The sequence below is a fragment of the Eurypyga helias genome, unplaced genomic scaffold, assembly GCF_000690775.1.
Source record: "Eurypyga helias isolate BGI_N326 unplaced genomic scaffold, ASM69077v1 scaffold22027, whole genome shotgun sequence".
NCBI classification, from domain to species: Eukaryota; Metazoa; Chordata; class Aves; order Eurypygiformes; family Eurypygidae; genus Eurypyga; species Eurypyga helias.
This window is the reverse complement of record NW_010261394.1, coordinates 9,882-132,747: the sequence shown is the minus strand read 5'-3', so window position 1 is coordinate 132,747 and position 122,866 is coordinate 9,882. Positions and strand designations below refer to the sequence as shown.

Genomic DNA, 122,866 nt, shown 5'->3' with positions numbered 1-122,866 from the left:
ATGATTCTATGATTCTATGACCTTCAGAAGTTGAGTCTAGGAGGCAGATGAAGTCCATCCTCTATCTGTGTGAAAATCCCCAAGTCCTTTCAGAAGCTAGGTGACTGAGTGAAGTCCATTTTTTTAACAAACAAACAAAAATGTGGGAAGACTATGCTAGTGGTAATGTCACCAAACTCTTGCATAATATAGTAGTAGCTAGACTGCTCGATGCGGAATCGAGAGACTGGGTCTCAACTCCTTCCCTGGTGGAGTTCAAGCCTGCAGCTCCCTTTTTCTCAGGAAAATGCCTTTACAATAAAGTTGTAGGCTATTCTGGAGGAGACGATCTCCAGACTTCCTGTTCAAACCAGCTCACTGTACTAAGAGCAGCACTGCACCAGTGCAGGCAGGCTTTGTAGTCCAGTCTAACTTAGAGAATGCAGATGAAATGGAGACCTGTTTCATTTCTGTGTCTTTACCCAGTCACTGTTTAATGTAAAATTCATTAAAAAGTTCATGAGTTTTCAAACCGACAAGCCCAAAGATACAGAGATATTTCGCTTTTCCTTCTTGACTGTGTACCATTTTTGTCAGCACAGTAAGTTTATCCCTTGTTTTCTGATGCTTGACTTTTATAGATTTAATGATCATGATTTTAAAGGTTTGCTTTGCACAGGTAGCAGGTTGTATTATTGCTGTTAATATCAATAATTTATTTTCTTTTTTATAGCAGTATCAAGAAACCTTGAAAAGAGTAACGGTTTTATCCTGACATTTTATATTTTTGGCGTTAATATTTACAATCACTTTGAGCTTGTGAGATCTCCATATGTTTAAAATCTTAAACCAGAAAGCTTTCAGTCTTTTGTTTATTAGAAGTAATCGAATCATTGTGATGCTCAGAAACATTCAAACCAACGCAATTGATCATTCTTGTTTCCATCTAACCTGTTTAACACAGCACAAGTATTCTAATGTCCCAGTTTCCAAAGACCCTGGAGGCCACAGTATTTTAAACAACTAACTTTCCCATGGAATTATTATCCAATCCCTACCATCATAGAATCTGAGGTTTCATCATCTTGTAGACTAATATTCAGTGTTGTAAACTAGATTTTAATAGGGATATCTGCATCTCTGATGTAAAATATTTGTTATTTTCTTTCAAATAAAGATAAGTGTTTTCACCCAATTACAGTCAGAGTAATATTTAAAGTTGTATTAATGACTGGAGGAAACTTAATTACAGGTTTGTAAAGAACCTGACTGAAAGTCCTCGGAAGGTAATTAAAACCTTCCCTTTTACATTTATAGCTTAGAGCCAAAAATTTGGAATAAATTTAAGATACGGATACACTTTTTAAGAGAGTTCAGTATTGGACTTCCATTGGTAGAGATCACCTTATTTAATTCCTCAGACCTTTTGAACTTAGTTTTATTACTACAAACTTTTTTTTTTTTTTGCAATTATTTGGAACTTAATATTAATCAGGAGGAATCTTTGCCTTGAACACAGCTCTGCATCTGAATATTTGTCTATTCCTTTTGCCTATTAAATTATCAAATTATTCTGAAAACTTTTGAGATTAAAAGTGCTTTTAAATTCAAGTTATATCTTAATGATTTGGAGATGTTGATTAATAACAAAGTGGTTAACCATGTAGGTAACTTCAAGTACATACAACGATGAATCAGGAAGTCTACTCTATTTGTCATTCAGCAAAATCATATTAATTTCAAGTGCCCACTTTAAACTGTAAGTCAACATGCCTTCCTAAGACATTATGTAGATCATCAAAATGATCAAAATTAACATAATGAGGTCTTATTGTAGGTAAATGTAGCAACTTACTGCAGGTTGCTACATGGGGTTTATTCCCCATTGAGAAGGTCTAAGACTTTATTGTTAATTTGCAGCCACTGAAGAACTATTTTGTATCCATGAAAAGAATATCTTAAATTCTTGGAATGTGCACAAATATCAGTTAGTAAATTATAATTATCTGGTACTTTCAGAATGCAGGCTTATGTAACACATACAAATTAGGGATCCTATTACACACTAGGAAAATTTACGATAATTCATATGATGTATGAATTAACTACTGGAAATACCCAGAAGTATTTTCCTCTTCTAATTTTTTTTTTTTTTTTTGTTTAAAGTGTATGTCTTTTTCTTTCAGTTTACCAGAACTTTTTGTACTTTTTACTAATGATTGCAGTTAAGTAAAAACTTCATTTTTGTCATGATTTCATAGCTTTTAACTGAGTTACCGTGCAAAAGCATTAAAAGTATGTTCACATTTCACATTTCAACCTTTAAATGTTAAGAGAAGCCGTAAAGATTTTAAAACCATAATTCTCCAGCAGTCTGTGTGTACAAACCACATCATTATTTCATTGCCTATATAGTACTGTTTTCTGCAGTAGAGATACATTTTATTCCTTTCTCTATTTTTTGACCCTCTATTGCATTTTTCTCTGTATTTCATTCATGTGGAACAGCTATGTAATTATGTGGCACAGTCTGTGACAATCCCATAACACTGCCAGTTATGTGGGCATACCACATAATACTGTTGTGGGATTGCAGCACTGTTTTGTGGACAGAACTGCTTATTGTAAGTAAGATACAATCTACCTATGTGCACATATGCTTACTGTTAATTATATAATATGTAATTTAGATAACATTATTAGATTATGATTTTCTCAAATTGGAGCAGTTACTGATTTAGACTTTACCTAACAAATAGCTATAAGTGCTGCTGCAACAAACCCCATAACAACAGTCATCTGGTTCATGATCTCAGACACTAAACTTTGATGGAATCCTAAGAACTGGACACATCCCACACCAGAATAAAATAACTGACAAAATCTGACTTCCAGAAAATAATAATAATAACCTCTAAATCGTGGAAGCATTTTTTTCAACAGTAGATTTTAGAAGAGTTTATGGAAGCATTTCTAAACCAAGCATATTTCATAGATGGTGAAGCTAAGGAAGACAGAGGCTAGAAAGGGCTAAGATTGCTCAAAGTACAGAATGAGGTATATGACACATATCTAAGCGGGAAATACCTTTTATGCAACATTTTACATTATGTATATGAAGATAAGACACTAATTCTGTACAGCTTGGTTTTGACCTATTTTTTAATCTTAATGTGTCAACAAGATTATATCCACAAGAATATTGCTAATTTGGCAAAAAAACGTAAAGTGTATATATATATGTAGAGAGAGAGAGTAAATAAATAAATTGGCCTGTAGGCATCATAACACTACTCACTATCAAAGGAAGTCTTGGCCATCTCTAACACTGAGTCTTTTCATTTTGTAAATCTTAAGATTGTTAAATTGCTCATATTCTCCTTCCTACCAACGTACCAGATTACCCACTTCAGAAAATACACTGTGTTTTTTTTTAATGCTGCAAACGAAACACACAGTAGCATTTGATGACTTAAAACCAAAATCAGTATCAGATTATGAAGCTAGAACCCTATGTACACATGTGGGTTCTTGTGCTCAAACCTTTTCTTCTGATCTCCATCAATGGGTGACTTGATTGCCAAACAGAAACAACATTAAGGAATTATATTCAATTAAAAAAATATATCCTCATTGTTTTTACACCAAATATGCATTTGAAAACACCATCAAGGCATACCAGAATTCTACAAAATCCCACAAGGAAACAAGTTCTTACCACAAGTTGTACTTGTCTACTGTCACGTATCACAGGATCTAACTCAGGCAAAAAATGACAGCTGGGAAAAATGTAGAATAGAAATTTCAATAAATCCCACAGTACTGAGTTCAATAAAATATCTGTACAGAATCTTCTCCTAAAAACAACCCTGCTTAAGCAGAAACTATAGTATTTAAAATAAATCCATGTTTAAGATGTATCAGAATAATTAATCTTCACTGATAATGTTAAAGTATCAGAGTAATTAGTATTAATTTTTTGCAATTCAGATTGAAATAATTCATTAATAGTTAATATTTTTATTCCAATAACAGAATACTAATTCAAAAGTATAAAAATCAATAAACACAACCATGTATGAATTTTTGCATGCACTGACATAAATTACAGTCAAAGCAGTTGTCACATTACTTTACGTAGGAATAAAATTGTTTTCAGTTACGTAAATGTATCAGCTGTTCTAAACAGTCTACCAATGACATTCCAGTGGAGGTCAGTGGGACTTCTGCCACATTCAGAAATGGTATCGTAACCTTAAAAAGTGTCAGTACAAATACTAGGGCATAGCACACACCTGTAGAGGTAACATAATAACATTAAAAAAAAAAGCTTTTATAAATTTCCGTGTCTTCTAAGGAGTATGTACTCCATATACTTCCTACAGTCATTGATACAATTTAGAAATGGGGAACCGTTTTCCATACAAAACAATATGCAGTCCATTTAATTACAAAGTAAATAGCTTTTTAATGAAAATACAGTTAAAATGCTTACACTAAATTGATTGCTTGCCTACTGACACCTTGTTTGGTTTTATTAGAGGTTGGCATTCTGACTACTGATGACCACTAAGATATCAATGGTTTATATTGAATTTATGACTAAAATATACTTACTATGCTTTCATGTTAGTTTAGGGAATGAGATTAACTTTGTCTTTAATTGTATTGTTACTTAACCTGTTTAATAACCAAAATTAAATCTAGAAGGAGCATTTTTGCAACATTTTACTGAAGTATACTATGAAGATATAAGATTTGGGTTTATGTTTTGAAGACAAAATATAAATACGTACTATCTAGTTAAAAAGTGGGGTCTTTACTTCCTTAATCAAATCTAACAATATAGGTAATGTTACAGTTGATCTAATTACATAAAACTATACTATATACCAATAAAATAAAATATGTGATGAATAAGCATTTTTTCTACACTCTACAGTATAAAACCCACTGCATTTCTAGTGTAAAGCTGTGTAGGTATTTATCATAAGAGTCTGCACTGTTCATCATTTCATTATCACTCTGGAAGAAGTATCTGTACAATGACTATTAAACCAATCCTAAAGAGTACCCATGTTTGGGACCTGGAAATAGAGTGGACTGCCTGCTAGCTACAAAGTCATGTTTGTTTTAAAACTATTAACCTAGGTTTCACTTTACAAGACAAATTTAAAATTAAAAAAAAAAATCTAATTTAAAGGCAATGACCTCACCACTTCATATTTTTGGAACTGTCTGCTTCATAATCCAAAATCTGTGTATGAAGCCATTGGTATGTAAAGTCTTTTCTCCTCTGTAGTTTTTCATCTAAAGTAGTGTCCAGCTGAGAAAATTCTTCTTTTTTACCTGGGGAGGAAAAAAGATATTCGTCTTTCATTATTTTTATAAAATGTATTTTTTTCAAGATTCCACAGGTGAACTTTGAGCTTGTTGCCTTTTCCAAAAAAAAAAAAAAAAGGCAATTACTTCATTTTCTTGTAGAGTCCAGCTAACCTAAATTTCTTCAGATATATTTAAGAAATAATTTGAAATTAATTTTTAATTTTATATCTTATTTTCTCTTTTGGGATTAAATGTTGACTTTCTGAATAAATTTATTTTTATTGGGAAATAAGATAATATAACATCTGTAAATGTTGCTTATTGTGCAATCTTTATTATTATAAATACACATTCATTTATGTTTACAAACATTGGACAAAAAACCAACATATGTGAGTGGACAAATGGCAGTCTTATTCCTCTGATCTGTCTTTCACTGATAAGACTTAAGACATTTTAATGTCTTCCTATTCCTTAATGTCTTCCTATTAAAAGGATCAGTATTATTTATTAATTTACTAAAACATTTACCTTTTCCTCCATTAAAAGGGAAATCTATGTAGAGATTTAAAACCGGTATTAGAAATTAATTTCTGAGTCTGTGTGCCAGTGATGGTCAAAAGAAGATGCACATGTAGTAAGCTATGACAAAACTTACAAAAAACTTGAATGCTTATAGCATGGCAAGATATTTTTCCAAACTTACTGTTTGTAATTTGCCTTAGTTGCAGTTTGAATTTTTGAGTGAATTATGTTTGAAACACAACTGGATTTATTTAATAAAATTTTATTCTAACTTTATTTTTATTTATTTTTGCATGTTAATTATAAAACATTAGTGAAACAAGAAAGTGACCAAGATAAAAGTGCACACAATAAGGATTTTTGTTCTTAAAATCACATATGCTATTAAACAGAGTATTCTTGTTCAATATTACTGTGGCTTTTTTTCTCAAATGGGCAGACACTATGCAATAATTTGTTTAATAATGCTGCAGAAAATTGTATTCTATTTTCTTCTTTGGAACATATCCATGTTCTTACTTTTCAATAGTATCATCTTTCTTTTTAATTTTGATTATTTTTAATTTAAAAATTATTTTTAATATTTTAATTCTTATGAAAAAAATACTATGTTATTAATTAAAACACAGCATTATCACCTTTCTATTCCACTTATGAACATCATGTGTTTGAAGATCTGGTGTATCAGTATCATAAACACCCATTTGCTTGATCGCTTTCTTAAATTAGGGCTGTTTCTTTTTTAAAACCTGGACCTGATTTTGTAGAAGTACTAACACTCACAAATTCCACAAGAGTTCCAAAGAGCTGTAAGCATTCTGCATCTTTGAAATAGATCAGACTTACAATCTTTAATTGTTAAACCCAGACAACTCTTAGAATATCAAAGAAAAAAGGAACACATCAAAGAAGACACAACTCCATCAAAATAACAAATTAATCTTGGAGGTATTTAAAGCATTGTATCCTCATGAGATTATCACTTCTAAGCTTTCAATCTTTGTGAGATTTTTTTTTTTTTTTTTACAACACACGTTAATAATTTAAGATTGGAACACTCTCACATTTGGCACTGATACAATAATGATTTTTAGGTGCTGTCATCCACATACATATTGTGTACTTAGGCCAGACACAACACAACTTCAGCGGCACCTACTGCCATTTTCCTACAGAGTCTGCACATCTAAATAGAGAACTCATTCAGAAGAGCCTGGGCACATGAAACGTCATTGCTACTGAACATTACATGAAAATAACAAATTCTTTTCTAGGTCCCAAAATCAACATGCAAACCCATAAGAACTTGAACTTTGGGATCCAGCAAAATGTCATTCTCTGTCAAATTCATTTGCTGGGCATTCTCTGGACAGCACAACTCCTGTACAGCTTAAAATATGGATGCTACTTATATACATTAAATTAGACTATCTCTGGATAATGGATCAAGTGAGTTAAAGGAGAAGAATCTGTGAACTACTTCTGATATGCACCCCAAGTTATGTATAACTCATAGGTTTTTCTTCAAGATTGATATATCTCGTGCCCTCAGCTGTAGCAGTTAGCTTTAAAAAGAGGACTGAAGCATAGCCAAAGGGAATAGCTTGGCAGGTGGAAGCCAGAGATTCAAATTTCAACAGGCTAAGGAGTACCTCAAACCTACGCTTCCCACTGCCTAAGGAGTACTTCATACCCATGTTTCTCAGTGCAAGGGCAAATGTCTTTAACAGCAAGCCAGTATACAAAAAGAAGGAAGATGGTTACACAATGTCTACATTCAGGGTGATCATTCAGATTCTGCATTTTAATTTTCAGATTCTATGCCCAGGAAACATTGATCCTGAGTGTTCTAAATTACAGTTAGCTACTCAACCCTTTGTCACTTTATATGCAAGGAGATGCTAAGGAACCTGATTCAACATGGTGATTTTTTTTCCACATCTATTTGTAGATGACAGGAAGATAAAAGTTCTAACTTCAATATGTCATATGTTTCTTTTAACAGAGAAGTCTGCACTGTATCCAACCCTTTACAGCTAAATTTGGAGTTTAGAAGATGATCAAATTCTCTTCAAAACTTGCTTCATACAGAATACAACACAAATGAAGTAAGAGATGAAGAAAGCTAAGACGTACAGTGCGAAAGAAGGGTTTGGAATTTCTTCAGCATTCTAAGTTTTCCTCCCTTAATATAAAAAATCTGTGACCAGAGTTAATTTTCTCAATATGTATTCTAGAAATGGTGCTCTTAATATGGGAATTAAGTAGCTGAGCTTGACTATAAAATTCACGTCTATGCCATTAATAGATTGAAGTTTTTCTTATCTGTCAGTATTTTGGTATATACTACTGATCAGCAATATGTATTATGAGGGCATGTGCATGCGAGTGTGTATGAGTGTACAAACAATATGAAAATATTATTCTGAATGAAAATTCTAATTATATATACACTGTGAGGATTTTTATAATTTCTCCTGTCTGCTATAAACTTATGTTATAATACAAATTAATAATCTTGAAATCCCAAACCTAAAATCCAACTTTTACTCTCATTTTCTCCATACATTAGTCAGTAAACATAATGGCATTATTTCTGTTACAATCTGTATAATACACACAGAACAGAAAGCAAGAACACGAGTAGTAACATTGCTACCAAAGCAGGAAACTGAAGAATTTGTAAACAGACAGGAAAATAACAATAATAATAACTGCACAATAACCCCCCCTTTCCAACCCCCAAACCACCCAGAAACTTAGAATAGAATAAGAGAAAGGAGAAAAATTCCTTCTCTTCCACAAATATCTTGACACATTTGTCAGAAGTCTGTTTTGTTTAAAGTCATTAAGTTCACCTTAGCATTATGTAGCAATCACTACATGCTGAAAATACCGGCTTTGGAAAAAGCATAGTATTTAGAGTGGTCTTTAGCATGCTCACAAGTACATTTATATTAGCAATATACATAATGCTTGCAATTCGTAGTATCATGTGGCAGTAATTGATATAGATTTCTTTTCATCTAAAATTATAGTACCTCCAGAAAATGTTTGTTTGTCTGCGACTCAGGTCTGGGAATGTTCATGTAGTGGAACACATACATTTCTACCTTAAAAACACAGAAACTTGTTTGTGACATAGCTATAGTGTATGGATTAGTTAGTTTTACATGTGACTTTCGACTAAATCAACTCCCATCTCTAGGACTATAATGAATGAAATGAAAATATATAGCACTGTCTGAGTGAGTTCACAGATGAATAAAAGATGAAACATAGATTTTTATTTTCATAAGAATACCATATCTGATTATGACCTGCAAAATTTCTTGATGCTTAAACGTGCGTTATCAATTACATCACAATGAGTTTTGAACATGGGAGTGCTAACCAATACACAAGAGCATGTCTTTCAAAAATTATGAAAGCAAATAGAGAAAGGACAAAACATTTCTGATTTTTTTTCTAAAACTTGTGCCCTTTTTCTCTTTCTACCAGGTATCTCAGATTTTTTGCAGACTATAAATAAGGTTTACTATATTTCTATTCCACCTGCAAACGTCCTTCTCTTATCTCCTCATCTGCTGTTGCAATCATCTCCTTTTTACCACATGACTGTTCTGGACCTCACCCTCACACTTATTTTCCCTTCACTGAAACCAGGTATTCACCACACTTAGAGTTAAGAACATAGTCTACTTTGGCTGTCCTTTTTCTCCGTTTTCATTTCTATTTTTTGTGGTCTTTCACACTGTGCTCTGTGTGATTAACACAGTAATAAACCTTCACCTACTTCATTCATCTTGCTTCAGTGGTTACCATATTTCAGCCAGTGCTTTCTGTGTTACTTCTTTGATGTCTTATTATTAGATAATGCAATAGCTGAACACGTTATCTGAGATTCCTAAACCACTGAAACCGTACAAATTTCAGCTTCTGAATTCAAGGAAAACAGGATTTCATACTTGGGCCTTCCCACACATTCTTTTCTATTTTGCTACTTGTTCCTGCTTCTGCAGAATACATCACTGCTACTATTTATCAGTATTGGTTAGTATTTATCCCTAACTTATTGATTATGCTCTATTTGTTCCTTTTCCCATATTGAGGCAAATAGAAATCTTACTTAGTCTTCAATTGTGTACTTTTAAGAAACCTCGTTAAAAGTTATTTCTCTCTATTAATATCACAATAGCGTTGAAGTTCTCCCAGTATTTCCTGATTATTGAATCTCTTTCACTGCAACCTTCTGATCACACAAATGCATTGCCAACTACTACTCCATATTAATTTGTTCTTCTTGTGAACATGGTACATTTCTCTTTGAATTGCTTCATGAACTTCACTTTCCTGGCACTGACTTCAAGGCAGCATTAAACACTGTTTGTTTCAATTTATCCAGCTTTTGCAGCTTTCATGGGCTGTCACTACTGTACTCCTCCATTTATGCTAAACACAGTTTCTCATTTTTCTTCTGTAACTTCCTTCATGGCAATATCATTTCCATACCATGATGTTTCCTAAGACATACAACACCTTTCTGAGTTTGTCTATAAACCTAAAGAAAGATTTCACCTGAGGTGTGTATGGGAAGCTGCCATACATGCCATTGCTGATCTAATTTCTTGCTAATGTATGACTGTTCTGATCTGGTTCAGACAGTGAATCTTGGGATAAAAACCTGAAGATATATTTGGGGAAAGATACAGAGATTGAATAGCGGAGGGCTAATAACAATAATAATGTAAGAATAGGTTGCTTGGGTCAATTAAAAATAAGAAGTCATACAGATGGGAAATAAAAATAAAGGAACAGTAGTGCACTGGTTTAAGACAGGTCCATATTCTCTAATAAATTGTATGAGATTCCCTTGTCCACCAAGTAAAGAATTATTTCTTTAAAAAAATAAACCAGAAAACAAAACATTATTCTGCCATTTGATTAAACTGGTTAATTTCATAGCATTTAAACCACTACATTTACAGTTATGTAGACTACTGTTCAAACACATTCATATCAAGAAAATGTTCAGCAAAATTTTTTTTTTTTTGTCAGAATGCTACAGCAGTCATTTAACACTGGAATTAACATACAGTTATGGTTCTTTATTTTAACCTCAGTAAATGTCAAAAGCCATGTGAATTTTTGCCATAGAAAAGCAGAAGAAAAAGCAGGAGAACGAACAGCACAAACATGTGGAAATGCTAAGACTGTAATTTCTCTGAAACCTTCCAAGTTTGGAAAGGCAAATATCAAGCCCTGGTGACTAAGACTATGATTTTGCATTTATTAAATTTTTTATTAAATGTCGTATAGTCACTACCTCCACTCAGTTGAAATGTATCAGCTGCTCTGGCTAATTTCATTTGTACTAAGGCAAGTATTGAAGGCATCTAAATACCAAACTCTTCAGCTTCAGTATGCTGGACCCTTTTATTGTGGTAATAGCATTACTGTTAGGACAGCCAGAAATTTTCGTAGTGGATTAATGGTGAAAATAGACGGTATTTTACTCAGGAATAAGTGCAAACCAAGCAACAACAGGCAGGATGAAGAGTATATATAAAGAAAAGTTGAATATCTCAGCACCTACCTACACACACACATGGCTTCCTCAGGTAACCTTAAACAGATAGGAGTTGCATTACAACTAAAAAGAACAGACTAACATTGCTCACCAGCCACCCAAGGGCTGACTTGCTTTATGTATAGGCTGGGAAATAACATGAAATAGTTTCATGGTTGAAAAACTAAATTGGTTCTTTCTTAATAAAAACCACCCAAAAAAAAACCCCACCAAAACCAACCCCCAAATCTACATAAATGGAGAAACTACAGAGATGATATTTTACCTACATGCACATAGAGATATGAGTTCCTGATATAAACTACTCCTTTCTGCAATCAGCGCTCATCAATATCCACTCAGGCTTTTCCAAGTTCAAAAAGTACATAACAAATGTACAGAACTATGCTGTACTTTCACATTATTCTTTCGTGTAGTCTTCTACGAGCAGGGTGTTTTGTGGTCTATATACTACCTGCTTCAGCCACTCAGCATGGGAAAATCTCATCAACAGAAGTAAATCTGAAGTATAGCCAAGAGTTACCCAGACATCTCTGGATAGTTAAAGGTCCAAAGAAATCAGGGAGGAGTGAAAAAACATTTTGAAGTGGTATTTTCAGCATTTCCATGCTTAGGTATGTGTTAGTAAATGTAAGGAATACATAAAATAGAAGTAGATTGAGCCTATTTTGTTTATCCTTACTGCCCACACTTCCCCGTAATTTCTGTCTCATCCTCCAAATCTGCCTAGTACAGATCCTATCTCTAGCTTTTCTCATAATCTTTGTGAATTAATAAACTCCTTAATGACGGACGTTCTCAACTGAAAAGAGGAATGGATTGTGTATTGCTCAGAAGAAAATTAAGAGATGCATAACATTAACATTTATTTTTAGAGACTCTTTTGATAGATTTTAATTCAATACATTGTCAGTTCTTAAGTGACAGAAACACTCAAGAACTTGAACAGAAATGCTTAGTTGCTCAGTAATGAAACAGCATTCCCTGGCAAGAAAAGATTATCACTTCGTATGGAGTCCGAGACAGAGGAATACCTTTCTCTAAATTCAATAAACCAAGCAAAATTATTTAAGACATCAGATCTTCCAAAGGAATTCTCAAAAAAACAAATACAAAGGAACACTTTGTAAGAGCACAGGAGGTCTAACTACTACGTTGTCCCCTATCAAGAGGGCAAAAAATACAAAATACAATAAATATTGAGTGTGACAACTATTAAGGTTTGTTTTGTTTGTATTGAAGGACTTAAAAGGTACAAAAAAATGCAAACCCAACAAAAGGTTTGTTCAAAATAACAATTTGAGGTTGCTATGTGACAAGAAGATACATATGACAAGTATTAAAGAAGTCAGAAAAAACCATCATTACTCAGGAACAGTATGAAGTTGGTCAGTAAAGCTGACTTTACACCACATGAATAATGGTCTCATAACTTTTAGGAACAAGTAATTAAAACATATAATTCTGTATCACAGTTTGCAAATGTACATTTTAAAAAATATGTTTATCCTTGAGAATAATGATTTTTTTCTACATAGTTATCTGAATAATATATGACCTTGTTTTTAAGAACTCATGTTCATCTGATGTGATGTACACAGGTATTATACGTGATTGGTACTTATCAATACAGAGCAGCACTGAAAGTTAAATAATGAAATTATTGTAGTAATGTCAATATGTAGTTCAGTTATGAACAGCTATGAATTGGTTATCTCTTCTATCCATTATGTATACATATAATTTTCAATTTAAAAGTGTTTTTATGTGTAAAAATATTTCTGGCTTACTTTATGATGTTGACTTGAAATACCTGTTGGTGTTTGATGAAGGTACTGTGACAGCAATTCACAGCTTTGTCAGTTCAGAAATGCGTAACAGCAGAACTGCTCTGCATTGTCAAATATACACACAAAGACTACACAGACTAAGTGCAAGGCTGCTGTTTAATTTACTTTATAGTTAAAACCCAGAGGTACCACTGAAGATCAGGCCTGTCATTATGCCAAACATTGTATAAACAAGGCTTGATTTAATGCTCATTGAATTCAATGGATAGAGAGTCTCAGATAGACATGGTTCTTTTTCTTAAGTCTCTACATCTAAAGTGAGTTAATCCCCAAGTGTGTACAGTTCTTATATATTTATATCCAGCTTAAAAATAACCATAAATACTAAACTTAGGAGAGACTATAAATAAATATAGACATAAAAGTTCTAATTCTTCTTATTAAATTATACTTAATTGATTGATGCATCATGGAAAAAAATAAACAATATGAAATCTTAGTGTCTTATGGATCTATTAAAAAAATGGGAATTCCATTTGTAAAGGACAGGTAAAAAAAGCAAAACAAAACCAAAATGTTCCTGCAAGTTGCTCCAGGTTCATTCTTAATTCACATGGCTCAACAAGCTTAGTATTTTTAGAGATTTCTTGATTAACTGGACTGGAGTTTCAAGTCATAAACATATGAAAAATGCAATAATTGAAACAGTATATAATTTGGGAGAGACCAACACATATTCAAGAGTATTCAGTCTCACAGGAATTGAATTGACTTAATTACATCTATTTTGGATCATTTATAGTTACAATGGCACAGAATTTTTCTATCTATGCAGAGGAAGTTTTAATGACTTACCTCACTGCTTGAAGAAATCAGAGTTGAAAAAGGAATAAATTAGCCCTGACTCCTCCTGTTCATTTACGGAATTTTGCTTAGACTTTTATTTAAATTATATTTTTAATGAGAAAATAAGCAAATAAAAACCCCAGTTCTATTACTGAAAATATTTTGAGCGTGTTTAAGTTAGTTTCTTTACTACTAAATTTTTAAGCTAAACTTGTTATGAAACTCTCCAACTCACTGACATATACATATATATTTCTATGTACATATACGTAAAATTTGTTTGAAAAGGAGAGAAATATATTAAATACCATGATGATTCTGAATAGGTGAATTTGCCCCATGTGCATTCTGTTGATATTTGCAATAGCTTTCAAGACAGCCATAACTAATTAACTTTAAAGTATAATTTGTTTTATCCGTTGCCTAACAACAGGTAAAACAGTTGTCCATTCCTAACTTTGGTTGTTTGCAGCCAATTATCTAAGCCCCTGCCTACAGCACAGGAACTTACAGAGCATTAAGATCTGATCCAAAAAGGAGTGTAACCCCATAAAGTCCAATTAGGTAAGGAAACTCCCACTTGAGATTAAGGAATTTCAATAGCTAATCTTATTTATTTACTCCAAAAGAAAGTATTATTTATTTGTTATATTATTACATTATGAGTTTTACAACCTTATAGACTAAATTAGGCTATTACATTTGTATGAACTTACATGGGAAATTGTATATGATTAGATATGTATATGATATTATTTCTTTTGGTATGTGAATTAAATATGATTGAACTAACCAAATCAAGATTATACTTCCACTGTAACAGTCACTGTCATGAAGAAGAAACAGCACTTCATTGCCAAGTTTGAATGTAACAAGAAAATACCTGCTTTTTGCCTTACATCAGAGAATTTTTTTTATAAGAAAGTTTCCTTTTTTGACAAGATAGATCAATTTTAATGCAAAGTCATGTGAGTGAAAACGCAAACAGAATATTTAAAAATGTTGAAGAAATAGAAAAATATTAAAAGGGAATATTTACACAAAATATTTTAATTTAACTATAAAAGTGAGCACAAAATGTTCTTGCATTGCAGAAAGATTTCTCTGCTTTTCTGAAAAACAAATACATCGATTAGAGACAGTATGTTAGAGGTACTGACAGAGACTAGAAAAATGTATATGTATCTGCAATAAGAATACAAAAAAATGTACGTAAGTAAATACAGAAACTTGTCTGACACTTGTACCACAGTTCTTGAAACCCTCTTTCAAATCTTTGAACTTCTCCATATTCTGGTTCAGTGAATGCATCAAGGGATACTAAAACTGGAGAAGTGTCTGTATAGCATCAACATCCTCAAAGCAGCCAGGTCTCTGAACAGACTCTCCTTCAGGATTCTGGCTAGAAGAGGAGGAAAACAGGAGAAAAGAACGCAGTGATGTAGCAAAACAGTCACTAAAATCAAGATAGCTAATTTTCAATTCAATGATATTTAAAAAGTCTTAATTCTACTTACCTTCTCCTGGATTCCAAACAGATTCTTCACCTTTCACCTGACTAGTCCTGAATAACTACATCTCACAGGGCTCTGGGTGCTCATCAGTACTGTGTCCTTGTGCAATTGTATTAACTATGCAGTGAAAAAAAGTGTATTTGTCCCAACCATTTCTATAATGGAGAAACATATTGTTGATGGGCAGTCATAGAAATATATGGCACTCTCACGGGGGGAAATAAAACAAATTTCAAAGTAAGGAATTAGCATAATACATGGATAACACACAAGCTTAGTAATATAAATCATAGTAACTGTTTGTACAAAGGTATAAAACCCCAAAATCCTGAGCAGCCATAACTGTGGAAGAAGCAACTTTTAAAATTTATTCCAAGTAAGATTTTATAAATATTTCCATTTGCAATAAATGAAAGATGTTTGAAAGAGAATTGTGAATACAGTGCACATAACTCACATGATATGATGACAGCCTATGCACTGTTTTAGCATATGTAGACCAGACTACAAGTAGAGTCTGACAAAACCTAAGAAGGCAGACCTGGCTAAGAGTCAGGAGTCACGCTTATTAAATTGAACTCTCAGGGGTATCATGCAATCAGAGGTCACAATCGAGGCAACAGAAGCAATGTCACGATATCAGAGAAAGGGCCAATTCAGACCTGCTCCCTGACAGGCAGTGAGGTCACGGCTTGCGGCAAATAACTGTATTAAAAGGGAATATTCTCTGCACACTTTTAGAACTGTCATCTGAACAAACAAAGCCAGGTCATTGCTAGGTTAAATCAGAACTTTCTGCCTTAGTAGCACATAGCTTCCTTTCTTTTTACATTCACTACTAATTTCTCAATTACAAAATATACCTCAGCAAATTCTCAGTAAATTTAACTTTGAAATACATAATAGTATTTAAACCCTTACACCCGGCCCGCCCCCCCCCCAAATGATAAATTCTATCTTTGATGAAAGATATCCACGGTCTCTTCACAAACTGAAAATTACTAAGCTTGCTTCATATTAGAATCAATTTCTTAGTAAGCCTGATACTTAATCTGCATTCAGAAAACGTTTTAAAAAAATCTGCTTGTTTAATGATGATTGTGAAAGTGAAATGAAGTTAAACTCTTGGCTCGTTACTTGGATCTTTTTATCTTGTTACTTGGACTGGGTTATCTACAAGATACTAAAAAAGTAGCAATTTATGAAATGATAGCCATATTGGATTAGTTAACTTGACAATAAACCTGCAAAGGAAAATCTATTATAGATTGTCATGTAAATGAAATTTTACTCAAAAAAATTATCTCTGTATGCAGCTTTCATAGGAATATGAGAAAAAATACATATATATAAAAACTAGAAAATTTAGTATTTCTACCTTTTTTTATACACATAAACCAGCTAAAATATGTGCAGCACATACATCAAGACAGCACAAACCTATGAAATTCAAACAACATCAAAAATTTTTTTGTATTGCACGTGGGTAAGAATTGAACTGTAAAGTTATGAAATTGGAAGTTGTACCTTATAGCAGTAACAGCACAGAATTACAGAGTTATCACTTCATGACTGTACATTTTTATTAAAATATCTGAGTTACTTGCAACTCATTGTGATATCATCTGTCTATGATACAATTTAATCGATTACATGAAACTTGTTAAAGCTATACCTTTGCTATGACAGTTAGTATTGAGCAGCATAAAATTTTTAATACCTAGATTTCAGTTTTAGAATCTTGTTTTAATGTGTTGAAAACACATATGTTGCACTTTACCAAAATATATTATTACTTATATCTGAAAAATATTATTACTTATAAAAAAAGAGATGTGAATAGATGTTCAATATTAAACACATGAAAATGGCCTTTTTGGAATGCTGTAGGTCTCTGACCTCATTAATAATATTAATTCTCCATAACACCATAGTTCCCATTACAGAATAGAAAGAAAATAATTCTTTTATAAGCAGCATAATCTCCAGTGTTGTCCAACTGAAACAAGATTTGTATTTATAAAATATTTCTAAGAATATATTATATTCCTTGTTCATAGCTCTATACCAAATGGAAATTCTTTTGCAAGATGAACATTTTTGCAATGTAACATTCATGATACATCTATGGACATAGACCATACACTTTCTGTGGCCTATTTTAAAATAGCATTTGCATACCAATATGATTTTAATGCTTGAAATAGTTGGAATACATCTGAAAATGCACTTTTAATGACCTCTTCATTAGCAATTGTTTTTTTGAAGTGTAAAAAGAGTATTGAGTAATGTTCAGTAAAAGCAAAACAAATAAACAAACCACCCCAATATTGACTACAGTCCCCAGGCATCCAAACAGATGGAAACAAATTCAACAATTACTTTTAACTAGACGTACTAAATCCAAGTGCTGTAACACTTTATTTGAGAGGAATTTAGCCGAATATATTCTCCCTTAGCCCCTCCAACCAAATCCTTTTGGATTTAACTTGTTGCTAAAATTATCTGTCTTTTGCACTTTAAGACCTGGGTCACAACCTTACTTAGGGACAGGAAATAGTTATCAGGTCACTGAATGGTCAAATGAAAAAGGATTTGAAATGCTTCGGTACTCAGGGGTCTATTCATCCAAAATGATTGCCTTATGTAGTATTAAAAGCTGTGAACGTGGAGTCAACTTGTTTACCTATACATTGGCTGAGATGCAGATATCTACACTACCTAGCTTTTGGAAATAAAATGTCAAGAAAAAGGGAGAAAAAGAGAGCAGGAATCTCAGAAGATGCAAACAGAACTATCTAAACTATTGTGTTACCATATTCAGCAATGAGAAAAACTGTTTTTCAACCTCTGATGACATTTCAGGTGAAATCTCATTGCCACTGAATGAGATCTCATTCCAATTGGGTAGTTATTAGAAAAAAAGTATTAAGATTTTTTTTCTTACATGCAGATCCTTTTAGGTTGAAGATTGGTAAACTACTATATTATGAAATCGCAGGTGATAGACTACACATCGTCTAAAATACAAGTTTTGGAAGTTTATTGGAACAAACACACTCTCTCTGGTTCAGAGACCACATTTAAGTCTGATGTGCTAATAAAGTCCTGATACCACCACAAATTACAACAGTCTGCAAAAGAGTGGAGATGTGAACAAAGAGATAATACACAGGTAGGTGAAATATGTGGTCAGAATCTTTTAACGTGTGCATACAGGAACCCTAAAAACTGGAACACAGTGAGAATTCATAATATTAATTTGGTATGTACCTATGGCAAAATCTCCTGTTCAGGAATTTCAGGCAAATAGAAAACCTTTCTTCTTTTTCTTTTCTAATTGAATGTGAAAAGCAAGAATATTACTAAAAGTGTCATATGTCTAGATAATTTAAATATTCAGACACTGAAATGCTCTACATAAATACACATAAATGATGTTTTACATATTTATTTTTAAACATAAACAATAATTTCAGTATTGCTTCATTCCATGAATACTGAAAAAATCCTACAGTATCATTGATGGACAGGAGGCTAGAAAACGAGGCACAGACTTTATTTTTTAGTTTTATTTTATAATAAGAAACTGGGCCACTAGAACTATGTAACTGAAGCTTGTGTGCGTGCACTGTAAGGCCCCTGCAGTCTTTTACAACTTTTCAGCGTACCGCTGTTGTGAACTGGGTTTGCACTCTGCCAGCAGAGCAGCTCTGACCCATGGAGAGCACTCCTTCAGATCAACACTGCCTCAGGCTTTACTGCTTTCTCCAAGAAGTCTTACATTTCAGGCATCAAGTTGAATTTCTTCTGGAGATGATTAACCCAAACCCATGACAGATTTTTTCCAAGATATCCAACTCCTTATGTTTATTTTATCCTGGCTCTTTTTGGATGTACTGGACACAAGTAACCTACTCATTTTACATGTTAAAGGGCTGGTGGAGAGCCATTAATTCCTTAAAATGAGAAAATATTTCAATGCGAGAGTTCTGTTGTGTGAACTCAAACTAAATAATAAGAAACAAAGCCATAGAATTCTGATTTTAAAAGATAGATCCCCTCCCACACTATAGGTTTCTGTAATGCATTTTCATCACATTTCAGGACAGATCTTGCATTCTCTGGAAATGCATTATTCTGTCATTTTTGTCAGTTCAGTACGGTTTAGAAACTACTTCCCTAATGTGGCATACAAATTTGAAGCCTGGGAGATAAGTAATAAATGTACGTTACTGTAAACATGGCAATTGAGCTACCAGAATTGCAGCAAGGCTGTGTTTAGAATGTGGTTATTAATCCTTTTCAGATCACAGATAAATAAAAGATGGCTTAATTTAGAAATGGTTGTTTACATACAATGCGCTTCATGGGAGTTGATGCCATTTATATTTTTGAATTGAAAATAGCTGATTTCTGAAAGATGAAAACAGCTAACACATTATTAGCTAGAGTTCAATCTCTTTTAAAATGCTCTTAAATAACAAACAACAAAATATTTAAAGCACAAAAAAGGGTGAATATTAACATTCCACTCCCAATACCGTCTCTTAACTCCAAGGCACATATTTAAAGCAGAGATTTCAGTGAATATAAATTCTATTTTATTTCTGCATATATTTTTTCTTCAATGTATTCATATTCCATAATATAGAAAATCTAAGAAACTATGTAATCATTATGTAAAAATATTTTAATGAGGTCACATAATTAACTCAAAGGTAACCTTAAAATACTGCTTTCCAGAGTCTCAAGTTCACATTTTTAATTAACAATAGAAATAATAATCTATAAAAATTTTTTGCAACATTTTTCACTTGAGACTACAAGGAGTTTCTTAAGTGTGAACTATCAGAAAGCTGGAAAACAGATGACTTACCTTCCAGTCATATGATGTAAGATCATTTTACCTCTTATTCTTGTTCCAATATGAAAAATAAATGTTATTTCACTCATAATTTAAAGAGAAATGAATAAATATTTCCATAATTAAAAGCCACCTGAGAAAGCATAATCTGTTCATTATCAAGTTTGTATTGGTGAAATCTGTCTTAACATCATAGCCATTATGTTTTCTTTAGTCACCAACGAGCATAAAATGACAGGAAACACAGTACTGCCGATTAGAACTATAGGTTCCAAACTATAGTAAACATATCTTGACAACATTGTCCAATGCATTTTTAATACAGTTGAACTTCCTAGCACTGGCCCTTGTGCACATTCCTGGCTGAAGTCAAGTTGTATTGTTTTCACTTCTTTAAGGTGTATGGTCTAGATGTGCCATGGTATAGACATGACTAAAAATAAATATATTATATGCACCAATAAATCACCTACATAATTAATTGGAACATGGTCTATGAAATTCTGAGAAACTAAGTGAATCATATCTAAATAATACTTGAGTAATTTAATTGGACTTTCAGCTGATCTACTGCATTCTTGCATCTTACTCTACAGATTGGAATCCAGCTTCTCAATACACTGAACAGAAATTATTTGGATAACCCACGAAAATTTTTGAGGTAGATGGATTAAAGAGGACCCCAAAAGATACACACTGTTCCCAAACCCTGTAGCAAAACAATGTGCTAGGCCTGGGGCTTCTTTATTTCTAAACTGCTGTACCAGGACAAAGCGCTCACATTGTTGGTTGGAAAAGTAGTTATCCTTCCTCTGTGTAAATGAAACTACAGACACTATAATTACAGATGCACAGCTGGCAGAGATGTCATTCAGCCAGTACTAATTGGAACTTTCCAAGAAAAGAAGAGTCAAGGATAGACTCTTCCTTCAATTCCTGATCTACTTTATTCAAAATAACCAAGACGATTTTATGTTAAGTCAATGACTGAAATAACCTCTAGGAAACAAGAGGAGAAGCAGCCATAAAGCTTTCTCAAAATACACTTTGCTGCAAAATAGAAAATTATGAAAATTATCTGTTCCTTATATTGTTTCCAAAAATCTGAGATTTTTGAAATGTCACCATCTACAAAACACACAAAAACCTCCAACATCTTGCAATAAAACAGGCATATTTTGCTTAGCAACTAATAGCAGTAACTGAAACTCAACAACTGTGCTGGAGCCATAATGCTATCACACCAAAAAAGCACTGTAATATACATAATCCCAGGAAACGTCCAGCAAATCATCAGAAGTGAAAGTACCTCATGTCCGGCTTTTGATCAGGTCATAGTTTCTTAAGAGAAGCAGTAAACACATATTTACATTTACATATTATGTGGCTTACTTATCCTACTGAAGTTAACATCACAACATACGAGTATCATTCAAAATATTATTTATTTAAATAAGAGTTTTAATGAATCTGTACTATACAATGATCACATGAATTAAATTAATTTTAAGGAAACTGAAATCTCATCTAGTCAGAAAGCATTAGGATTACAAAATGAACGTTGATACTACAAATTACACCAGATACTAATTGTACACAATTTACTTGCCTTTCAAAATATACAAATGTAAAAGCATAAGCGCTATACTTCATATGCCTACTTGAACTCATGGTATATACATTTATATTTGTGTGTATACACACTTGTATGTGTGTATTGACAGATAAACATACATAGACACAGACACACTAACACAGATTTAATTAAATTCCCATGGTTTGTGCTTTCACATGTTGCTTGTATTATTAAATGGTAAGTTCTTGTCTGTTGGAACAACATTTCTTTGTGCTGTTGATGAAGCGTGTAATACAAAGGGGTTTGTCTCCTAACTTCTGTGTGCTATTGTAATAAAAATGTGAAATAGTGGTCCCCTGTGGGGATTTATATAACATCAGTGACTAAAGCATGATGCCTCTTTTAAAATTTAATAAAAATTTATGAGGTCACTCAAGTTTTGAAAATGTATTTTCCTACAATGTGCATGTCAAATTAGAGATAAGTGAATTGTCTCATGGGATTAAAGATATGCACAAGTTTTCAAAATCGGATATCAACATTTTCATACGAGCTCCTCACAACTTTTGTAACAAGAACATAGTTGAATATTGCATCGTCTCTTCACTGTGTTTAGATATTGATTTACAGATGCTGCATGATACCACTGTCAGCATGATGCAGTAGTTTAGATGAGAAGGCAAGTTATGACAGAACATAACCTTTAGCTCAGAAACATACAAGCATCAGATATTAAGCTCATTCCTTTTCACTCTATTTTTATGTTTCTAGGTTTTTTTTATTCCTTTTTGTCTTATTTGTATTTTTAAACACAAACTAAAGACGAAAGACATACATCGTACATTTTAACCAGATTACCTCTTAAATATTCACTACCATGATGTATTTTAGTTTAAAAGCCTAAAACTGTTCTAATTGTTTCACTTCCGAGGGCATCCCCTTTCAAAAGTAGTGATTCTGTTATTTAACAGATAACACATGTGTACTTGCTGTTCATGCTATGGTTTCTCCCCCCACTTCCCAATTTAAAGAAATAAAGCAGGAATATTTAGAATGTGTTTTTTAGGATTTATTTAGTGGTTTATGAAGGAGATGGATTGGAGTTCAAATTTTCTACCAGAGCCCTGACTGGTTTGGGAAGGTAAAAGGGCTTGAATGGAGGAAGTTTATTTCGACCATGCAATGGACTGGTCTGTGCTCTCTCTTGGCTTAAAATATGGTGTCCACAAGATTTATGGATACAGGGTGAAAACATTCCACTTTCTTGTTAGAGAAAGAACTCCCATCGCAGAACAGACCCAAAGAAATCTATTCCAGGCAAAAGAGGAAGAAATGGTCAAAAGGTGAGAGAGGGAAAATGGGAAACAACTTTTCTGTGAGCAAGGGAAAAATGACTGATAACACAAGTCTGTGAAATTATCATGCTGGTGCTTTGCTTTGTAGTAGATAACATGCAAAGTGTTACCAAATTCTAAATTTAGAAACTCTTAGTTCTGTCTGATTGTATCTCACATACCTATAAATAAATGCTCTGTGCTGCACTCTGGGTTCTCATTCACAACCTTGTGTTTTCTGGCCATACTACCTGAAGCAGCAATGCTTCAGGTAGAAGGACAATTTTATATTATGGTCAAGCAGAAAAGTATTACTTATCTTCTTAAAGGCTCAGCAGATTGCATGTAAGCACCCAAAAAAGACTGCTGAAAAGAAATCTGTTTATTATCTGGACAAAGGAGTACAATATTGGTCCTTGCAATTAAAAACAAACAAAGTACCACTACAGTGTTTGCCTTTTAACAGCTAATCTGCTACAGTGCCTTCTCTCCATTTATTCAAAATTTAATTTCAGTAATATTCAGAATGCATATATTGGTTTTCCAAACAAAGGGAAATTATCTCCAGGAGGAACAGATAAACTGGTAGCAGGAAAACTAGGCTAAACCTACACTGACTTTAGGAGCCTGGGATCAAGCTTATCTTGTGACAAGGCTTTGAACATTCACACTACTGCTTGTAGGCTTTGGGCATCCAGTGTTTTTGCAGGCAGTCTGCATGCCCTATTTTGTCGGCATATAACAGAGTCTGGCATATAAGCATACACCACAGGAACACATACGAGACACCGAGAATGCTGTCAGGCACAGTATATACAGACTCTCTATATCCTAAGTAAATTCATGCTTGGATACAAGCAAATAATAGTGCAAACATTTTTACTCTTCACAATTCACCAAGAATTGTTTCCAACTGAATTTGAGCAGGGGCTCATGAATGAGAGGCAAATATGGGCTTTCAAATAGCTAGGTTAATTGACTGAATTGCAGTTCAGGTATACTCATACTGATTGCACACCTGTCTCAGGAAGATTCTAATGTCTATCCTTAGTCACTGAATGTTAATATAGTATTATTATTTTACTTTAAGGTTGGTACTAAATAAGATAGCATATGGCTATGTCTTTGAAAAAAGATGAAAAGACAGAGGAGACAACTTTCTGGGCAGACTATTGAGTTGCAAAAGAAATCAGTCTAAAAACAATGACTCTGAAGATGGTCAGCTTCTTACAGCAAGGGTATTTTAAATAACTTGGTCTTATTCTAACTGTACTGAAACCAAGGGGATTTAACATGATTTTCAACTGTAAAAGAGTAACATCAGTATTTATATGCTTTGGGAAAGCAAATTTTATATTTACATGCTGAAGATTCTTTGCTTGTCTTCTGCTGAATGTTGGAGTTTTAGAGAATATTTCTGAAAGTAACTTCCTAAAAACATATTAATGACACTCAGGAATTAATGGCTGGCTTAAGAAAAGTTGACAATGAGTGAAGAATTTATTTCAGTGCTTTGTATTTTATACCTCTGTGACATGCTTTGATGTTTCTTATGATGATTATTTTTATGATGACGATTTAGTAGTAATAATAAATAAATATATTAGGCACCAGTTCATTATGAATTAATCCCTAGGAGCACACCCCAGCCCACCCAATGAATTAAAACTGAAATGTCTCACTGCTGTAACTTGAGATACCCAGGAACAGATAAGAACCTTAAACTCCTGCCTTCTATTTGTGAATACTGTTTTACATTTCAAGTAGGTTTGCTTAAAAGACATTGGAAGATATATATGCTTATATGCCTGGAGATAACGAGAAATACTTGTTCATACCTTCAAAGTAGCCAGCATTTATAGCCTGTGTCTTCCTTGGTGGTTTCACATGGACATGTTTATTTTCATTGTTTTTGAACAACGCCAGGCACACAGCTGGGTCTAGACGACAAGAACAAGTTAAAATCAAAGGTCAGACCTGGCTATTCATTCCTTCAAGCAGTTTTTCACCTTTTAGCCACTTAATAAATGAAAATGTCTTTTAAAGTAGGTTTTATATTCACAAAGGATTTTTATTTCTAAAAAAAAGGCAACATAAATACATGTGCAACTGAGAACCGAAGTCACTATTTTGAAAGATTTTAACACCGTTGATCTTTTAGGTAGCTCATCTCAAAATTAAAAATAAATTCTATAGCCTATACTTGCAGAAAATATTTTTAAAAACACGGTTTTAAAGCAGAAATATTAACAGAATATGTGCCAAGCACTGTTTCTAAAAGCTTTGCTTCAAAATTATTCAACAGTCTAAATCAAGTCATTTACACTGAAGAAATGTTAACAGAAAATGGTTTCTTTTTTAAGGCTAAACTTTTAGATAGTAGGATGTCCCATCCTTACTGAAATAAAAAATACTCCAAAAGTCTATAGAATCATCAATATGTCACAGTGTAAAATTTTGATTAGTTTCATAACTTCTATTTTGAAAACTTCGAAAAGAAGCAAAGAAGAGCACAGAACTATCTATAAATCTAGATAATACATGTTCCTAGACTGAAAAAAAATATATGAAGTTTAATTAAAAACCACTAAACTCATGCAAAACTACACAAGTCAGGAAGGGTGATTTTCAGGCATTATTTGTTATGCAAAGGAAGAATTGTTTGCTTGACATGGGAAGAAAGTAGGAGTTTAAGGGAAGCAGTGGATTAGAAAGAATGTGAAAATTCTAGGCACAGTGTAGAATAAAAATTATTTTAAAAAAAGGGACTGAGAAGGATGTAGGAACAAAAGTAACTATATTATGATGAACAAAAGCATACAGGGTTTTGTATGCATGACACAGCATGATAACATGAGTAACAGAAAGACAAAGGAAAAAATCAAAGAATTTTCACATGGCTAAAACAAGAAAAGAATAGCACAAGCAGATAAATACACTCTCAGGAATACCTGAGAAACAATGAGGTAGAAGAGGTTTGTCTACAAAGGTGACTATAAACTGTCAGATAAGAGTAGCATCTATACTACTTCAGCGAAGTAAAGCATGGTTCCCATATTTATGGATATAAAGAATCAGAATGCCCTGTTAAGTCAGTGGGCAATTTCTTATGAAGCTTAACAGCAATTTGTAAAGTTGGTTTTGACTAGATCTCTATATTTGCAGTCAACATTTCAGTTACAAACTCACGGACCATAAAGTGACCCTAAGAACTCCATTTTTTTTCCTCAGAAAACGCTCTCTTGATATAAGCAAGATAATGCAGACATTCTGCATCTTTGACTCGTAAGCCTGGAGAAGATCTCTAATGGGGTGTGGATACTTTAAGAGATAATGTATTTACAAAACCCATAAAAATGTTACAGTACTCTTGGTCAGACCACACTGCAGCAGCATTTAGTTGACAGAATGTTCTTAATGGTGCTAACCTCTCACAAAGCAGCAAACTTGACTAATGAAGGAATTGTTGAAAATATGGATGGAAGTAATTTAGGCTATGCTTTCTTCCCAAGGCAGAATCAGCGATACCTTACACTTTGTTATCTCAAATTGTCTAGAAGAACCTCTCTCATCTTGTTGTATGATGATTATAGTTTCCAGGTTAACCCAGAGGATGTTAGACTTAAAGTAATTTTAACCCAGTAACCAAAGAATAAATTCAATTAAATGACATACGAAGCACAATAAATAATGATTAGCTCCATTAGTTTTTAAGGTAGATTATTAGAATGTTTCTGATAACAGGATCAATTTATTCACAAACTAGATTACTAGTTTTGTAGATACTCACTTAACATAGATGGATGAAGTAGGCCTATTTGGCATGCCTCCCAACTCAGAAATAAATTTGTAGTAACAGAAGTTGTAAAAAACAACTTAAGTAAAGCATGAATTATTATTGTCTTCTATACTTGTAAGATACACAGCCGTACAAGTATTATACACAGATAAAAATGTACAGAACAAAATTTTTTGCAATTACAAATTTTCCAACATCCAGTGTATAGTGCTGATATGATACAGGGTGGATAAAACGACCTCTAACTTATTCTAGCATTATGCTAGTTAAAAAAATAGTGTCTTTCTTCAAAGGAAGACCAAAGAGAATATGACAAAATTGATTAAACACTCTTAGAACAAAACGTGATTGAGGATTTCCAAATTTTTTTTCATTAACTTAAAAATAATTCTTGAAATAACACACTTTTTTCCTATGTGGGAAAAAAATGAATTTTTTTCAAAATTTTTTGAAAACGTCATCTTTCCTTAATCCAGTCTCCCACCTAATTCTATGAAAACTCCAACCAGTCCAACGTTAAGGACTTGGTAAAGTTACTTTTGGGTGAAGCCCACATGAATGAGGTAGTGCCAACCTCGATTTTTCAAACATTTATTTGTGCACAAGGTAGTATCAGCAGTAAAGATGGTCCATGAACTGGGAAGAGAGGAAAATGATGGAAATTGTTCTTCTAAGAGGTTTCTATCAGAAGATTCATCTTTGAGTCTTTGCAAAATAACTTAAATAATCTACAGGGATTTAACACAGTGCCAGACTACTTGAATTTGTACCTACCTGGATCACCTCAACCACTGCCTACAGCTCTCTTGTTATTAAAATCGAGTCCTTTTCTTTATCTACTCCCAAATATAGGCAATATTACATAGATTACTTCATAATACTGGTGCTTTTCAGTCTCTGAGTGAGCTAGGGAGATGAACTGCATGCATGCTTTGATGACAAGCAATCAAATCAAATGTTTTAGATTTCACACAGAGAACTGTGAAAGAGTCCAATAGTTCAAAATCATACAAATATCTTCCTGGATTCTGGCATACTCATTTAAATGTGGTTTATTAGATGATGATCTGTGATGGTAATCTAGGAACCGGGGAGGTAATTTAATGCACATTGCTTGGCTGACTCCAACTATGGAAGACAAGTTGGACAAACACAAGAAATGTTATAGAAACAATATGGAAGGAATAGTTGCTGCCTAATCTGGCCCTATATTTGCTAAACAAATTCTTGATAATATGAGAAACTGTAAAAATTAAATGTTTTTAATTAATTTGTGTTGTGCAATATCTGTAATTAGAAAAACATAAACATATCTGTGCCAACTTTAAAGAGTTGATAAATCAAAGTAGCACAGAGTGGCAGATGTTTATCTGTAAAATACTTTGTAAATTCATTTGGAAAAAAGACCACATTTTGTTCCATAATTGAACAGCAATTAGAACTCCAACTCATCCATAGTTGAGTTCCCAGATACTGCTGCAACATGGAATACACAGCAACAACAAAAGTAGCTTTCTTTCTACTACTTAGAAAATATAGATTAGCAATCATTTATGTAAGATGTAACAATGAATAATAATAACTGTCAGATTTTATTCCGACTGTTGTTAATTCAACAAATCAATGTTGTATAGTCATAGGTTTTGGGGTTGTGGGTTTTGAGGGGGAGGCTGGTTTTATTTTTTTAATTAGTATTGCATTGCTCTCAAATTCTAAACTAGAAGTAAAAATATTTGCTGACTTCTCTGAGGTACCTTTATCATTGTGCTCTGTGCAGCTGTTTTTTTAACTTCTTTTTCTGACTATATGGCAGCAAGAATTACCATCTCATACTGTCAGTCACTGACAAGACATCTTTCCTTTGGAGAAGAAATGGTTAAACAAGAAGTAATACTGCAGTGTAGGAGAGGGAAGCTGAAAGCAAGACGAGGCTTCCAGCCATCTTAAAAGAAGTTAGTTTTCAGAGGCTAATGTAAAATACAGAGAATCAAGGAAATAAGAAGTTAAGCAAGAAATTCTGTACTGCTGTGCCACGACATCTTTAGGAAGCTAGGATTATTATGAGTCATAGATGCTTAATTTTTAAGCACAGGGATGTGCATTAATGTCTGCTGTATTTAGATTTTTAATTAGAATTTCTACAGAATTTTATGCATGCATGATAAACAGGAATATTTCTGACATTATGCCAGTTTTACTTGGCTGCAAAATTTCTGGTTTCTTGCCCACACTTTTTATATTATCTTACTCTAGAGTAAAAATAGTTGAAGCAGACACAGCCTACATTTGGTATCATTAAAATACAGGCCACAACTTTATTTAACTACATAAACAAGCATACATAACTGTAGTGGATTATGGTATAAGAAGCCTTAAGGCCATTAGTTGGTGGGACTGGTCTACTGCAATATAAGCATTGTCTGAATCACTCCTTATTACAAGGTTATGCTACTTTAAGCTCTTCCTTGTAATAAAAACCACAGGCTTCAGTGCACTTGCTAGTATTTTCCACATTTTTTTTCAGTACTGAGAAGGTATGTGGCCAGAAACAGGAGGTAAGAAACTTCTCAGTTACTTCTACATATCTACAGTTTTAACTGCGTACTTCAGCCAGTCACTCTAGGTTTTGTGTCTAGGCAATGGAGAACTATAAGTGCTTTTACAGTGAGATTCAAGTAGCCTGTTTTTGAACTGTTTTAGTAGAAAATGAAGAGCATTTAAGGTGGCTATTACTTTCCATAAAAGAATGAAGATGACCAGATCAGATGTGGATTCCTATACTTAACCAAATCAATCTCATCACTGTTGCACTAGGAGAAGGCAAAAACTGTAGATGAAAAATGGAAAGGAATAAATTCCCATGCCTGAGGATGTTAAGAATCAGAGCTGTTCATGACTGTCCAATCCCAGTTCCAATCCTGCAGATGTCTTGACTATATTAAAGAGAAATTGTAAAACTCTGAATGGAGGCTGATTTAACACTTAGCACTTGTGAACCTCAGGCTTAAGGCAAAGGGGTTTGATAGTATATGGAAACAGACAGCATACTTCAACAGGCCATTTGTTCCTACCAAATCATTCAGTACCTTAGCATTACCTGCAACTAAGATCATCATAACCATGGAAGAGCTCAATAGCAGATAAAAGATGTTTGGGATGATCCTCAAATCTTAGCATAAGAACTACCAGCTTATTTATTTATTTATTATATAATTTATTCGTATCTAGAACCTTTACCTGTTGTTGCTTTGCTTTTTGTCAGAACTTAAAAGCAAATCCTTAAGTCAGATGTGTAGTACTAAATGGATTTAACATGGAAAACTGGTTTTTTACACCTTGTACTTCACACTTTTAAGTGGATGCTGGGTATTGGGTATGAATCTGCATCATTAACAGAATTATTTTATTGTAGTTAGCATACCTTGGAGTATTTTAAATAAGAAAGTTAAAAGGGAAGCATTTGCAATTATAACACTCAGCACTTGAAAATTCAAAAGAAGGAACAGAAATAATAATAATAAAAATAAATCCTAGAGAATTTCATATGCAGCTTCAGTAAGTACAAGATGGATGGAGTTCATTTCAGAGGAGAGGAAGGTGATAGGATGCTAATTTCTGTGGAAAAATTAAAAGACAATGCTGACATCTACTTATTCAGATTAATTTCATCTGCTTTTAAAGATTACAAAGAATGAAGTTGCTTATGGAATTCCTGCTTCTGTATGGTTAGACTCAAAGCAATGGCCTAAGATTGTGAACTCTCTCTCTCTCTAGTTATAATGGAATGAATAGCTGTAAGTATTCTAGCATGAGCTGTACCCCACAGAGATCCAAGAAAGATATTGGCAGCCTAATGGATTTGGTTACAGTTTCCTGATCTGGAGCTGGCTAGCCTCAGGATAAGGTATATCTACTCTAATTGAAATGCTGTTACGTACCTCTGTTCAACCAGACTCTCAACAAGACCCTGACTTGCTCTCACCACTTCAGAGGAGGTAGCTGGTGTAAAACAATTACCTACATGGAGGTTCTTCTCACATGGAGAATATTCCATCAGGATCATTTTTTTAGTGCAACATCTGGGTTGTAGCATCAACTTAGGATGAAAATACTTGTTTTAATTGATAGTGTCTATTTGGTCCTTACTGTCTAAGGACTGACTTAGTCAGTGTGCTGTATGAGAAAGAATAGCTGGCTTGATAATTTTTGTACTGAAAAGGTATGGAGTATATAATATTTTCAGTTATATTTCTTGGTTCTAGAAATTATGATTTCTGCTTATCTAAAAGAAGTGATTTTAATGACTGTCAGCGAACGCTATCCATGAAGTTTATATATACAGGTTATTTTTGTGTTTCACATAATAGAAAGACAAAAAAATTTCTATTTAAGCTGGTATCAAGTAGAGAAAGGTGAACCTACAAAAGCATTGTGCAAAAATTTTGTTAACTTTTTCAACACGTTAGAATATTTGAGAGTATTCTTTGAGAGTAAGCTCAAAACACATATAGTGTATTGAATAATCTGAACAAAGTGAATATAAACATACAAAAAAAAATCCATTAGAACTACGACAAAAATATGATAGCAACTCTGATATGGTCAATCAGACCTTGATGACTGGATTAATTACAACTAACATAAACCAGAAAGCATATGGAGAAAAGATGATATAACCTAATAAGCTCTATTCATTAAGAAATGATACAGATTCCACCAAATGGAACATATGCAAAAAACTCAGATGTAAACCAGATATTTACCACACTCTTTTTTTTTTTTTTTTTTTTTTTTTTTTGTAACATGGTAGGGCATCATGGGAACCTGTGAAGATTTAAATAGAATCACTATAAACTCTTATCCATTTTTTCTTCTTTCCATAACAATAAAGCATGGTTTGTTGATAACATGCCTCCCTCCTTTTCTTTCTTTTGTAGAGTAGGGATCTTTTTTGTCATATTTCTAGGCACAACATTTAAAGTAGAAAAAAATTATACAGAGAAACACTTTTCTGAACTTTATCTATGGACTGAATTTTTTCCCTTCCAAGAGTAAAATGTCTTTCAATATTTTTAACACTAAAAGAGAAGAGTTATGCAAATTAACTGTAACTTGTGATATAATTAAAAAATATTAAATGTAAATACAGGTACAATTTCCAAAGACCATTTGTACTTAGGTCTTATTGTCAACCAGGCTCTTACACATTTGAACATTTTTTTATACTAGCAGTATGCTATTAATAATTTTACTAACATAGTTTATTAACATTTGTATTAGCATACTGTACTAACAGTTGATGGTTCTAAGAAAGTTTCATCGACAAAACTATCTGAATCAGAAGACAATTACAGAGAAGCTGCAAAAGCACTATTTTCACAGTATAATATTTAATACAAAAGATGTGATTTCATTTCATATGTATCAAACTGTCATTTTGTAAATAGTTCTTACATAAGTTAATAATTTTAAACTGAGATTCCCCCAAGTCAAAATTACAAGCGCAAAATGTAGAAAGATAAATTCCATATCTAGAAAAAGATATGTGAACATAAAGAAACAAAATTTCTGTTTAATATAACTGTCAAATATTCAACTTCAAAATCCAGTAGAATGATTTTTAAAATCTGAATATTTTAACACTGCAACAAATTGATTTCTCTACAGAGACGTAAACTGTGTTGTTTTTACTGAACCACACTCCACCATTATTGAAATTAATGTTTAACGTTGTGCAAGCAAACATTTTAAAAGAGAGACAGTATTCTGAGATTTAAGAATAGAAAAATTACATCAATATAACCATTTCTTAAGCATTGACTTACCTAATTTTTTGTTACTGTATTTTTTGGGCTTCATCTTATGGGCTCTCTTCAGCATTAGCTGTGCAGTAGAAATATCCTTAAAACCCCTAGGGGAAGAGAATAACTTACTAAACATTTCACATATATTATGTTACACCAGCTGCATATTATTCTGTAATGCACTTTTCAAAAAGAATACAGTGCATAGTACTTGTTATGCATGGTATTAAACTTTCTGAATAGCACAGATAGCTGCAGTGCTTAACATTACCTTATTGCATCTTATTAAGCTGGTCTCCCAGACACTTGCAAAAGTAATTACAATTTTTTTTTACTTTGGCAAAACAGAGATTCTTGAAAGGTGGTCTTAAAGAAAGTGATCAATAACAGCCAACTATACTGTACTTATTCCTGGAAGTCACTATGTAAGCAAAATAGCTTAACATACCATTCTTCTGAAATTTTCTCCTCTTTTTCAGACATGAATGAAAATGTCTTTTTTTCCTTCCAGTCAGAGAGCTGTGACATTGTTCCCTTCCCTGACCTGAAAACAAAGTACAAGAGCGGTACTGAAAAGTAGGTAAATGAAGAAGGGTCTCGGGTGACTGTTTTGCAGCCTTTCTTATTCTGCAAGTTGTTTGTGCCTTCTAAAGGCACTTTTGAAGCTTGGAAATAATACAAGAAAATCTATTTTAATACTCCAGGAAGGCTTTATCTTAGAGAGTAATAAAAGTCTGCCACCAATTTGAAATGTTTACATTTCAATTACTTGAAGCATATTTCAGTCCTTTCTCTCCAAAAGAATGCAGCTGTGTAAGAAATCCCTTTTAATCTTTATCTAGTCTTACAAATCTCTATTTCAACATCTATGTTAGGATACATATGAGAAAATATAAGTTTTATGATTTACAGTCAAACCTAGATAAATGAAAATATACATATATATTCTTATATTCTTAATTCTGGTAGTCAATTAAAAATAACAACTGATTTTAATACATTTGGTTTTAAAAAGTAAATCCATTTTAACTCCTGTAATGTCATATTAACCAAAAGTAGCATATGCATTAGAAAACAGCCTCAAGTTGTCCCCCTTTTGCTTTTTGTCAAATCCAAATATACTAAACTAAATTTACTGGAAAAAAGTATTATGTAACTTACCTGCTGTAAAAGTGGATATTTTCTGCTGAGTATGAATGTGGTCTGTTAACACATTGCCAAACCTCTTGTGGTGACAGCAGCAAACTATTTGAATGTTCACTGGAATTTGAAGGCCTAGAAGTATTCTAAGTAAGAGAAAGAAAAAGAATGCGGTAGTTGATTTCTGCAAGTTTGAGTTTACAATGTTCAGATAAACCCAAACCAGTTTGCAATCTATTACTGTAACAGAAAATATTCTTAATGGTGATACGCCCATTACAGACCCTACCTTCAACTAAGTAGGGCAAAAAGGTGACTTAATTACCCATAACATCCCCAAATATAATGAATTATACATTATAAGAATCCTTTCTTTTACTTGTAGGAAATAAAAAATTAGTAATACTACACTTGTAACAAGAAGAGAAAACCCTACCAAAATAAGAAGCCAAAACTTCAAAGTTTATCAAATATCTAGCAGACATTATAGTTCAATGACCTTTAGCTGTTCTGAAAACATTCAGCTGTTGTCATATAATGCAGATCTTAGTATTTTTAAGTAGTGTGTCAACTAGCAATTTTTAATCTATTGCCAAATGTACAGATGAAGCACATCATCTTTTTTTCTGCTACTGTGAAGTGTTGAAATAAATCCAAAATAAAGAAAAAACTTAGCAAATGAAAGAAAATCTAAAAGAAAAAATTGCATCTGGAGCTGAGGAGGAAGTCTGAGACTTCTAAAAGTAATTGTGTTTTTCAAGTCAATAGATTGTCATATTAATCATTCCAGAACAGCATATCCTTAAGGAATGAACAAAGACTGAAGAGTAAGAAGTTTCTGTGACATGTTACCTTTGGCCAGTGCAGCTGGTTTGAGAGCAGGAGTGTTTTTGAAGGGAAACGGGTGGAATCTAGAGTTAGCCATTCCTTCTCTAATGCAGCCTGCATGAATGAGTAAAGTCAAATAGTGCACTGATAAAATCAGTTCAGTTTTGATAACTTTTGCAAAGTCTCATTTAAGTTGTCTTACATACTGTTTCAAGTGTTTTCAAGTTGTATATCAGAATAGCCACCTGCAGAGCAATTGCACTTAAAACACCTTTGGAGATGCTGTGTTGTATTGTTTTATTTTAAACAAATCAGATTAACAGTATTTGTGGGTTGTGGGTTTTTTTGGGGTCTTTGTTGTGTGTGTGGGGGTTGTGGTTTTTTTTTGTTTTTTTTTTTTAATGAGATGCATCCCCTCCTTCTCAAGTTCTTGTAATTTTATCCCAATATTGATGGTAAACCCAAGTTATTAAAAAAGCCTGTCAAACTCTGAAAAAATACAGACCTAAGGTACTTAAAGGCCTAAAGAACATGAACAGCTCTGTTTGCTATTTTTGACCGAGTATTTTATATCCAGATGTAGGTGCCTGGTTCTGTCAAACTTGCTTTTGTTGAGTTGAACTGAATTGGTGAATAGTTTTCATTGAAATCTGGGGCTAAGAAAGTGAATGCTGTATGTACTTATTCCTTCAAATAATCAATATCATTTTTGATGGAATAATTTGCAAACTAAATTAATAGCTTGGAATGAAGAGGGGTGACAGTATTAGGTGATAACTGGTGTCTTTAGCACTTTAAGGCAGAATCCAGTTTGGTTTCATAAAAACAAAATTTACATTTTGTTTCAAACTCAACCTGTATATGACTTATTTTTTTTATATGCCCTTGAGTTCTTTGACCACATGTTCTTTCAATATATTCTGATAAGTGAGAGAAGTAAATCACTCCCACACAATAAGTAAATTCCTCTGAAGAATTTGGCTTCACTGACACAGTGCTCAGTCATTCAGGCTGCTCTTACTTCAGCAGCAAAGAGCCTGGGGTTCATGAGTCTGAAAATATCTAATTTATAAAACTGGACCACCTTTCTCCCATTAACAGAATATTTCAGATTACACTGACTTCCGATCCTGAGAAATTATCCTAACTTTGGTTACCTTACTGTGTAGTTTGTGTGAAGAGGACTTTGCACAGGTTTGGATTGGTGAACAAGAAGGTCTTCCAAGCTCTTTGAAATTCTAAGAAAAAAGGATCATATTCCAGCTGTTTTGAAAAGGTTACTTCAGGTACTTGTCACATATTTTGGTGACTCTAAGACCACTCTTTTTATTTATAAGGTAACTGTGAACCAGTATCAGTTTTGTTCCATTCTGACTTAGCTTTTAAAAATAAGTTTTCACTAAATGTTGACTTTATGTTCATTGTAAAAAGGAGGCATTTTTACACCTTTGATTCCCTTTTCTGGAATTCCCTATTCCTTGATTACAGTATGTTTTGGTTTCCATTCTTTTATTTAATAAATCCAGATAAATTCTATGCCCTCATTACTAAACAGAAAATGTCTCTTTACCAGTCTTTCCTTTCCTACCATTTCGATTCATCATAAATATACAAAAGTATCCTTATCACACGTCCTGTCTCAGATCGTTGTATATGTTAAGAAATCTATGTAAATAAACTGTAGAGGCATGCAACAAATAAAATGTATCACTACATTCAATTTTCACTAAAAAAAGTCACAGTTAACATCTATTCCAGAAGCAGACTGCAGTAGATAAATGATCACCTTCGGGATCTGAAAGATGTGAAATTGGTACAATTTGGACACAGAAGAGTGACATGTACTTATCTCAGCAGAGACAAAGCTATGATATATTCAAGTTCTGCAATTGCCTGAGGCCTATGGGCAGAATGGTCGAAATGAGGAACGATGAAAAAGGGAGAAAATGTGACCAAAAACTGTCAGTGAAATTTTAAATTATTCCTTTTTGCCTTCCTTGAATTTACTTTTCAATTGCACTATGCAAATCATATTTATAGCCTTTCAGATGAGAATTTTTCACTCCTTTTCCAAGTGTGGGTGTGCAATCTAGTCACAGGTAAACTCAATGTCTGCAAAAGATGTGTCTTCAACTTTGCTGGTGTACAAAGGTATATGAAAATGGCAAATTTCTGAAGTATTTTTCCTCTATTTTCAAAAGAATCAATACAGCTGGGAGAGAGGGAACTTTCCACTTATACAATCTAAATGTCAATTGGTGTGTACCATGATGTGCCCATCAATTACCTGGGTACTTAAAAATCTTACATTAGCAGTGAATATCATCCAAGTTCTACTGGTGACTTTAGGGCAAGCATGCATCCCAGCTATTGAAATTTTTACCTCTCTGATGAAATTGTTTGCTACAGAAGTCAACAAAATCATGAAACATGAAAATTAACACTCTAAAGCTGTAGTCAATTTTTTGGAACAAGAAACACTGAAGCTGTACACAGATTGAATCTTTTTGTTTTATAGTTGTACCATAATCCAATTAAAAGTTCTTTGCTCTTATATAGGTTGAAACTTTTCTCACAAATATTTTCTTAGCCCAGTGTTTATCATTTATTAATTTAATATTCTCCACAGTGTTTTTATTTCTTGCATAACCTACAAAATGTCTTTCAATGTTGTAAGTATTGAAAGGAAATATCACTGAATATATAGAAGCATGATTCAAAGGTATAAATATGCAAGACAAAAAAACCCACAACAACAACAACAAAAAACCCCCTGATTTATCATTGAGCACATTTGGCACTCCTATGAATGTCTGTCATCTTTGACAAAATATACCACGTTGTCATTTCCTTTGGCCAATAAAAGTAAACACATAATTGATTTTCAAGTATGTGTGCTTCTACTATACTTATCCCTAGAGATTCTGACGGTACTAAGTTCAAGAAAGTTCTGTCCATCTTTCCCATAAATACAGTCCTAGATTATAACTAACGCAAAATTTATGACAGATTTACCATTACCTAAGGCTAAAAACTAGATCTATTTCTACTGACAGTGTCCACTAAGAGAAAAATAAAACAACCCGAGATGAATGAAAAAGCAAATAAAATTATAATGTTTGATTACATGGTCTACATAGACAGTTACAGGGATACTATATTTATGTTTATTTCTAAAACCAGATGAAGGAATTAATTTCATAAATACTGAGGTATATAACATAGCTTTACACATGAGTAAATCGCATACAGTTAATTTAACACACATTAGTTCATCTGAAGATATCTTTTATACTTCTGTATCCTCCATACTTTATTTCCAGTGTTTGTTTAAAATCATAGACTGTATTGATTACTTCAAAAAAGTTTCAATTCTCACAAACACACAAAACATAGCTAGACCTTTCTAAATTTTTGTTAAAACTTCACAGAAATTAATTCACTTTGATTTACTGTTTTAAATACACTTTTAATACTTGGTGAATTTTTCAAGGGTTTCTTTTATTTGGTTTGGGTTTTTTTGCTAGACTTCATTAGTTTTCATTTAGATACTGCTCAGGACACAAACAAGATACTTCCAAGACTATGAAGAGTACAGACGACCAAATTCACTACTAAACACAACCCAACCCTTTTTTATTATTCCTTCATTTTCTAATATTTATTCTATCCCTTCCTTTGCAAAATGTAATAACTATTTACCACCAAAAATTAAACTTCAGTGGTCTCAGAAGCCAATCTTACAACCACCAACTTCAGTGAGAATAGTTCTACTAACTTTAATGGGGACTGAATGAACTACTGAAACACCAAGTTTTAGTACAAACGTTGTTTATACAATCTAGTTCTAGGCATTATTTATATGATCTGGACTACATTCTGGAGTTACATAATGTTTTATAATGACTATACACATAATTTGGGTGGTTTTAAGTCATATTTAAACCATGAACAAAAAAATCAGCTCACAGGACAGAGTGTCAAACCTACACTCAGCTTTGAAGCATTTCTACAAGTAACTGTCCAAACTGTGAATAATGCTATCACATATTGCCTTTCATCTCTCTTAGATCAAGGAGGAACACAAGGGTATAATAAAAACCAAACCAATCCCTAAAACTGTACTATGGTTAGAAGCAGGGGATGCAAGAAGGCATTAACAATACAGACCAAGAAGAAAGGCCAGCATTTGATATGGAACAACTCTGTACTAGGTCAGAAAAATATATAGCTACATTAGTACTCTGTTTCCAGAAGTGTTCAGTATCAGATGCTTATGGAAAGAATGAAAGAAGCTGGACATGCTGAGGACAACCCTTCTATATTCTTTCAGATGTCAGAAATTGGTGGTTTAAGGACTTTCTTCTAATATCTGGGAAAAGATTCCTCAAAACAGCAATCTAACTTCTAATAACAAATATAACCATCAGTGTTAGAGTCAGAGTGTTTGCAATGTGAATCATTTACATCTCTCAGAGCATGTAACTGCTAACATGTTGAACATTAATTCCAAAAGGCCAACATGTTGGCTGCCATGGGAGCTGAAGCTACCTCAGGTTTCCAAACACGGTGGACCTCAGAATTACAAGATGAATCACCATCTGACAAAATCATGAAACTATTTTTGAAAATTAGGGAGACCTAACGCTTTATAGCTCTTTCTTTTCTTCTTTAATTTCCTTATTGAGTCATTCACTGTTTACAGGACAACCATGGCTTAGCCAAAAATATTGTTTTATAGATATTTATGTAGTGCTTTTATCTATATAGTATCTTAAGATAAAAACAGGAAACTTACCCAACAGAATATTAACAAGCAGAAGAAAATTAATGTGCAACACTCACTCTGCACTGAGTTATGACTGGCTCTGGAGCATTACAAAAGAACAGGAGGAATGGGAGGAGGAAAAAAAGCATCTTTTAATAATAATTAAAAAAAATCCACATTACAATTTTACAAAAATAGTGTGTGGAATTATTTACTTTAAAAAAAAATTCACTCTCCAGATCACCTGCCTGGGTTTTTTAAAGCCATTTTCTGGACTTCTGATCCCCTCAGTAAGACAGGCCATTACTGTCATTCTCAGTCAAAATCATAGAATGGTTAGGGTTGGAAGGGACCTTAAAGATCATCTAGTTCCAACCCTCCTGCCATGGGCAGGGACACCTTGCACTAGACCAGGTTGCTCAAAGCCACATCCAGCCTGGCCTTGAAGACATCCAGGGATGGGGCATCCACAACATCTCTGGGCAACCTGTTCCAGTGCCTCACCACCCTCTCTGTGAAGAATTTCTTCCTGACATCTAATCTAAACCTCCCTGATTTCAATTTATACCCATTCCCCCTTGTCCTATCACTACCGGCTCTTGTAAAAAGTCCTCTCCCAGTACCCTTGTAGGCCCCCTTCACATACTGGAAAGCTGCAATGAGGTCTTTGGAAAAGAAAATGGCCCCTTTTCAATGAGATTTTACAAATTATCTGCCCTCTCTACATTCAAATTCAGTTTTTAATAAGAATAGTATGTAATAAAAGCAAATAAAAAAAAAAAACACAGAAGAAATCGTTCCACTAGTTTCCTCTATAGAATACAAATTTAAATAAAGTTCTTCAGGTTGGTAATCTCTTGACTTCTACTTTCCTAGCTTTTAGTGAGTATATTTGAATAGTGCAGGTAAAGCCTAGTTCACCCCAAGGAAATAAAACAGAAAGTTAAAGGAAGAAGACAAGCAAAAGTACTTTAATCCAAGGCAGAATGTTCAACAACATTCTATGACTATTTCAAATAAGCTGACAACATTTCTTTTTGGGAAACACATGACACATGAAGAACTACTTTCCCTAGTGTTAGACATCCTGTAGGTTAAATAATTGCTCAGACTGGGAGGGGGAGTGGTCAGGCAGAAGGATCATATGCTGCAGGTTAACCTTGTGGATACTCACAACAGAAAAGGGCATACCACAGCCAGCCATATCGTATTGTCTTTCATCTGGCAGAAAGCTGTAACTTTCCTTCTTGGTTCCTGGCAAACATATTTCACTCTGTGGGGTATTTCATTCAAATATCATGCGAATCCAGGACGTCTTTAATTTCTTTTCAAACTAAAATTCAGTTCTGACAAGACCTAAGTATTTTTTGCTAGAAATTTATTGTCTAAAAGCATGACTAAATTTTGACAAACTCCTTAAGAAATCACAAATATTTAGCTCTTATAGTTGATGCAGAAAGACCAGATCATTTTTCTATGCTCATTTGTATATTGTTGATAGACTGTGATTAAAACCTTCCTTTGAAATTGAAGATCTGAATATTTTTGTGTATTTAGCCTTTTCTTTCATCCAGTCTTTTTAGGAATAAGATTACTCTATGAGCTAGCTTTCTTGAGAAACTGAAGTTTATGCAGAAAGCTTGGTTCAATGTTAAGAAGTTGAATATCAGTTCAGACCCAGACTTTCAAAAAAAATTCCAAAGTTAAGATAGTATCAAATATAAACATCCTTAACAGAATGTGCTGGTTTAAGCTGAGATAGTTAATTCTCTTCACAGTAGCTAATATAAGCCTATGTTTGGATTTGTGCTATTAGTTGCATTATTGTTCCATTTCCAATACCACAAAAATTCAGTCTAAGTTCTACCATTTTAAAGCTATGTCAATATGTTGATTTGAACAATTGTATAAAAAACTGTATACAGACCTCTTTTTAAATAGACAGCTTAGTAGATACACTTTTTATAGAAAACGGATCTCTGAAATGCAAGTGGTAGGAAAAATAGTATTTTTCTCTGGGTTTGCCTTTCATACATTTTCACATATTTTATGTGGTGAAGATAAATAGGTTAGCACCACAATAAAGGTTATTTTAACCTTTGACAATGCTTCTTTTTCAACCCTGTCTTTATATAAGACAAAAAAGATTACGAAAGAAATCTGGGCATGGCTGCATTCTTAGAACTGCTAAAACCAAACAATGTTTCAAGCCCAAAAAATTTAGTATCATATGGATTCCAGAGAAACATCAAAATGATTCATTGACCCCAAGAGATTTTATAGACTTAAAGAAATCTGGTTAAGTATTAGAGAACATTTTTGTAGGAAAATTAGAGGACAAGCACAGTTGTGTAGTTGTCCATTTATAAAGGATAGATACATTGACAATTACTGGAAAAATTACAACATTCTGTTAAGAAAAACACTAAAGAAAATTTTATTGGGGAATGTCTTCTCCAAATGTCATTTTCCCAAACTGTTTAATAAGCTCAGAAAACTAACTGTTCTTTTAAATTCTAATATATATATATGTGCATTTATATTTAATATATGCACCTATGTAATTTCCCTTAAAAATATAACAACTTATTTTGGAATATACAAATGTAAATCAATAATGAAAATTTCAGTCACCCTAAAAGTTTTTGTTCACAAAAATGGCTGAATGTATACATACATAATTAACTCTCCCAAAGTCTGAAACTTATTGCAGTTCATGTCAGTCACTCATGACCTACATGACCCAATCTATTCTAGAAATGCATTTTTGTCTTAAGCCTGACAGTGTTCAAAGGCAGCTCTGGGTCTTACATCTTTTTTTTGATTACAGGAATAAAAAATACAGATGGGTAAATGGTAACCTCAGCTTCAGAGGTTAGACATGGTTAAGGTAAGCATCAGATCTGTATGCTTCAAAAATCTTTTGACATGTTTACCCCCATTCCCCCTTAATAAACCAGGCTCCTAGCACCTTCAGGCCACCCCTCAAAATGGCTCTAAGACCCCAGATACAGTCTTTCCCCATTAAAATGACAAGAATCTTCATGTTTTCCCCTCTCTGTCTCTGCCACACTAAACAAACTTTAGCTGGTATGTTTCTATAAACCTTTTTCTAAGTTCTTTTGCCTCTGTGAAAACAAACAAAACTCTCAAGGGCAAATGAATTAAAAAACCCAACAAACAAAACAGACAAGGGACCCATCATGCCCACTACCTACATTCAAAGAATACACAGTTTCAAAGGAAGATACGCAAAATATTTTATCAAGTTTGAGGACTGAATGCCTAAAACACAGTAGAAAAGGAAGCTGTACCTTAACTTGCAGTTTTGTCAAAGGAAGGCAGAAGTGCAGAGTAACAAAAAATTAACTAATCATAAGTTTATAGGTACCTTTAGTATGTTTCTAAGTACATGGCACATGATAAATTTGATTCAATTTCAAGACAACTTTTCCTTTTTATTTAAAACTCGCTATTTCAGAAATAAGAAGAAAAAGTATTTGGAAGATAAAGAGAAAAAAAGGACCAAGTTGTAATCATGCAATTTTTAAAACTGATAACAAATCTCTAATTACACTAAAAATACTTAATTCTAAAGAACATGTCTTAATCGTCTCAGCTTCATTTATAGAGTCCTCCTTATATGTCCCTAGCACCAACTCTTGTATTTGAAATAAATTATTTATGAACAAATGAATCTGCAAATTGAAATCTGTTGATTTATAACTGTAGTCTCAACACCTTAAATCTTTTGGGACCTACACCGTTACTGGGAAATTCAAGAGCTTCAGGAGCTGATTCTTTGTGACGTTTTCCTGTTGTAAACTCAGATTTGTGAAATAATCAATAGCCACTGCTATTTCCATATAAAAATAAAATTGTAAAGTATTTTCCATACAGGTTCATTAGGATCCTAAATCCTTTTCTGTGGTACTGCTTCCTACAGAGCCAGCCGCTAGCCAGCAATGTTGCATGAGTTGACTCTAGTCCATATATTGCACTATCTACTTGCTCTTGTTGAGCAACATGAGGCTCTGGTCAGTCTTTTTATCTAGCGTGTGGAGGCTGCTCTAAAGAACTCCCTGGCCCTCCAGCATACTCACTGCTGCCTCCAATTTGATATCATCTGTACACTTGCTGAGATTACACTCTGTTCCACCATACAGGTTATTAATTAAAATATTAACTATTTTGGTCTCCATACCATCTATGATGGACTCCATTAATTATTGTCCACAAGTTAGATTTTGCACCATAGAACACAACTATCTAAGCCTAGCAGTGCTTATGGTCTGCTTGTCCAGCCCATACCTTAGAACAATTTTCCTTTGAGACTACGGTATTGAGTCTAAAACTCCACAGAACTAAGACTTTTTTCATATTTATACATTTTTCCATTGCTTGGCCTGATTATTCAGTTCTGATGCTTGACTTCCTCTTTAGAGAAATAAGACTAGGAAGTCTAATTATTGACATCACTATACTTTAATATGTCACACAAGCTAAATATAATTTAGAAAAATACTATACCATTTGGCTGAATACAGGTTCTAAATGATATTTTTAGTGTCATTCATCATTAGTGGGCTTTCCTTTCAAAAAGTATTTGTTTTAATATGGCTATTTAACCAAAAATTAGATAGAGACAACCCATGAAGATAGTTTACGTTTAAAAATTAAAAGTATTTCAGGTGGCATTAAGAACTGAGATGTCTTGGTGGAAGGCCAGAAAGCAATCAGAGCACATCCTGCATGAGCTGCAAAGCTGCAGTCTTAACGATGGCCACAACTCCTAATAGCCGTGTTTGTGCTTTTTTTATCAGATACCAGCTGCAACAATCCACTTTCAAGGCCAGGGTATCTATCAGATAACTAGAAAACAAGATTTCAGCATTTTAGATAAGCACCATTGGTAAAACAGGTAGAAGAGAGGCTTTATGTATCTGGTGATGCCACAGACAGAGAATGGCATGCAATTCATTAACATATCAGCTGAAGAAGCAGGATTATATCAAGAGGTTGTTGATACACACTCATTGAAAAGATCGATCTTCAATATGTTACTTAGGAGGGAGTTTTTCCTCTCCTTTTAAAAAGAGGGTGGATCTAATGAAATTTTCATCATATACTTTTTTTCATTTCTACAACACTAACTTTTAAAGAAATCTGATGAAAAAAGGATCATATCCTTTGCAGTATAAAATACAGGAAGACCGGATTCTGATCTGACATTTATAAGCAATTACAAAACCTAGACATGCGTTAAGGGTGTCAAGAAACAAGGTTATGGGGACCTTCTAATCCATAGGCTACACTTAGGAGGTCGACTTTAGCAGGTCGAGGGAGGTGATTCTGCCCCTGTACTCTGCTCTGGCGAGACCCCACCTGGAGTGCTGCATCCAGCTGTGGAACCCTCAATATCAGAAGGATATTGACCACTTGGAGCGAGTCCAGAGGAGGCCATGAAGATGATCAGAGGGCTGGAGCACCTCTCCTATGACGAAAGGCTGCGAGAACTGGGCTTGTTCAGCCTGGAGAAGAGGAGGCTCCGAGGAGACCTCATTGCAGCTTTACAGTATGTGAAAGGGGCCTACAAGGGTACTGGGAGAGGACTTTTTACAAGAGCCGGTAGTGATAGGACAAGGGGTAATGGGTATAAATTGAAATCAGGGAGGTTTAGATTAGATGTCAGGAAGAAATTCTTCACAGAGAGGGTGGTGAGGCACTGGAACAGGGTGCCCAGAGATGTTGTGGATGCCCCAGCCCTGGATGTCTTCAAGGCCAGGCTGGATGAGGCTTTGAGCAACCTGGTCTAGTGCAAGGTGTCCCTGCCCATGGCAGGGGGGGTGGGACTAGATGATCTTTAAGGTCCCTTCCAACCCTAACCATTCTATGATTCTATGATTTCCTGGCACTAGCCAGAAAACAGCAATCACTGTCACAAACCCACAGTCACAAGCTCACAGCCTGAGACAAACCACATCATGAAGTATTATCTGAAAAGAAACCAAAACACACTGTATGTGTGCAGCTTGGACATATGATAAGAATACTCATGATGGGAGATGTAAAGAAAATGTTGTTCTAATTGCTGTTTATTTTTCAAGAGCTTGGAAATATGAGGTAGTTTTTATTCTTCTCTCCATCCCCCCCATGTACTTCTCCTCCCAGAAAAAAAAAACCCAAAACAACAAACACACACAGAAAATGAAAACTGCTACCTAGCTGCCATGGAAGTCAAGAAAAAAATAGGAACAGCTAGGTGTCTCAGTGAGGATATATAAAAGAATGTGAAGGAAACTTTTGGTCAATAATTTCAAAAGCTGTCAGAAAGACTTGGGCTTTAAAATTCTACATAATCAAGCTCAGAAGCAGAACAGTACTTTGTCTCAGGGCAACACATTTATTCCCTTTCGATGAAGGAAGCAGTAATGGATTTCCTTTTAGCTTGGCTGCAACTTACAAAGTCACTTTCTTTTTGAAAAGCTATGCCTAGATAGCCTTCATTTTAAAAGAAATTAGATTTGAAAAATATAGTACTTACTTTCTGTGCCATGTAACCATCAGTCTAGGTCTTTACCTTGATGTGAATAAGACATATGTCCATATGCTGACTCAGTGTGGGAAAACAATTATTCATTTAATAGCCACAGTTTTGGATAAAGAATTGTCTTAAACTGATCACATTCAGTTGCATTTGGCTCACATCATATTCTCATCAAGAAAACAACAATGCTGATGGTTACACAGTACAGAAAGTAAGGGATGTGTCCAAGCAAATGTGTTGTCAAACTTTGTCCACCAGAGGCAAAATGAGCTCTGCCTTGTAGATCATTTACTACATGGACAAGCTGCTGATGAAAGGTTGCCTTAAGATAAGCCTACTGGAGCATATAGACTGGAATTCTCCAAAGTCCACATGAAAGGCATCAAAATATTACTAAATACCAGGCTCATACTTTCTGATACATCTGTTGGCCAGATCTTTCATCTCATCTGGGATAGCCTGTTTGTCATTGCAGAACACAACAGAGGCAAAACACTACAGCCATCAATTGCCTCTGAATGTCTTAGGTAATGTATGGGAGCTGATAGAATACAAGAAGATATCAGTAATTGTTCAGGTGAAATGATTACTGTTCATGCTATTGTGAGGCCCTTCCTTCAGATCAATCCCATGCTATCTGTTTTTCATGTGATATGGTGCCAAACTTGTTCTAAAAATATACCACTGCTCAGTATGCATAAATGAAGTAAACAGAACACTTCTGGCAAAGGCTACAATTTTGTCCATGATGTTTTGCAGCCTCACCTTCCACAGAGCATTGAGTACATTAAGTTTATAATAAAGATTTTAAACAGTAATTTAATGAAGACTTGTGCTTAATGACTTATTGCATTGTGATATTTGCAAATGGTTTAAATAGGTGCTTGCACACTATTGATTTTGTAGAATGCTAGGTAATACAGAATAAAATCATTATGACTGAAATCTACATAATACTGTTATTAAAACCAAACAATGACTACACCACAAAATAATGGACTATTCCAAAAACTTTTGGACATGATTTAGCATATTTGTATTGGTTTGCAATAATGAAAGATTTTCTGCCCTTATCTATCATTTCACTCACCTTATCCAATAGTGAAATCTGCAGTACAAAATGGTGTCCAGATATTTTCCTCTTCCTTCACACCCTAACATACGGGATCTCTTAGCCTAGCAATATGTACTCCTCCCTACACACTTGTTTGAGGCTCAACAGATAGCCACTGATATCATGTGTCATTATTTGGCTCTGCTTCAGCACTTTGCTGTAAAACACTGAGGCCAGAAAGAAGCGAATAGACTGTTCCAATCTTCTGCTGCTTGTTTCTGCAGAAGGAGAAATTCCACGTGATTTGGTATCATCCAACTGCAGAGAACTAAACAGCTGAAGATGCATGGAAACACACAATCTAGTACTGAGAATGGCTAGTCTGGGCTAGGAAAAGCAGAGTGTAGGCCCACTGCAGTTAAGTGACACATTTCTCACAATCAAGCTCTTCAGCACAGACAGATACATGCTTGGGGAAAAAAAAAAAAAAAAAAAAAAAGAAAGACAAATATGGCAGGGTATAATTCTAGTTACACTCATCAATCTTGAACACCTAAATGCTCACTCACTGAACAAAGTATGTCCTTCATAGGCATGTACATTGTAAATTTATCACATAGACTGTTCTGCAGAAAACAGATGTTCTTATACTTTTCATCACAAGAAGCTAAAGGCTTGAGTAACTTACTTGACATCAGTCCTCAGTTCAGCCTTTGAGCCTGCTGTGCAAATTATCATGTCATAGCTCTCCTGTCATTATCTGAACCTAAACGCTTTCTCTGAGAATTGCTCCCTAAACCCAAGTATTATTTCTGTCCTAATAAACTCAATAGCAACTGGAAAAAAAAAAAAAAAAGGAAGGAATGTGTGGCAACACCAGAGGGTAATACAGTGCAAGCCTCTCTGAAATAATCTGGCCTTTTTTTCCTGTCTTGCCCACTCCTTCCTTTTCCCCCCGGTCTCAGGAGCACCTGCCCAAATGCAATTGCCTTGCTGATAGACAGATGGAACAAAACTGCCCATGTAGTTTTTAGTTTAGCAATTGAAAAAAATAAATTAAAAAAATCATAGAATTATTTGGGCTGAATAGAGTGAAGCAAGCATGGCTCAATTAAATTACAGTATATGAGACTCTAGCCTACTGGCTGAATAATTCAAACCAGGATATTTTCCTTCTTTAATATATGAACAGATATTTCCTTCCTGTGTGAAGAAAGAAATCCTTCCACTTTCTGCTTTTTATTATTTTTAGAAAGAAGCCAGGGATCAGAGAACATCAGCTAATGAGACTGTTCTTTTTTGTATATGTATTTCAAATTAAAATGAAAAAAATCCTGAAATTTAAGCCAGATCTCTATGTTTACAGACACACATTTCCTGTCTACCAAATGATTCCTGGGACTTCTGTTTCAAACATTTTGTATGCTCTTGCAATAAGACAGTAATTTTGAAAATGTATCTTAAAATAGCCTCTGAAAGGGTTGCAAAAGAAGGCTGATACTCAGATGACTGAAAACTGATCAACTGTAAACTGCTCCAACTAACACCATATTTGGTTCCATAATTCTCTGTAAGCCCTAAAAACATATGATCATAAACAGGATCTAATCTTGCCAGTAGCAGGGCTATCACATCAATCTCCCTTGCAAAGTTACAGTGGAATACTGACAAATGGCTCTCGCAAAAATGCAACAGCTGAATAAGCACATTCAGAGACAGAGGTTCATGAAAAAACCCACTCAGTCATATCCTCTTAGGTCTCAAATGGCCACATTGCTATTAGTATTCTTTGCTTTACCTGAAACCACTAAAAAAACAAGAGAAGGCAATGAATGTGAACAATTAGAGAAATCAGTGTTCCAGACAAATATATAGGTAAGTCAAGAACAGCTGCCTTACTCTGCATACGAAGTCTGGAACTTCCCATGTAGACTGTGTCTTTTGAGGCCACAAAAGACAAAATTGGTTTAAAGATTCTCTTTCTTGCTTACTGAATAACAATATTGATCCTGTAGACATTTTTATTTTTTTACTTAATTATCGCTACATTTGGTTTTGAATGAGATGTTATTCCTCAAATTCCTTCAGAGTCATCTTTTATTTCTTAGAATGGAAACTTTTGAGCCAATGCCAGTTCTTTGAAACTGAAAGGACATTATTATGTTTATATAACTTGTAAAAATTACTAGTAACATTTTCTGGATTTTGTACGTTACAGACCTTCTAAGTGTTTTGGTTTTGTGGAAGTGTTTCCCACCCCCACCCCCACCCCGATTTAACTATACATTTCTTCGTAATTTACAACTATATTACAACTCATGATCTTTTTAACACTTTACCTTTGAGACAAAAGACTAGTAAGACTGCTTCACCTCTGGTTTAGGGGGTGTGTTCTTTTTACTAGAATACTGCAATACTGAATCTCACCTATATTTTCAGCTATGTTATTTTTCTCATTCTATCATGAAAATGAACAAAATACACACTCAAATGTTGTTGACGTTAGAATCTGTTACTTAAGTACCAAAATGCTAAAGGTTTTAGAATAAAAATAGCTGTTTCCTTATTCTCATTCATTTGTCCTTTAACTGTAGAAATATATGGGGTTCTATGTTGAGTGTGACATTAATAGCATAGTACCTACCAGAACATCTCAAAGAGCAGGAAGCAATTAATCCATGACAAATACATTTAAATGATCTATATATAACAAATGCCTCTTTATTTCTGGACATGTAACATGTTAATTCTAGCCTTGGTAATCCTTTCAATTTCGTTTCCAACACTTACATGATTGCTTAAGAAGAATAAAATTTATATTTTAAATGAAGTTTTATGCTAATGATTGTGCTTACTTCAGAAAATGTGAAATCATCCACATTTATTTCTTCATAGTCATCCTCCACTTCATCACTTCTAACAGCTGCAAGAGCACTGGCCAATTTCTTTCGCAAAAGAAAACCCTTCCAAAATGCCTAAACAAAAAATTTAAAGCATGTTATACAAAGCCATAGATCAAACCCAAATCCAGATTCTCTATGTTATCCCATTAGGAAGATAAAACATCTTGGGCCTTGGTTTAATAGCTCAATGATCTGTTTTTTGAACTTTATGTGACATTTAAAACTACAAGACAAATTAAATGCCAGCATATGTCTAAAGCTTAGAGTACTCAAGAGGCTCTCCACAAGTAAGCAGAAAGGAATCCTGCAACTCCCTCAACTGCAAACCTGGGTCAACTAATTAATTATTTGACAATTCCTTCAGGGACTATTATAAACTAAAAGGAAAGGCTACATAAGTAAAAGCTGAGTGTCAACTTTCAAATTACTGAGAATAAAAATACACTTGTACTAAATGTCTTATAGTTCACAAGTAGCAATACTTGGACACATCTCATGCAATTGACCTAGGTCAGTTACTCTTTCTTAACTGTCTAAGATCTTTATTTTAAAAAAATATTACCAGTAGGCATAATCATATATAAGAAAAAGGAGCACATTAGGAATTAAGTGCTAGAAAAAGAGGAAGGGTGTCAGTAACACATGTCAAGGTATGGAATCACATCCAAGAAAACACTTCAGAGATCAAAATTACATAATTGGAATTAAGAAAACTAAATTCAGGACAACAATTGTCCCCCAAATCAATGTTTGACATCATTACAGTTCAAGGTGCTCTAAGCATTTAAAACACCATGCAAAAATATTCCACTGTCCTGAAAGGTGTAGTGTTGCCCACATATAATGGCTTTGCAATGAAGGCACTAAAATAGGAAGGGTAAATGTCATTCTGGCTTAACATTTAGCTTATTAATTTTTAGGAGAAGATTTTCAATAATTTATGCAGTTAGGCAATGTCACTGGTTTTACACACAAAATTCCTGATTATTATAAAAATTATTAAATGTATTAGAACTACTTTCTTATAATTCCATTGTTGTTATTTTCCTACAGATCTCCATAACCAGCCAAATAAAATATCCCTATATTAATGAGTGATAAAATAACAAATATATTTCTTTCAACAAATACAATTAGTTTTTACAAATGCAGAGGAGAAAAGCGATGGTATATGCAGAAGGGTAAACTGTAAGGCAGCTGTTAACACAGATCTATGAAAACACCAGGTCAGTGCTCAGTCATGATCAAAAAGAAAAATTATGTTATTAATTTTTAAGAAAGAAGATGAAATCTGTCTTAATGAACAAATTCATGATATATCTGCCTATGGAATTCAGTTCTAGACACGTCTTTAAAAAGGGTTCTAATAGAATGAGGTAAAGGTTCAGAGAGGGACAGAAAGATAAAAAGAAGTAGAGTAATGTGAAAAGACACTAAATGGACCAAACTTTTATTTAAAAAAGAGTGAATATAAGAATGGATATGAGAGAGATCTAAAAATCCATAAAATGCACAGAAGATAACTAGTGAAAGACTCCTTATTTTCATATAAAATTTGGAAATTATCAAGTCTGAAATAAATGAAACAAAGAACATTTTAATAATTACATAAATTTGTGAAACTCACCACTTTAATATATAGTAGAGGTAAATTACACAAACAAGTTAAAAAATGGATTAAATAAGCTTATGGAGTTCAATTGTTAATACACTAGCTATACACTGTACTCCAGAAACAAATTTTAACACAGCTTTCCAAATAACTGACTGCCCTAATATGATTCGGTACTTGTCCTATTTCCCAGTATGTACATTTACTAAATGTTTTGCTACTGCCCATTTGCTGAATAGATACTAATGAATTACTTGGATTCCCAGCAAGAGAATGGAACTTGGGCTCCTAAATCACTTTGGTACAGTTGACGTTTTTATAGAAGACTTAGAATATTGAATGTTTTTATCTTAACTTGAAATCTGAAATCAATACAGGGTTCATTTGCTTAGAATTGTAGAAAACCTCATGGACCTTGGCAACTTGGAAGGTAAATACTGCCAAGGTTAGCAAACTAAACAGAGCCAAGAATGGACTTCAATTCTTGCACATAGTAATCCATTCTGTTTAACTGTTAGCTCAGTATCTACCATAGGACAGCCTAGGTTATGGTCTGTTCCCAATGGCAGTGTGGATAAGGCAATCCTGGTTTTGAGAGATACAGAGGGAAGGAAAGAGATGGTAGGTAGGGTAGGACATAAGAGATGGGAAGAGCAGTTAGTTGTACAGATATCAAACATGATGTACCAGTCAGTGTCTGTCAGTTGAATAGCATAGATGTACCCCAGTAAGAACATGGCCACAGCATGTCTTAATCATAAGATTAGAATTAAATCAAGTAAAACTAATTCTGGTTTTGGCAAAAAAACTTGGCAAAACCCAGGAAAATATTTTTATGCTTCTATAAAACATTTTGTAAAGAAGGCTGTCTTTTAGAAACATCAAGATTATGATGATTAAATAAAACAAAAAGTGTTTAATCATTAAACTATTTATAAAATAATAAACAAAAGTAGAGAGCAGATGACAAGTAGCAAAACCAGTAAGAATATTATTTTATTAAATTTGCAAAATAAGTAAAAAGAATACCATAAACCAACCTGGATTAGTGTGGCAGCTTCATCCTTCTGTCTGAAAGCTTCTATAAACCCATAATTCTCTGTTTTGGTGCAGTCAGTTTTCCTCCTGGCATGGTACTGCCGCCAAAGGGACTGGATCACTGATGCTGCCATATGTAGCCTCATGGAGAAATAAATACCTTTATGAATGACATAGCCTCACCGTGGAACTGGATTATCATAGCTCCCAAACTATAACTGTAAAACATAGCACTATGCATTGAAACAAATGGAAGGCTCTGCCATTAAACCCTTACGAAATTACAATCCAGATGTGACATTTATGTTCAGAAATACTGGAGGATATTCACATCATGTAACTTTGGAAATCCAGTTATCTAAGAGGACTAATCTCCACTGGGCTCTGTTACCTGTATATTCACTGGAGGGGAAGAGTCTCCTCAAAGGAAGGATTAGGAGCAGAATATTCAGCAGAATAAACTGTTGGATGGCCCACTTATCTCCACTACCCATGTAAAAAAAACCCAAAACACTAAAAAGACCTAAATGCTGAAAACAGCGTTAGACAAATATCTCCAATGGGGCAGACAGGAAAACCCAGAAAAAGTGCGATTTCATCTTTTGCTTACTTTTACCTTTCAGTTTAACACTACCAACCACTGGTTTACATTTTTTGATTTGTTTGTTGTTTAAAGAGCACTGATTACAGATTATTTAGATTTTTTCAGTGACTGAGCTTTCTAAATATATGTTCAATTAATTTATACTGATGGATAAAAAAATTTAATGGCAAGTTTGCATTATGATTTTTTTATCTTGGAATACTTTTCGGCACAAAATTCTCATTTCAATTGGACAGTGAGTTTAAGAAAAAACATCTAAATTTCCCCAATCTTTACAAATCATCTTTTCATGTTCAGTACATCTACTTAAGCAGTGGAGTACATTCCAGCAAAAAACCCACACACTTCAGGGCTTAAGACAGAGATTTTTTTTTCCCTAAACAGGTGTTTATTAGGTTTCGCAGCCCTGATAAATGCTTTATTTCTAAGCTTTACATCTATAAAAAGCAGTAGTAGAGTTAAAAAACAAACAAACAAAACCTATAATGATTTATAATCTGCATTGAAGAAAACTATCCAACAACAGATTACAGAATGCATTTAAAACATTAACTAAAACCTATAAATGTAGTATTTTAAAAGATTTTTCTGAAGCATTCATCTTCCTTAATAGACTGCTGTACTCTTACTTTCAACTTATTGAAAGGCAAAGATGAATTCTATGGTCTTCCTGAATAATAAATTTTATAACACATTATTAGTCTCTGAAGTACCTCCTAAGCACTACTGCCCATTTACTCTAAGTCTAAACATCATGAATAATCACACCTTCCATGCTTGCTCTTCATAGAGTGCTCAAGACATGCATTTTTGAAACGGAATTCTTATGAAATCATAGATGAATTTTTCTACCTTTAGGGCAAAAATTTCAGCTTCTGTTTTCCCTGACTGTATATCCAGAACCATACAAACCAGCAGCAAATGCATTCCAGAAAGGTAATAAACCAGTCTGTTTCATGCGGAATATCTGGGGGCAGAGAACAAGTTGAACTGGCCCCTCACCCCTGCCTCTACTTTTAAGAAGCAGGTTGAGGCATGTTGGAGGAGTACCAAGGCCAGGGCAGGTTGTTAGCTCTTCAGTCATCACAACAGCAGGAGACTGGCCTAAGGTCAAGGGAGTACGATAGTAGCTTTAAGCAGCTTTTCCTTCTTGCCTTCGGAAGAATACTGACTGTAAACTCTACATAGATGAATCTTGAACATCTAATGAATAGTATAGCAAAAAAGCCTTACACTAGTTTGTAGTTTAAACTGCCCCAAAATTCCCGAAAACCATCCAGCGTTTTCATCCCTAACATTGTATGTTGGTGTCAGAAACTTATTGTGAAAAAAGAAGGGAAAGGTAGGAGACCAAGAGAAAGTTTTCAAATTCTTATCCTATATTGTATTTTTAAATTATTTTAAGTACATAAATATATCTGTATTCTAAGATATCAACTGATGGAGCATCACAAAGGATTGTTGTTAATATGGAAGTCTAGTGCGCATTGCATTAAAATAACTTGTCTAGTAAGCTTAAAAATATTGTTTTATTACTAAATAAACAGGAAATCCTCATATGTGTTGCCTATCTGTGAAATCTATTTGAAAGAAATCTGACATCTGTCCTACCTTTCTGTATCAGTCTCAAAATGCTGAAGAAGATCTCTTCCCATATTACTTGCTACTATCACTGACTCTTGCAATGTGAGTTGGGTTGACATGTTATTGTTGCCTTTGCTCTCCCCACTGTAATTAATACAAGATTCAGTGCTCTTCTGCTTCACTCTCTGATCTTCTTTATTTTCCTTTTGGTGCACAGGTATGGAGGAGTTAATGAATGTGGCCTGAATATGGCCAGTAGTAATCCATCTTTTGGAAGGATCCAACAAGATCTGTTTATTTTCTGTCCCACCCATGATAAAGAGGTTATTTTCCTGTAGGCAGCCAGTGGATGTTTGCTTTAAATGATTTTGCAGTGCTTCTGGTCCATCTCTGTCAGTACTGTTTAGTTCACCACACTCATGGGCATATCGGTGTTTAATACTAAGTTTCATCAACTGATTAAAAAACCAGCATTGTCTTTGTGCAGAATCAGTAGAAGAAGCAATTCTGAAAAAAAGACAAAAATGTTTTTACATGTATTTCACCCTATAAAAATGCTTTTTAAAATATATATTGCCTTTATTATTTTCTAAACTACCTTGTATTTTCAAATATCCTTACATGTTGCCATATTCTTACCGTGAAGAGTAATTACTCTGATTGAAAACTAGTTTCAGTATTTATAAATCTTAATTGAATTTTTCTTCTTTTTCACCAGTATTTAAATTATACTCGTATATATTAGATTGCTTATTTTACTTCGCCTTTTTTTTTTTTTTTGAGGTTTCAGTTTGTTTGTAATAGTCACTAGGGCATGCATTTCACTATTAATTTTCTGCGTGGTTAGAGGCACATGAAGCTGAAAATTTTAGAGGATTTGAGGCAATTTTGTTATAAATCCTGTAATAACCTTAATAATCCAATTTTATCTGGAAACTATGAAAGCTAATATAAAAATAACAGTAATTTTAAAATTTAGATTAGAACTACAGCAACAAAACCCAGACTTGGATTCAAACCAACAAAACACAATGCCTAGAGAGAATTTAGGAAAACAGAAACTTTTACATATAGCTCTTTTTATCAATATAAGGAAAGGTGCTAGACTGAATCAACATTAATCTACAAAGTCTGTCTCTCATTAGTTCTTTGGTATTTTGGTACCCTTTTCAGGATACCACCTAAATGACAAGGATGAATAAGGGCAAATATGGATTAATTGTTACAGGTTCAGAAGGCTGTCTGTACTTGAACAATGTTTGTCCATTGTATTAGTTAGCAGGTACTTCTGGAATCACAAAAACATTTTCCTTTGATAGCACGGGTAGATGCAGAGGTCTGTAGTCTGGCACTATTTTCAGAGGAGCACAAGGTACTCAGCAATTCAACAGAAAAAAGTAGAAGATGAGTCCTCCTGGGAGTCTGGAAAAAAGTGTCCTAAGATTATAGTTTGAATAACAGAATTTCCCTTCCTGTTCATTGTTCTTGAAAGGTGAAGCTTTTATAAGGTTTTATTGCAAAAAGACTCTTTAGTTATATAACTGTTAACTCTAGTGAAGTTTAACTAAGAACCTTTCAGATTTTTAAGACCATACAGAATCAGATCTTACAAGAGTAAAAAAGATTCCAATTTTGCCTCTGCTAGCACAACTTCATTGCTATTGGACAAAATATGAATGGCTAAATTTGAAGCCAAATCCACACAGCCTAATTACACAACTAATTTTTCCATTAGCTATACATTTGATTGCCCATTATACATCATTACTCCTACTCCTGTTAATTCTACAAATATGAAAATTCCTAAAAATATTTAAAACAATGTATAATTTGTTTAAGGATCTAACAAATTCTAAGCTCTCTCCTACTACACAGTAAAAGTAGGAATTTCTTCAACATGAAATAAAGCCTTAGTTAAATACTTCTGTTAAATACTTTAAGTTAGTTATTTAGGAAGATAAATTCGGTACAAGATCATTACCAATGTTCTACAAAACATACTAAGAAGACCATAAAAAAAAAAAAGCTCACAAAAACCTCTAAATTTATTCCCACTTTTTATTTCCTTTGGTTTGTTTTAGTTTGATTTGTTTATCTGAGGATTAAAATATTGTGGAAAATCCCAGAATGTTTTACATATTGGGCACAATAAGCTTCTGTGTGAAAAGTATAACCTGAATATACTGGCCTATTCTCATAAACTAGAAACAACACCAAAAAACCCTAACAGTGAACTGAGTAGGATACTTGTGCATCCTCTCCTTTAACAGGTGGCAGGGACATCTCAAGCAGCTGTTTCATCCTTCCAGTGGCTATGAAGGTGGCAAGCAGAAACAGGAAGGGAGGCTGAAGGCAACTGAAAATTCAGGCAGGGAGTAGCTGTGTGGTCACCAGGGATCATGTGTTACTTTTTTTCACAGAAGCTTCTTTTGGGAAACTTTTCAAGCAGTGGTTGCAAAATACAGTCTTGTCACTGTGGACATGCATCCTATCTACCAGCAGGCAATTTACAACTATACTCTGATTTTGCAGGATTTTGAGGCTGTCCTCTGTAGATCAGTGGCTTTCCTGTTAAAGCAGTCAGATCAACTTAAGTTTCAGGAAACTACGAAGGAAGCTGTAGTGACATCTCAGAGAATTAAGAGCCATGAAGTTGCTTGATAGTTGTATGTGGGGTTCTCCGCAAAGCTGAAGCTCCAAAGCACAGACAACAAATTAAGGTGGGGCCTGAGTGCTAGGTGGCAGTCAGCTTGGTGGTTGATTTTGGTGAATAGGGATTTAAGGCAGCTCTGGATAAAAAAGAACTATACAATAAGCTTGTGGTGGAGCTATCCTATCAATGCACTGCAGAAGACTGCTCATTCAAACCACAGAAAGGAAGCTGCTATAATGGAAAATATGCAGGACTGATCTACTTCTTTAATGGAAAAACACACATACAAGGAAAGATGGAAGAAAAAGTAAGAAATATGACAGTATTAAGACTTTTGATACCACAGTATTTCCTTTTTAGTTAATGTAAATAGGTTGTTTGCCTTTCAGACCTTTTTTGGCATTATAGATCATGGGGTCTGGTCACATTAACTCTTCTGGAATTGCTTCTCGGTTAAGATACAATGAAGGTTTTAAAACTTAAATTGGCATCTGGACAAAAGAAGAAATGGGATTATCCTGATGGAAGCACTAGTATCTATATGGCCTGGCTGCTTAGTATATAATGAAATGTAAATGAATATGGCAGTCTTGCTACAGCAAATTTTTTATGGCTTCCAGCTTTGACCAGCACATTCCTTCATGTTCAATGGTTACACACACTTTCATTTTAATCTTAACAAGTGAAAGTAATTTATGCCAAATGTAAATTTTAGCATACCACAAAGGATGCACTGCTTTTGCAGAGGGAAAAAGGGATAAGCCAGAAGAGGAAGGGATGGGTCTTTCACAGCAATGTACAAATGTGCTAGAATAGTGGCCCTGATAGTACCTAAAACACCAAGATATTTCTTTCACAAACAAATGCTGACAGCAGTTGTTACCTGTAGCTTTCTTACAAAAAAGATACTTCTCAGCTTGTCCTAGTATTTTTTAGGAAATTTGAGGAAAGATAAAAGCATTAGAATCAGATTATAATCTATTTGTAAATTCAAATCAGGCATTTATTAATGGCGTTATAACTTCTGTCCTAACATCAATCCACCAAGACTATCCATCACTGTTTTCTTGGTAAATTTAGACCAAACCCTGCTCAGTTTCACATGCAGTGTTTGGGAAGAGTACAGGTGGGGAGGAGCAAACCCTCCTGACACAACCTAGGAAGTGTAAGGATCAGTGCATAGGCTGGGTCAGCAGATATAGAAAAACACAAGTTATTAATACTTAAAGGCCTTTCAGTGGAGTTTAAATCAGTCAAAATGTTGCCACTTACAAAGTTTAAGGTGGCAGTGGAAGCTTGTTTACAGCTGACACATTTTGTGTAGAGTTTCCTACTGCAATTGCATCTGCAATGACTGCCAGGCTACACTAAGAGAGTCATTTTGTCAGAATGAGACAGTAAAATTATATGGAAAAGTCAGCAGAACAAACCTCTTGGAGGCAAAAAGGACAGTGGACAAACAAGCTGGTTCTAAACAGCAATAGCAGTTTTCTCTTGGCCATTACACCTAAAAAATAATATTTTAACCCTTTGTGTGCCAGTTTGTATGTTATTTAAAGTTTTGCCTAACGTCATGTTTTTCTCCTTTCAGCTCTACTGTGATTTTCATAATTCTGATACATGGAACATTCGAATAGTACACTCGAATTTTAACTGAGTTTGTAATAGTGTGAGAAAAATCTAATTTGTCTTCAGGGGAACTTCTATAAGCATCATTACTGATGTTCAACTGCAGGTTACAGAAATCCCTCGCAAACACATGAAATAGCTTACTGTTTACATATTGTCTCCTGAAATATCATTTATGAAGTTCCTGTCATTTTCACTGTACCATACATCCAGTATTTATAAAATTCAAGTTCCACTAGCCAAATATCTGCATATCTGATGACTGAAAGCAAATTACTGCAGCTAAGGTGTCATATTATTTTTTATACAATTAGGTACTACAAGACATCTAAAAATTATGTGACAGAAAACATTTATTAGAACAGAGAAATTTAATTTTAAAATATGTTTCATTCTTAAATATGGCAAGAACAATTAAATTTCAGGCAGCAACAGCACAGACAATTTAATTGGCCAGCAGTGGTATATGAAACATGGATTAGGGAAACAAGCAGTGATTACTTTTGGCAGTTTACATATTTGAGGTCACACCTACAGGGGCTCATAACTTAACAAGATGTGAAACAGACAGAAGTTTGCTCTGTTGTCGGCCTGTTCTTTAGCAACGTCACATTAATTCAGTCAAAGTATTGCAGTATGTACATGTAATAGCTATGCTACTAAGGCTTATATACAAATAAGTTGTTTAGAGTTCCTTTTATGAACTGCAGTTTTCAAGGGATTTCAAATCATCCATAAATTGTACTTTAGTCAAAATAAAACACAGAGGGCTTTAACACAAGACATTAATTTTAAGACTAAATTTGAGACAAGATGCTTCAACCATGTCAAAAGTTACCAATTTAAAAGACTGAATGAATTCTTGAAACCTTAAAAAAACCCACAAGTCTCCCTCTACCACCACCCTAACTATACATTCAGGAGAGATGTTTACATAATTTCTTCTTCCCAAACATCTGCAAGCTCATTCAAACAAAACTTGCACAGAATCATAAAAAAATTTCAATTGAAGGAACCTCAGGAGGTCTCTAGTCCAACCTCCTGCTTCAAAGCTGGAGTAGGTCTGAGATTAGGCCAGGTTGCTCAGAGTTTTATCCTGTCAGTTCTTGAAAACCTCCAGGAACGGAGACTGCACAACCTCTCTGGGCAGCCTGTTGGCGCTTTATCACTGTCCTAACAGTGAAAAGGCTTTTCCTTAAGTCCACTTGTACTGGGTCTGATGGGTTGGAGTTAATTCCCACTATAGATGCCAATATGGTACTGTGCTTAAGATTTGTGACTGAAACCATATTGATAAAACACTAATGTTTTGCTGAACATTGCTTGGACAGAGTCAAGGCCTTCTCTGTCCCACCTGGCAAGTAGGCTGAGTGGGCAGGAGGCCACTAGACAGCTCACTTGAACTGAACAAAACTATATTCCACACCAAGTAACAGCATGCTCAGCGATAAAACTTGGGTGGGAGTCTTTCCAAGGTAGTAATTTTTCAGAGAATGGTTGAACATCAGCCTGCTGGTGAGAGCTAGTGAGCGATTGCTTTACATCACTTGGGGGAGGAAAAGAAAGTTAAAGAAACAACCTTCTTACCCTATTTCCTTAATTTGTTCAACTGCCTTTATCTGAACCCATATGTTTCTGTCCCTTTTGGTCTTCTGATTCTCCCGCCCATCCTGCTGGTGGGGACAGTAGTGAGCAAGGAGATGGTGGGTGCTTAGTCACTGGCTGGAATCAACTCACCACACCATTCTCAACCTCTCTTGTTTCAGATTAGCTCCTTGTTGCTCATCCTTATGTCACACACCACTGCAAACAGCCTGTCTCTGTCTCCTTGAGCACATGCTTGAACTCCCTGATCATCTTAAGGGCCATGCGACATACTTGTTCCAGTTTATCAATGTCTTATGTCTTGGTGACCCAGAATACAGAGCACAATATTCTAGTTGTGAGCCACTAAGGGCTGAAGAGAGGGAAATAATAGCTTCTAAATGTACTGGCTGTGTTCCTGTAGATACAGCCCAGGATGTTCTTAACTTTCTTTGGTACCAGAACAGACTGCTGGCTCACATTCAGTTTCTTATCTACCCAGATCCAAATGTTTCAGCAGAGACATTTCTCAGCCAGTCAGTCCCAGCCTGTTTTTCCAAGGTGAAGAACTTTGCACTTGTTGAATTCACAAGGCTTCTGTTGGCCAGCCTCCTCAGCTTGCCCAGGTCCTTCTGAATGGTAGCCCTGCCCTCAGGCATGTAAACAGTTTCGTCCAAATTGTTGTCACCTGCAAGCATAGTAAGTGTGCACCCCATCTCCTGCTCCAGGTCTTTGACAAAGATGTTAGAAGGACAAGTCAGTCTCCAGAAGGTTGCATGAGCCATCAACTATTAATGGATGGTCTGCACCTGACTAGCTGACAAATTTCTTACCAGACTAGATGTCCATTCATGTAGAGCATAGTTAAAGAAATCATTAAGTTTTGTGAATATCACATTTCCCTCCTGTTTTTTACCATCTTGCAGAAATGTATGTGAAAGTTAGGTCCTTAGATTTTACTATAGGTGTCTCAGTCATATCCTAATTGGCATTTTTTTTTCTGCAAAGAATAATGATGAGAAAGGTCCTAAATCTCAGACAAAAGACAATTTACCATAAAGGAGGAGAAGTGGTTTTTTTGTTTGTTTTTTATTTTTGAGGAAGTATCAGATTTCTACCTGCAAACCAGAACCCCAAAATCACAGAAGTGGAGAAGACATATCTTGAGGGTTTAATGGAGAAACATGAGTTCTAGGGGCCATCTATATATTACATCTGTTATAGAAAACTGTGCTATATGATTCCTCCCAAACTACTTTCAGTCTAATACTTAATAGCAACCACTTTTCAAACAAATCTGGTTTGTGAGCTTTGAAGATCTTACTGTAGCTTAATAACAGCCAATAATAAATCAATGTAATAACCTGTTAGTTAGTAACAAGACACCATGGATATACAGGCTTACAGGTTAATGCAAACCAGCTAGATTCTGAAGCAAAATGTGGGTACTTTTCCTAAATGAACAAGGTGCACAAGAAGTTCAGACTAAAGCATTGTTGAACATCACATGCTTCACCTACTCTAGAACAATGTTCAATACCTGGAATGATCAAGAAAAAGTATCTTTCTAAACATCAGCCAAGGCCTGTAAGGATATTATTAATGTCCTAAGAAATTAAAAGAACCTAAGAAAGAAAAAAAACATGCAACGTTACCTAGAGCAAAAACATAAGTTTGAGCTATTTAGCTATTGCAAAGCGATGGAAAGATAGCAGATATAAACAACAAATAACCACTTGCAATATCTAAGCTGAAGTCACTGGACAACTAAGCATGGTAATAATGACAAAAGTAGTAAGTGTGACAAAATCAAAGATCTCCAAATAGAACCATTCATTCAACTACTATTAACTGAAGGTTTTGAACACTGTTTTCTGAAACCTAAACAAACAAACGTCAAGGTCCATATATTTTAATATCTGTCTGAAATATGCTTTGCACTATAATCTCTTTCTTAACATAATACAATCCAGGCAAAAAGCTCAATAAAATTTATAATACACCAAGAACTGCACTAACAATACATGAAAACATATTTCTGAATGCAAGTTATATTCACATTGAATACATACCCCAGTTCAGCAGCTTTTTTTTTCAGTAAAAAAATTTCTTCAATTTGAACTTGACAAAGTTCCAGAAAAGTTCTTGATTCTGATCTTTTGATTCTTTCAGTTGTGGGTAAAGTATGATAGTTTAAGATTTCACCATCAAGAAACTGTAAACCAGGCAGGACCTTATACAAGGAAGGCCTTAGAAAAAAAAGTCATAATTAGTTTTACAAAAAAACCCTAATACTAAATCTTCTATTTTATTGATAACAATATAAAAAGACAGAACATGATGATAGTTCTCTAAGTATTTGCAAATATTTGACCTTCCTTCATATATTAATATATTAAATAAAAATTTATTCTTAATAAACCACAGAACCTAACTGTTTTCTTAATACTTTGTTAGCATAAAGACTGCTGCTGAAATACTGACCCCAGGGTGGTCAATAGCAACACTGGCAATTCAGCAGAGCCACCATTTTACCTACTTAAACACTAACAGGAAAATTTGACACACCTGTGAATAGGCACCTGTAATGCATTTGATTAGTAGGCAACACAGCAAACTAAGTCATAGGATTGAGATATAGCACTGATTTTGTGGGCCCATTGAAAGGTTTAGATTTAAAAACTGCACAGAATACTAAACACTGTCAGTCTTAGTCCCTTTACCACTTACCCGTATCATATAAATCAGTATGATATTCAGTATGACTGGAAAAAGATCCACTTTTGAAATACTGAATTTGGGTCAATGAAAGGGATGACAGTAAAGATGACAATTAGTTGCTATGAAAAGGACAGTTAGGGACACTGATGTAAGAAAAAAATATGTATGAGAAACTTATCTACCAATTTAAAAAAAATAGTATAATCAATACACTCTGTTTTAGCTTATTGTGAAATATAATCCAGTACCGCAATTTTGTTTCACATATTTCTTATACCAGACCAAATTTGTTGACATTTTCAAGACTGCAAAATTATTTAAATCAATACATCAACACTCAATATTTTATTAAGCCAGATTTAAGTAACACTTAGGAACTCTTGAAAGATTAATTATTGTAGATTGTAAGTCTCCTTACTTTTAAAAAAAGACAATACCATTTCTGAAATTTCAGAAGTCCCTGTCTATTCCCTGTGAAGGCAAAGGACCATTATGCATCTCAGACATTATACAGTAAGTTTAAAATCAGAGAAAGTTTCTATGACTGAGCTAGAATATTCCAATATGTACCTCAATAGAATATTTTTTTTTTTTTTGCAAGTATAGAGCTTTCCTTCTCTACTGCCCATTAATGTAAGAATAACACAGTCTGAAATACATTTGGAGTAAAATGATGGGTTTAGATAGACAGTCCCTCAACCCATAGAGAGAAATTACCAAAGCTGATGTTGAATAGTGATACATCAAAAAAGTGCCATATCAAAGTTGATTGATGTTGGAAGTATTGTGTCTTAGAGCTATGGGATCTCAACACTAGTTTTTCCAGCTGGGTTTCTCCTTGTGAAGGGCTGAGTCAATATTTCATTTAGTGAAAACTTCCCGGTGAATATTCTGTCACTTAAGAGGCTCTATTAATCATTACAGCATTGAAACACATTCCCCTAGGAGTGCTCTGGTTGATCCAAGGGTTTAATTTTTAAAAAGCAATTTCTTACTACTTCACTTTTGTTGGTGTTATCGCTGGCTGGACATGAAAGTACAAAACAGATTGGGAAATTTTACAACTAATTCCTTTGTTGGTATCAAGGGGTTATGTAAAGTTCACTGGAACATATCGCCTGAAGTTATGGTCAATGCTGTATTCAGCAAATCCATATTTTATAGTATCCCATGCTTTAAATCCTTTAGACAAATGAACCTCTTGTCTAATCATAAAAACTCTATTGGATCAAGCAATCTAAAGTGTCAGTTCTTACAGTTAAATTGGAATTTAGAAATCTTTTCCCCTCTAGGTTACAAGTGAAATAACGGGTAGTTCTGTAAAACAGCGGGAATTAACACAATGCAAATGGGATTTTAAAATATTGTCAGTCACTGAATTTTATTCACAAAATTACCTGCAGGAACCATAGGAGTGCAAAAAAGTCTGTTCATAAAAAAACCAAGTAAAACAATGAAGGATGTATATGTACAGCTACCTTTTAAATTACTCAAACATTGCCAAGTAAAAGCTCCCCACCCCCCCCTCCCCCAACCCAGAATACTAATCTGAAATTCTAATAGGAGATATACATGTAAAGGTGTTTTTTGTTTTTTCTTATAATATAACACGTACTCCAAAACTCACACTTCCCCTCCTCCCCCACCTCCCCAGTCTTTGCTGTTGTTATGCTAGGCAATCTAAAATAACAAATACGAGCACAATTTATATAAACATATTCTTGTGTAACATTGCAGTGTAAAGCCTGACCTTTAACTGTCTTGAAATCATACAAGGAAAGATTATGGTCAAGGTTTTTTCTAATATAATATCAAAGTCACCTGTTCTAATTACATTCAAAATAAAAGTCCAACTGCTGTGTCTCATTTAATTTCCTCAGACATCTTATTATGTCAACACTTTAATAGGTAAATATTTGATTTATATGCTGAAAGAATTGGTAATGATTTAAATTCTTAATGATTAAATGCTTCTTCCTACATTTAATGGAATTATAGGAAGAGTTCACTAAAAGACACTCTACCATTTCAGCTAATGTATTCTGGAACATCACCTATAAACCCAAAATTGCATTTCCAACTTGTCATTCTGCTCTTGAAGGTCTGTAGACTAGGAAGTATTAATTCTAAGGAAGATGAAAGCACACTTCTCGTTAAATTAAAAGCACTGTTGTACTTTTGCTGAGCAATTCCCTCAGACAGCTTTAAGTCTTGATGGCATTTGCACACATATGTGGTTTCAGACCACAGAATTCTCAAGGAACAAGGAGATTGCTATTAAAATACAAAAAAAAAATATACAATAAACCTATCCATGTACAATTTTATTATTATGGTTTACAAATACAATCCTATCACAGCTATTCATTTGAGGGATTCTGGTGACTGCATCTCATTTCATACGTCAAGTTTCATTTCTACCCTATCCAGTTTTTGTGTATACAGAAAATAGTATCTAGAAGCAGCTCTTTAATTTTTTCACATTGTTATTTCAGTACTATACATCACTGAAGGGAAAAGAGCAGCATTATTTTTATATCTGTGTCTCTTTCATAAACATAAGAGCTAATAACTGTAAAAATATGGAATTCTCAGAATAAGAAAAAAATCTGAGCTTCAACTACTAAGGAAAAAAAAATCCAGCATTCATTTTGACTTTTTCTTCTTCTATTTTTTTTCCTAAAAAGATGCTAAGCCAAGGACTCCTTGATACATTTATTATTAGATACCATCCTTTCTCTAGTTTTGTGCAGTGTGAACCTGTCACAGTAGCAAGATTGTTAAGCAGTGATTGGATGAAGTGATGGAAGGGATCAAATCAGAAAAAAGAAAACCCAAAAACCATCTGCAAAGCACAAGACTTCACTTTCAGAAGGTATGTGATAGTCAGAAACTGATGGCTTTGAGAAGGGCAAGTAAGCAGTGTAAGAACTTTAATAATGAAAATTATTGAAATAATGAAAATACATGTTTAAATTTAAAGTGGGGAGATTTAGATTGGATATCAGGAAGAAGTTCTTCACAGAGAGGGTGGTGAGGCACTGGAACAGGTTGCCCAGAGAAGCTGTGGATGCCCCATCCCTGGAATTGTTCAAGGCCAGGCTGGATGAGGCTTTGAGCAACCTGGTCTAGTGGAAGGTGTCCCTGCGCATGGCAGGGGGGTTGGAACTAGATGGTCTCTAAGGTCCCTTCCAACCCAAACCATTCTATGAAAGAAAAAAATAAAGATTTTAAACAGTGTATATGAAAGAGGAGAAAAGTTGAGTGGATGGTCATACCTTTGTGCAAAACTTTTAATGAGATATAAAATTGGGTAAATGTCAGACAAACCTCAGTAAGAAAGTTAGTCATCAAAGGTGGTAAACTTGTGAGTAAAGAGGAACAAAGAGATTTCATGCCGAAAAATGTGACTAATGGACAAAGAAGCAGTCACAAATAAACAGTTCAAAGAAGGCCTATATCACCTTTATAATTTCTGCATTTGCCTAAAGAAATTGTCATAAAGAAAAATACTCATTTAGGATAAGAGTTAAACAGCATAGAGAGACCATTGTCGAGTTTTAGCTCAAACTGCTTCTTAAGCTTAGAATTGTTACTGAGTCACATAGTGGTAGGGGTTGGAAGAGGCCTCTGGAGATCATCTAGTCCAACTCCCAAAACTACAGACTGGCATTCTTTAGACCATTGAATTTAATTCTATTTGTTATTTTCATATAATACTCTTCCAATTTGTTGTACTGTTCAGTTTATCTCATTTCTACTATTTAACTAACATACTTATAGCAAGTTTTGGCTGATTTTGATAATGAACAAGAAGTATATACACCTAGTTCTTGGCTTATTTAGAATTTTTGATTTAGGAAATTAATTTATTTTATTACCTCCAATTCCTTTCTTGGAGAAGAGGATTTCCACTGAGTGACAAGTCCCTTAGTTTATGACAGCCACTTAAAGATGTAATGACTCCTTTAATGTCTATATTGTAGTAGGAAAGAAAATTAAATATATATTTAAATGCAGTACCATATTATTTCCTCATAAAGTCTTATGTGAAAGTAAAATGTACCATGATCAGGAAGTACTACAAGCAATACTGCTACTTATACAGTATAGTTATATCTATAACATCCATGTTTGGAAAATATTTATATGTTTTCTGCATAAGTGGCACATAAATAAATGGGAACAATCAACTTCAAGTAAGTTTATAATTTAACTAAGAATTTCTTGTTTGGATGTGGTTTTATTTTTTTTTATTTGTTTCATTTTGGTTTGTTTGTTTGTGTTTTTTTTTTTTTTTAAACACAACTCACCTGACAAGCAGTTATTTTTGATATCCAGTTTTTCCAAAGATACAAATGAATTTAAAGGCACAAGCTCAGTTAATCTAAAAACAAAACAGAAGAGGTGGGATTTTTTTTTTAATTAAATAACAGAAGTTCACAAACCAGAATCCTTTATAGTCATGCCAACTTATTTACATAAGAAAATACTCACTTAGCTATCCAAGGTGCTAGAACTAATTACTGACATTTTAACTTGAAAGCATTTCTTCTCAGTAGCTCAGTTTTAAATATTCACTCATTAATGTTTTGTTTTATCTTGTAAATATTTCATTCTGTTTCTTGGATTTAGTGCTGAGGATCTGAAGTCTTGTAAAATACACACAAGTAAATCAGCTTTTCTTTAGGCACCATAACTACAATGAAACCAACAGAAGGCCCTAATTCTGGAGACAAAATAAATCAGCTTTTCCTCTTTCCTCTTCCTTTATTTCTCATTGCTTTTGTTTCTCTTCTCCATGCAACGTTTTACTTCCTAGATCCCAAGACTAACTCAATCATTGTCACAGTTGTATTTCTTAACAGGTCAAGGCTGCACTGTCCTGTAATATATTTTTTGTGCTGTCTCTGTCTTCCTGCTTCTGTAAGACAACGTCAAATAGTTCCCTATTATACAGAGAGTTATGGAATTGCTCTTCTTACATACCAAAGCTTTTCTTGTGCTATAAGGCAGCAAAGAAGTAGTAAAGCCATGATAAAATTCTTAGCTGTAGTACTATCTAATTAAATGTTGTAGTAAACATAAGGAAAATGAGCTGACATTCACCCGTATGAAGGATTTCAGACTGCAAGATGTGTATTATCACTACTATTGAAACATTAGTGTCCAGTATTATTCAAGTTTTTATTTACAAACTTGCATGGGTGCAATGGAGTGTTGAATGGTTTGGCCAGCAGTCAGGCTATTTCCAAATATTACCTTTCAGATTAAAAAGTGTATTTTGTTTTCTGTTAAATAAGAGACAGGAAAACTTTGAATTATGATGCAAAAAACCCCAGTCTTCAACTAAAAGTAAAATGTTATGTATAAGCACATACTAAATCAATTCTATCCTAAAAAAAAAAAAAAACCAAAACAAAAAACAAAACACATTTAGGTAACTTGTTTCACCCCTCTAAGGACAAGGCCACCATCTGACTGATAATTTTCATGGAAAGCAGTACTTTGAGGGTTATAGTGCCTTTGAAAGAATTCTTATGATCAGAAATATGATCATGCAAAAACCCAAAACCCACTCACTCCACAAACTTAGAAGTGGTCAGAGCCAAAAATTTTTATTTGTTGCTGAAATGTGTGACCATATTGTGTTTCCAGCACAGGCATTACAGCTGAAAATCAGAGTTGGATAGAATTCTAATACAAAAAATCTGGATCAGATGTTATTTGTAGATTCTTTAATCTTACTTTAAAATTTGACCATATGCAAAACAGAAAAAACTCCAAAACTTTGCACTTTCAGTTGACAAGTATTTTTGCATGACAAAACACTTTGATACTAAATTCAGAGAAACATATAAAGCTAATTGAGTATGTGTCACTATACTTCCATTTCTTTCTCAAACCACATTGTAAAATTGCCCTGGTTTCAGTCCTACTTAGTTCTATTACCTCTCTGACAGTTTTCCATTGAAACAAATAAATATGAAGTAGTATTAACTCTAAAAAGTATTAAGCCTTATACATAGATCTGTATATAGTACTGCAAGTATCAGCATTTTTGGATCTCATGACCAGTCAATCTTACATAAATGTATTTCACGTTTGTAACAATTAACATTATTGATATTAGTGGCTAACAGTATGGCTGCAAAGACTGAAAAATTAAGATTCAGATTACAGATTCACATATTCAGAAATATCCAGGAAAATAATCATCGTGCTTTGTACAAGGGATGGAAGATAATGCAATATTTTTTATTTATAGTGAGTGAGTTCTCTGGATCTTTATCAGTATATGCTGTGGTGAATTAGAAATTGTCTACTGGACTATCTTTGCCTGCCTGTTGGCATTATGAGAGTTAAAACATTTCCTCCGTCATTCTATATCTTTTCCCTTTAGTGACATTCTTTGTTAATTCTTTTCCTAAGAAAATTCAAACCAGAAAGACAAAGGACATTACTGAAAACTTAATACTACTTGACCTTGTCACATTAGCCCTGGGCATAAGAGAGAGATAAATTACAAAGAAGACACAAAACTAAAAGATATTCACAAAAAAGCAAGCTATAGCTTCCTCTTTCTGCTCCCATTTAAGGCTGTAGCAGGACAGGACACAGATAGCCACCGAAACTCTGTCAGAAAACAAGATTTAAGAGACCAGAATAGTAGCAAGTAGGCATCAGAGAAAATGAAGATTGCTTTTCTGAACACAAATAGCAGTTACTGCTTTAGAATTGTCCAAATACTGCTGTGCACTGCTTTTTCACAGAAAAGTTATCATTGATGTTAACGATAGGTTAACACGAAAGAGGGGAAAATAATTAAAAATAAATTTATATTAATCTAGATGTTTAGGTTTGTATTTGTTTTTCATTTTTTAAAAATTAAAATATTTTAGTTGGCAATAGTCAAATTTATAAGTAGTAATCAAGTATAATATAGAAAATCTGTCAGATAGCCACTTGTTTCTTCAATACTCTAGTAGGCAGTACTTCAGCTGTACTGCCGATGGTGCCACATACTTAGATATAAACTTGTCACTAGCAAAGAATTGCTCAAAGTATGGCATTGGTAAGGATGGGATGGGGAAAACCACTATACATAAGTGTAGTTCTTTCATGACTAACTTATTTCAACATCCAATGACATTTAGATTTATTATGACAATTCTGAAAAAAGTGGTCAAATTGATGAGTTCAATTCTTACATCTGACAAGTTAGGTTAAAAATTTAGCATATATTTAAGTAGGGAGAACAATATGTACTAAGAGAGAATTGAGCTGAATTTTTAGCATTCAATTATAAGGCAATCTATTCTATTCTATTCTAAGCCTTTCAGGATTACATCTAGTTACAAAAGCATGGGGGCAGCACGGGTTCACGAAGAATTTGATCCTGGCCAAACCAGTTTCCCTCCCCCAAAAAAGAAATTCTTGGATATGACTGCATTTTTTAAAAATACTAATTTTTTATCTAGCACTCTCAGGTTATCTTAATGAAAAACAAAAGATAACAAAACAAAAAAAAAACTTTGCCATATTAAAACAGATTTCAAGAGGGCTATTTATGTGCATTTTGAAGTAGTGAGGGGGGGCAGTGAAAGTAATGGCTACTGAAGAGCAGGTTGATTTAGTGTCTCACTGTAAAACTTCTAAATGAAAAAGACATTAACAAGTAAGGTACATCATTAAGGGGGATTACATGTAAATATAAACACCACTTGAACTCTTAACACATTATATGTATTAAGTTTTGTCCCAGAGGCAAAGTTTTTCTCTCCTACTCCTAAATCCTTCTTCACAAGAGAAGCAAAAAGAAAACGTGCCTTTTTTAAACTAACAACAGTGTGTTCTTCATCTGCTATAAAATACAGCACAGATCTTCACAGTCCCAGTTCTGCAGTAACCAAGTGAAGAGGGTATTCATCATTGACTTTGGTCAACTGCACGTTGATGAAGTATATGCTGTGCCTGAGAAAGTCACAATCAAATACTTAATGAAAGCACTTGTGGTGAAATAGGTGCCATTTTTATATTTGAAAGAGTTAATCACTACTTGTTATAATTTCTTGTTGCTAGGTTGTGTGTTTAAAACAATTAATTTTGAGTTTTCTCTTTGACAGTTTCTGTTTTATGATACAGACAAAGCATCTCAGGAATAAAAAAATCCTGTAAATTATTATAAGAATTTACTTTCCACAGTACTTCACTTTAAGCAGGAATAGAGATTCACAGCCTTACCATTATATGGGCTTCCTGAAATCAGTAAAAAGGAAATGGCACTCAATGCACACTTGAAAAAAATTCACAAAATTGCACTAGCTGTGGGATAAAAGTAAAGAAACAGCTTTTCTTTCAACAGCTTACTGCATTACATTCACTGTTTCTATAGAACATTGAGTTACGTATGCTATAGCACACACATATGGAGTTGCTTATAAGCGTACATAAAGTGAGTGTAACAGAACAGGCTACTGAAATACCAGGAATTTTGAGGCTTTTAATATCATTTAAGGCTATCTTCTCCTGTTTATCACAAAGATTTAAGTTATAGATACATCAAGGAAAGAAAGGGTATTGTTTGGGGAGGAGGCATGTATTTATTTTTAGCACATCCAGGTTGCTGATGAAAAAATATGTGCTTTCTCCCAGTCCAGCAGAAGAAAGCTAGCGGACCAAACACTGCATCTCAGCTTAGCCACTAGAAACCAGAATAAGAACTACAACGGACATTAAAAACTAAGACTGTGGGATAGGTGAGTGACATAAGGTTCATCTACACGGCCAGTTCAGCACAGCACAACCTACATCCAGAGGCTCCGTTCAAGCTATGCCTGAGGCTGTACTCCTAAGTTTGTTCTCTCCCTAGCAAGCATATGAGGTCTTCAAGCAGTTTTGCAAATTTTTAATACACACAGCATAGATACACCTTACCAAAAAACAAACCAGAGGAAGAGGAGGAAACTACAAGAAGATAGAGCCACATTTCTGTGTGTTCCACAAAAAGCTGAACAGGACAAGAAAAAAGAAATAAAAGCAATGACCATTAATTAAATCAATATGTGTGATTCAGAATCTGACACTTAACAAATAATGCTCTTGTTAATCACAGACAGGAAACACTTTCTCCAAACTCCAGAGGAATTAATAAAAGAACAAATAAAACCCCTAAAAGCCCAGCAATTTGAAGATTAGATTCTGTAAACACAGCTATGTGCTATATTTACATCCCTGAGTTTATGTGCATACTACTTTATCAGAGATGATATGAAAAAAATCAAAGTCGTATAAAATATAGGTTGTATATGCTCAGATCTTATTAATTTTCCATGAAGGATCTTCCTTATAATAATAGGACTCAGTCTTACAGACTCAGACTTTTCTCCCACAGGATCCCAGCTGCTGTTGACTCTGCTGAAGTAAATGTCATGTAGGATGGGATTCATCTCTTCAGATGTAGACACCTATATATGAGCTGGTCACTCTGACTTTGTTAATAGTCAGTGAAGATGAAGAGGCACTTGTAGGGTATGATTAGCCTCAAAGCCAACAGGTAAAAATGACACACAAATCATACTCTAAAAGCACCTCCTCTTCACTAACAGGGAAGTGATTAATTAGTTCAGAGTGTATATACTGTATAGTGTGTGTAATGGTATATTGTATTTGTTTAGCCGACATCAATCTTGTTCAGTGCTAAATGGTCACAGTATAGAAAAAGAAATAATTTATACTAATTTAAAATTAATTTTATTAATAATAATTTGTAAATTATAATAATTATTCCTTATGTTTTAGCAGAATTTAAATTGAGAAAAAGAGGGTGGGGAAATAAAAATTTTGATTCCGGAATATATCTGGTCATTCTAACTACAGATGTACAGGTTAACTGTGCATGATCTAGTTTTATGCTGCTTGTGTTGATCCTTCTTTATGACTTTATACCTTTCAAACTGAACCATGAGAATGCAAGATTAAAGGAAATATACTTGTTTTGCAGGGTGTTAACATATGTACGTAAAATAAAAAAATTCTCATTTGTCCTTTTTAACTCTAGTAGTTGCACTTAACATGGCCTTCAAAGTCTGTTTTGAATAAGCTAGCTGTGAAATATGAAGTTTGACAGACATACTCTAGAAACAATTGCTGAAGAAAGGAAGAAAAAAAAGAAACACCATGGTTTTAATAATGCCACTGCTGAAAAATTATTTTCATATAAGATCTAATGTAAAAAATTACTTCTCATAGCTAATGGTGTTTCAGATTTTCTTAGCTAAAAGGCAGCCAATGTTATTCCTTGTCAACCACATATTTCCAAAGAATATGGAGAAAAAAATAGTGATTTTGTAACCATACTGAGAATTATACTTTTAAGATAAGTGTTATGTTAATAAATTCCTCTGTATCAGTTTTGTAAGTGGAAGAATGTTTCTTGCTTACCTGTTTTGCGACAGCAAAAGAATCTGCAATAGAGGCAACCAATACAAAGAAAGCATTCTCATATCAGAAATGCTATTATCATCCAAATATAGTTCTCTTAGGAGAATGTGATTTTCCAGTCTTGGAAGCTAAATAGAAAAGGGATGGTTATTTAAAATGAATATAAATTAGAGGAAAAAAATATGGAATGCTTACTAGATGCTTTTCATAAATCGTTACTAAATACAAGCAAAAACCATGTTTTGGATATATATAGCATTACTTTATTATGTACATACCAGTTGTCACACATAATATTTATGTATCAGGTGGTACATATTTTTTAATATCTTCTACCTAGTCTGAATAGTCAATATACATTAAAAAAGTCAGGATCCCAAAACCCACAGTTTTACTCTTTTAGTCATGCTGTTGTTTGCGGCTTATTCACAATGATTTCCCCCTCCCAAATTCGTAAGAGAAACATCGTCAGTAAATAAGGCTAAATAAGCGTACAGTTAGCTAACTACTTTCCTATTTTAAATGCTGCAGCACAAACTTCAGCTTTTGGAGGATTGGCATACATCAAATCAGCCTGAACTGTTACTCACACATAATGATAATAATATTTTGTTACATTTTAAACAAAGAATGAGCATCAGATAATACAAACTGAAGACAAGATGCTATAAACAAGGGAGGAAAATATAATTTCTGAAGGGCCAATTTTTCAAGGACTTAGGAGCAAGAAAACACATAACTACAAGCCATTTGTATCTTTAAAAAAAATCTCCCTCTAATGGGGGCGGGGGGGGGAGGGGGAAGCCTACCTAAGCGCATGGAACATCCCACAGCAAAAAAAGAGCACATGATAAACATTCTGAAAAATATGACTGTTAACAAAGATGTATGCACTACAGCCTCTGAATTCAAAGCTTTTACCTCCTGGAGGTTATTGCCTTGCAACTTCAGAATTTGAAGTAGGCCACAATTCTCAATGCCTTCAACTAGTGTGAGATGATTAAAAGAGCAGTCTAGGTGAATGAGAGTAGATGCCTCACAAAGGCCTTTTGTGCTGATTAACTGATTATGGTCCACAATTAATTGCTGAAGATTTCTCAATGACTCCAGACCACCTGAAAATTAAACATATTATTTCATTATAGCTTAATTCAGCTAAAAACTTATTGGTTTTCAAGTACTAAGAAAACTCTGAGATTTCAATATAAACATTATCTATAGTAACAATTAACATTAGTCCTGTATAAGGTTTAAAAAGAATTACTGTATTTTGACCCTATCAGATATACAATGCACACAGCAAATTTCTGATCCTGTTAACCAAGCAATAATAACCGTTCATAACTCCTTCAGCACTTGTGTTGGAACAGAACATTCTTTTAGTGATAAACTATACATACTATGCTTTAATCACTTTATAACTGCTACTCAAAACCTATGGCTGTTGGCATTTCACAGAGCCCATCTTAATTACCTCTTAGAATGGAAACGGTACTTATGTTCAAAAAACTTTCTTTGGTCTTACACATGTTCTACGATGGCACTGATGTGTCTGACATTCTGTATCTCTGTAATAAAACTCCTTCTGAAGGGACGCTCTTTATAAAACATATCTAAAATATGGAATTTCTGAATTTACTTTCTTTTCATGTATTCTTCATAGGATTATTTGAGGTAATACTACGTTTCATGTTTATCTCACCCAAAACTCCCTGAGTGCCCAAAAGGAAGTTGGGCAAGTTTAACAGAGGTGAATGTCTTTTTGATTGTCTTCCGAGAATAAACTGGATGATGAGATGAGAGACGAGTTTGCACCAGAGATTATTGAGAAGACAGAAGAGGAAATCAAAAAGAAAATTAATGATAAGGAGAAAACAGAAGTAAAAACTTAAATGCCAAAACTAGCCATATATTTCAAAAACCCATTCAAATATAGGCCTTTGAATCATAGTAATTTAAAATGGAAAACACCTAAAAAAGTGGAAATAACACAGTTGCCTGATATTAAAGAGATATAATCCTAAATCTAAACCAAATGTCCCATACTGTAACTTCAAAACCGTGCTTTAAGAAATAAATATACAAGCCTTTAATTATTCTGAAAGAATTTCAGACATGCCCGTGACATACTGTCCTGACTGCAGTATCCTGGACTGTATTTTCTTCTACGGTTGAATAAAAATAAAAAAGGAACCAGCGCCATCTAGTGGTCTCAAAACAATTTCGTTTCAGACTTCAAATTAATAGCTCCCAAGACTTCCTCACAAGGGCAGTCCTTAGATTTCCACTTTTAAATTATCAGCATAGCAGTACTGGAAACTTTAAAAGCACTGAAATAGTCTGTAATGGGACAGAGAGGAGAGACTGCACACATAGTAAGAAATAGTAAGGAGTTAATACAGGATCTGGAAGTTTCGTATTCTGCATGCGGCACAAAGCACCTTTTTTACATCTCCTTCTCCTCATCTGTCTTGTTTAATTAGACCAAATGTGATTCGGAACAGACACACCACACTTACAATGGGCTCACAATTTATTCTGGAACTATCAAATGCAGTCCAACAGAAACATGCAAAAGAGAATATAATGTCATACGAACAGATGGTATTTTAATGTTTCTTCTGCACACATGCGAAATTAACAATAAGCAGGAAAGTCTTCTGCGCGTTTCCAGAAGATATTGTCTTATTACATACAATGCAACCAACAGCTATAGCAGTATATGGGAAAATGCATACTGTTGAAAAACGTACGGTTTCAACAAAATTTGTGGAGAATCTTTATACAAGTAGCTCTTAGCAATTTGCAAAACACTGCCGGAGTCCGTTAGCTATCTAACTCCGTCTTAGCTATCAATGCAGTTCTTAAGTGATTTCTGTGTGTCACAGATGAATGGTAAGAGAGTAGCAAAAACCGACAGTAAACATGAAGATGAAAAAAACACAAAAAAACACCCAGCCCAAACCCAAAAGGTGTCTGGTTAAAAAAAAAAAACAACCACCCTCTATATGCTTTCTTAAAAAGAGTAGGTCCAAAGAAGCATTTATGACAATCCCCAGTTATGCAATGCTATTCTTAGCACTGCCTTTAGCCAACACAGTATGGCAATACAGACACCCTACAGAAGCGTATTCTACTTTTTGTGTAAGGAAATGTTTAAGTAAAGCTTTCATCTTTCAAATACAAACATATGCACTGAACTTCAGTGTAGTACTGACACAATTACTTAATTTATGATCATGCATTCTTAAGTGGAAAAACATAATTGAGACATATTTCTCATACTTTTGCTGTTATTTTTAAGGGTTTACTGGCAACACAAAGTTTTCGGCTACTGATGCTATATTTCAATGAGAGGAGAAAAAAAGAAAAAAGAAATCATAGTATGCTTGAAGTTTCCTAAAATAAGTTAACAGAAGTATTATAAACATAAATAAGCCTTACTTCTTAGGAAAAACCTTTGTTAAAGCTGAATGAATACATTCCATTGCACAGTACTGCAACTTCCAAAACTGCCAAGGGACATCCTGCAAGATTTACAGATGGGAGGGACACATTAACTTCCTAAAACCCATAAATCCATTTCTGTGTATTCTACAACCAATATGTTACTGTATTAAATAAATCCTGCATTATGCATCTGTTTTAACCAGACATCCTCAAAGCAGTTTTGGAGAGGAGAAAGTCAGATTTCAAGCTGATTTTTGTGAACATTTATTTACCCACTCAAGTTCACTAGAGACTTGGCAAACACAGCAGCACACTGCACAACTTGGCCTGTATAAAGATACTACATTCCACACAGATGCCACATTCCTAAGTGTCATTCGCTAATACAAAGTCATTCTTGCAGACATTTTTATCAGAGGAGATAGAACTGAATAAGAATCTTATCCAGCATTATTGTCCACAGGGATATAGATGAAGCTTCTTTAACCAGTTTATTTGTTTCTCATTAGGGTACTGATTGCTTTTATAGTAAATATTGATATTACAAGGCCTTTATTCTCAGGTATTATAAACTCTGTTCACAAATACTAACATTCCAAATTTGCACATATTAGCCAAAAATATTAAAAATATCAACATTAAACCCTCTAAACCTACAGATTTTTTTTTAAGCTTTCCTGTTTGCTATTCCCTAGTTATTTATCATGAAATGGCATTATCCATGTTTATACTGTTATAGTATTTTTTTTTTTTAAACAGTGGAAACCATATCTTTATATAAATATCTTAGGTGAATTTGTTTCATCTACCAGCTTAATAATTGTTTTATATTAGTTTCCTCCTTTCCAGCAGGACAATAAAATATGTCCACATACTTTAAAGAAAATTAAAAGTCTAAATCAAGACAAATAAAATCAAAATCCCCATACCTCCTTTCTGTTCTATGCTCTGCAGTCTTTCCAAGTGACATCTTTAGATTTAGCACAGACTAAGAGTACAACTAGAAAGTCAGGTTTTCAAGTTTCATGTTTCAACTTTTACAAAATTAATTATTTCATCACATGCATTTTTTTTCTTGATCATAAGATTTTATTTCAATGGACAAGTTGCTGAAGATTCATCTGTGTTAAGACAGTAATACTGAAGTTATATAGGCAGCTGCATTTTGGTGGCCTTTACAAATTTCACAGTATGTCATGCACCAAAATCCAAGTCCTTAGGGTATGAGGAGGCTGTTCAATCTAGTTCTGTTCAATCTGCTGTGCTTTCTTCTTGAAGAAAATTTGCTACTTTCAAGCCTTGAGAACTCCCTTTCAAGTAATGATCTGGCAATTTACTACTACCTTTTCTCCACTGTTAGTTTTGCTTTTGAGAGATGACTAATAGTCTTTCCTCCATACATCATTCTAAAACCAAAAAAAAGCCACCTCCACTTACATACAGCAAAGCTCTTATTTTCACTGCACTACACATTTCTGACCTTTTGTCAGTAGAAAAGACTCTGGATTCTGATTATATCTATACCAAATCTTGGTAACACAAGGCTCACAATGAAATTTTTTAGGCTTGCCAGATGCTGAGACACAATATCTAACCCTTAGGCATTTTTCAGTCCAAGTGTCAGTATAAGCAGAGAGGCAAACACTTGTTCACTACATGAAATATTCCTGGATGGCCAACAGAAAACATTTATCTCCTGGCAGAAAGATCTTATCTCATGATTCATCTGTTGAGTGGTCTGACTGGGTGCATGTAAACTCTGTTTGACTGCATGCTAACAGCACTTGTTAGCTGTTTGTTGTTGGACCTAAGAATATAGCAAACTGCCTTTGTAAATCTAACAGGGGTTGGCACATCTGCTGTGCCTACAAGATTTGTGTGGCTTTACCTAAGACTTGTTCTTTTTTCCAGCTTTGAAGCAATGAGCAGCAATGAAGCGCCAAAGTGGAAAGGGAATACAGTAGTTTGGAGACAGAACGGGCAGTATTTTAGTAGAAAGAGAAGCCTGTTAGCATAGTTTACAGACTAAGACAGATAATGCAATTTCTATATAACTACATACTGTAGCAGTCAGGAACATATTGGGATACTCTGCAGTTGCAAGGCTAGGCTTTATATTAATAGTTTCTGTAGATAAACTGAACTCAGGCTACTCACATACTCCAGTGGAGTTAATGCAAGTTATATGACCTGACAGATGGAATACATGGCAGTACTTAAGCCATTCTACCAATGTGTAATTGAGTATACTTTAAAATGCAGGTCTGTTCTGTTTCCTCATTCTCCTGAGGCTTAGCAGCTGGTTGGCTCTGAATCCAAGGGAAGTATAACTCTGAATATAAACAGCAAAAACATTGTTACACAAATTGTAATAATTTTTCATTAATTTTCTTACCAAGTCGAGTGATTCTATTGTAGGAAAGCTCAAGATTTTGGAGATTTACACAGCCATCTAAGCCACAAACTGATGAAAGATGGTTCTTACTGAGAATCAGAATACAGAGATTTTTGAAATTTTCACAGTCGATTATCTGAATGTTGTTTTCCTGCAAAAAAGGAAAATGAAAATATTAAATTATCTGAAGTGAAATAGCAGAATTAAGTGTAAAAATATGGTAGATTGTCATAATTGCTTATTTTTATCCTGAAATTCTAGCTAGGAGTAAGGGCATCTTTATTTTTTCCATTAGGAAAATAATTTGAAGAGTCATAGAAACTGCCTTTTGTGTCCTGCTGGGATAGAACAAAAATAGATCTCTAATTTCATTCTGGTTCTGAAAACACCCAGAAGTTGAAACAAAAGTATAAGAAGTTAAGGACAGAGAGGTCTTTTCCATATATGCTTTCCTGGCTTCCCAAATCTTGGGAGACTGAACTAAAAACTGCATAGAAACCATCATATTTACTAGATGCTAATGAAGACAGCTATGACTTTGCTGGAATCCTATTTACTAATAGTGAAAAATCTGTATTTAGAGGTATTTTGATCACAAATATTAACACTGTTCTCAGACAATGTTCTTCACCCAAGAGATCTTGTCTCATAACATCCTCCTCCTCAGACCATTTTACTAATGCTTCCTTGGGTTTTTATTTGACTATTTGCTGCCCTTGCTGTTTTCTTCTGTGGTTTTTTTTTTTTTCCTGCATATGCTCAAACAAACCTAACTTAAATTCCCTGACTTTGTAACAAACTGTTTAAGCCAAAGAGTATAATTCCTATTGTAGAATTCACATGCTGACTAGATTGAGGTGCTACCTTCAGCTGCAGAGAGAGATGGGTACAGGTTTCCTTAGCCCTTTCAGCGGACCAGCAGAGAACTGGTATGGTGTAAGTGTTAGCTTTTGTATCAACAGAAATGAAGGGCAATATCAAGTAGGAATGAATGTCCAAAGGAAACAGAGGACGCTGCTTTAGGTATATGAGAAATACCTATGAAACAACCTTGGACTATTTCAACTGTCACAAAAGAGCCTGTTTCCTCATTAATGTTGAAAGGAAGACAGCTGCCACATAAACTAGCAAAGCAAAAGTATAAAGTATTATTATTAACAATATATATATAGTTAATAAAAAGTGCACAAAAGTATATCTAAGAGTCTTCTCCTTAACTAAATTACCCTGACATATCCCAGTGAGGCCCTGCATATTATTTAAAGCATAATGTTTGAAAATAAACATAATTTAAAAACCCACAACCCCCGAACTGTTTTGAAAGAGACAATATTTGATCTAAAAAAATACACAGATAAATACCAATCTTAGTAAGACTGGCAGCTTACATATATATTATGCCCTTATACTGACACTTTGCTCTTGTAATTTGAGGTACCCAAAATTATCAAATCCCAAAAGTTATGTTGCAAAGCTCTAATGACTAGACAGACAACACTCTTTTAATTGTAATTATTATCAGCTCTCTTCACTAAATTTCATTAAAAACCCCAAACCCAATAAAAGCCCCATACTTTGGAAAGAACACCAGTTACTGGTCAAGCAGAAACATTCAAGATTTCTACAAATAAGAAGGGCACAGTAACTATCTTGTGAATGGTGTTGTTAAAACACTTGAAATAAAAAATATGAACAGAGTAGTTTCAGGTAAATTGTCAAGTCCTCGAACTAAGAAGCATCACAGAGCAAAATGTTTTCTTTATATGTTAAATTTACAAGGCCATGTAAGACACACTGCAGTTGCAAGTGCCAAGACATTATGCCTCTAGTGTTACTCACTATACTGTTCCTTGAGCATATATATGAATAATTTTAACTAATATTCAAGGTGTATATTGCAAAGGACTCTTCCTTCTACCTACTCCTTTTTAAGCTGAGCAATTGTTACGGTGAACAGCAACTGCCCACTCGTGAATCAGAGAGATTGAGGTAACAAAGATCTATCACTGTTCCATACTAGTTCTAGTCCTAGAGCGATACTATCCTGCACTTTGCTTAGTATAGCTTAATTCAATTGCAGGATGTTGCTTTAGTACAATGCAAATTGTTACATGCTGTGCAAATCTGCTGCTATAACTTCGTTCACATTTGGGAATATTTTGTTGATACTCCTATGCTCTTAAGGCACAAAAGTTTCTATATTCAGTTGGACACAACTGCATAACAACCTAGGTAGCAAAACTGGCAGTTCTCTCTGGGTTATAGTAAAGAATCTGTTATGCTTGGTACCTCCACATTGATATACTTTAGGTCTTTGCAGCTGCTTAGTCCTTCCAACGCAACTAGTCCACAGCGCCTCAGAGTCAAAACTTGAAGATTTGAACACTCAGATAATGTTGAGAGGCTGCAAGCTGGCAAATCCTCGAGTGTAAGTGTTGTGACCTACACATATTTATTGAGAAATAAAAGTAATTGAACATTCATTGTACAACGTCACATGATGGTTATTTTCTCAAAAAAGAGACCAAAACTACATTCTATGAACACTTTAGAAAATGCAACCAACTAATGTTAATCTTTTCATGCAGAAAAGGATGGCAATGATGGGTTTGATTCATCAAATGGGAGAAGTTATTATGAAAACAGTCTGTTCGACTTTAACGTCTGAGATCTATATCCTTCTCAATAATCATCTCCTCCTCCAAAAGAGCATTCTGCTGACATACCAAATTTAAGGGAAAAAAAATTAAGTGGTGTTACAGCTTCCTACTTAATTGGTAATCTTCTGTATAGTTACCTGCTGCGGAGTATTCCAAGGGCCACTGTGAATTATCTTTTGTGTAATTAATGGAGGCATCGTGTTAACTGAACTTTTCTTACATCTCTTTTTTATAGTTCCTTGCTTTCTTTGGTGTTCTTCATATATTTTAGACCAAGATTTACATGTGTTCATCCAGTTTATTCTCTTCTTTTCAATATCATCAGGAAGAATTAGTCTACTGGAACACTCAGCTACATCTGGAATTCTGTCCCAGGTCTCTCTGACTTCCTCATTAGCATCTTCCATTAGAAACACAGTTTTCTTCATTGTTTCAAACTGAGAATATTGATCTTTGACTTCTCTATTACTAGCATTTGCCTGAACATTTGTTGGATTGCTGCACATATTGTTTCCCTTATTTTCTACCCTATCATTAGCTCCAAAATTAACAGATTCATCCTTTGAAGTATGACTATTAAGATCTTTATTAAGATCTCTAGCTTGTGAGTAATTTTCTTCTACATGTGTTACTGAATTAATATATATGTTCTCATTATTTACTTGAGAAGAGTGTTCCTTCTCAGACACTAGCTTATTTGGCGTTGGTGTCAAATTTCTTTCTGCTGGAATCAACCAATTATTTGTTTCATACATCATTTCAGCCTGTTTTTCTTCTACTTGCTTATTTAGTTCCTTCACTTCTCTTATTACTTTCGTGTTTTCTGTCTGCTTATCCTTTCTTATGTTTCCTTTGTTGTTTTCTTCACTTTCACTCATCACAGCTTTTGCTCTTTTTTCTCCCGGTTTTCTCTGTTCTTTTCTTAATTGCAGCTGCTCTTCTATTTCAAGTCTCAAGCTTTCTTTCTTTTTCTCATATTCTTCATGCCTTCTCACTTGTTCCAAATATTCCTGTCTTTCAAGTTCCTCTCGTCTCTTTTCTTCCTCTTCCTTCTTTTGCCTATTTTCTTCCATTCGCCTCTTCATTTTTTCCTCTTTTTCTTTCATTTCTTTCTCTATTTCTTCTAGCATTTTCTTCTTCTTTTTTATTTCATGTTTCCATTCTTTTAAGATGGGAGCATATGTTTTATGGACTAAAAATGATTTGAATTTAGCTTGTATTTTCACAGCTGCTGTGTTCCGCTGTTCTGCCAGGTGTTGTCTTTCTTTTGCTCTCTGCTCTTCCAAGGCCTTTTTCTCCTCTTCCATTTGCAACTGCAGCTTCATGATCAATTCCTAGGCCAAAACAATTAGGACAGACTTCAACCACTTTTAAAATAGGACAGGAGGTGTTTTCCACGCACCTAAATATGCACATGTTTAGCATTAACAAACAGAACCTGGTGTATTAAGTGTTCTAGAATAACACTTATTCTCAAGTATATGATAGTAACCTCACAGTCTCTTGACAAAAGCTCATTGTACAACCTTACCTCATGATGCATCATTTTGTCTCTCCAAGCTTTCTTTTCTTTCTGTAGCTCATCTTCTATTGCAATTTGGCGTTTCTACACAACAAATTAATTTAAATTAATATTGTACAAAACCTGGAACATCACAAAACGCCCTCTGTCTAATCTCCCCCATCTTCTTGATTTTTGAAAGGTCCATTTTTCCAAATGCCTGAATGAGGATCAAAATAAACAACTGGACGCTTGGGTTGGTATTGCAGCTTTGGTCATGCATACCCTAATAGAGTCAGCATCTTAGGACTGACCCAACCAATTGTCACCTTCCTCTCCAAATTCGCTGTGCTACTATTGAAGATTAAAACTATGCTTATGCAACAACCATTCAAAGTACAGGTAAATAATAGAAACACAACAGAAACAAAGACTCTGAAAGTAGCATGAACAGTCCCCCTTTCTCTCAAGCAGTCAATTTTCTCTCTATTTGCAAATAAACAGCATTTCCCTCCTTGCCTAACATATTTTCAAGCAGAAAAAACCACCGAATGATCTGGAATTACATCTGGCTGCAAATTAGCAGACAGTAAGTACCTAAAAACCAGACGCTGCTCCAGAACCACGTAATTCCTGGTGGAACCAAGATAAATCAGTATCAGCCAAATCAAATACACAGCAGGATATGGAGGAACCAGTATAAACAAACTAGCCCATCCAACTTGAAACATAAAGTCTCCCAGATGCCTAAGCACTGTTTTTCATGCATGCTCAGAAGCATGCTGTTCAGACAATGGGAGACTAGATGTCTAGATCCTTCTGTAATGGAGGAAGTTATGTCTCCATCTCTCACCTCCAAAAAGAGTGTGCTAGCAACAGCACTACCCAAGTGTCTAAATGGGGACATGCCCCACCTTGTCTAGAGAAAGAAAACCATTCTACATCCAAAAAAGATTTGTGTCACTGAAGAGCAGAGAAGCCTAATCAATTTGGAGTCCTGTTGAAAGGGAGCTATATCAGACACTGAACTAGCCTTCACAGATCAAAGGTCTTTTCACTTATTAAGCCTTTCCTTAATTTTGGTGACTTAAATTACCTTGCTGAGACAGAGGCCCACCTCTTCAGAAAGCTACAGTTAGTTAACTGAAAATGCAGTGTTAATGTGTCTCTCAATATTTAGGCTAAACAATAAAATATTGATGCCCCACAAGCACAGTGTCTGAGGGTTACTTTACTTCACATTCTTATGCTCTTTTGTGGAGAGGTGTCAAATTTTATCCTTCACTATGCATCATGTACTATAGCAAAACACAGCTAGATAATCTGAGAATGCAACTAGTCAACATGTGGAGTCAGGTTCTGTTTTGGTAGAACTCAGTAGATGAAACCTGAATCAGTTTCCCAGATACAGGTGAGAAAAGGGAGTATTGTAATTTTTACCTAGATGAAGCACAGCATCAGCATTTCTGAAGTGAATTATTTTGGTTCAGATTACTTCACCAATGATTTTTCATCTGAATGTGAAATTGTGGTGGGAGGTCCAAAGTAAGTATTTCTCATTAAGGCACAGTCTCGGTTTTTCATTTAGCACAACTCTCATTTCCAGTACTGTGGCTGGTGTCATAATATAAAAATCTAGTATGGGCAAAGCCTAAAGTATAATTTAACATTTAGCATAGCAAATTCATTCACTGTTGATCAAAGCAGTAAACATGTAAAACCCAATGGACTGTACTTAAATTTGTCTTACAACTCACTTCAGTACCAGAAGTATATAGAGTTTAGGGCAGCCCCACAGTTTAGGATAGTACTCTTTTTCACATTATATTTTGAATTCAGATTGGCTTATCATTAATTACCTTATGAAGAAGCTCTAGCTTCATTCTTTCAGCCTCAAATTCCTCCAGACGCTGCACCCTTCTTGCATCTTCCTCTTCATTCTGTTTCTCCTGAGCTTCCCTCTCAGCCTTCCACTTTTTCCTCTTCTCATCTTCAAGAACCTTTTGACTTTTCTCCCACTGCTCAAGTTCTTGTCTACACTTTTCTTCTACTTCACGGTGAGTAAATTCTATGCTCATTTCAACATCAGCTATAAATTTGTAGTCAAGCAAACATTTAATTTCCTAATAAGCATTGAGGGACATTAAACAGTTTTAAAGTATTAAAAAAAAAAAAAAGGATTGTGGGCTGATACAGCCAGCAATATATATCCCCAAAATAATCAGAACTACAACTCTAATCTTTTCTCTCAGGGATATCTTATTATCATGATGTACACTTACTGACTCAGCTACAATCATGCTTATTCTACCAATGTATATTTCAAGATTACACTTTGGCTTCAGGATGAATGCCTTCTGTGGCTATCAGCAAGGGTTTTATAACTGATGCACTCCACCTCAAAACATGCAAAGGCCATGGCAAAGGGAAATGTTCCTACCCTATTTAACTACAAAAAATGAAAGAAGCTGTGGCCAAAGCACAACCTGCTTAGTGCCTCCTATCTGGCTTCCATTAGTATTCATAGTTATTTAAATAATTTTTGGGTAGTATTTCTTTAAACAAATTTCTATTGAGACATTAAAGACTAGGATAATTTTGTGATCTTGAAATGCAGTAAAAACACAGGCATTTGCTCATGTCCAATTCATGACGTATCAAAATCTATTGCATACTGTAACAGGGAATTCTTTTAAAAAAATGTTATTGTACTCATGAAAACAGAAGAGCCGGAAATAGTGATATGACACTAGAGATCAACTCAACCAAATGACTAATTTGCTTGCTTACCTGTAAAAAAATGCTCATCAGTGACCACTTCATCACTGGTGGACTGACTGTTACAACCAGGTGTTGTAGCAATCTGCAAGTCTTCATTTTCAATTTCAAATAGTACCTAATATAGTTTAATATTGTCATTAAGAAACAAAATTTGAAAACAGAAATAACATTTTCCAGAACAAAGATAAGCTTTTCATCATATGACAAGTACAGTAATACCAAACTTACTACTGACTGGAATCCTTAGACATTGAATAATGCAAACATACCACTCAAAATATTATTTACTAGAGTAATAAATATTGGAGTGTTTTCCAATATACATATAAGAAAAAATAGAGGAAGTTTTTATTTTACATTTTGACAAGAAAAAAAATGGATGTTGTGCATTTGGGATTTGTTTTACTTTCCTTGGAACTAAGCTCCATATACATTAATACTGTTACGCACATAGGAGAAGAACCAGTTACAGAGTAAATTTTTAAGATGTCCATTTTGAAATAATACTACAGACACAAAGACTGCCATATTTATTTCATTGTTCTTTATTGGCAAGAAGTAGTCTATTCCTGCTCATTTATCATCTGTTCATCACATGCTTGGGGCATATATTAATATTTGTAATGCAGCTGAAGTCATATAAAGTAATTGTGCTGTTCTAAACAATTGTCTTCCGAGAACAAAAAATCATGTTTGCAAAAGTTCTGACTAATAAGAGCCAGGCGACAAATTAAAAGTGATTAAATTAAACACAGGTTTATGCTTTCTAAGAACTTCAGGAAGTTCTTCAGTCAAATCCTAGGAAAATAAAAAGGAACCCATGTTCATTACTCTTGATTTGTCTCTGAAAGTTACAGACATTATGATGTTTACATTTTCTCTAAAATAATGGAATATATTAGGAGCAAGAATAATAGTAGCACGTCCTCCTCATCATCATAAAAAGAGTAAGATTAGAGAAGTTTAAAAGTGTTATCATACTACCGAGATAATATTCTGCAAGTAATTAACAATAAAGAATTATTCAGTTTTGTTTAATTTTGTTGATTTTTGTGCTCAGCGTCTCAACTACTGATACAGAGAATTTATTCCAAATTTAAAAATTATAGACAGCTGATGTCTCAGTTCTAAAGAACAGCATATACAAACTCATCTTAATACCTTATGGATAGTCTGACAAAGCCAAAACCAAACACACCTATAGGTCTCCTTAGGAGACCAACAAAGCAAGTGTAAGTTACTTAGATTACTTAATAGAATGTTCATCAACATAAATATTGTTTAAATAAAGATACCCTTTTATTAAATTGTTCTGGATCTTCATTATATTCAGAAGCCAATTCTGCCAAGTAATCTGAAGCATGGCAAGAAACGACTCCAGAAATGTTACCTAAAGAATAAATAAATACGTAATTTTTTACACAGAGAAAATCCCTTACCAGTACTCAGTTCTGCCCTATGCTGCTTAGCTACTAAATTTTTAACTCTTTAAACTAAAACACAGATTTTTTTTTTTTCCTTTAAAACTCTTACATCCCCCTCCCCCAAATTTTACTTAAATATATCTGGGAGTCACTTATCTACATTAAAAGCCACAAATATGTCTAACTGGAAGACACACAATGATATTGTAAGAATCCAGTGATAGCAAATATGAAAGAGAATTCCATAGCACAGAACACAGGAGAACATTTTCTGTGTAGAAAAATACAGTAGAACTTGTTTCACATAGGTCAAAACCTTACAAAGAGCTACAAAAATAAAGAAATAGAATATGTGTCCAGTACAAAAAAGAAGGATAAAAAGAAACCTTCTTCAAATATCAAAATGTATAGACAATATTGAAATTTTGTTCACAAAGCCTGTTACACTAAATGAGTGTGAAACCCAAGATGATGAGAAAACCTAGAATGCAACAGACAATGCCAGTTCTCTGGCACATAAACCATGAGCTTGCCTTCAGCCACACAGCTGACACAGCAATATTGTTCCCAATTACAAGGTCATGTTTCCAATTACAAGGTCATTTCATTTAATGCTAGCTTGGATATTTCTAGACAGACTTTAAACATATCTTATGGGGTTCAGTTGTATCTGAACTCTTAACTCCAGCTCCTAGTGCCTTCATTTTAGATTCTCATGAAGAACCTGACCTAGGTCCTGTTTCAGAGAATGATCCTGACACTTGTCTTGGTCTATGGTTTGGCATCAGACGAATTTTTAGAAAAATTTGATTCATATTCAGATGTTAATCCTAGAAGACAGTATTTGCATGGTTTTATTCCTAGAGATTTTCAGCATGCATTCAGAAGCTGATGCAATAGGTTTCAACTGCTTGCTCTACTTAAAAGTTTGCATTGGTTTACTGATGATTATTAGTCTAACTTCCACTGGCAATACAAGGTGCATAAATATTTTAACTGTGATCCCTGCTTACTTGTACTTTCTTCATCGTCTAAGCCTTGCAGTATAAGCTTTTCAGCATCTTGATTTCTGCTCTTTATAAAGTTTAAATAGGAGACAACTGATTCTGGCAAGTCATCTGAAATCTAGAAAAACACGACGTTAGATAAATTCTACATTCTCATCTCACAGCCATGACCAGAGGTAAATACTTGACATGCAAGAATACAAACTTATTTCGGTTTCACCTATAAAGAACTGATGGAGATTTAGTAGCAATTGCTACCAAAATTGTTCCCAATTCCTACACTCTTCTCATTGTCTTATCACCCACTGAACAATTAATAACTAGAATGTAATTAAAAATGAGTGTTAAATTTTGATTTGAACACATTTTAGAAATGCATCTTCCACTGTCTTCAGAAACATGTTGCAATTAACATTTTCTTTTTAATTAGAAAGAAATTAGAAAAAGGTTAAAAGAAAAATTAATAAATACAGGATCTTTTTCTTAGAAGTGTTCAGACTCTTTAAAAAATAAACTAATTTGAAATTTACTAATGTTTTAAGTATGCACATAAATCAGATGCTTTACTACATAGATACTTGCTATTCAGAAGACTGTCTTTTACTGCAAGGATTTGGGAAAATGGACTGCCTTCTCTCAGATGTGTGAATTGCAGTAAACATTGCTGGCATTCAGCATGTGAATGAATAATTATTTATTGCTGACGCCTTTGCGTCATATCAAACACATTTATGGTCACACATGACCAGTATCATCTACTCTAGTATCCTACAGGGTAATCCTTTTGCTGTGAGTCTGAAAGATGAAAATAACTGAAAATACAGATTTAAATGAAAAATCAATGGCATATTCATCCATATTTAATCTACCTCACTAGCTTGAATAAAATCTTCCAGCTTCAGAGGATTCTAAACTAAATTATTATCTATGAGTCTGATTTTCTCACTTAAGCAGAATGCTGATATTCATATCTTTTATTGCCTTGTAACCATTGCAGGTTACATTTTTTCATGAAGCAATACTGATGAGACTATTTTTCAGAAAAACCCTCAGGTTAGATATGTCAAGAAAAGGTTCATTCATCAGGTAGGCTTTCCAATGCTCGTACTGCTTTCAAGTAGGAATAGAAAGAGTTTTAGCCCATTGAATACTTACTGTCCCACTGTTGCTTAAAGCTTCGTCTGATACATCTGTGTCAGGATCATCTGCTTCAAAGGAAGAGACACTGATTCTGCTTAGTTCAATTCCTACTTCTTTTTCAATTCGTTCAATGTCTTCTGACATTCTGCTTCATGCAGTGCCTTATCTGCTTTCAAAGCTACACAAAGAAAGTATTAACTTTCAGCACTGCATAAACCAAAATAAAGAGGATGTGTATTTAGCATAAGTTTATTCAGATGTATTTATTGAACAGTTGGCTTAAAACATGGAAAGGAACAGTATGTTCTGAACACCTCACTCCATACCAACAAGCAAAAACTAAGAAAAATGATAGATTGTGATAAGAGAATCCCCATCAGTCTACCCCTCTAAATTTTGCATGTGTTGCCAAATTTGAATATTAAAATCCTCTGAGTGGTCTCTACACCTTCTGGACAGTATTAGTGCTACAACCTAAACCTCACAAGAGATTTTTTCCACCCCTAATAGCTGCAAATGAAAAAAAAAAAAGGCAGCTTCAAACAACAAATATATATTATCAGTTATAAAATAAGCCTAAGAATCCAGAGAGAAGTCGATGAATTTGTAATGATACAGAAGAAGCAGTGAGAAATCCACATAGGTACAAGACTTGTAGATGGATCCAGGCAGGAGACGAAGGGGTCCCTCGACATCCCTCCCTCCCTCCCTCCCTCCCTCCCTCGCAAGTCACACCCCTCTCCTCATCCCCTAGCCCCAGTTAGGGGACAAGGGAGGCAGCCCAGACCCAGTCCATTGGAGGCAGCCAGCAGCTCCTCGTCCCTCGCCATCTCCTGGAACAAGAGAAGGGACATGCTTAGCGCATCTCAGCCTTTAAGGCGCGAAGTAGCTCCTCGCTGAGACAAACTACTCCTCCTGCCCGCCCACGGCCGTTTCCCGAAAAAGGCGGAGCCTCCTCTTTGCATGCTGGGAGCTGTAGTCCGCCCCTCGCGGCACCCACAGCCCTCCGGTCTCCGCGATCCCTGTAGCTACTCACTTCTCCTTCAGCCGAGCTCCTGCCGGAGCCCTCGCCTTCCTGACCACCTCCGGAGACCGACTGCCCCTCCACGCTGAAATCCCGTAGCCCCCAACCGCCCCCGGTCAGGCCCTTCGCAGGCACGACGAGAGCCCCGGCACCGCGCTAGTAAACGGCGAGCGTCACCACAGCAACGAGAAACAGCGGCTCGGACGGCGAGCGGGAGGATCCAAACTTCGCCAGCGGTTGGCGTTTGGTGCTGGCGGGGAGGGGGGTGGCACCCCTTGGGAGGCGGCTGCGTCGCGGTGGTCAGCGTGGCACAAAGCATCTCGCAGCCCTTTATACCTATTCATTATATATTTATTTATTTACCCACTTATTTATTTATTTAAAAAATGTACTGTAATTTAGCACGGCGAGCGGGAGGATCCAAACTTCGCCAGCGGTTGGCGTTTGGTGCTGGCGGGGAGGGGGGTGGCACCCCTTGGGAGGCGGCTGCGTCGCGGTGGTCAGCGTGGCACAAAGCATCTCGCAGCCCTTTATACCTATTCATTATATATTTATTTATTTACCCACTTATTTATTTATTTAAAAAATGTACTGTAATTTAGCCCGTCATGGCTTTTCTGGGGGTTACAGGGAGGCTTGTCAGCCCAGCACACCCTGCCGCTTGCAGTGTGGGCAGGAAACGAAAAACAATAGTTAAAAGGAAGAAAAATAATAAAAAGAAAGATACATAGAAATTATTTGAATGCTGGAACTCCATACAGTTCAGTCTGGCAAAAGTGATGCCACAAAGAGGCTGCAGACAGCATAATTTTAGTATGTGACAGTATTTATAGGGATAGCATGTCTCTATGAAGTCTGATTAGGAATACCAAGGTGCACAGACAGATGCAAGGAAAATAAGAGCTGAAAGGTAAAGACACGTTTTACATAGGAAAAGAGGACTTTTGTGAGCAGTGACAAGGATAGTAGGTTTTTTTCACATCTCCTACCATCTTGAAAATAAACTGAGTACATTTGTCGTAGACTTATGACAGTTGACGGCAAAATACTGGGTACAAGGGCAACTGTTTAACATTTTCTCAGGGGTGTTACAAGTAAGTAACACATTTACATCTTAAAACAATGGAAACACAGCCATTTGAAATCCACCCTGCCACGTCTCCTACTTCACAGAATCCTGTAACCAGTGAACTTTTCAGCATGGTCAAGTCTTCAAGCACTGAGTTGATCATAAACTTGATACTTGTTTTGTAATGCCTGTTACACTGTGATCATGGTGACTGAAGACTATGGGCACTGTGTCATGCACTTAGCAAACAACTTTGCCAATAAAAGGAACAGGAACATAGTTACAGGAAACTGCCTGTAACCAGGAAATCAGGGCAGATCAACAGAAGAAAACTGAGTTGAAAGGATGTGGTTAAGTTAGAATTCAGAAAAAAACATATCATTTTGAGACTGTGCTCTTTAAGGTAGGACAGAAATATTCAGAGCTGGTAAGGATTTTCTTGTGAAGTAACAATGTATCATAAAATGTGCATCATTTTATAAAAATAATTTTTCTATGTTTCAGATATATAATTTAAGACAAACTGAATTATTATAATAATAACTGTTATTAAAATAGATCAAAATAAAGCATTGAAAATGCATAGTTATTACAACAGAACTATTAGCAGATGCCAATTTTCAAGTGAAATATGTAACCACTCACGGTTTTTTACTAGAACAATGCATTGCACCACTATTTTAATGTGTTCTGGTTTTGAAAATTCTGATGAAGTTTAATTGGTCCTAAAAGTGGTGGATCTTCTTCAGGGAAAGTGCAAAACCAGTTATCTAATGCAGTCCATAAGTTTACGTGGTGCATTATTTATCCAAATCCACTGCAGACCTAGTTTGAGAAGATTATAGCTTTCTTCATTTTGCAATTCAGCAACCAACGTTTTGTAATTCAGGCAAGGAGGATCTTGACAGGGCAGACAAAGCCTGTGTTTGCTGAATCTATTCCTCTAATCAACAAATTTGATACATATGTAGCACATGTTTTGTATGTAAAATAAGTTGTTAATGCAAGATATTTTTTGACCACAGAAGCTTCATCTTTGTCATTTTTCTGTTTTACAAATAACAGAAGACATCACTTTGTACTGTAATCAATTTGTAGTAATTCTGAGAGAACACAAGAACAATTCCTTTCAAACATGTCCCTTTGCATTAGAAAATGCTTTCTGAAGAGTATGCCTATGCTGGTTATGTTCATGTGTCTGTGCATGTTTGTGTGCCTGCCTGCTTTACACATGAGATGTGTAGGACAACTGCAGTCAGCTGCCATTCCAGAAACCATTCTCTGACACTGCCCTGGGACTCCTTTCAGCTTGTAACACAAAGCCAGGCAGACCAAAATACCAGAGTATTTTTACAGAAGAGGTGAACAGGTGAAAGGGAACATGAGTTGGGAAACAAATGTATGAATTTCACTCTGCAAAAATCTTGATAGGCCCATAAGATATGGTATCCCATAATGGTAAGAATGATATATAAAAAATAAGTCTTGCCTCAGAGAGTTTGCAGTGCTAGGGGTCTTTCCTACTGAAATATGCTAAATTACACTCAAGACATGAATGCCCATGTGACTTCACTGTGGTTCCGTACAGGTTCACAGAGGTGAGACAGATGTTACTCAGGTTCTAACACACACTTTGTGTGTATTTCATGGGCAGTTAATGGGCAGGGTCTCTGCTGGCCCTTCCATTGACTGGGCGGCCACTTGTTATGGATGACCGATTAAGTGCACCTCTTGATGTAGTTTCTTTTGAAAGGAATTAAACTTTACACATTCTGTTGCATTCTGCAACAAGAAACAGAAGAAAAAATGTAAGTGGGAGTGACTGGGAGATTCGCTGCAAAAGTGTAAAGCTCTGGAGTTTAACACAAGACAGTTGGTAGTACCATTTGACAGCTTTCATGACTTTGCTAGAACTGTGTGCTGGATCACAATGAATTCATTAGGCTGAATCTTCTATTTTCAACAAAAATTGAATCAGGTCATGTAGACAAAGGAGAGCTTATATCTTTACTATGGTTCTACCACTTAATTTCATCTGGTGTCCTTAATAATGAGTTATGTAAGTGTATTGAAGAATATAAGGACAAGTGTATGCCAGGCTATGTAACTCTTGTCATGTCTGCAATATAAATCTTCCTACATACATGCTGCCTCCAAATGTCTTTAGTAGTTAAGAAAAAGAAAAAACTAAAAAAAGAAATACATGTGTACAACATAACAGTAGAAGAGATTGAGACCAGACATCATCTTGATGCTTCTGCTGTTGCTATTATGTTTTGTTCAATGTATCAGGTGACTGTTTAAATTTATAAAACATCATCTGAAAAAATAAATCCTGTTGTAACTGATAGGCTTAGTTATCCTTGTTTTATATGGAACTGAATATATGATTATGCTTTCAGCTGTGCTTCAAAACTGAAAAGAGAAGAATGAAAATAAGAGATAAAATATTAATGCAGAAGTACTACTTGAATGTCTTCAATGGAGTTTTTTTGGTAAAAGTTCTGTTTTCTTTTTCATATTTAGCAGCTTCAAATTAATTTTTGAAAAACATTTTGAATTGAACCAATAATGCTTCTTTTTTCAGGCTCTGGGTCTTATGCTTTTTACATTTGGCCTGTGGCTTTTATTTGACAGAAACAATTTATTCAGTGTGTTATGTGAGTATAAACAGATTTTTTCTTTTATTTCAAATGGCGGCAAGATAAATGAACAGAAACAGCTATAGGATTTGTTTTCACAAGGTGGCAGTATTGGATTGAAACAGATTATTTTTTGTGTTGGGTGTATTTTCCATCATTAGACAGCATGGTTACCAAAATAAGGGAAAATACATATCAGTATATCTCAGTTTATATATGTTTATAAATTATACAATTGATTTAGTTCTCTTGGTGTATGGCTGATAGATGAATCACTGAAATATACGTCAGCTCTATTGATCTTTTCTTTATATAAATGCATTTGGCTTGCATTTGACAAGATTTTAGGTCCTTTAGGTGGATAGATCCTTTAGGTGGATAAATCCTTTAGGTGTATATTTGGGTGGGATGAAGACAAGTTGGAGCTTGGGTCTCCCCATATAGATATTCCTTTCTCCCATAGTGTCTATCAAATGGTTTCACAGAGATGTAAGTTTTGTGTCACTTAACTGCAGCTGTGCTCTTAAAGAGTTGTCTGCCTTGACTATGCCAAGGACCATCAGCTCCCAAATGGTAGTATGGGAACCATCCAATACAGTAATTCTGGGATGAAGCATTTGAGATGGAGGTAATGAAAAACCCTGCTACTTTCCATATCTATGCAAAAATTGTGAAAGGGGAAAGTGACCAGTCACAAAAAGGGAAAAATAGTATTGAATATGAGTCTGGTTTAATGAGAACTATAACTATGTCTGTATAGGATGTGTACATATGCTACTAATATTTGTCAAACAGAAAAATTCTGTAAACTTGTGATTTTTCTCTTATTTCATTATGTGTTTCATACTGTTCAACTGAGTATGTTCTGTTCATATCTCATATGTTGTCACCATCCTGTGAAATTATGAAAATGAAAATATATCTTTTTTTCTGTGACTGTAGAAAAAATAATCATAATAATGAAAAAGAAAGAATATCATAATAATGCCCTTGTATCATTCTACTATTTCCATTCTTTCATTAATGGCATTGTGAAGATTTAAATGTTTTTCTGGAGTAAGTTTTGTAAGTGGAAGTCTCAAAAAAGAAGAGCAGTGATAGTATGAATGCACTGTGTTACAGTTTCTTCAGATGAGAACCAGCTAGTGGGATATATTTCGTCTATGTTACTTGGAACTGGATCTGTTATTACTTTTACATCAGCCCTGGGCATCCTTGGAAGTGTTAAAGAAATCAAATGTCTACTAGTTACAGTAAGTGTGAAACAAACCAACTTTCTCATGAAATGAAAGGGAGTTCTGTGTGCACGAAAAGTGATCCTGTTTTGATGTTGTGATTTCCACATACAGTGTTTAACAAATCTGTAAGAAAGTAATTATACATTCTCATGATCACTTTGATTACACTTTTTCCTTTGTTTTTTGTTTATTGTCACCTTTTTTGAGCAATCTGGTTTAGACTATGTGAAAGATGAAGCAGAGAACTGTTCCACTGATTCATTTGTTAAGCACTATGAATACTATTTGGCACATCAGTGAGAGGAATCCAGGTACTATACCCAGGAATCTTGTTCCTTTTTCATTACTGTTACTGCCCTGGACATGTAGTGTTTGCTTCACAATTTATTTGATTATGAAAAAGAAAGAAGTGTGGAAGTATCTAGTTTGGAAGTATCCAGTGTGTTACTAGCATGGAAATATCTAGTGGAAGTGTGGTACTAGCATGGAAGTATCTAGTACCACAATATCTAGATTCTGTGGGTGGAAATTTGGTCTCAGTGAAAAATGAAGAAAATCAACTATTTTTTAATTTTGTTTGTGCATCTTATAGCTCAAAGGAGTCCTTGACTAGGCATGAGACTTAGGTACCATGATAATTCAAACAGAAAATAATGAAATAAGGGTTTTTGCTCAGTGAAGCACAGCTGCTTAACAACAGCTTTTGTTCTTCACTTTCAAGAAAGTTAGGGCTTTGTCTTTAAGCCCAAATTAGTGAGTTGTGCTTTGCCTGAAGCCTGCCTCTTAGACTATGATGTCACTTTCTAAGGGTTTCCAGGAAAAAGTGTTTCTTATTTTTGTTGGAATGACTCTAAATAATAGTCATGAAGGATTATACATGGGCTTCCAGAATTTTTTATTGCATTGCTCACTTGTTCAATAGTATGTTTATACATAATTTGGTTTCTTTTCAGTATATGAGTTTTCAGATCCTGTTGTTTGTTACCCAGATGGCAACTTCCATGCTGATATTCATGAAGAAAGAAGAGGTATGCAAATAAATTATGTGAGGCTGCTGATTATTTCAAAATAGTTTCTTGCAATTAATTAAAAAATTTCTGATACTCAGTTTTCACTATATGCTCTATCAACACTTGTTTGAACTTCAGTATCCTTCATGTTGACCAGGAATAGTAGAAGATGTGGAAAACTTAACTTGAGGAATTCTTCATGGCTCAATAGTTGTAAAGGAGAGTGCATGGAAATATATTTCCCACTTCTCCTCTGCAACAAAACTTTCCTTTTCAGGAATGTGGAATCAACAGTGTAAAGGACAGCTTTATTCTGTTTTGAGGGGTGACTCAGAAAGTCTCTCTTATCTGGACATCAGCAGTGGTAGGAGAAAGCATTAGATGTTAACCTGTGCCTCCTAGGATGTGGTAACAGTAGTCTGCTGTGCAATTGACAGTAGAAGACACTCTTGTCATGACATGCAAAGTACGTTTGTGAATTACTAATTTTATTGTTTGAGGTCCAAGTAGAGGCCTAACACAAGGAATATGTATCTTTGCTTTTGACAACAGAAAGCAACAATAAATCCCAGCATAGTTGTTGTTTCAAAACTTTACAGCTTTGAAACTTTATTCAGCCATTTATTTTCTACATATAGCAACTCCAGTATCTTGAGCACTTCTCACAGTATTATGTGGAAGATCCTGGTCTGGTGCTTTCCTATTCCATAATTTCAAAATCTGTGGTTTGAGAAAACCTCCCATGACACTGATCTCATAAGGTTCGTACAGTTCTCCTGCTGCTATTCAGGCAGGGCACAGCACAAATAAATCAGTTTTACTCCATCAAAGTGAATTTTTATCATCAAAATTTCCTCATTATATGTTAATTTATAATGATGGAGTCCTCCCTGTTTTATGTGATGGTTTTACATATTGAAATATTTTAACTGTCGGGAATGATGCGTTCTGGAGTCAGCTATTTGTGCTAGGAAAATTGGTTGAAAGATTACAGTTGCATTTATTTTACCTCAACTGTAAATGCACTTGATCTCAACCTTAATTAAGTGTTGCTGAAGTATAATAAATGATGGTAACATTGTCTTTCACTGTGAAAGATTTTGAATTTTGATTTTAGGATGGCTGTAGCAAGGGGAATGAGTTGGAGAAGCTTAATTTTTCTCTTGTTTTGCAGTGAATCCTGTCAGTGTCCTAGAATCATAGAATCATAGAATCATAGAATGGTTAGGGTTGGAAGGGACCTTAAAGATCATCTAGTTCCAACCCCCCTGCCATGGGCAGGGACACCTTGCACTAGACCAGGTTGCTCAAAGCCACATCCAGCCTGGCCTTGAAGACATCCAGGGATGGGGCATCCACAACATCGCTGGGCAACCTGTTCCAGTGCCTCACCACCCTCTCTGTGAAGAATTTCTTCCTGACATCTAATCTAAACCTCCCTGATTTCAATTTATACCCATTACCCCTTGTCCTATCACTACAGGCTCTTGTAAAAGAGAAGTAGTGAAGTTCTCCTCTGCGTGAATTTTCTGCTACTCTCTCTATAATCCTACTCTTTGTGATCATCTTGTTCATTTCAGTTACTGCTGAAGGTGTATTTTAACAGTCTCAGCAAAGATGCCTAATCTAGGGTCAACATGGGCTGCTAACTCCCCTAGCCCAAAGCAATACATGTCCTGGCCAGATTGTATGGTGTTCACAGAAGTTTGTATCACATTAGCTGTACAATCAATTTTGGGTTTGTGCTTATTATTATATGGTGCTGTGCTTAATAGAAATAAGTATGACAGGACAGATGAGGTACATCTAAACTATGTTCCCTGGTTGTTCTGGCTCCATCTGGGCTAATCACCTTGTCTCTGCCTGCGGTGTGTATGTGGTATGGTTCACTTCATTTATCTTCTCCTTTTGCTCTCAGCTTTCTCATTAGTGCAATGGCTATGACATGTCTTAGATTATATTTGGCAAATTGATTAGAATGCTGTTGCTTGCAAAGTAACCCTTGAAGAAACCTGAAAATCAATAAAAGATCAAGGATTGTACTGTCTGTTCACACTCATCAATATGCATATACCAAGTGCTATAAATATTTATGAACAGGTACACAATCAATGGAACAACAGAATTGATGAAGTTATTTCTGAATACGGGAATGAGAGTCTGGCTGAGCAGGAACCCGTGTGGAACATTCTGAATGCGGTGCAGCACAATGTAAGGAAAAAAGCCCACAGAATATCATCACCAAAAATACTGCATCAACAACAACAAGAAAAAATTTATACCAATCTGAATTTACTTTAAAAAAAAACCAAACACCTTTAGTAAAGGGTTAATTCTTCAAGGCTCACTGCTTGTATCTGATGTGGGTGGGCAGATTACTTGCTGTTAAATGGATTATTATGTGTGAGACCAGGCTTTTAAAGGACTTGTCAATGTATGTAGGAGTAGACAGTTCTGGTCACTGAAGTTTACTGCAGATGAAACAGATGATATCTAATATCTTTGACAGTGCTAAATATTGTAAAACACTTGGTCAGCTTAGGTCTTAGGACTGACATGAACCATATACAAGCAGAAATGCTATGAGGTCAAAGCAGAGTTCCTACTGTGAGAGTGTTTGAATAGGTACTACACAGAGACTGTCTCAAATAATGCTTAAACCCTCAGATGAGCTTGGAAATCAATACTTGGAGTACACATACTTAAATATTAATAATAATATTTTTTGTGGCCTGGCAGCATGTAATTTCTTTCCTTTTTCAGAAAAGTCCTTAAAGCATTTGCATGGGATCAATTATTTTGGAAGTTGTTAGCATCATTTTTGAGAGTGGCTTGCTATCCACCCTTCAAATTAATTCCACATCATGAGCTTTTAATTACAAACACTACAGCTTAACAGTTTAATATGGCTTAATATGCTCTTATATACCAGCTGTGATTCCCTTAATATGACTTCTTGCAGAATCGAGTTATATAGTTCTTGACAAATGGTGAAGATAATTTATGATTCCAGATAACTCACGAACCATATGTCTAGACTCAAGATTACAAATGCATTTCTAATGTATATTTAAAACCCGTTCTTTGAAAATCCAGTCTTCTCTCATTGCATTCATGATTTCTCCAGTGATTAATGGTGACCTCATGATGTCAATGGTCTGGCTAGGATATGTGTGGGTACACTTGAGCTTAGTTTTATTGAACTATTGTGGGAGCTGTGTTAGGTACCCACCACCTATACTGGTGGACATGTTTAAATTGTTACATATGTCAGTGCTCTATGGATATTTTGCTGATGGTATCTAAGACAGATAAAAATAAATCTGCCAAGGTGAACTGTAATCACCCTTTTGAATAAAATACTGCCGTCCTGTACTGCTTAAATCTGGTGGCTTTTTTTAAGTGAACCTACAGAGTTGTTGAAACTGAATGTTTTTACAGAGAAAGAACAGTTGTGGCCAAGTTACCTAATTTTTCAAAATTTAGAAGCAGCCTAATTTGGATTGGCTCTTTAAAACATCAAAATAAGATGCTTTTGCTTAGCATCTCTAGGTTAAAATACATCAGCCTTTTCATCCTACAAAACAATAATTTCTGCAGTTTCATCTTGATTCAACATGTAAAACTGAAATTTCCTACCTTACAAGAATTCTGTTCTCCAAGCTGTTTGGTGATTTGGTTTGTTTTTGTGTTACTGTCATTGAAATAGATTATTGGAAGGAGCTAGCTGATAATCCATTTTAACAGGGCACTGTATTTGCTTTGTGCTTCAAGTTTGAGCTGTGTGTTCACAACAGATCTATTGCTGCTAAAAACCAAGTTGGAATAGGGAGACTTTCTAAAGATCTCTCCTATTTTTGCAAATATGACATCAGAACTGACAACGGAATAACTTAAGTTTTCAAAATCCAGTTCTCATTTCAATTTTTAGATGAGTGTCTGTGGATTTATTTTTATTTACTGTTTTAGAAAATCTGTCATCATTTACTCCATTCATTATGAAACAACATTCTTTATGTTGTTTCCAATAATTTATAGATTTCTTTCTTCTTTTTGTTATCATTCACAGCAAGGATATCCTTAGTATAGCTTACTGCTTACACACAATTTCTACCCTGAAATTACTTAGGTTAAGGGTGATAGTCAAAATATTTTGCTTTAATCCAGGTTTGTAATTTTTTTTTCTATTTGCATATGTTCTAAATAATTAGACTCTAAAAGAAGGTTCCTTTCAAAAGCATATTTTAAGATCATATTGTTCTTAAATCTGGACTATATAGGGCATATAATGGGAAATGATATATACACAAAGGTGAATCATCTCCTGCAGAAACCTCTCTCTACTGAATACAGAGGGCAACTGTCCAGCTAATCTAATCAACTAACTAATATGTAGGACTCGTTGGGATAAAAATTCCTCTGTATGACAGGTTTTTTAGGTGTTGGAGTTACCAAGTTAAAGGATTTCTATTCTAGATGGAATGCTGTGGAAGATACAATGTCACACAGTGGGAAAGGAATAAAAACAAGGAAAATAGTACTCAGATCCCATGTTCATGCACAAAATCTCATCTGAAGAAATGGTTCTGTGATGTCCTGAGAGATTCAACATATAATATGGTAAGAAATAAAAAAAACTTGTCTTGAAGAATGTAACTTTTGCTACAAAATGGACTGTGGAAAAAATATACAATACATGTTTTCCACCAACAATTGGCTTACAAATGACAAAGTAGTAATGATATTCATTGTTTTGTCTTGGTCATGCTGAAGTCTTGTTTTTTACTCATCAGGTGTCAGTCATGTAGGCAGCTCTAAATTAAGGATATTTGAAGAAAACAGGAGTTGTGCCTGTCACAAATCAGTATCACAGGGACATTTACTAGTGGTTTAAGAAGTAGTAAGCATCTTGGCATTCAGAAATTCATGCTGTGCACATCAGTGATGACAATGGAAAGTGACAGCATATAAGAAGTATACAGTACATTTTCTTGCAATTACTATTCATTACTTACAGAATGACAGGAACGTCTCCAACTGTTTATATTACCTGTTTCCAGAGCATCCCTAGTAGTTTACAGAATAAGAGGAATGAGCAAGACATTGAAACATGAGATGCGTTTCCCAAGACCAGTTCATATTAACATTTACATGTCTTAATATCAAGTCACCAGTTTGCACAGGACCATCAGATTTCATCACCTGATAACAGAAAACTGAAGCAGAGAGATACATATTATTTTATTCTTTAAACACTTAATAGGACTAACCAATGAGAACAAAAATTAAATGGGCAAAGATTGTTTCTTGACAATGCAGAATGTTTTCAATTAACATCTGGTATTGTCTTCCTTTGTGCATCACTTTGGAATAGTTCCCTGTTTCTAGAAACTCCTGTCATTATTAAAAGATCACTTCAAATATAGAAAGCATTTATTTATATGTTTTATTACCATTTATAGCTATTTTAAGTTATTTAATAATTTATAATTTCTTTTTAAAAGCAATATAATAAGTATAGACTGTAATCTGGAAAATATGCACGTCCATTTCAGGATGCAAAATGCATGAGAATCAGTGAAAACTGGAAAATATTCTTTCAAGCATTCACTTGTAAGATAATCTCTCAGTTATACTTACATAAAAGGAAATTCCTTTTTGATTAAGTCACAAGCTCTGGAAATTTTCCATACTAAAATATCAGATTTACTTAAGAACAATCTGTTTAGTTCAGATAATTTAAAAAATGTTATAGCTAACTCTCCGTAGTATACATTACTGCTGTATTTGCTTTCTGGCAATTAAATATCAGACCCCATCATAACATGCAGAAAGTTATATTCTATATATATTATAAGTATGTGTTTATAAAGGTGCAATATGAATTCAAAAGTTGAAATTATTTTTCTTGAATCTGTTCATCTGTACTTGCTTAGGGATGCGGAGAATATTTAAATACATGGTTTGAAAACAATGTTTTGATCTTAACTGCAATTACTATCAGCCTGCTAATTACACAGGTAAGAGTACTTTTAAGCAAAAAACCCATGAAATATTGATATTCTGCTGTGGTAAAAATCAGTTCAGTGCCATTTGGGTTTGGCACACTATCCTAAGTTTTGTAAAGCTCTCCATCCATTTGAATTAGAAGTAAGATCAAGCACTGTTTACCAACAACTTCCATATATTTAAGCATCATGTTGACTGAAATGTTTGACTTGTGAAAGCAAATGGCATTGCAAAGACAGGAAGCAGTTAAAGACAATGTAACATCTGGGGAGCAAAAGACTTGTACTGAACCTAGTCCATGAAGATGCTCAATCAAGAAGCATAAAATTATGAAACACCTGACCTCACATATCTATGAGAAAATTTTATTGGGTAAAAATGGATAAAACTTTCAATATCAAAACAAAATATGAATAATTGCAACAAGAATTGATTGTTCACTCCACAGACACCCTGAAGGTTGAGTACCATCAAGCAGGCAGAAGAATTTTTGATAATATGTAAAATTCTGAGGTTGAAAATGAGATTAGTTAATTTTTATTCAGAGAATTAAAAGTATGACCTATTTTACCTCTTCCCTATATAGTATCTACCCATGGAGTTGTGTAGTAAAAACATTCTGGCTATGGAGTGGACCAGTTCAGTGATGAAAATGTTTTTTATTTATACTCATCTAATCCACACTAGCATAGTACATGAGTGTCCCATGATCTTCAATGTGCTATCACTGACACCTTCTTGTCATGTGGGAAAGAGCTGTTATCCTCATTGAAGAGGTTAACACCCAGATTCATGGGACAGTGAAACACTTAACTGAATTATGTGCCACTTGAAATAGATTTCAAGACACTTTTCTGGATGTGGACCTAAGTGACTCAAGTGACCTCAAGGTCACACAGCAAGCTTGTGCCGGAGCAGAGAATTCAGCTTGTTTCTTCAGGCACATGTCATTTTCCTTTATATCCTGCATAGGAGCCAGGTTAACAGTCAGATTGGCTCAGTCATCAGTGAGTATCAGCACTTTGTTGTTTGTAATTCACCCTTTTTCCTTTCCCAGATACTTTTGATCACACTAACGGGTCAGCTATTCAGAAACATCAGAAAGAATAATATTTGGCCAAATGAATCATGAACTCTTCTGAGCATTGCTGTGGTGCAAGAATGAGCTGATCCATACCTGTGACAGTCAACGAAATTACTGCCACTAAAATTTGTATTGGGGGTCTACATATTGTAATCACTAGGATATTGACATTTGGGGTTTAATATGTTTGTTTATTGTTCATGGCTATGAATATGGCAATATGCTACAAAATTAGGCGTGTTAAAGCCATTTACTACTGTTTAATAAAAATTCCTGATAAGCTGAATATTAGTTTCACTGATTTCCGGAACAACTTGTTCAGAGTGTTATAAATAGTACTGTATAGTATCCCCCACTTTGAAACAGAAGGAACCCTTTGTCATATTCAGTGGAGAAACACATTTACTAAACCTTGCTGATCCTTCTTTAGACCTTTACCTTTCCTTCCAATCGTTCTCTGCTTTGTTCTCTGTTGTGCAATTTAATCCTCAAGAATTTCACTGTGTTTATATGTATTGGACTCTTCTCAGCTCTTTTTCAAGAAGTGTTGTAGTAGACATCTTTTGTTCTTGCTGAATGGCTCTTACCATTCGTTTAATCAAATGGCTTCAGTGGTTTAGGTGGAATAAGCTTGAAACTCTAAACCATTCTTTATCCTCTGAGCAGTGAGGTGACTTGGCATATCTTGAGGAAATCTAAGGAAGGTGTGTTATTACAAGTGTAGGTGGTAGCACTGTTTATTTTTTGCCTAAAACTTCCAATTTCAGTAACCCATTTTCTGATGCTTATAAATTTGGGAAGTTTTATTTATTCCATTCCAAGTGCCTGAATTTCTTATGTAGAGAACTTCAAATAAGATAAATGTGCCAACTCAGAGGTCTACGGCGTGCTTGGAACAGAATCTGAATTCCAAACTTGTATTTTTTGTTCTGCTACCAGCAAAAATCTAAGGAACGCAGCAGTGAAGTCTCTCATCCCATATAAAGGTTTATCTGCATTAAGAATGGCAGATGCCTGTTACTATGATGTTTGTGATGGATTAAGGCTTTAATCTTGTTCATGATATAATTCAGTCTAGGATTACAATCTGAGGAGTATATATAAATAATTTTTCCTGTATTCTTAATTTTGCAATTTATGGAATACTTCAGAAAATTAATATCAAGGATCTGAATTTTAGTTCATAATTACCATTCTAAAATATAAAGATGACCTAACTTCACTGTAACAAAGATTAAGTTTAAAAATCCCAACAACCTGGTATAAAATAGCAGAAACTACTTTTTCATTAGAAAGTAGATCCATTTCATTGAATAGGTCTGTGATACAGACCAAGATATAGTAACTATTTTTCACTCACTTCTTTCCATGCATCTAATAGTCAACATGGTAACTACATACAGAATCGTAGAACCATACAATAACATAGGTTCAACTGGACATCTGGGGGCCACTTAGTCCAGTCCTCTGGCTCAAGGCAGGTCCACTTAGATCAGGTTGTTCAAGGCTATGTCCAGATAAGTGTTGAATATCTCCAGGGATGGAGATTCCACAATCTTTCTGCACAACCTGTTCCAGTGTTTGACCACCCTCACAGTGAAAATCATTCTCCTTACATCTAACTGGAGCTTCCCATGTCACAGCTTGTACCCCTTGTCTCTTGAACTACCACGATGCACCTCTGAGAAGACCTGTTTCTGACTGCTGTCCATGCTAGCCTTCTGTCATGCTTGCTCAATTTCCTGCACATCAGCATGGACAGTTCTTGCACTCTGAGGAGGTCATCCTAGCAAATCAGCCAGCTCTTTGGCATCCCTTTTCTCTTCATGGTAGTCTCACATATGATCTGCCCAGTAGATATCTGAGCAATCACTTGGTCATTTATTTTAGGATTTCAAAGTCCACAGTCTCATGGTCATTGCTGATGAGACGCTTGATCTTTGCATTTCCAAATAATTCCACCTTGTTTGTGACTAACAAAACCAGCAGATCATCTTCTCTAGCTGGATTGTTGATCACCTGCATCAACCCAGTATTGTCAACACATTCCAAAAATCTTCTGAGTTGCTTGCTCCAAGCCATATAGCCCTTCTAGCAGATGTCAGGTCATTCCCCTGAGTGCAGGATCCAGCAGTCATAAGGCTTCCTCCTCCAGTTGGCTAAAGAAGACTATGTGGGCTTCACCTTTTTGATCAGGCAGTCTCTGGTAGACACTTACTATGACATCACTTGTATTGGTTTGTCCTCTGATCCTTGCCCATAAACTCTCAGATGGCTGGTCAACCTTTCAAAAGCAAAACTGCATTCATCCTGAGATGTCAAAATGGCAGAGGAGCAGAGGAGCTCCCTTCAAGAGCTACATGCTCAGAAATACTGAATACTTCAATCAGTGTGAAGTGGCTTCTGCATATACACAAATACCTCTATTCAGTCCACGTGGGATGGTTCTTCACTAGTCTACAGCAGTAAGTTGCATCCAAATCTAATAAACACTTATTCAGTTAGAAGTGTAACTGGTTTGTTACACTTAAAAGAATTGCTTATACACTCCCCCTGTTTAAGAATGATATTAAGCATGGGATCATCTGGGTAAATGCAGCCATGTAAAAGCTGTACAAGTCTTCTAGCACATGTGGAGAACAAGGTACTCCTGCAGAATAATTCCTCCTACATTTATTAGTTAGGTATTATAGAATAACATCCTCTACCTTTGTTTTTCTGGTATGAGTGGGAACCTAGTTGCACTAGCTTGCACTAGAGTTACTACAACCTGAAATGGTTAGCACTAGATTAATTGGATTGCACTTTATTATTATATAGAAAAGAATTCATAAAACCCCAAATAAAGTCACATGTGGAATCTTAATTTGTTCCTAATGTATCTGTATTATAAAACAGTTGCCAACTATGTGCTGATATACTGGCTTTTCACAGTAGGCTAAAATCCAAGTTCTGTCAAAAATGTACTGTGGTATGTACCCAAATATTATTTTAGGATGAATAGAAGCAGTTCCTATTGTTCTCAGTGACAGTTTGGCATGCCCAAGTGAGAGGAGAATGTCTTTAGTATGTAAGAAAATATTGCACAATACCTACCAAGACATATCATGAACATTCACGATAAAATGTACATACTGGCTGCTAAAATCTCCAGCAAGCACACAGATAATTAGATAACAGACATGTGTGTGCAAGACTATTGTCTGTGAAATCAGCAGTGCTGCCATACATGCTGCTGGTGCTTAGCAAGAATAACTATAAAGATATCACTATTAATGAAATATTTGTTAAAAAAGGAATGAGAAAGAATAGAAGAGAAAATTTATAGGATGGAAAGTTAAATTTTTTTTTTAATGTTTTGAGACAAGAAAATGGAAACAAGTATTTGTCTGCCAATTTGTGCAATGCTGACAGGTAGACACTAGAGGACAGAGGGAGCTTAAGAACTATACAGGACACAGAAAAATCAAACAAGATTTACAGAATGCCATGACGTACACACCTTAAATACAGTCCACACTTTAAAACATACTCAATAAGTCTAAAGGTGATAGGCATGTGGCACTGCACTGCCAGAGAAAATGATGGTCAGAGGTAGCGTGCTTCAGAGGACTGCCATGGGAAACAACTCATGGCAGCTGGCAGCTCAGTAAGGTAATGAGTCAATCCTGTTCAGCTGGATTAGAAGTTGTATGATCAAAACTAGGAGATGTCCCTAAAGGGATTATTGGTGTGAGTGTGCAGGCTGAAATCATAACTGCATAAATTCCCTATACGATTTAGTGTAGAGCAGAAACAGTCTGTGGTTACAGAGTCACTTTCATGTAGCCTAAAAGCACTCTGCTGTTAAAGAGATGGTCCCACTACGTTCATGTTCTTAGCCTTGCTCCCATCCCTGGCTGGGCATCGGCACTGGTACCCATGCAGCTTTGTGGGGAACTGGTCCAAAGCCCTGGCTGGTTTCAAAAATAATCTTACGCAAAATGTGATGTGTTTAGGGTTTTTTTGTTTGGTTTGGTGTGGTTTGGGGTTTTTTTTTTGTTTGTTTGTTGGGGTTTTTTTTGCCAATATGAGTCCAGTGAAATATACATAGACATTTCAGGGGTTTGAATTTTTGTTTTGTCCTTCTGTATATAGAGTGTCCTAACCCCTATACTAAAGTCAGTCCAACTAATGCTTTCTTAGTATCTGCTCCACCATGTTATGAGCCTGGATACCCAGTGGTTAGGTTTCAGTAAAAGGACATTCACAATGTCTCATCACCTGAGGACTAGGATGCTGTCTTGAAATTTCAAGGTAGGTTCAACCTTGTGAGGAGCATGAAGATGCTCAGAGGGCTGGAGCAACTCTCCTATGATGAAAGGCTGAGAGAATTGGGCTTGTTCGGCCTGGAGAAGAGAAGGCTCCGGGGAGACCTTATAGCAGCCTTCCAGTACCTGAAGGGGCCTGCAAGGAAGCTGGGGGGGACTTTTTACAAGGGCCTGTAGTGGCAGGACAAGGGGTAACAGGTTTAAATTGAAAGCAGGGAGGTTTATATTAGATATCAGGAAGAAGATCTTCATGGAGAGGGTGGTGAGGCACTGGAACAGGTTGCCCAGAGAAGCCGTGGATGTCCCATCTCTGGAAGTGTTCAAGGCCAGGCTGGATGAGGCTTTGAGCAACCTGGTCTAGTGGAGGGTGTCCACTAGTGGAGGGATGGAATCATTGTCAGTATTGCATCAAATAAACAGTCACAGTATTGACTGTGTCTAATGTTTGGGGAATTCGTCAGGGTCTTTATGTGGTGCTGAATAAATCCTACACTGCTTGGTTTAAATTGTATTTTGTATAGAGGTAGAGATACAAGCTAGATGCCAGGTACCAATGAAGCAGACACCTTGAAATTGTGTGGTGACTAAAGCTCCCAGAAAATTTTTGGGCAAAGTAGTGAGGCACAAATTAACTATATGCCTGCCTGTATGGCTAAGGAGTCTTAGAAAAACAGTGGTGTGAATGCCATCTGGCTATTTTGTTTTCATATTCTGAAATAAATAAAAATTACAGTTATTTGGTTTGCCCTTACATCACCATACTGCTCATCTCCTGAGGGATCAGAATCTGTTGTTCCCATAGGACATATGTAATTTGTGTTTGGCACTTATCCAAAGCTAATTTAACCAATGTCAGTTCTTCTGTGCATGTCATGTATATTCTGAATGGGAAGATCACGTAAGACTATAGATGAAGCTATTCCACCACAACAGTCACGGGGAACAGGTTCAGATATTTTAGTCTGGGCTAGAACAGATGGGATAATTTCAGGTATGACCTCCAAGAATTTGAGGATCTAAACTCAAAAGAAGAAAACAGATCAAGAGAGAATTTGTCTAGGATGAAAACCTCTTTGCAATGAAAAATGGAAACCACTTCTTAATAGAAGTGTACTAGCAGTTAGGACACTATCATCCATCAACAAACAAAAAACACTTAGCTTGAAAATGTAAAAGAAAAAAGTAAATTGTGAACAGCTTTTTTTTTTTTTTTAGAGTGAGTCAGATTTGCTAGCTCCTCGAATACTCACTAGCCAAGCTCCTGTTCTCCATTCTTATAAAAATATTTAGAATTCCAAAAACAGTACAGTAAATAATATTCTTTTTGCTTTAAAAGATGTAGTGACATTCACATATGATCCCAGTGATCTAATGATATTTCAAAATGAAAAGTGACCTTTCTTTCTTTAAAGAACATTCTTAAGCCTCAATTATGCTGAATACACAAGCAGGGAGTCCTGCTCAATGCTTTGATCACAGAACTTACGGAATGTATCCCTTATGACAATAAGGTGATTAGAATGAGCTGTATATTTCATATTTTGTAAAACAAAGCTCCCAGCTATATTCCCGTCATGTATTATTCCTTGGAAATAATACAACTTTATATTTCAGTTTTCCCCACTCTGAACAATTTTTAAATAAACTGTATTTATTTAATATTGACTTAAATAAAAGGTTTTCAAAGATAGAAGATCAGTGTTTTATTCCAGACCAACTGGATAAAGCATTTCAATATCTTTAAAAGACACAAAAAATATTTTTCCCTGTAAATTGGGGTCTCATTAAATGACCATTTAACATACTTATGTCTGGTAAGAAATTTTCACATGCATTGCCAGTTTCAAAATCTTGAACTACTGGAAAGTAACTATAAAACTAGCTTACAGTAAGTGTTTTCTTTTATGTAAGCACATTTTGCACTTTGGATGTATTTTAATTAAGGCTTTGAATAGTCTTATAGTGTGCTAATTCTTAAGGTTATGTGAGAGAATACTTGATTTATTTCTTAAAGTTCTAGATTCTCATGTAAGAACAGTGTCTTTCATTAAAAAAATTAATTTGTAGTAAGAAGAGCTTACAATAAACCACACAGTTTTAAAAAAGCCTGGGGGGAGGGAACCTACAGATTGAATTTTTGTCCAAAGCTTGTAAAAATTAATCAAATCTCATATTTTGTGGGCACTTGGCTTATCTGGAGTTGTCAAGACTGCACCTCTTAGAGCTTTCCCCAGCTGTTGCTAGTTTAAATTTGTATTACTGTTTGGGTTCCCAGCTGCATCTGAATGTTTTGCAGCACAACCCAACCCATTGCAACACTCAACAGGGCACCTATTGTCTGGGAACTGTAAGTTCAGATCCAGTGAATGAAAATGAAAGCTGTGACAGAGATCAGTGATAATGCATGCCCCTTTGTCTGTAAACACTATATTTGTCTATACTACAGAATGGATGATTCTACTCAATTTCAATTCTATTCCATTGTTCCCAGAGATCATGAAGTGCAGGGGGAACTTAAAGGGCCTCTCAGGGTAGACAAAGGCTATGTCAGCTTTGGAGGAACAGATCACTAATATTATACATTTACGATGCCCATGGGAAGTGCAGGGAACATGAGCTGATTCCCACCTCTCACCATTTTGTTGAATGTAGGGTATGACTATAACGATGTCCCAAGTGACTGAGTGGTGCAATCCCTATCTTCTCTGCTGTATGAAATAAATGCTGATGGTTTAGTGTTTCTTAAGACAGTCCTACCTAGGTCTCTGCCTGTAGTTCCACACTTTCCCAGTGCTGGGAAAGCCACAGGTTTACTATCTGGCTATCTGTCCTGTTTTGATAGAAGTTGCAGATATCAATGTAAAATATCGAAGTTTAATAGAGCACATGTTTCTTAGATACTATATTATTTGTAAAGGCCATGAATCGACAGTGAGCATATGATCTTGAACAACATAATTCTAGTTTGCAGATGGCAACATCCATATTTTTGAATAGCCACACTGAAACTGATTGCAGTTCTTGAAAGTCCGTGGCACAGCTTGGCAAAGCACTGTTTCATTTAATAGCTATTGTTTCAAGAAAAAACATATTGTTGTAGAATGTAAATGAAGCATTTACCAATGGCTCTTAAGTCTGAACCAGGATTCAGTACTGAATTTTTTGATGAACATGACTGTTACATCCTTCACCACTGTCACCTCCAGTATTCCTGGGCTGGGACCTGTTCCCATGTCACATCCATCATGCTCTTATTTATTAGTAAGTCCATTCATCAGTCATTATCGGAGTGGTTATTAGGTTTTCTGTCTCATTCTGAATAATGTTTCATATGTTTAGTTGGATTAGATACACTTTTAATGTTTCCATGAAACCATCTTGCTTACTTTGCTAATTCAGGCATGGATACATATTCATGGAGCAGCTGGAAGGTATGGAATAAAAACTTTTGGTAACATCCCTACATTTACCACAGAAAGTAAAGGAAACAAGAAATATAATTTAAATGTCCCTAGACTCAATCTTGTGTGCATTTTGCTACTCCTCATTAAGTCCTATTTGAACCTTTTCTCATGCTTAGCTACTCTGACCATTTCTCTTGTATAATGTCTTAAATTATAATTCAAGGGTATGTTTGTGTAGCAGCCCTTCTTCTAAGGCTTTCTTCTACCCTGAGCCATCTGTTTTTATTACAATAGTAGGAACCTGGAGATTTTCCTAATTTTCAAACCTTCCTCTTGCAAACCTTTTGGAGAGTGACAACAGATGCAAATGTATGGGGAAGGAATGACAGATGGACACTCAGGCAAGGATGTGTCTGCATGTACATTTGTACCCATGTGCACACACACAGCCATACACAGCATGGCTATGCAATCAGGCCTCATTTTCCTAAAAAACAGCTGCTGAAGAGTTAGACTCAGCACACTTCCTAATCCTGCTGCCCTATAGCTCTGCATGACATCATCTCCACACTCATTGCAGTGGAGTACGACCATATGTAAATAGCCTGAAATACTTATAGTATTTTCCCTTACTAGAAAAGAAAATATTCTTTTTCATTACATCTGTCAGAGAGCTGTGTGCACTAATAATTTTCAAACCCTCAATGTAACCCCAGAAAATTCAATCATCTGTGGTAATTCATACTAGCCTGAGGGTCTGATCCATATTTTAGAAAGTAGAAAGAGAAACTAAACTAAAAGTAACAGGTAAGCCAATGTTTTAAAAGCAAATAGCAGTCACTGGTAGGCTCTTTCCAAAGTGCTGTGTCATGTCACTGCTAAAGATCATACATTTCTGAGTGGTTCTTGCTTTTATGCACTAGCTCCAAACCTCTAGGCAGTGATGACTTTTCTTCCTACACAGCCTTATTAGGTTTCACAGAAATAATAAATACAAATGAAAAATCTAAGAGCAAACACATTTGGCACAGCTCTACAAACATGAAGGGAAAAAAAGCTACTGGAATATTTCTTCATATTTATTTACAGCCTTTTCACTTTCCTCCCTCTCAAAGACATACTTAAGTGCATCATGAATCTCTGTATATATTTCAAATAATGCTGTAATTGGCTTCTAGCATTGCACACATTTCATTGTGTTCTGTGTTGCTGTAAAAGCCAAAAAGGAATTCTTCAGGAAGAGAAAGGTCAGGTTCTTCTTTACCTCACACCAGTTTACACAGGTCTAAGTCCACCCTGTTTAGTGGTGTTCCTCAAGATGAATAATAATATGAACAAGAACAGAGCTTGAGTCACAATGCCTTTTCCATATTTTTGGGGGGAAGAGAGGAAAATTTAAATAATTGAAGTTACATATTCCCTTTACTGCCTTCATAAAAGTACATGAATATTTGTTCATGTGTGAAAATGGGATGAGAACTCCTTTATACTGTATTTTTTATAAAATATATCATGTAATATGCTGAATGGGTTATGTATAGATAGGTCAATTAGAGGATTATTTGAAACCTAAATAGACAGGAGAGGTTTAAGCTAAAACAGTTATTCGAGACTAGTCTTAGCTGGATCTTGATTTAGAAATAAAGTGATGAAATTGGCTGTGGAGTGCTTTAATTGAGAAAATAGGGAGAGACTCAGAAATTCTTTGTTCATTTTTCTACTCTGCCATTGACATGTTGGGTCATTGTAGGCCAATCTTTTAATCTTCTATTGTTCTAAATCTCCCTCTGTAAAATGGAATAAGAATACTTTCTTTCTGTCTTCATTTGTCTAACAGAGTAAGTTTTATGGATTTTAGTTATAAGGGCTACTCTTTAACACTGTGTATTTTTTTAGTGCTCTTTGTTGGGAGTCACTGGGCACTACCGTAATAAATAATAGTTCCACTGTTACTAGTAAGGTTATTTGAATTGGGTTCTCCAATGGTAAAAGTCAAAATTCACATGCTAGGATCACAGTAAACTCATTTATAAAATTCAAGTGAAGCTGCTTAAAATCCAGCCATCAGCAGGCTATGTCTGCTCCTATTAGCAACAATCAGTGCTTCTGCTCTCTATCACTGAGAAAGGTGTTCAGCTCTTTTGTTGAAGCCAGTTAAATCCAGACAAGGGCCAGACAGCTTCATCCATAGATTTGCACAAAGCTTATACCATCAATAGTAAATCCAGTCTAAAAAGACCCAAGTTTGGATAGCATTTCTGTTTATACTACCAAGGTATTTTTACCAAATGCATTTTAGTATTGTTAGGGGAAACGACATTTTCATTAGTAACTGTCAGAGAAAAGCAAAGTGTTTATGAAAGTACAGACAATAAAATTCTTCTGAAGCATGTACTGTAAGTCATAGTAGAGTGGAGTAAATTTGAAGATAAATCTATGCTTCCCAGTTGGAGTCTGTAGTATTTTTAACTGTTTACTTTAGCTTTCTTATGCAAAAGTGCCTTCAAATAACTTTTGCAATAAAGAGATTATTGATTACAATATACCCATGCTGACAAAGGATTCGGGTGGATGAGATCGTTTGCATGTTAAACTAACTTACTTGTGGTGGGTAAAATCCAGATTAGTTTCTTATTGAATTTAGCCCTAAAACAAGCCCAGCTTAACAAGACACGTTTTTATAGACCATGATTCAAAGAGTTACCGTACAAGATATCAAATGATATATAATCACTAGGTCTTTTTATTAATTCAGACAGCCAGTAAGGACAGGGGAGAGGGATTTTCAAGGTTAAATCTGAATCCATGCATTTTCATAGTTTGTCAGACTTCTGACCTTATGTTTCATAGAAATTATAAATATTCTTGACACGTTCAACTCAAAGGTTGGAGTACTGGGTCAACTAAAAAATACAAATTCTTAAGATCGTTGTAATTAATTAGCTTTACAGGTTTTTTCTAGACAACTCCTGAGTCACGAGAACTCCTCTGGAAGTGTTAACACTGACAAACCGGGAAATACTTTCTTTTATATTTAAGCTAAACCTATTAAGATGATTCCATTAATGGTGGCCAGATTTGGTTCAAATCAGAAAAGCTTTGATCTCATCTTTCAAGTTAGCTGGACTTTTTTGCTTAGGTCAGAAACAGACTTTTTCTCCACAGCCTGAGAAATATATGAAAGGAGTCAGAAAGACCCTCACACCAACAGTAACTTTTCATTTTTCCTCCTGTTCTCTTCCTGTTTCATGAAGGCAATGGAAACCTTCAGCTCAGGTCTGCCAGTTTAGAGGAAAAAATCACTAAACTTCTTTCTTTTTGCTTCCTACTTATCTGAGCCAAGGTGAAGATAAAGCAAGCAATGAAGATGTAACTAAGAGTCATAGGAACTATAATCCTGTTGCAATTTTTCTGTTAGACCTTCTTACTGCTATAATCTCATGTCTAAGACTTGTATAGCTAATGGAGTATTATAAACTGACATACATTTGCCTCCCTTACTTGAATGTGCCAAGTGGCATGTTGGGACAAATGTTTTTCAAATCAAAGGTGTATTAGTATTATATTTTCTAGCTCTGTAGTTTCATGTTTTTACTGTAATTCATGGAATTACTTTTTAAAATATTTTTTTAATTCTAGTACTTAAGAAATAGAGACATTTATTTTTAGTTCTTATACCTATAAACTTTTTTTTTGTCTTTTGACATTTAAATGCACATAAGCATGCTGTTTCATAGAATAAATGAAATCATTTAATCCCCAAACTTGTATTTCATGCACAATGGAAGAAAACATCTGTGAGATCTGTAAGAAACAGAGCTTCAGAATGTGAGAAAAGTCATCAGTCAGCAACTAACTGAACAAGACAGTTTATTGAGCTGTGGTGAAAGGTCAGCTCAGCAAAGCACTCAGTAGTCATCTATGAAGACCAGCCTTGCAGACAAATGTAAATACAAACAATAACAAAAGTTTCCCTGCACTCCTTGATGACTATGAACTGTTGTTCAGAGGGTGTAAATGATTTCTGTTAGATCACATGCAGAGACTCAGGCCATAGGCACACATTATGCAAGAACCTGTGCCGCTGGCAGAGCACAGCAAGCAACGTGGCAGCCAGAGCAAGCAGGTTTGAACAGGGAGTGAAGAAGCAAGAGATTCAGGCCATCACTACCATGAGATTGTTCCCTAACCTACACTTTAATGGCAGTGAAAGGAATTATAACCTAAATCTAATGATTTTGAGTTTATACTTAATCCTCTTGGCCATTATTTTAGGCTAGCACTGTTCATGAGAGGGTGTGTTTGTAACATCAGAGAAATTTGCCTATGACACAGAAATGAGGTACTCGGCTATTTCATGGCATTAATGAAAAAAGATTTTATGTGGTTTGTAATGAGTTTTAACCTGTTCAAATAACATAACAATTTAACATATCTTCTAATTGTCTTCAATAATTATAAACTAGCCTTAAGGGCAGCTGACTAACAGCAGCTCCCAACGATTTTCTTGCATCAGCAGCTACAGATACAAATTCAAACCCTAGGATGAGGAGGTCAACTTTGCTGAAATGGATTAGGCCACATACAACACAGGCTTCATGCTTAACAGAGAAACATCTGTATGTTGCCTTTCTAGCTTGAAGTAATTTTCCTAAACAGGAAACAGTCTTTCTTCCACTCTCAGTAATGTACAGGTATAAAGTTCCTGCATGGTTTTATTCACATGGCAGACTTGCCATAGTGCTGATAGAATCTGCTGTTAAAATTAATAATTTTATAGTTTGCTAGAAACTACTTTGAAATGAATTTGCACTATACCTGTCCTATGCATTAAAACAAGTTTGGATCTCTGCTATAATGTGTGGTGAACTGACCATTCACAGTTGGTTGACCAACAACCCCCATTTTCCATCCCCCTGCACTGCTCAGGGGGAATAGGTAGAGAAAAGCAGGCATGAATTTGCGCCTGGGAAGAAGGAATGGGTGGAGAGAAAGTTTTGGGTCTTAAGGTTTGGTTTTAGCTCTCTTTTTACTCTAATGTTGATTGATGATAAATTAATTTTTTTTTTCCATGAGCTGAGTTGGTGTTGTCCATGACGATAATTGGTGAATGATCTCTCCCTGTCCTTATCTCAAGCTGTGAGCCTTTTATTGTGTTTTCTCTCCCCTGCCCAGTTGAGGTGGAGAGTGATAGAGAAGCTTCACCTGGCCTCCAGCTAGCCAAGGTTAACCCACGACAACAGAAAAGGTAAGGCCATAGACAGCTGAGGGGGGAATCACAACCTTTACTTAGCTGGGCAAGAGTCCTGCTTTTGGTTTCAGTAAAGCTACATATTTTAAATGGAGTTGAAAAAGACAAAATCTAGAAATTATGCAGTCTCATGGAGAAAAATCCTGAGAAGTAAAACTAAAACCAAAATAATGAAAACATCTACCACCAACCTTTCCTCTCTAAACTCTTCTAAATTCCTCCACAAATTTCTTTCTAATTGATTTGGGAGTTCAAAAGAAATACCAGATTGATTTCTGAATGTCAAAGAGGGAGCTCATAGCCTTAGTAGCTCATTTTATTCATGTTGTTTAAAAAATGAATGACAGCATACATTTTGTATTTTTAGTGCATTTTCTATTTTTTTATAAATGGTGCTGTGCAAGCCTCTTCATATATATATACTTGTAGCAGCTTGATGAGGCTTAATTATCATTGAAATAGTTCCAGTTGTAAAGAACTAGGACTAGGAAATGCAATTTATTTGTAAAAAACCACAAAACCCAAATCAGTTAAAAACATTGACTACAATATGTCCACTTACAGATGTGTCATGAGACACATTGTTTCACAATGGTTCAGCATATCATTTAATATTTGATAATGATAACACTTGTAAGCACAGGAAAAGTTTTCTTTGTGCAAAATAATAACCCCTGCTTTGTACAGGGGTTTGCTTTGTGCCAAATAATAACCTGTCTCCTTTCCTCACTTTGCCTCTGCTCTTACCATGACAGAGTGGCATCCAAAAAGGAAAGGGAAAGAATAATCCCAGGCTGAACGCAGAGATAGATAGGGACATGCAGACCAAGAGCAAGAGTTCAAACAGGGGAAGGTAAGGATAAAAAAGATAATCAAACTCATTTTCAGCTGAAGAAGTTTGAATACCTTCAGTGTCTAATGTTTTATTTCCTTACTACGAGAGAGGACAAGTTTCTTATGTGACTGAGTATACAGAGGTGCTGAGCACTTCTGGGATAAGACGCAGTAGTAGATAGTAGATAAAAGGTTTGACAGGCAATTTAAGAACTAGGTGACTCCTGGGAGAGTGTCCCAGTCACTGGATGGGAGAGTCAAGCTTTCATTTGTCACCTGTTTGGACTCCACTGAATCTGGAATCTGGCATTATTTTCCTTCAGAGCATTGCTATGCCAAAGGCAGAGGTGGTTTGCCCTCTTGCACACTCTCTTGGAAAATTTAATGAGTGGAGGGCAGGGTCCCAGACGCAGATGGAGGATTGGTAGGTTATGAGACAGCCTTCAGGCAAGTGAGTGTAAGTTCTCTAACCACTGACTTATGACCTACAGCTGGGGTTTAGGAGGAAGGAAATATCTCTGTTCCATCTTCGAAAGAAGGACAGAGGTAACTACCTTTAGGAAAGGATTCAGGAGCTCTGTCTCCCAAGAAGAAGAAAGTGCATTCAGGTAGTGTTAAATAAGGTGAAAACAGCCACTCAGCCTCCTGACGTTGGCAATTTATTTGTGTGGTGGTTTTCAGACTTAGTTGTGATAAGCTGTGAAATCTATCCTGGCACTGGGCCAAGAACCTGCACCCATGTCTGGATCTAGGCTGACTCATCCTTCACTCATGTCAGAGAAGCTTGATAACAATGCACATTATAAAAACTAGCCTCAGACACGGTGCCTCTACCATGGAAGGACCAGTATTGTAAGACACCAAAATAGATTCCTTATAGACCCTGCAGTGATAATGCTTCAGACTGCCTTCCATGTGCTGACTGCAGTTTAGTTTTTCTTTAGGTCATCTTCATGTGATCGACAACGAAATCTTTTTCACCCTTATCACAGAGATAAGGAAAAATGAGATTCAGAAAGCCCAAGTAGAATTCTCCCATGTTTAAAGTTAAGCAAATAGGTAAATGTTTTCTAAGTAAGAAAATACACAATTTGCCCACGATAGAAACAGGAAGTTCTGGCAGACCACATACTTTCTGGAGTGAAAATTTCAGCTCTAGAAAGCAGCAGCAAAGCTTTCTTTGACTTCAGCATACTTCAGCTTTCACCGCACTTCTTTTAATGGCCAATATGTTGACTTAATCACATACCTCCCTGCAGGTGTGACAATGAAGTATGTTCTTATGTCCAAGAACTGGGTTTATAATTTTTTTCTTAATATACATGAAAGATTTAATATGTACAAAGTTATTCAGGTAAAAAACTAGCTAACACTGTAAGTTTTCCATTTTTTCTGTATTCACTGAATGTGCCATATTAAATCATTCCATTGAGGACAGTCTCTTCAATTTATTTTCTCTTCAGCCAGTGAATGACAGTGATTTTCTTTACAGAATTGATGTTGTTGCTGTGCTATATATTTCCTGTGAGGATGATCTAAAGCTTGTAGTGACTTTCCCTCCCAAGTAAAACCTTAGAGAAGAATTAGTGAGGGAGTTATTTGTCCTGGGCTGCAGAGGCTGATAATGGAGTAAACAATAAGATGACACCCATGTAGTCCTTATTGGTCAGCTATCGTATGTATGCATACAGTTTATTTTCCTGACAAGTAACACTAAGTCAGAGCTACTCAGATCTTTGCAGGAAATGTTTTTCAAGGGTCTTTCTCTGTTTTTCAGAAATAATGCGATGATTTAGCCATTCAGTTCCTCCTGACATTGACTGGATTTCTGAAGTTCAGCCTCATGTATCACTTATGATTTACAACAACAAATTTTACTTTGTTCCAGATTTTCATCTGTGGAGTGTGCCTGAGGAAGAGCTATTATTCACTAAGAAAGTGTAGTATAGACTTGCATAGTTTCTGAGGCAGGAGCTGTTCCTGTAAAGATAAGAAGGCAGTAATGTTCAACAATTTGAAGCAGAATCTCCTACTAAACAGTTTTCCCCGTCTGCGCTCAGGCTTCAGTGGTAGTTTCTATTCTAGGGAATCTGTACCTACTTGGAATCAGGAAAACAATTTCAACCTCATGTTGACTCTGCAAGGCAACCTGTATAATGCTGAGTCCTAGAGGCAATGGTAGCAGTATACCTGTGTCTCCCTTATTCTGCTGATGCAGCTGGTCAGGAAGTGGGTGTGTGGCAAAGGAGGTTAATTTTACCATCTCCAAGCATGTGAGAATCATGAGTAAGGCATGAAAATACCATTTGTCTGACTTGACACTCACAGGATTAAAAAAAAAAAAAAGAAAAGAAAAAAACGGGTTTAATTTATTTTTGATTTATGATTTCTGAATCTTCAGACTACACATGGGTTACATGTTCAAGCTTTTTTGCATGTACGTTAGGATTAGAGCAGTATACCATTATAAAGCAAAATGTAAATTCTCACCTAATCATATCATCTTTGATCAAGAACTCAAAAAGCAGCAATAATAATCAGGAAGGTTGCAATAAGGCAATGGGAACTGACAACATGGAGAGGAGGGAGCAACAGGCTGCTAGCCATACTAAAATGTAAAGAAAGGGGGACAATTTGTCACCCCGATTTATCACATTACTATCTCCTAGAAAAAGGGAAAAATGAAAAGCTATGTTTGTCACTCTCAGAGGAAATTCTGCAAGATCAGAAGAGAAGTCTCTGCTTTCATGACAGTTTGCTCTTACAAGCTAACTTCCAGATGCTCACCCCGTCCTCTGCACAAGTCTATGTGTTTGGTGATGCTTATATACCCGTTTTAGTTCTTGATTGAGTTGTAGCAACTGGTGCATAAGACTGGAGAAGAATCCTGGTTTTAGCTGCAAATGGAAGCTGATGTCTTCTCTGTGTGAGATGGTGGGTAATTTTTTTGTGGTCATAACACAGTAAGGACCTAGTGGGCTAAAAAATAAAATTAGGGAGTTAATTCCATTAAAAAAGAAAAAAAAAAAAAAAAAGAAAAAAGGTAGTTATACCCAGGGTATGAGATAAAGGTCCCAAAGTGTCCATTCCTGGACCATATCCTATGTACTTGCCAATGAATGCTACAGATAGGTAAAGTACAACAAATATGAGAAATAAAAAGAATCGTGGAAAAGCAGCAATGTTCAAAGCTAGAAGCACTGTTTTCAGAAAAGGTTCATGCTAGGTTTCCCCAGCAAACCACTAGTATCTTCTAAGTGACTTTGCCTGAGGTGTGTCTGAAACTCTTCTATAAAAAGAAAATAAGAAATATTTATCTCAAACTCAATATTATCTCAAATTAATCCTTGACTTGAAAGAAATGCTGTCTTAGGAGGAGTTTAGACTTGCAATTTTCATTTCAATTAGAAAGTGATAGAATTTGTGTTATGAATCTAAAACCATGATTGTAAAAGACTTCAAGTTTTGGAGAAACCCAATAGACTGTTCTAAAAAAATATTACAATTATCTTCTTAAAAATGGAAACATAGACTCTATTGTTTTACAGAGAATCTTAAAATTAAAAAAGAGATCAGACTTAATAGCTGTCTTCCCCATTTTTTGTCATTAAACACAAATCACAAAAGAAGTGTGTTACAAAACCACACTATCCCACTGATGAAGAAAGAATAAAGTCTTACACCTGTAGCTTCTTAAAGAGTCAGCAAACATAAGCTTCCCAATGTGTAAGTGGTGGTGGGGCCTGGATCTTTGTATCTAGTGCAGGCAGGTGAGTTAGGCACTGCTTTGGACTGGGGTGAGTGCCTTCACATACTGACTCCCAGAGTGCTTCGTCATTCCCACAGCTACAAAGAGTTTTTCTCATTTTCACCCCTTCCTGACCACTACTAATTTGTTCAAATGTTGTGAATGGAAACCTCCTCAAGCCTGGATTTTTCTCATGCGGTCCTAAGAATATTACTGTCATAGACTATGAGCTTCTTTCTTCATGTGTTTCTTTAGAGCACTTAATGAGCCATCATCTTTCATCGCATGAAAAAAAATCTTCCATTGAAATCTCTTAGCTCATTATTTCTAAAACCAGAAGTAGTAGAGCAATGAAGTGGAGCAGTAAGCAAAGAAAATGTAACAGTAGTTTCTCAGATATTTCTCACCAGTTGTCTTCATCAAATACACAAATCACTAAATGGACTGAGCAGGGTGTTTGCACGTTTGTGTCAATACACTGCAATCTCAGTGTGTTCAGTGTATCTGCAGTGGGTTTACTCCAGAAGTATTTAATTCTCAGTGCAATTCATGGGATTTCAGTCAATTTTAGCTATTGATCCTCAGTAGAGAATTAGGTTTTGTTAATCCTGGGCATTGTGTGAGGACTTCAGCCCTTAATACTTTCACTGAGAAGGTCATTAAAAATTTTACATAGTTTGCATTTATGTTGTGAGCTACTATAGCTTAGATTATGAACCAATTAAATCTTCTCAACCATAAACCACTTTCTACAAAGCAGTCTCTTTGCCTTTTTTTTCCCTGAGATTTGTTCTTGGTCCTCTAATAGGATTATAATTTACAACACAT

At 35.0% G+C, this 122,866-nt stretch overlaps 2 protein-coding genes across 2 annotated transcripts; one reads left to right on the top strand and one right to left on the bottom strand.

Moving 5' to 3' along the window:
- Window positions 1-3,697: 3,697 nt before the first annotated feature.
- On the bottom strand, window positions 3,698-90,559 carry LRRIQ1 (leucine-rich repeats and IQ motif containing 1; the record flags this gene model as incomplete). The annotated part of the gene is made up of 24 exons (XM_010155366.1): window positions 90,431-90,559; window positions 89,282-89,393; window positions 88,140-88,234; window positions 86,854-86,959; window positions 85,923-86,152; window positions 84,094-84,168; window positions 82,700-83,896; window positions 82,192-82,344; window positions 79,903-80,053; window positions 74,979-75,172; window positions 74,058-74,185; window positions 67,928-68,001; window positions 67,496-67,589; window positions 62,966-63,142; window positions 55,055-55,534; window positions 52,842-52,980; window positions 50,142-50,261; window positions 34,942-35,031; window positions 34,111-34,235; window positions 33,398-33,493; window positions 32,971-33,056; window positions 25,185-25,286; window positions 5,196-5,328; window positions 3,698-3,758 (listed from the first exon to the last, which is right to left on the bottom strand). Coding segments are annotated over exons 1-24 (4,347 nt in total), but the record flags the coding sequence as incomplete, so codon positions are not given.
- Window positions 90,560-94,937: 4,378 nt separating this feature from the next.
- On the top strand, window positions 94,938-104,539 carry TSPAN19 (tetraspanin 19). Its single transcript, XM_010155365.1, has 8 exons — window positions 94,938-95,003; window positions 95,096-95,168; window positions 96,273-96,403; window positions 97,342-97,416; window positions 99,499-99,609; window positions 101,875-102,018; window positions 103,335-103,418; window positions 104,465-104,539. The coding sequence occupies exons 1-8, from the start codon at window positions 94,938-94,940 to the stop codon at window positions 104,537-104,539; spliced, it is 759 nt and encodes a 252-aa protein (XP_010153667.1).
- The last annotated feature ends 18,327 nt before the right edge of the window (window positions 104,540-122,866 follow it).

Bases quoted from the DNA above. Each gene is read 5' to 3' on its own strand.
- TSPAN19 (XM_010155365.1), top strand. From the start codon at position 94,938: ATGAAAATAAGAGATAAAATATTAATGCAGAAGTACTACTTGAATGTC. The intron at 96,404-97,341 runs GTAAGTGTGAAA...GTTTCTTTTCAG, and splicing joins TCAAATGTCTACTAGTTACA to TATATGAGTTTTCAGATCCT. The intron at 97,417-99,498 runs GTATGCAAATAA...ATTTATGAACAG, and splicing joins TATTCATGAAGAAAGAAGAG to GTACACAATCAATGGAACAA.